Below are 133,614 nucleotides of genomic sequence, written 5' to 3'. Positions count from 1 at the left end.
TACAATCCTGTTTGAGTGATGGAGACCAAAACTGTACGGCATATTCTAGATGGGGGCCTTACAAGTGCTCTATACAGTGGAAGAATGACCCCCTCCTCCCGTGACTCTATGCCCCTTTTAATACAGCTCAAGACCTTATTTGCCCTTGATGCTGCTGACTGGCATTGCTTGCTACATCCAAGTTTATTATCTACAAGGACTCCAATGTCCTTTTCCATAATGGATTTGCCTAGTGCAGTCCCATTAAGGGAATAAGTGGCTTGGATATTCTTACATTCCAGGTGCATGACTTTACATTTATCAACATTGAATCTCATTTAACACTTAGCTGCCCGGTTTGCCAGTTTGTCAAGATCATGTTGCAAGGATGCTGCATCCTGGATGGAATTAATTGGGCTGGATAGTTTTATGTCATCTGCAAACACTGATACATTACTTACAATACCCTCCCTTAAGTCATTAATAAAAGTGGGCCCCACTAAGAACCTTACTCCAAGCAGAGAATGTACCATTAACAACCACCCTCTGTACCCGATCCTGTAGCCAGTTTCCTATCCATGTGCAAACGACTTCATTAAGCCCAACAGGCCTTAGTTTAGAACAGTGACCCCCAACCAATCCCCAACCAGTAGCTCCTGAGCAAAATGTTGCTCTCCAACCCCTTGATTGTTGCTCCCAGTTGCCTCAAAGCAGGTGATTATTTTTGAATTCCAGGCTTGGAGGCAAGTTTTGGTTGTATTAAAACCAGGTGCACTGTCAAACAGAGCTTCAATGTAGGTTGACAATCCACATAGGGGCTACCAAATGGCCAATCACAGCACTTATTTGGCACCCCAAGAACATTTTTCATGCTAGTGTTGCTCCCCAACTCCTTTTTCTTCTGAATGTTGCTCACGGGTTCAAAAGGTTGGGGATCCCTGGTTTAGAAAGCAGTCGTTTGTGGGGCACGGTATCAAACGTCTTGGCAAAATCCAAATAGATCACATCTACTGCCCTCTTCTGTCCAGCATCTTACTTACCTCATCATAAAAAGCAATCAAATTTTCAGATTGCTGTTTTATAACATTTATTATAGTGTTTATATTCATGCAACTTCTGTCCCCACAGAGTTGTAGTTTTTAAATGCCTTTCTCTTCTTTCCTATTAACTTCTTTCCTTCTATATTAAGCCACATAGGGTGATTCTTAGAACTTCTACATTTACTCCTTAAAGGAATAAATTTAGAACAGTAACAATTTAATATTTTAAATGACAATCATGAAAACATAATGCCCCAATCAATGTTCTGAAGGGCAGCACTCAAGGCACTAAAATTAGCTTTTCTGAAATTCATGGTTTTTGTTGCCCCAGTGTTTATTTGTTTATTGCACCAGACATTTAGGGGCAGATGTATTAAGGGTTGAATATTGAGGGTTAATTAACCCTCGATATTCGACTAGGGAATTAAAATCCTTCGACTTCGAAGGATTTTGCGCAAATAGGAATAATCGTTTGATCGAACGATTAAATCCTTCGAATCAAACGATTCAAAGGATTTTAATCCATCGATTGAAGGATTATCCTTCGACCAAAAAAAGATAGCCAAGCCTATGGGGACCTTCCCCATAGGCTAACATTGACTTTGGTAGCTTTTAGGTGGCGAACTAGGGGGTCGAAGTTTTTTCTTAAAGGCATACTGTCATGGGAAAAACCATTTTTTTCAAAATGAATCAGTTAATAATGCTGCTCCAGCAGAATTCTGCACTGAAATCAATTTCCCAAAAGAGCAAACAGATTTTTTTATATTCAATTTTGAAATCTGACATGGGGCTAGATATATTGTCAATTTCCCAGCTGCCCCAAGTCATGTGACTTGTGCTCTGATAAACTTCAATCACTCTTTACTGCTGTACTGCAAGTTGGAGTGATATCACCCCCCTCCCTTCCCCCCCCAGCAGCCAAACAAAAGAACAATGGGAAGGTAACCAGATAGCAGCTCCCTAACACAAGATAACAGCTGCCTGGTAGATCTAAGAACAACACTCAATAGTAAAAACCCATGTCTCACTGAGACACATTCAGTTACATTGAGAAGGAAAAACAGCAGCCTGCCAGAAAGCATTTCTCTCCTAAAGTGCAGGCACAAGTCACATGACCAGGGGCAGCTGGGAAATTGACAAAATGTCTAGCCCCATGTCAGATTTCAAAATTAAATATAAAAAAATCTGTTTACTCTTTAGAGAAATGGATTTCAGTGCAGAATACTGCTGGAATAACACTATTAACTGATGCATTTTGAAAAAAAATTTTCCCATGACAGTATCCCTTTAAAGAGACAGTACTTAGACTATCGAATGGTCGAATAGTCGAACGATTTTTAGTTCGAATCATTCGATTCGAAGTCGTAGTCGAAGGTCGAAGTAGCCCATTCGATGGTCGAAGTAGCCAAAAAACACTTCAAAATTCGAAGTATTTATTCTTCTATTCCTTCACTCGAACTTAATGAATGGGACCCTAAATGATATAACATTTTAGTCACTATTACCCAGGGGTTCAATGACTTGCAATTTTGCTATAAGTTCTGGGTCATTTAAGATCACTAGATCCAGAATAGCATTTTTTCTGGTAGGCTCCTCAACAACCTGTGCCATAAAATTGTCATGCAACAAGTTTATAAACGTGTTCCCATTAACTGATCTGGCAGTTACCTAACCTAGCAGCATTTTCTATTTGCATCAGGTGCAATTGGTGAAGAGCTCCACCCATTAGACTTCTGCCCCTCATTTTCTAACATAACCTCCTCCTTTCTATATGCTTTTAAATCCTTCCTAACAAACAGACATACCCTTCCTCCTTTTCTATTGCCTCTGTCCCTCCGAAACAAAGTATAGCCACTGATATTTACTGCCCAGTCATGCGACTCATTCAGCCATGTTTCAGCCACACCAATCACATTATATTTTCCCTCCAGCACCAGCACCTCCAGCTCTCCCATTTTACCAGTTAGACTCCTTGCATTTGTAAACATACATTTAATACTGGTACCATATTGAACATATGACATGTGGTCCTCCCTATCCAGGAGAGCAAACAGACATTCTCCCCAATTTATAACCTAACTGCCTTCAAGCTGCCCCCCCACCACTGCTCCCCAGACCCCCCCCCCCAGAAGGGTGCGTCAGAGGGTGTGAATGTAACTAATCTTTAGACTCCATTTAGAAAGGTATTGATAAGAAGAATTTCTGTAAGGCACTGCCAAATATATTAGCACTCTAAAAATAAATTATAATAAAAAAATTATGTATGCAAAATGTCCATCTTTTCACTCACTGCCCCAGTGGAACTTAAGCTTTTCAGAAGTCATTTACTTCTGTTTGTGGTGCAAGGGCAGCATCACTAAATGGACAAAATCACAACCCCTTAGTGCTCTTTCACGTTGGACTTGTGGTAGTGGCATTGTGGTTCCCTCTGCACTTTTTGCCAGATTACAAATCCTGAACAAGGATTCAGAGCTGTCATTATCTAGTAGAATTAAGTCTACTGGACGTTTAGAGTTTTCTTGAAAACATTTCATTATTCATCCAAGTGGCTTCTTCAGTTCAAGTCCAGTTGCATTTGACTTAATTCTACTAGATACTGTGTATATCATGACCTGGATAAATGAGAATCTTTATAGGTGTGCAGAGTTGTCTGGCAGCCCTGCCCTTACCTCCTGCCATAGGCATAGCTTTTTGCACCCTACCTACAATTAGGGCTATAGTTCTTTATCTAACATATTCACACTAGGGTTAAGTTCATAAAGATGCAATTAAAAGGACACTAAACCCAACCATAAAGCCAGCATTTTGTGCTGTTTGAAGGATGCTGGGAGCTGTAGTTCTGCAGCTGCTAGTGTGCCACACAAAACCCAGAACTGATTATTGAACATCTGCATAGCATGCAGCCCCCAAAACATTTATAATTCATGTAACTGGAAAAATAACTGTTTTAAATAAACTCAATTACCTTGTGAAACATTGGAGATTCCAAGGCAACATAGAGCAAAATAAAGCTTTTATTACTTGTTGCATATATTTATAGAATGCTGCCCATTACATAGAAGACTGCATAACAAACGGATAAACAAGGCTCCCTAGTAAAAGAAAGCAATGAATATCTATATACTGCTGTACCACATGCTTATGTAAAATATACAGTACAATGCAGTACAGTAAATGTGACGTTACCACAGACAAAGAGCCATTAACATTACAGCGTGACTCCTGTTACACGCCACATTTTATAACCTGGTTATTTTACCATTCTAATCATCCAGCAAAATTATCACATTAAATATAAATGCTGAGCATTAAAAACAGTTGGGGCCAGCCTGCTAATGGCTACTGTAATGTGTTGTGTTAAAATGAAAAAAAGTCATGTGAGATGTCTGGCTGTGGAGGAATTACGCTAAGAATGGTACAGATGGGCATGGCTGAAGGACTGTGTGCAGAAGAAGAGACGGTTCAAAAATGCAGTGAGTGGATTATGCACATAGCAGCCCTATAAGCATCCCCACAGGGAAAAGAAGGCAAGGACACATAAACAGAACAATGGATGAAATGCACCTGTTTGAGTATTTACAAAACTGCAACAATAAACATGCACACTAAAGTGCCTCTGAACTGCAGCTAAACATGTCTACTTCTTGCTTTTTCCCATTTCATTTGTACCCCATTTTTCTGTCTCTTCTTGAACCAGTTTTTCATATAACTGTACCAGATCCTCCCTAGGGTCCCGCTCACATCCACCTTCTCTAATCCAATACACGTCCACTGAGCCACCAGAGTAGGCATCTCTCCTTCCAGCATGGCAAACTGCCCTCCTAGCTAGTTGACGGGCCTCCTCTTCCTCCATGTCCACTCTGTATCCATCATCTATAACGCTGTATGCATACGGGGATCCTGATCCTACAGAAATTACATTAGAGCTGATACGAGTTCCATCGTTGTACACGTAGCAAATGCAAGGTCCATTTCTGTCCCAACCAGACAGGGTAACGGCAGCACAAATTTTTGTGCCACGGAATGGCATCATCATCATACTTAACATTTTAGCTGCTCCTCGAACACTAGGCATGTACCCATTCCGCAGCTGGTAGAGTCTACATTCTCTGGATAAAGCACGTCCAAAGAGCTGACAGTCAGCTGCACTTCCAGAGGTACTGGCTAACAGGTGACTGTGGATGAGGGTGGCTTTTCGGCTGTCTGGGCTGCAGACCAGATGTCCAGCAGAGGATCTTGTATCAGTGGCAGCCACCACCCCTCCTGAATAGATGAAGGCAAGTGTAGTAGTGCCATGTTCTGGAGGTGGGGGCCCTTCTGGATACCTGGTAGAGTCCGAGAAACCATGTCGTGAAAGGAGAATATAAGGGGAGTTTGCAAATTTTAAAACAGGAAAGGGGCAGAGATTACGTGGCATAAGCTCTTTTGAAAGGTTGGGATCCCAGCCACAAACACTCTGTAGAGCCATGGAATACAAAGATTTAGTAAGAGAGAATATGTGAGAGATCCTGGCTAAAGCAGAATACTGGGGGTGGTTTCCATTTATATCTATCCATTTATATCTCTTTTGGGGGGGGCTTTGTGAGTGTTGTTATATTCGCCTCAATTAGTAGTCAGCCATGGAGGAATTTAGTAAACTCTGGCTTGGTGCCTCAGAATCTGGAGAGAATTATATTTTTTCATGTTATAGGATACCTGTGTCTGACGCTAGTGTGGAGCATCTGTGATGGGGGCATAATGGAGTGATATTTAGATGATAAATGACAGGGAAGCAGCTTCATGATGCTTGAGATATGAGTAGCTTCGCTGCCTAATAACTCTGTATCCATTCCTTCATCCAAACCCAGTGTCAGAACTAGGGGCGTCACAGTAAAATAATGTTGAACTTTGGGAGTAAGACATTCTGCTTAAGACAACAAGGCATTGATCCTAAACATACCTCAAAAACCAACTTTGAGCTACTTGAAAAAAAGCAAGATGAAGCTGTGATTAGATAAGCAAGATCTCGGAATTAGAAGTGATCTGCAAGGAAGAGTGGGCAATTTATTTTGTTCCTATATTGGTTGAAAATAATAAATAAGCATTTGAAATCAAATCTAACTGTACATTAACATTCCTGTAGTAGTTGTTCACTACTATTCACAAAAATTAACCAAATCAACTACAACTATATTTGTAATTTGGCAAGGGGTTCCTAAATGTTTGCATTCCACTGTATATAGTTATATTATGTGGTATTCTTTTAGATTAAGAGAGTGGAACTAGGCCCCCTAGAAAAAAATTTACGGCTAATACCCAAATCTCCACCCACTCCTCACCTGTTCGCATCAATTGCTTCCCATCCGCAGGTAGGAGATCAGCTGGGGTGGGGAGATTTCTTTACAGATTCTGTACTGTAGAGGAAACAGACCCAGAGGTCTTGGCCCCTCTGTCCCCCAGGCCCAACTAAAGGGTTGTACATTTTCAATTAACTTTTAGAATGATGTGGAGAATGGCATAATTTGCAGCTGGTTTTCATTTTTATGTAGCAGCTTTCTGGTTTGAAATTATAGCATTCAAGTTGCTAGGGCCCAAATTACCCTAGCAACCATTAATTGATTTGATAAGAGACTGGAATATGAATAGGAGAGGGCCTAAAAGATGAGTAATAAAAAGTAGCAATCACAATTGTCATAGCCTTACAGAGCATTTTTAATGGGGTAAGTAACAATTTGAAAGCTGATAAGTTCAATGTATTAAATTAATCCTGCGGTTGCCGGTGACAGAGCACCAGTGCAAATCAAGAATATCCAACTAATGCTGGGTGCATGTGTGTTACCTTTAAATGTGATTGAAAGCTGATAAGTGTCAGAAAAATAACTCAAAAACTATAAAAAAAAAAAAAAAAGAAAAAATTACGGCCATTTGCAAAGTTGCTTAGAATCAGCCATTCTATAACATACTCAACGTTAACTTAAAGGTAAACCATCCCTTTAGGCCAGGGACATATCAGGCTTTTATTTTCTGGCAGAGAAAGACTGATGCATTGTGCCCACACGGAATGCATTTCCAAGCAAAAAAAAAAACAACTTTCCTCTCTGTATTGTAGCCTAATGTGAAAATGCAAGATTTTTCTCTTTTTCTCTTGTTTATTCATTATTTCAATTTCTTTTAATGACTATGTGTTTTCTAAAATGCAAGACACGCCACCTTTGTTACATTTGAGTTTTATCTGTAATAAGAAGACAGCACATTGTTTACCTAGTGGTATCTACCATAAACCCATGTTGATTGCAGAAAAATCGGAGATAATTATTTTGCTTTTTTAATGATTAAATGCTTTACTCTAAGGCATGGAACTGCACAAAGTGGAAAGATCCTTTATCTGTCATTGTTTCCAAGCATTCTAAATGACTCCTTGCCAGTTTTTATTTTTTTATTAATCTGCACACGGGGGATTTTTTAATAATATCTTCTCATGATGGGTTGCACTACACTGCCGTTTTGGATATAATACTATAAAATGCAAAACATATTAAAAGTAGATGCATGTGCAGAAATAACCTTGTCTTGAATTTTCACCTCCAAGATGAAGCCCGTGCATTTCATTGGACCAATATGAAGTGAGTGCAGTCACTCTCTAACAGGAATGACAAGATTGTGAATGTGATAGATTAACGCTGTACGGTTTTTTATGCTTAAATGAAATGACAGACCTCTCTTTTTAATCAGCAGGAAGACCATTGTAGCATAACGTTTCATAGAAAGGAAAACAAATGGAAGATAAGACGAAAGAACGCCACATTCTCCAGAACATTCTGAGTGGATGGCATTCGGTGTAAGATTCTTGACAGCTTTATTATTCTTCACTTGTGTTTTAGTTATGAAAATGGCTCAGTTAAAACCAATTTCTCTAGGCTGTCTTCTCCATTAACAACTGCTATTTGTCTTTATTCTGAATACCTTGAATACTTGACAAATACTATTAAGACCCTAGCTGTAGGTCATTCTCTACCAAGGACAACATTGAAACAAGGATATGCTCATTTGACCTCCTGTTCAACAGCAAATTCACAAATAAAAAGGTAACCCTGCAAGTGGCCATTGCTCCTTGGTGGGTGTACTAATATCCCTAGGCAGAACCATCACCATTTCTATAGAGAGAACTGGGAAGAATAGTTCTTACTAGTTCTTACTTGAAAGTGCAGGTACAAGAATATATTATCCAGGAATAACAGGCAGTAGGGTATTAAAGACCCAGAAATGTTCCCTGCCTTAACATCATAAATTGTAAGAGCAATTTATGCTACTTTCAGGTGTCTTAACTATATAAATCCTAGATAAATACTAATGCAATTGGCAGACAATTTAATGCAGAGTATCAATCCGTAGGTGTGGCCCTACAACAGGGAGCCCAAAGCAGCGTTTGAGGGACTCATGCTGAGCAATGTGCAGCAGACTGCATTGATAGAGCGCACATAATCAGAGTACAAACAGAATGTGCTAGGACAATCTGGTTATTTCGCCCTTACTGACACGGTACATATCTTCTTGTGATACAAGGCATAGTTTTTTTCTTGCTGTGAACAAATACAAAAGAGCTTTTAGAAAATCCGTGTCTTTTCATACATTAACTTTACCATCTTTCTGCATTACACTGGTGTCTCTGTTGTTCTAACTGATGCACTGCAGGGCTAATGCTCACTCAGGATGTAATATAGTCTCACTTCAGATCGAATTAGACTCGTACTGGTAGTGTATCACATTGTCACTGAAGTGCTAATAGACTCTTACTGAAGATCTATCAAACTGTCACTACAAATTTTGCACATTCCAAAAAGAGACTACTGCAGCTACTTCTGCTTCTGCGAGGATAAATGGTACAATGTTGAATGGCTGCCCATGCATGCAGATTTATAACTCCTCTGGGGTCAGAAACTTATCGCTTCTGCTGGCTCAAGGCATACAGTTCTAGGCTTTACATAAGAATAAACAACCCCAGCTGCTGTGCCTGGAGCCTCTTAAGAAGGACTCTGCATTTCTCAAGGTCATTTGAGAATGGAAGAACTTATGTGTGATTTCCAACCAAAAACTGTTTCTGCAGGATGAAAGAAAATGTAACTTTTTTTTGTCAAGTGAGCCCCCACAGACTCGAAACATGTTGTGTGCTAAATAAACACTTTTTGAGCAGTTCATTTCTGCCTTCAGTTGCCTCTATCTTGTACACTCGATTTTTGGATTACATATGCAACCTTAGGCGGAGGTGCAACATAAGATTAGAGGCCAAAGAATTGATTTTTGCAAAGATTTGAGGATTTCCAGTTACTCCCTCGTTTATTCATTAAACTTGTTCAGTGTTTATAGTTATTGTAAATGTAATCGCAATTATATTTGTTTTTCCCCTTTCTGTTCTCGGGTGCTGACTTTTGAAACAATGTAACAGAATTAAATTCTGCTCCCGGTATGTTAATCAGATTGTTTCAGGAGCCAGAATCAGGAGTGTAGAGAATATAAACAGCCAGACCAATACTACTTTCATATTCAGGAATTTTTTAAGAGACAGTGGCACACTGCAAAGTCTCAGAAATGTGACAGATCTGTGGCAGACATACCATATGCTGAATGTAACAATACACATAACATCCTCAGTAAATCTCGAAAATGTACTGACTGTGTGACATACACTACATGGCACAGACTCCCCCTTGAGGGCTCATCCTTAACTGCAGTTAGTTACCATTAGCAAGACTGATCTATACTCACCAGAGATGGACCTTGCAATAACTGCAGAATTGACAGATATGCTATACCGGCTGTATACAGTCAATAGATTAAGGTTAAATTGCATTAGACTATAAAACCGGGAAAACCACTGGTTCCGTTAGTGAAAACATGTACACATTATGGTATTTTACACAAAGTCACATCATATTAAATATTGATGTTTTTCAGTATATACAGTATTGTGCTATGGAAAAATTCTTCACTGCTGCTGTTTATGTTACAAACATTTTGTCTTACATTTCTTTTTTTAATATATTCTTTATTTTTCATTTTTGACAAGCATAGAATGCGAAATATCAAAGGAAAACAGGAATAGAACAAAATTAAAGTACAGGTCAATTTTCCAAACATTAGGATGTGTACAGGCATGCGAAGTTATCGTCTATGATATAAATATTGCATAATTCTTGTTAGTTATAGATCTCTTCTGCTTCCATATTTAAGGATGGAATAGAACATTACATCTGTTAAAGGAGTGGTTCACCTTCAAACAACTAGTTGTTTTCAGATAGATCACCAGAAATTAAGACTTTTTCCAATGACTATTTTCTATGTGTGACCATTTTTCTAATATTGAAGTGTAAAGTGTCATTTTTTACCTTCTAAAGCTGCTCTGGGAGGGGGGTCACCGACCCTGTAAACTGTTCTAAATTGATACATTTAGTTGATACATTTCTTATCTCGTCCCTGCTGAGCCGAATCTCTGGGTTTCATTAAAGGCAGCTGTTAGAATTGATACAATAGTTGCTGATACTCCAGAGATTCTGCTGAGAAATGTATCAACTAAATGTTGCAAAATTGTAACAGTTTAGAGTCTGCGCCTGAATTACTGAGCTGGCAGACTCAAACACCAGAGACACGAACATTCAACATAGATTTTAGAAAAACAGTAAAAAATAAATAATGGAAAGTAATTGAAAAAAGTCTATATTTCTGGAAACAATCTAAAAACAACTGAATTAAAAAAAAGTGTTAGGAAGGTGAACAACCCCTTTAAAAGTTACATTGCAACCCAGATAGCTACATATTGCGTCTGAGTACCATCAAATGAAAATGAAGATTTCTTCTGCCTATCATTGTTAAGGAAATAATAGAATACTACATCTATTAAGATGTTGCATCTCTCTTATATACTTCTATTCCTAAATATAGTGTCCACACAGCCCAGATAACTACATGTTACTCATTAAATGAAGATATTAACTCTACCATTCTCATTATGATTAATTTGCCTCATCCATTCCTCAATCAAAGGGGTCTTTACTGATTTCCAGTGCCTAAGAAGGACTGTACACCAAATGTGTCCTGGAGTACCCCTGTCCTTGCCAGACCTCCAGCATATATCTGAAGTTATAGAATATTTTCAAACCGAGACAGAGATCATCTTCAGAGTATTTTGAAATTTGCCTTCTGTGCTTTAGCTGCTATACTAATTTTATGTAACATAGTAACATTAAGTTAAGTTGAAAAAAGACACACATCCATCAAGTTCAACCATTGAACTCTATTTTAATCTGCCTAACTGCTAGTTGATCCAGAGGAAGGCAAAAAAAAAACCCATCTGAAGCCTCTCCAATTTGCCTCCAAAATCGGCCTAGTCCCTGGAGCAACTTGTACCATGAGCTATCTTCCATAACCCTGTATTCCCTCACTTGTTAAAAAGCCATCCAACCCCTTCTTAAAGCTATCTAATGTATCAGCCTGTACAACTGATTCATGGAGAGAATTCCACATCTTCACAGCCCTCACTGTAAAAAAAACCCTTTAGAATATTTAGGTGGAACCTCTTTTATTCTAATCGGAAATGGGTGACCTTGTGTCAGCTGGAAAGACCTACTGGTAAATAAAACATTAGAGAGATTATTATATGATCCCCTTATATATTTATACATAGTTATCATATCACCCCTTAAGTGCCTCTTCTCCAGAGTGAACATAGACAATTTGGCCAGTCTTTCCTCATAGCTAAGATTTTCCATAACATTTATCAGCTTAGTTACCCTTCTCTGAATCTGTTTGAGTGATGGAGACCAACATTGTACAGCATAATCAACATACATGGAGATTAATTGATCATGTGGCCTAAAATTACTCCTGCAACTTCATTTGCAGCATACTTACTAAAAGGCTAAATGTTAAATTAAAAGTAGTAGAGCTTTTCGACAGAGCATTCACTTAATCTACTTGAAGATATTAAACCATTATGATATATATATATATATATATATATATATATATATATATATATATATATATATACACAGTATGTCTTTACCTATTTTTGTTTCCTTTTAGAGCACTTGCTCCATACACTTGAGCTTTACTGCAGTGTTCAGCATCGATCAGCTCTCATTTTGTATGTAAGGAGAAGACATTTCCCGTGGTGCCGAGACTGACTGCAAATCTGGCAGACATTGTATATTAATCAGAAACACTAGGGGGCTCAAATCACAGAATGTACTACTACAATAAAATCTATAATTCTCACACTGGAGCTAAAAACTCAATGCATATCTAGCATGGTGACTCCTGGGCTGGCAAAAAGACATTGATATAATGCATACAGATTTTACCCACACTGCATATTTAAACTAGATTTTCACTACAGTTGGGATAGTTGGTGCAATCCTGCTGCTGCATCTGCTTGATTAGAGTTTATAGCAGATCAGACACAATTTCCTTGCTTGACTGAGCTCATTATATATGTCCACGAACACAACCAACTCCCCCCCCCCACACACACACACGTGAAACAGGACAGGGGAAGTGTGCGTTCCCAATACACATTAGGATGCAGCTGGACGGCAAGCTGCCTCTAAAATTTTGCCACCCTAGGCCCAGGCCTGTGTGACTTGGAAAACACAGTTATCTGTCCTGGAAATGTACAGAATAACTAGGTTAATTATGCCTCTCAGCCATGGAATAAAGTGGCAGCTAAGATCAGAACTACGAATGGAGGTAAAAGGGGTGTGTTTCCATACCTGGCGTGTGTGCCTTCCCCCCTTATGTGAGGGAGCCTGAATACACCCTGAATCAAATCAATTCACAAACACAAAGTAGTGCTACACAAACCTCACTGCTTTTTGTAGCGTTAGGTGCCGACTGTGACTCTTTCTGCTCAGGTTCGATCCATACTTCCAAACATATTTTAGCAGCACTCCAATATAGTGAAAATTCAATTTATTTGAGATGTTTCACTTGTTGCACAAATAAATTGAATTTTCACTATATCGGAATCCCAGGGGGCAGTCCTTAGTACTTAAAATGGCAATTAATTCTATTTAGGATTACACATACAGCACATACTACTAAAAAGTATATTATTATGAAAATGGTTTATTTACTTGAAGCAGAGTTTTACATATGAGCTGTTTTATGCAATATTTTTTAAAGAGACCTACATTGTTCAGGGGTATAGTTTTGCTTTAAGAAATAATAATGATACATGCGTTTGCTCTAAAGGCATCCAACACATTTTCGAATGCCGCAAATTCAAACATGACTGTCCTTACAACGCTTTCTAGTAGCAAATAATATCTGGTTCTACCCTATAAACACCTCTTAGAGTATGTTAGGCACCGTTCATCAGGCAACTATGCACCAGAATTTGTGATGTACCTAGTTGGCAAAGCTCTCTGTTTTTTTAAGAGTGCCAGATAAACAAGTGAGGTTATCCTCTATTCTGGGACCTTCTCTCCACCCGTGTGTTCAAACCAGTGAAGAAAACATAACACTTCTTGTCTGGCACCACTGCCATAAAAGGAATTAATTTGCATTGTGATAGTTGGCACAAGTTATACAAGTTTCACAACTCATTTCAGTTTTAAAAATGTTAGTAAACTTTATATATCCTGCTATAAACCTTGAAGATTTTGGCACCATGGCAAAACACAACAGTAATGAATAGATTTAATTATACTGTATGAATTATTAATAATATATATATATATATATATATATATATATATTTATATATATATATTTTCCCCAAACTCCCAGCACTCACGATAAATGCACTCACGTCGCCTGGGTGCACGCTTCACGAAGCTGCATACAATCCTCCCTGGAAGAAGCCGCACTGCTCAGGACTTAGTGAAAAAATGTTTGTTTATTTAAAGAAACTAACGTTTGGGCTGCAATATCAGCCTTTGTCAAGTCCTGAGCAGTGCGGCTATATATATATACAGTATGTAAAGTAAGTATAAACATTTCATCAAAGTACTGTCTAAAATATGTCTAATTAATATCAGTTGTAAAATATTTTCATTTTATATTATCAATTAACATACTAGCATTTGGTAGGCGATTAAATGTGGCACAAGTCTTTAGTAAACTTTGCAAAACAGCAGGTAACATGGATGTGATATTAATAGGTGAAAATATATATGTACACAAAATAATCCACAGCAGTGAACAAAGTTTAATAAACCGCCTCTGTTATTATTTCTGACACAAGTCATTATTGTGCTCCAATAAGTAAACAGTTGAATCAACAGGTAATGACAGACGTTGCAATTGCTGCCGTTGTTAAATTGACCAACTTATCACAGATGTTTTAACATTGGGCACTATTCAATTCAATTCAATTAGCTATTACATTAGCAATTTATTTGGGTGCCCATGTGCAGTGGAAGCTCTTGCACCCCTGATGGCTGCACTGAATGCATTGCAAAACTTCACAGAAATGTCTTTATTATAATAGTAGGTTTTGCTCTATTTAGAAAACTAAACATAAATAAATAAGTTTAGGGTTGGTATATTTTTTGGAATAATTCCGGCTTTCCTTCCCTTTTTCATCCCTCCTAGTAATTACATTGGCAACAAGTACCATTATCAGCCAGGTCAGTAAAATGGGGGTTGAAACCCTACCCTCACTATTTGTCATTGGCAATTAATCTCCACTGGCTGCCTGAGGTGAACTTTTGTATATGCCTAAAGTTTGGTGCTCCTGTGAAGGTCGAGGGGGCCACATTACTGGTGCACAGAGTGCTATTGTGCTTCCTGCACTAGAAGAGTCAAAATTCCAATTTAAAAATTGGAATTTGAGCCTGTATAGTCGCAAGGAGTGCCTGCAGCCCCTGGTAACTTGTGGGGTGCAGTCTGAGGCAGTGTCGGACTGGGACACCAGGGGCCCACCCAAAAACCTTGGCCAGTGGCCCACCAATTAATCTTAGACCAGGGGCTTACTCTTAGAAATGTATTTCTTTCTCTCCTCACTTTACCTCTATTCTCCTAGTCTCTTTTCTTTACATACTATACCCTATTTTTCCATCTATTTAGCCTTTTTGTTCTCATAGAAATAGGGAATGGCCATGAAATAGGCCAAATGTTTAGCAGCATGAGGGCCCACTGACATCTGGGCCCACCGGGACTTTTCCTGGTATCCAGGTGGGCCAGTCCAGCCAATTCTTTTTTTTTTTTTTTTACTGTTTTTATAAAACAGTTATGGACACAATATTGCATTAAAGGGGTGGTTGCTATAGAGTAGCTAATTCCAACAACTTTTCAAGAGGACTTCATTTTTCTTTCATTTTTTTTTATATATATAGTTTTTTAATTATTTATTATAATTATTTCAAATGGGGGACGCTGACTCCATGTTCAAAAACAAAAACAAATGATCTGACTGTAGACGTTTCTTGCTATTGCTACTTTTTATTACTCGTCATCTTTCTATTCAGGTCATACTCCACTCTCTTATATATATTAACGCATGTTCCTGAGGTAATTTGGGCTGCTGAAATTACAAATTGCACAGCGGCTGAATAGAATATAAGATAGATAAAAAACACAAATAAAAAAATGATACCGAAACGAAAAAAGCGGTAGCATAGCACCCTAAGGTAAGAGAAAGTTTGTTTTCATTCAACAATCGTGCACCACCCCCATCTTTATTCACTGGCACGCCTGCCATCATTCAAAATGGCTGCCTAGTGCAGAGTCATGGTTGTGACGCAACTGGACGGCGTCGTTTAACAATTGAAGGAAGAAGTGAGTGTTTTCCATTGGTTAATATGGCGCTGGCAAGTGTGGTGAGTTCGGAAGATCTGTCTTGGAACCGGCCCCGGGATAGACCGGTGCACTGCGGCCTTGACCTCCATGGCACGAGTTTTCAGGTGCTGCCCGGAGCTGGCGAAGGAACCGCGGAGCCTGGGATCGAGTTTCTGCACGGGACAACCACTCTGGCCTTCAAGGTGCTGAGTAATGATGGCTATGGAGCATTGTTAATGTAGTGTGCGCCTTAGAGCTCAATGGTTTTCCGGTGTCACTTGCCTTTGTGCGAATATAGTGGATAAAGTACCCCCCACTGTGATTTATAAAGATATATCCTCGATCCTTATTGCATGCTTAATTTAAAAATCGTATCAGTCTTTCTGTAGCAAGTGCAATTTTTCATAATATACTCCTGAACATTTTAGCAGTACAGTCTGTCCCTTTGACAGCACTTCATTCTCAGTGCTGTGGGTTTGTATTTTTGTGCTGTTCAGAACAAGGTGAAGGAAAAAGGTACCAGCTTCTCAGAGAGAATTCTGAGGCCTCACAAAAGCCTACTTTGACAACTGCACCTTTCGTTGTCACAGCCACAATGTTCCAGATAATGAAAAAACAATAAATATGTTGCCACTTTGCAGCTGCTTTGTTCATGTGAACAAAGCAGAATTGTGAGGCAAAAAGTGGGGACATTTTTGAGCCAGTATTGATCAGTAGCATCACTAGAGGGGTGCGGGCAGTTTTTAATGGAGAACTAAACCCTAAACATGAATATGGCTAGAAATGCCATATTTTACACCCCGAACTTATTGTACCAGCCTAAATTGTAAGCTTCTTTATAGCAGCAATGATCCAGGACTTCAAACTTGTCACAGGAGGTCGCCATCTTGGAAAATGTCTGTGACACTCACATGCTCAGTGGGCTCTGAGCAGCTGTTGAGAAGCTAAACTTAGGGGTCATTGTAAATTATCAAGCAGAAAATGAGGTTTGTCTGTAATATAAGCTGATGCTACAGGGCTGATTATTAAATTCTGATGCTAGTTGCACTGGTTTCTGTGCTGACATGTAGTAATTATCTGTATTAAAGCGGTTGGTCACCTTCCAAACACTTTTTTTTTCAGTTCAGTTGTTTTCAGATTGTTCCCCAGAAATAGTTTTTTTTATTTAGTTTCCATTTTTTCCAAAATCGAAGTTTAAAGAGGTTGTTGACCTTTTGAGATAACTTTTAGTATGACGTAGAGCGTGATAGTCTGATACAATTTGCAGTTGGTTTTAATTTATATTATTGAGTTTTTGAGTTATTTAGTTTTTTTATTCAGCAGCCCTTCAATTTGCATCTGAACCAGTCTAGGTCCAAGTTACCCTAGCAACCATGCATTGATTTGAATAAGAGACTGGAATATGAATAGGAGAGAGTCTGAATAGAAGGATCAGTAATAAAAAAAGTAGCAATAACAATACATGTGTAGCCTTACAGAGCTACAAAGAGTCAGAAGAAAAAGGTAAAAAACTATAAAACTACAAAAAAAACTAATTAAAAATTGAAAATTTGCTTAGAATTGGACATTCTATAGCATAAAAGTTACCTTAAAGGTGAACCACCCATTTGATGTCTCTGGTGTCAGTCTGGCAGATCAGTAAATTCAGGTGCAGACTCTAAAATGTTTACATTTTGCAACATTTAGATGATACAGCAGCATCTCTAAGCATATTAGCAACTCTTATATCAATTCTAATGGTTGCCTTTAATTAAATTTAGGGATTCTGCTCAGCAGGGACAAAGATAAGAAATGTAGCAACTAAATGTATCAAGTTAGAACAGGTTACAGAGTTGGTGACCCCTCCCCAGAGTTGCTTTAGAAGGTGAAAAATTAAGCTTTACATTTCAATATTAGAAAAACGGCCACACACAGAAAATAAAAAGTAATTGGAAAAGGTCTTTGTTTATGGAGAACAATCTGAAAACAACTGAAAAAAAGTTTTGGAAGGTGAACAACCCCTTTTAAGTACTAATCAACCTTATATTGTGACATTTCTATTCTGTATATACAGTGTATTTTAAGTTGGTCCCTAAACTCAGTAAGTGACAGCAGCACAGAGCATGTGCAGTGAATCTGCAGAAAAGAAGATGGGAAGCTACTGGGGCATTTTTGGAGACCGATATTTCCTGCTAAAGGGCTGTGGTTGCATTGGACTGGTACAGAAGCCCAAAACATAATGTACAACATTTCTAGCCTACTTCTTTAGTTCTCCTTTAAATCCCACCTTGGAACAACAGCACCGTTACATGTTTGGCATCATTAGTGGCCAGATATCCCTAGTTATTGCGCTGATGAGGTTCGTTTACTAAAATGAAACTACAGGAAATTCAGCTTTGGTCTCGCTTCTAACCTGTATACACATGCAGTGTATCATTAACCATATATAAAGTGAAGCCAATCATGTCATTGGCTAATTTCATTTATTTCTATAGCATTGGTATGCTACAAAATGCTCTACTGTATTAATAAAGAATGAGTGTGGACGACTGAAGGGTCCTGCTTGCTTATCATGTGAAGTAATCTGCCAAACTGGAAGTGTAGCCTGTTTGAACAGCACAATCTGTTTATTAATGAACAATTAATGTGGTCAGTTTTGTGTTATACTGTTTTATTTTCTGATTCACAGTTAGTAGGGTGCTCTGACTTGTTCTAACTGTGCTGCAAGCATTTCAGTGTTTGATGTATAATTCATACATTTAGACCTGTTTTGTCATACTTACACACTGACTCTTCTGACTCTTCTCTTCAGTTCCGTCATGGAGTTATCGTGGCTGTGGACTCCCGTGCTACAGCTGGCGCATACATTGCCTCACAAACAGTGAAGAAGGTGATTGAGATTAATCCGTACCTTCTAGGTACTATGGCAGGAGGCGCTGCAGACTGTAGCTTCTGGGAGAGACTCCTTGCCCGTCAGTGCCGCATTTATGAGCTAAGGAACAAAGAGCGTATTTCAGTGGCTGCTGCATCAAAACTGCTGGCCAACATGGTTTACCAGTACAAAGGCATGGGATTATCCATGGGAACTATGATCTGTGGCTGGGATAAGAGAGGGCCTGGTGAGTGATAGAAGAACTTCTTACTGTCATAAATATTTGCTTTAAAAACCATCGCACATTGGTAGGTTTTAAGTGTTGTGCCAAAATATGCAAGGCTGAACATCCAAAATAGCCCTCTAATAGAGTACCTTAAACTATTATCTCAATCGCATGTTGAACAGTTGTGTGAATGTGTGGCAGTGAATTTATTCTGTATTGTAATATAAACATTTTGGCAGTAAACTATTTAGAGTCCCTTTTTAATTTCTGAGATTACAACGGAACTACCAGTTATAGCTCTTCTCAATGTTGGGTGTGAAGCAGTAATCAAAGGACTTTATATGACACCATGGTGCTGCAAGTGTTTACATTTTTTAACTTTAAATAAATATACAGGTACAAAAACACAATTTCTGAAAATACACATTTTATATGGAGGCTATTCAGATATTTATTAATTTCCTGGCGCCTATGACCATTAAATCAATTATTTAAAACATGATTATCCCTCCATTGTCTATAGTATTGGTCTTCGGGTCACATTACAAAAGTGTAATAATATTTCATATAATAGTTCAAAATATATTTGGGTAAATTTCACATGTGGTTGTTACTGTGTTTCCTTTAACTGTAAAGACCATAAAAAGTATTGTTTTTTCCTGATATTTCTCCAACAGGTGTGCTATGGTAAAAAAGTGCAGCACAAAGACTGTTCTAGGTACCAAGGAAAGCATCAACTTCTACTGTCAAGCATCCATGCATTTATTCCCTAGTCATAGACATGGAAATCCATTAATACAAAACAAAATATAGTAATTGGTATATTAAAGTATATTTTACAGCTATGTCATCTTACTATATTCACAAAGTTCCCTATCTGTTCCCTATCTGTCTTGTAAAATATATTCTTATTTTTGTGACTATATATAACCTGTTTTTTTGGAATTTCTGTAGTTGAATTAACTTCCATTTTTATTCTTGTTTTTGTTTCCTAGTATGATTTATTTTCTTTCTCCGCAGGTCTCTACTATGTGGACAGCGAAGGGAACCGTGTGTCAGGTTCAGTGTTTTCTGTGGGCTCTGGCTCCATGTATGCCTATGGTGTTCTAGACAGCGGATATAACTATGAATTGGAGGTAGAAGAAGCCCAAGAGCTGGCACGGCGTTCCATTTACCAGGCCACATATCGTGATGCTTACTCTGGTGGAGTGGTGAACTTATACCACGTGCGTGAGGATGGCTGGGTGCGGGTGTCTCAAGATGATGTTTTAGAATTGCACCAGAAATATCAGGGTCAAGTTAACTAGGTGTTGGGACTCTTAAGGGTTGTGAATCCAGTACAAGTGATCAACTGACAGACATACTGGAGAGGAAAAAAATTTGTGAGATCAATCCCAAACTAATATTAGTTAACCATTTCCAATTCTGTGTGTGGCACCTGGATGTTTGAGCTGCTGTCGATATTGTCACATTAAATCATTTTTGTTTCAAAAGTTACTGTGATCCCCTTTTCTTAATTTAAACTGATGTATGTTTTGTATCTCCATGCATTAATGTACATTGGGGTGGGGGAAAAAACTAGCTTCAGCTGGCTTCACTGCCAATTACCAAGTCTACTATGAATAGGCCTTCCTTTCAAATTCCAATGTTTGTTAAAGCAATTCTTTTTTGAATTTGCAAAGGTATATCTATTACCCGGAATGGTTGGGACCTGGGGTATTCCAGATAAGGAATCTTTTTGTAATTTGGATTACCATACATTGTCTGCTGAAAAAAAAAAAACCAGCAGGATTGTTTTGCCACTATATGCTAGTTGCCATCAAATACAAGGTTCTGTTTTATTATTACAGAGAAAAAGAAAATACTTAAAAAAAAAAAAAAAAAATTACAGAAGTTTACAGTAGAACACCCACTTTAGGTTTTTCATGGGACCAGACGAAAATGGTGTAAAATAAGGGAAATGTATTATATAATATAAAGGTGAGACCACAACAAAGCTGTGTAAAATGAAGGAAAACTTAGGCGTTGTTCACCTTTAAGTTAAGTTTTAGTATGTAGAGTTATTCTGAGACAATTTGCAGTTGGTTTTTGTTTTTTATTATGTGTGGGTTTTGAGTTATTTAGCTTTTTGTTCAGCAAATGTCCAGTTTGCGTTTTCAGCAAACTGGTTGCTAGGATCCAAATTACCCTAGCAACCATGCACTGATTTGGATAAGAGACTGAAATATGAACAGGAAAGGGGCTTAATAGAGTGAGGAGTAATAAAAAATACCAATAACAAATTCATAGCTTTGCAGAGCATTTGTTTTTAGATGGAGTCAGTGATCCAAATTTCAAAGGCTGGAAAGAGGAAGCCATATAATTCAGAAACTATAAAAAGGAAAAAATAAAAGCCAATTGAAAAGTTGTTTAGAATGAGCCATTCAATAACATACTAAAAGTAACTTAAAGAGATACTGAGATTAAAAAATAAACTTAATTTAATATCATAACATTATCTTTGAATGCTGTCAGGAGAAACAAACCCGTAACATAAAAAAAACCATTTTGGAAATCTTCTTGACTTTCGTCGCATGGGCAGTTGTTCGGGACCAGAAAATTACTCCAACTGCGCATGCGCTGAAAACAAAGGTCTGCTTCCGAAGTTTAACGAAGAAAAGAAGATAGCTGGCGTGAACTGCAGGGGAGAGAATCTGCACTGAGGGGTAAGTAAAAAGTTAGGGGCATTTGCCCCGGGTACCACCTAGGCTGGGGGGGAGGAGGGGGGTCTACAAAGAGTAGGGTAGGGTTTTTTTATGTTACGGGTTTGTTTCTCCTTTAAAGGTGGACCACCCCTTTAAAATCAGGGGATGTAAAATTAAGGTTTCGCTGTATTTGTTTAAAAAAAGAGTCTATTGCCTTCCCTTAATTTGGAGCTTTAGTTTTGGGATAAGAGATCTCAAATCTGTAGCTGCACGTGAGCATGTTTTATAGAGTGTTGCAAATTATTTCGCACTACTACCTAACATTACTAGTTTAACTGGCAAATATGGACAGTGTCAAGGTTTGTTTATTATGTTCTTACAATGTGTAAAGTCCCTTTCTTCCTGTTGGATCCTTCTGTATTTTACTTTTAATTGTTCATTTTCATATCCACTCACAGTGTGTTAAAGCCTTGCTTTCCAAGCTGCTGCTTCCAGAGTTAAGGGATGCGTGTGTACTTACTGACATTTTTCCTCCCGCCCATAATAATGGAGTAAGTTAACCGTTGTGTAAAACTGCTATCATGTCACTTTGTTTTCATTGACCAAGTGAAGCTGAAATGAAGTGCAGCACTTCTGCATCAAGTAACAGCAAATGGAATTACCCATTAAGAACTGCAACATAAGCCTTAAAATGAATTCTAGTTTTGTGTGTTGTCAATTTCATGTCCTTTTTTTTATTTATTTTTTTCCCCAACCTAAAAAGGTCCCAAACGCAATATGTGAGTAGGGTATTTAGGCTGGTATAACTCCACATACTATTATTTCTTTAGTTTTACCTCTAATATTCACTATAATAAGATACCAGCCAGTATCTTCATTCAGTTATCAGCAATGTACACAGATGGACTCAGACCTATGAGCTTATATTACAGTAAGCTTTGGGCTGAGCTGTGCTGCTGGATCCACTTGGCAGTAATGGTACAAACATTTAATTTGAATGAGTCCTTAAGTTTAAGCAACAAATGCACATATAAATTACATTGTCAACATTACACTGTTGAAGAAGACAAGTCCCATCCTTAACCATGGAGCCACTTTTTCCTCCAGCTTCAATGATTAATTCCAATAGCAAATTGTCACAGCCTATTGTCCAATATCTGGCACAAAGCTTGTGATTCCCTGCAATGAATAGGTTAAGAGGCTGCATTGCAGATTTGTGGAATGGGCAGCATTTTGTGTGCCAGACACGTAAAATGTAGCGAGGGAAAGGACAATAGGATGAGCTGTTAGTAGAGGATTGAGGAGGTAGTATAGAACACGCTCCAGTACTCCGAAGCCACAGACAGGAAAACATTAAGAATTATTCCCCAGTTTCCATAATCATCTGTCACCATTTTACACGCTTTCTGCATCTTGCAAAGTGAATCAGACGGAGGCATCAAGCAAAGCTAATTTAATGGGCTTTACAAATGCAGCTAAATATCTTTATAATAGTCAACAACCCTGTTGTTGCTTTGTGTTGTACCCTACAAATATAGGGGTCCTCAATGTTTTTTCTAATTCAACAACTGGCCTTGCTCATTTGAACTTGATGTCTGGGTATTGAACTACGGAATCCAATTGGTTACTTTGGAAGGAAATATTTTATGTTCAAAATACAAAGAAAATCTTTTGGGCGAGAATCACGAGCAAGATTTCTAAGTGAGGTTTTATTTGCAATCACTGTTTTTGCTGTAAATAAAACATTACTCAATCTGTCATTTAATATATGTCTTGACAAACCCAAACACTTTCATGTAAGATTAGTTATACAGGTATGGAATCTGTTATCCAGAAACCTGTTATCCTCAAAGATCCCAATTATGGAAAGGCCATCTCCCATAGACTCAATTTGATCCATTTAATTCAAATATTTTAAAATGATTTCCTTTTTAAGGTTACCCACGACATCTTGTCTATATAAGTTCCCCTTTCAGCTGAAAAATGGTAACCATGTAAATTACAAGAGACAGACCCTAACTATTTTTGTTTTCCTCTTAAAGGAAAACTATACCCCCAAAATGAATACTTAAGCAACAGATATTTTATATCAAATTGAATGACATATTAAAGAATCTTACCAAACTGGAATATATATTTACATAAATATTGCCCTTTTACATCTCTTGCCTTGAACCACCATTTCGTGACTCTATCTGTGCTGCCTCAGAGATCACCTGACCAGAAATACTACAACACTAACTGTAACAGGAAGAAGTGTTGAAGCAAAAGGCAGAACTCTGTCTGTTAATTGGCTCATGTGACCTTACATGTGGTTTGTATGTGTGCACAGTGAATCTTACGATCTCAGGGGGCGGCCCTTATTTTTTAAAATGGCAATTTTCTATTTATGATTACCCAATGGCACATACTACTAAAAAAGTATATTATTATGATAATGGTTCATTTACATGAAGCAGGGTTTTACATATGAGCTGTTTTACTCAGTATCTTTTAATAGAGACCTACATTGTTTGGGGGGTATAGTTTTCCTTTAATCTCCACGTTTCTATTGTTCCTCAAATGCCCTCCCCCCCACCTTTCATTTCCTTTCCCTCAATAATGTGTCATTGGACACAGAAATTGTTAGAATTAATTGCTTTATTGTTGCTCTTCCATGCACAAATGTGTAAGAATACATCTATTTGCCTGCTAAATAACCCCTAAAATATATTTAAAACAATTAATTCCTTTTTCTCTGTAATAATAAAACAGTACCTTGTACTTGATCCAAACTAAGATATAATCAATCCTTATTGGAGACCAAACAAGCCTGTTGGGTTTATTTAGTATTATTTATTTATTTATTTATTTAAAATGTTGTGCACAGAAAAGTTAGAAATAATTTTTTCTCAAAAATGTTGCCTCAACAAGGCCCTTTGTTGTTCCATCAGTTCAAGTTTGCTCCTTTTGAAGCAAATCCTCCAGGGAAGAGGACATGCTCACTCCATTGCAGCGGGTCAGTGTGTGCAGCTGTGATGTCACATATAGCTGTGATGTCATATGTAGCTGTGATGTCACATGCCACTGTGCTGTTGCTTTTGAATTTCAACAAATCTCCCCATGTTTTGTGCCACATGGCTGGTATTTGAGGGCATTTTAAACAAAACAACAGCATTCAATGGCTGTTAGTTTGGAAGAAAGCAGCTGTGTTTTGGGAAGTTCTGTTTTGGATGACCTATTTTTATTTCCTACACTGTGGTAGGATGTTTAAAAGTATCTACAGTGTATTTTGTGATCTGCTGTTGTGAGTAATTAACTTTACTTCTGTTTTTCAACTCCCTGTTCATGTCTGATCAATCCACTGAACTTTACAGCATGAGGCTGTATGTACAGTATGTGTATATCATAATATTTTCATAAAGGATATTCTTGGCTTGTAAGTGAAGTCTCTTATAGAGGCCAGAGCTGACATAAAATAAAGAAAGGAGAAAGTGTCCATTCCCTCTAAGAGTGTATGTGAGGATTGTGAAAATACAAACTCTACAACTATACTGTCTGAGAAACTAGGATAGTTGAGTAAATTCTAAGAAGAAGAATATTCCCCAGAAATTTAATTTCACATCTATAAATCTTTTTCTAAAACAGTCAGATTTGCACTCAAGTATTTAGTAGGCTTTTCCAGAACTGTTCAATGGAAGAAAATTCTCTCTTGGAAGGAATAAAAGATTTACTAGCCTCAGAATGGTCTAAATTAGAGCTAAGAGCAGCCCTACACGCAAGAATTTCTTAAATGTTTGGATTGTATGGACTGGCACGATGTGCCATTGTGCAATGAACTGGCATAATGCCATAAGAGTGGTTGTTTCTATATTTCTTTTAGTTCTTCCTGGAAATTACCATTGATAGAAGTACGGAAAATGATCAAAAAAAAAAAAAAAGTTATGGTATAACTGACCTTGGGTGCAGAAATTGAAACAGTGTCCCAATCTTCTACATCAAATCAGTGACAGTATAGAATATAGAAAGGACTAGTGAGAGAAAATCATTATGCAAAAATATCACCCGAGTGTTATGTGACCCTATAAATACATAAAGCCACACAGTGCCTTTATATAGGTCACTGCTTTACTATATAAATTCAGGTGGGGTCATATAATGCAGCAGCACATTATGAAAAAAAAATAAAGTGAACCAGGGATGTAACACAGCATCCCTCTGGCACCCTGCCACTGGCCACCAAAATCACAGCACTGTATAGGCTCATTATGGTCACTTTTTTTTTTTAACACAAATATTCAGCAGTATGGCTTTGCATCTGAGGTTAGTTAACCTATTGAAAACAGTAATATTCACAGAGTATATCTACCAGCGGTTGCTCAGTAAAAATGAATAAGAGCAAAAAGTTATAATTTAGTGGCATATCACCTATATGCACACTAATGCGGATGAGGATTAAACTTGAGAAAATATACTTTAAATGATCACAAAAGTTTATGATGCTTGCCAGTTGTAAAAAAAAAAATCTAATTTTTATTAGGACATAAGAGAGCCTATAATTAATGTTCCTTTTCAGGCACAACGTGTTCAGCTTTCTCATGTCCTAATAAAAGTTTTTTGTTTTTTTAAATATGGCTGTTGTATTGGACATGATCTCTAGTATATTTCTTTAGTTAACCTATTGGCCTATAATCTTATGGGTTAACATGCAATAACTCTCTGAAATGACATGTCTTTTATAACTCTTTAATCGTTTTGTGTGTACTTTTTTTAAAAAGGTGTAAAACAAGCAGCAGGTGGATCAAAGAAAGTACTGAAATATGTAACACACTTGTTTAGGAACACATTGCATTAACGTATAGGGCTATGGCACATTGTGTGTGTATGATTTCTCAGTGACATAATTGGGAGGCACCTCATATTGCCCTGCACAGGTAATTCCATGGATGGCACTTCCAATTCTTGCACATGGACAGCAAACCAAGGTGACAACAATCAAAACATGATATTCTTTTGCACTAATTAAGTGGGGATATTAATAGTTTTATACTGTGTATTGGCATACAGCATTTTCTGTGGATTCTGTTGTGTGCTGTGGTGTGGATGTGGCACCGGGAAAAAACCTGGTGGCCCCGCTGACCTAAGATTGGTGCTCTCCCTCCCTGCTGACCCCACACCCCCTGCTGCCACCCCATCACTTGCTGAAATCTGCTGACCCAGGACCAGGACCGCCATCAGAAATTACAGGGCCCCATCCGACAAAATTTCCTGGGCCCCCTGAGCCCACCGCAAGCCCCACCTACAGGTCCGCCCTCCCCACCCCACAGGTCCGCCCCCCAACACACAGTAAAAAAAAAAAAAAAAATATTGGTGGCTAGGGTTCCCACATGTTAAAAAAATAAATAAAAAGATATCGGTCGTCAGGGCCCTCCATAAAAAACATTTGTAGCTAGGGCCACCCCATTAAAAAATATTGGTGGCTAGGACCCCACATGAGAAAAAAAATTGGTGGCCAGCCCCCCCCCCCCACATTATAAGAAAATTGGTGGTCAGGGCCCCTTAAACGTCCATGCCTTCCCAAAGTCAGCAGCTCTCAGAAAGATGGGGGCCCAGCTAATCAAGTAAGTGTGGCGTGGCCAGGCCCCCCCTTACCCTCGGGCCCCCTACAACTCTTCCCCCTGTCCCCCCCGATGGTTGCCCTGCCCAGGACTACTGCAATCCCTCCCTGCTGGCCTTCTTACCCTCTGTGCGGCCCGAAATCTTTGGGCCCATCATCCGCCTGCTGGTTGAAATCTGCAGGGCACAAGAGGAGAGATAAGGTATGCAATGGAGCATTGGGGGGCCAGGAATTTGCAAAGGGGGTAAGGGTGGTGGGCCCTTAAGGTGGCCCTGAACACATCAGTCTGATGCTGGTGTTATAACTTGAGTAAGCATGCATGAGGTAGCATTAGAGGTAGGAACAAAGCAGGATCCCGCACACCCAACAGATAACAGCAATATGCCAGGTGCTCACTGGCAGAGGTTCAGCAGCCCCACAACAGAGTACAGCAAAGGAATTCCAACGGCACACAGGACTGTGAGAAATCTTCAAAAATTTATTTCAATGCGGAGTGCGAAGCAATGTTTCGGGGAGTAGAACCCCTTTGTCAAGCATTGCTTGACAAAGGGGTTCTACTCCCCGAAACGTTGCATCGCACTCCGCATTGAAATACATTTTTGAAGATTTCTCACAGTCCTGTGTGCCGTTGGAATTCCTTTGCTGTAGCATTAGAGGTAGCATTGGTTTGCACTCCTAAACGATATATAATCCTATATATGGAAACCCATTATTCAGGAAGGTCATTAATCAGATTCCAAATAATTCTAATGCTAACAATGATTTCTCATGCTAACAATGATTTCCTTTATCTCTGTAATATTAAAACAGTACCTTTTATCTGATGGTAACTAAGCTACACGTATTCATATAGGTGGATTTAATGTTTACATAATTGTTAGTTGACAAAGTATGGTGATCCAAATTACAGCAAAACCCCAGGTTCCAAGCATTCAGGGTAATAGATCCCATACCTGTACTTATATCTGTATATTTGTTTTGTATTTGAAGTGGTATGTGTATATGCATTACTCGTATGCTATAATATTTTATTATGTTATGTATATCACATCACACACCAAATAGAATGATTTAGCTCTAAGTCATTTTAGCATTTTTTTGAATTAGGGGCTTGCTGCAGATGAGGGGGTTTGCAGTAGCACAGGCAATAATAAACTAATTTTTGCCCTGAATGTAACGAAGACAAAGCTAAAAAGATGGCTATAGGGGTTACCAGGTTAGGTAACATTATCTGAAATGCAACCCCTTATATACGGCAATTCACCTCAGACAGAGGCCATTGTGTAGTGTTAGCCCCCCTTTAGTAAATTTCTGCCTGATGAACCTGCCTTGGGGCTCTGTGTTTTTGTAAATAGCCAGATATTGGCAGCCATGCAGTGTGTGTTTCTGCATGAAAGACTGGTCTAAAATTGCACTTGATATTAGGCTCCAGGCAAGCAAAGCTGGATGATTACCTCAGAAAAAAAGTGGAAATAATGTGAACATTTTATGAAGTAGGTCAGCCCTCAGCTCATCTGCAGCTGCTGCCAATGGCTTTGACTGTGCTTTTGAATTCTATGCCCACAAAAAAGAAAGTGCAGAATGCTCAGGTGTACCACAGAACCGATTTTTTGTTATTTCTGTGAGGTGCACACACAAAGTGAAAGTTAACCATAGCTTGGGCTTTTATTCATATACATTCATTCATGTTTTATTTCCAGATGTAGATTTGGGTTGTCGCAGTTGGTGTCACCCGATCACACCGCCATTCACAGTAACCTTTGACATAAAACATTACAGCTGTGAGGGCTTGTTAATACACGACTTCATAACGTGCAAAACACCCTAAAGGGCCCCTGTGTATGCGGCCGAATACCGCCTCCCCTGACCCGTGTGCACCAATCGGGATCCAGAAGAGGCGTGTACCAGTTGTGCACTCGTCTGTGCACACACACAGCTCCAAGAATACAAAGGGGACACGCTGACCTTCACGTATCCTTTTAACAAAAACGAGCCGTCTTATTTCTTAACAGGGCACAAACCTATACCGAAAGGACAGTGTGTTGGCCCTTTCCTTGCTTTTCTCATCTGTTTTGAGGCTATTCTTGTCCACCTTGTCTGTGCTGGATGGTATATCCCTGCCCTTCCTACCCTCCCCCTACTGGTATATCCTGTCCTGTCGCTTTCCTTCAATATCTGTTATTGCAACTCACTGTGGGGCTAGTGGGACTACTGGGAGACTGTTGCCTCGTCTCATATTGTTGTGGCACAGGATGGGTTTATTGGGCTTCCCTTACATCTTATGAGATGGCAAGTTGTGAAATATAAAGTTATGGTTTGGTGTTTCAGTGTAGGTGAACTCCCAGCGTCCTCGGTTATGCTTGAAGTTGTAGTTGTGTGGCTTTTGTTCTGCAGGTGTGTCTTCGGGTTTTACGTATTGTTGCTGCTGTTTCGCCAACCAAGTTAGTTGAGCAATGTGGTGCCTTAGGGCTCCAGCTCTTGTTGCGTTGTCCGCCCACTGTTAGTTCCTCCCTTTGAACATTAGGGGTCAGTGGCTTTGACTACTTCTGAGGGGGGTTGTAGTCTTCCTCACTCACAACCTATTGACAATCCGTGATTGACAGCGCTCTTCGACCAATAGGGTGTCCGATGGCTGCAGCTAATCGGCTGAGAGTGGGCGTGGTTTTGCGTGCACTCAAGGTACACTGATAGCTGTATGTCGCGCGTACATCGATAAAGTCACGTAAACTTCTGTGCATAGGCGTAAGAACGTGGTGGTGGTGGTGGGTGGGGGGGGATTCTTGTTCCCCCTTCTTGAAGAAACCGCCCACCCAGCCCTTAAAGGAGACATTTTGTGTAAAAAAAAAAAAAAAAAATAAGAACGACCCAGTGCTTTATACTCTTATAGATATAGAAGAATTGTGCTTAAAAAAGTATTTTTTTTTAGGCTGATTCATTGATCTCTTCCACTTCCTGCTCCCTGAATGTGCAGGGGAGCCGGTGGCTCTCAGTTCACTGCACTGTAGGACCGGAACCAATCAGCAGCTAACAGGACCTGATAGGGAACTGAAGCCTGTCTGCTGTGATTGGCTGTCCCCCTCCCACTGTGCTTCTGGCAGGGGCCGTTAGGACATGCCCCTCCTGTGAAACACAGACAGGGACCAGAGATCTATTGGGAGCTCCAATAAAGGGCTATTTTTAAAAATAATATTAATTTTTAGCACCATGTAAAAGCAACACCATATATTTCTTATAATTGCCTAAAAAAATCTTACTTATCTTATGTCTCCTTTAAAATGAAAACATAAGACAAAGTCAGGAAGGAACAATCTCAATGATCGCATTGCTCTTTCGTTAGCAAAAAAGAGAGGAAGGGCAGCGTTTGAGTTGTTATCTTGGGGCTGCCACCCAACCACCCTCATTTCCTTCACAAACTCCAGCCCCCAACACCTTGTCATTTACCTCCTTGCTTCTCTTGGGAACTGATGATTTCAGCCAGCAGGGAGTGGCGCAGATCCTGTCCAGCAGGGAGGGAGGGCAGAGGTCCTGGGCCAGATCATGCGGGCTGGGGCCCAGTGGGTTTTTTCTCTGGTGCCCTGCTAATCCAGTCCAACCCTGTTGCCAGTTATAGTTTTATCCTTTAATGTGTTCTGCGAGTATAAAACCAGGCCCGGATTTGTGGAAAGGCCACCTAGGACGGCAGGATTTTAGGGGGGCGGCATGCTGCCCAACCACACCCACATTGGTTCAAAAACACTGGAGATGCGCTTGAGATACAATAATTTTTTTAATTCCCATGCGCCAATCCCCATTGCTCCGGCCCAGATGATGAACATGATCACACACATGATCACTATAGCCCTCGATATACTGCCTGCATCCAGATGGGTGCTCACAGTGCAGGCAGGCCATGTTTGGTCAAATGAATGCACTTGTGAGAGAGCATCCCAGTTTATGTGCATGCATATGCAGTCACGTGCATGAGTATAACAAGCAAGCTGGGAAACTATAACTAATTTGCATGCTTCTGTTCTAACATGACCACCTACACTGGGAACTCCCTTTCAGTGTGGATGGCATAGCTTTCTCGACGAGCATTTTTTGCACAAAATATTATTGTTTTCCCCTACTGGAGTGTGGGCTGTATTAGCTGGCACTTTCAGTGGGAGGAAACATTCTCCTCCAATTGGAGCTGTTACTACAACCCTGCCATTTGGAACATCACCCGGCAGGGTATTCTACAACCTCACTACAGCCCTCACCAGTAAGAACCATTGTCACTGCTTCACAAAATGTTCAGTTCCTCAAGTCTAAAGGGGTGGTGCCTAGATCTTTGGTCCTTTCTATGTGAATATAAACCCTGTTATCTGTCTATACTGTCCTATAATTTACAGAAGAACAGAAATGCTGGGTCGTGTATTGGTTATATACAGTTTGTGGAGAAAATTATTTATCTTGTATTTGTTTTCTGTTGACAATGTTAACTACAAGCATCTTTTGACCCATTACAATACTAGCCAGGTAGCAACCTTATATAGTAACATAATATGTTAGGCTGAAAAAAAGACACTTGTTCATCAATTTCAACGTTTTATATCTATATATAACCTGCATAACTGCTAACTGATCCAGAGGAAGGCAAAAATCCCCTTCTGAAGCCTCTCCAATTTGCCTCAGAGGGGGGGAAATTCCTTCCTGACTCCAAAATGGCAATCGGACTAGTCCCTGGATCAACTTGTACTATGAGCTATCTCCCATAACCCTGTATTCCCTTACTTGCTAAAAAACCTAGTAATGTGCGGGCCAGCCAGACTCCTGTGGGCGGGTTCAGGCCGGCCTCAGCACTTCCTTTGCAGGATCTTACACTGCCAGCTTCTATTTTTATAGGCACGTGCTCACCCCGCCCCTTTTGTGACATCATCTGCAGGGCAGCGAGAATCTATAAATAGAGGGTAGGAGGCAGGTGCGGGCAGGCAAAGGTTGGTGCGGGTCCAGAAAAACCTGAACCCTACATCACTAATCCAACCCCTTCTTAAAGCTATCTTATGTATCAGCCTGTATAACTGATTCAGGGAGAGAATTCCACATCTTCACAGCTCTCACTGTAAAAAAAATCCCTTCCAAATATTTAGACAGAACTTACTGTCTTCTAATCAGAGTGGATGCCATGTGTCCGCTGGAAGACCTAGTGATCAATATAACATTAGAGAGATGCTCTTGATGCTGCTGACTGGCATTGCTTGCTACAGCCAAGTTTATCATCTACAAGGACTCCAAGGTCCTTTTCCCATTGTGGATTTGCCTAATGCAGTCCCATTAAGGGTATAAATAGCTTGCATATTTTTCTTCCTAGGTGCATAACTTTTATGAACAGCTACAGCTAATCTCATCTGCCACTTAGCCCCCCAGATTGCCATTTGTCAAAATCCTGTTGCAAGGATGCCACATCCTGGATGGAATTAATTGGGCTGGATAGTTTTGTGTCATCTGCAAACACTGATACATTACTTATAATACCCTCCCCCCCAAGTTATTAATGAACAAGTTGAAAAAAAGTGGACACAATACAGAACCCTGAGGGACCCCACTAAGAACCTTACTCCAAGTAGAGAGAGTGTACCATTAACAACCACCCTCTAACCCCAATTCTTTAGCCAGTGTACTATCTATGTTCAAATTACTTCATTAAGATCAACAGACCTTAGGTTAGAAAGAAGTTGTTTGTGGGGCACTGTATCCCACACTTCAAAAATCCAAATACATCACATCTACTGCTCCCCCATTTATCTCATCATAAAAAGCAATCAAGTTTGTCTGACATGACCTATCCTTCATAAAGACATGCTGACTACTGCTTACTGCCATTCTCCAGAACAAAATTTTGAATGTGTTCAATTAACAAACTTCCAAATAACTTGCGCACCAATATTGTCAAACTTACTGGCCTATTTGCGGCCGTGATCAGGGGGCAGACACGGAATATCAGAAGGGTCTCGGTCGGCAGGTCCCACCAGGTTTTTACTCTGTGTCCCGCCAGCCCAATCTGACCCTTGGTCTTGGAGCTCTGGCTCCTCTATTGCATACGCTAAGGAAAAGAACTGCTTTAGCACATTTGCCTTTTCTGTATCCATTATAAACATATAACCACACTCTCAACCTGTATCTTTTTACTATTTATATACTTTCAAAAAGTAGAGAACATTTTTGGGGGGAAAGTATAGCTATTCGATGCAAAAGGGGTGAATGTTGAATCCAGTTTTTTTTTCTCCACTGGAGGCCCACAAGCCAGACTCTGCATATGGAAATATCTCTTTAACATATCACTATTTTAATATAATTTACCTTCAAACATGTTTTTAGTTATCTTTTGGGCCCACGCATGAAAAAAAAATCAATGGTCCTGTTCTTGAAAAAAAAAAAAGAAAAATGTGTAAATATGTACTAGGGATAAAGACAATTAAAATGCTATTTTCTTTAACCTACAGTCACAGATTTCATGCTGATAGAGCTCCATGTATTTGTAATACTCTGATTTAACCAAAACAAGCCTGGACCTTTATGGAAAAAAACATTACAAAATGTATCCAGCAGAGGAGTAAAATACAAGAGAAGCAGTGTTTAACAGGAAATTCTTGGATGTTTGTGACTTGCTTCAAGACATACTTGCATTCTTATTGAAATCACTATACTTAGTCACTTATCAATGAAAAGTTCTGTTCATTCCAAACATTTCAGATGAAATAGCAGAGAACACAAAAATCACTAAATGCAGGTTATAATGAAAGAAATACATTTTAATGGAAATTGCAGCTGTAGCAAAATATTGTGAACATCATTTGGAATTGTAATGTATCTAAATTAATTAGAGCATTGTTTAATTGCTCCATATGCGTCTAACACAAAAATTATTTTAAATAAAATTGAGATTGAGGCTTAATACATTATTTAAAGCAATAGGATTGCATAGTGTTCCAGAAAAATGTCATTTAGTGCCACTATTCTATTCACCCCACCACCGGGGCACACTGAGGGCAAGTGTGGCTGCAAGAATGAAGGCATTCAAGCACGTTCTGTTCCTCTTGATGGCGTCACTCCCATCAATGTAACTGGAGATGGCGTAGCAGTTCAGGGATGTGAACAACTTCTACACCTTATATATCAGCGAGTTGAAAAAGCTGTGGGAATAGCTGAAGCTGCACTGGATGTGGCCAAGGCCAACAGTAACATTTTAAACCAACTCCAAGAAGAGATGAGTGGTCTGAGAAAACTTACTGAAAAAACTGATATAGACACATTTGCTGTACAAATGCCAACTGCTAATACAAAATGCAAAACATCAGAGGAAAATGAGGTGGAGGAAATTCGTGGAGTGCAAGTGGTCATTGAAGAACTGAGACAGCTGGGTGCAGCATCTGCATCTTTGGTACCTGGTTTTCATACATCATCTATGGACAGGACTCCAAAAGATGGATATCTGAGTGGAGGCCCTTCTCCTGGTGAGGCTACCCCACTGCTCAGCCCTATGCATGTGCCAGTAAGTGACAATAATTAACATTTAGGTAATTTGGTCATTAAGGAGTAGTTTACAGAACTGAATTGCACTCAAATGATAAACCATAATTAAAGTTTCCTATTTTCATGGCATAAAGCTTACCTGATATTCCTGAGATGAAAACTTACTGTATCAGCGGTTACAAGCATTTCCATTGAATTGAATATTAGGTGGCATCAGTGGTTTCAATCATGTTTAAAATGTTTTCGGCCTATTCCTTTGAAGGATAACTAAACCCTAAAAACTAATATGGCTGGAAATGCCATATTTTATATACTGAGCTTAATACATCAGCATGCTCTGGACAGCTGTTGAGAAGCTAAGCTTTGAGGGTTGTTGCAAATCATCAAGCAGAAAATAAGTCTTGCCTGTCATTGAAGCTGATGCTAAAAGGAAAAAATGTTAAATTTGTATTTGCTATCTGTAAGGCATATGCACCTATTTTAGCCACCAGCCATGTAATTAAACAAACCAATCTATCTCAGCCCTATTTCTATTTTGAAAGGGTGGCAAACCACTATTATTAATTCCTTCTGGCTCTATAGTCTCTAAAATAGAATCCTTTTAAATGATCATAACATAGCGATAACTACTCCAAAAATTTCTCGATCACCCTTAAACCACGATGACCCGGTGTATAAACCCCAGGTTCTACGTTTCTGGGTTTGCTGACACTTTAAATATGCCTATCACTACGTATCGTGGATATAAAACGCGTCAGGATGTTTGATGTTGTTAACTTCCTGAAATAAAGTTTATCATTTTACATACAAATGGACCACGGAGTGCTTGCCAATTTTGTCTTCAAGCCACCAGCCATGTGTTTCTCCTGCTTGTTCCGGCCACTGATAATTATCTGAAATAATGTTAATTTAGGCATCTATGTTTACCAACCGTTCTGTGTAGACAAGCCTACTTTAACATTATCAGTGGAACTATCAGAGGCTGGGAGAAGCAGGAGTAACACATGGGCAGTGGCTGTTTAAGTTTACTGGGGATGTGCTTAGAACTATTGTGAATTACCAACTTTTCATACTAAAAACCATTCAAGAATTATACCATGGTGAAGGTAAATATATATTTAAATATTTTGCCTTTAGTACCCTGAATTCAGATGCTAATTGTTCTGTTTTATATATAGATAAATATACAGTATATTTCAAGTCAGTCCCTAAGCACTGATATCAGGGGAATCAGGAGAACAGAAGATGAGGAGCTACTGGGGAAACTTCGAAGACACAGATCTTCCCTGCCAAATGGTTTTAATTACACATATGACATCAGAACTCACCGTTTATAACTGATGACATCAGAACTCACCGTTTATAAGGATATCATTTACAAGATATTCATAGCTTTTGTGTATTATATATATATATTTATATATATATATATATATATAGCACCATAGAAAGCCAGCACTCTCGAATAAAAAGTTCATATGCCTGGGTGCAGTATCAAAAATATTATCCACAGAAATCCAAAGGATCCGCACTCACAGGTCTTATGCGTAAAAAAAGTTTTTATTGCAAAGCTTACAGCCTAACGTTTCGGCCTCCTCCGAGGCCTTTCTCAAAGTGTCTTGGTCACATACAGGAAAGCATTATATACATAAATTGGTGGGAAACTACAATGATGATGTCATGTCATGATTAACATAACAAGATAATTAATGTTCATATGTGAAATCCCACTATATACATATTATATCATTGATGTATTAATATATTATCATTATCACTTCCGAAATTCATTTGGCCCAACAACTCATAGGTAAAGTTAAAAACAGGTTAAAAACAAAACACAATGTAACCCATATCTATATCCCAAGTTGAAATTACTTTTTATACCCTGTTACAATGGTTTTAAGGGTTACTATGTTGCAAAATCTTTGAGGATGTAACTTTTATCCATGGTCACATTTCACTTGTAACAAGCTCAATAGAAAGCCCAATGCACTAAATTTGCCTACTCTTCAGTCGGTCTATAAGTAGCAATATTATAATCCCAGGGTCTTGCTCACCTCACCCCCTTATTATGGACAGTATTATCTTCCCATAGTGATGTAATATTTATTGTCTATATTATCTACTATTCCCCTAGGGACCTCCCAAGACCGCTCGTGTCACGATCACTATCAGTGTCAAGTATACTTATATTTGTAAAGGATGTATATACAAAATTAGTTTCCTCGTTTCTTTGGCTTTAACCCCCTCAGTACTAGCCCATGTGTTACTTCCCAGTGATATAGTAGGATATAAATTTCCATACATAAATCCAACTAATGTAGTGATATTGTAGATTTAAATAAATAATAAAGTTCATTCAAATAATAATATGCAGGTGCCCATAAATAAATCCCATTACTATGTGAATAAATATAAGAAATAAATACACTTATATATAAAAATACTAAATTTAAGGATCAATAAAAATAAACATACATTTACGTGAGCTGCATTCCGTGATAAAACATACATGTATTAATTCATATATAAAAAACTCTATAAATCAAAATTCAAGTTCATATTGTGCAAAAATCCTCTAAGACTTGAGGTAATCAATGTGTATAACCCATATTTCAAGGTTCATTGCACGGGTCCAAGTAACCTAGGTACTGCGAGATCCATGATCCGTCTCTAGAGCAAACAGATAGTATGTTGAAACAAGCATGTTCATATACGAGGAAGACTCTGCGATCTCTACAATTGGCTCACCTGCATCCATCTTAAATTAATGCATTAAGTGATCCCTTACAGGACCGGACCCTCTCCAAACGGCTCCCATATCGGTATCGGCTGTAAGCTTTGCAATAAAAACTTTTTTTACGCATAAGACCTGTGAGTGCGGATCCTTTGGATTTCTATATATATATATATATATATATATATATATATATATATATATATATATATATATATATATATATATATATATATATATATATATATATATATATATATATATATACAGTTCAAAATGGAGCAGCACTCCAACAGTTTTGTCAAATGGTTTTATTCACCGATCTCTTCATTGTTTCGTCATGCAGCAGATGGGTGTCAGATAATCGTTGACAGTTAGATCCAATATATCTTATAGGGGGGGCTCCTTTTGCCTATAAGATGTATTAGAGCTCACTCTATTAAAATCGCCAGAAATCCTGTCTCTCTACATGCAGAATTTGTGCAAAAGGCTGTTATTTTGTTAGATGTTGTTTGTACTGGAATCCGTTATTTGAATGAGCCCTACTAAATCTGCTAGGAAAGGAAGCCCCCCTATAAGATATATTGGATCTAACTGTCAATGAATATCTGACACCCAACTGCTGCATGAAGACAGAATGAAGAGAAACAGATGCTGAGAGGGATAGTGAACATAAACTTGATTATTTCAGAAACCAAGCAGAATATTTAATTGATTATATTTAGAAAGTTTAATATTTCAGTATGCTGAAGCTTAAAATAAATTTTCATTTTCGTGATAGTTTCCCTTTAACAACTCAAATCACTCGAATTGATACAATTTTCAGGCAAAACCCTCCAGAAAAACCTTGAACAGCAGGAAGGCTAATAAAATCTTTAAAAAAAATGAGTTTTTTTTTTAAAACTCGAATAATTAACAATTTTTTTAAACCACTTTTTTGACCAAAAAAAACCCCTCGAAAACTCGAATTATTGTGGAAATCACAACAAGATCCTTAATAAATCTGCCCATTAATGTTAGTGAGCCTTTCACATGAGGGGTATTTGTTCTTGATTTGTCCTGTGGGACACATATTCTGATCCTGGGTGCTCTTGTACAATTCCTGACATAAAACAAGATAGGACATTTATTACTGGACACCAACCATTTGAGTTAGGCCCACCACCACTCTGGGCAATGATCCACTCATTTAGTGACTGGTTTGACATTACCAAACCAGTGGATGGCCAGCTTTAGGTGTAGGTGCTTACACTCCAGTGAATCATGCCTAAAAATCGTAGCATGAAATTCTCTGAACAGGCCGAAGACAAGCATTTCATTCCACTCTATTTCTGAGGGATTGCACTTCAATATGAGCTGAAACACAGAGAAAACAACAAGGTCCATGTGAAAGTGCACTGTATACAGTTTAAAACCAATGACAGCAGGCTTATTGTATTAGACATGCCCCTTTGTCAGGGGCGTGTCCCCGAAACGTTGCACAGCTCATAATAAAATTGCAACCGCAACTCCTGTGTGCCAGTGAAATTCTTCTTACCTGTATTGTGAGGTGGTCGATTCCTCTATCGCTGGGCTCCAGGATAAGAATTTTTGGGTTTGTGTGGTGTGTGGCTTCTCCAAAGCTCCTCTTATTATATTGGAGCCTTAGAAGGTTAGGATAGAAACAATGTAAATAGGTTATTTAATTCTAAATACAGTTTTAAAGGTTTGAATATAAGGCTTGAAATATGTTTTTCTATTACATAAATATCTTATGTTCTATGAAAATCTGCTATGTATTGACACTACTACTTTGTTTTTAATATTATTTCTTGTTTTGGGTATTTGCACAAAATGAATCTCTTCACAGACAGCGTGTTTAGTCTTTGCTTGTCTTTGTTCCACTGGGAGACTCAGTCTGTCACTTTTAATAGGGACAGCTTCTGTTTGCTGCAGTCTTGGCAGGTGTACGATATACATACCATCTGTCATGTGCTAGCTGAAGGTCTGTGTGTTTTGGTTTAGTTTGCAATAGCCATCTTAACGCTGTAGCTCCTGTAATACTACACACCTACTTTAAATCACTTTCAAGGATAAGCTGTCAAAAAGTTTAGTTTTCTGAAATCGATCTGAATTTAGCAGTAGCAATAAATGTAAAAGAGCGATGCAAATTTTGATTTCTATTGAATGTATCTGTTTTTACAGGCGATTGATGATTTTTTAAACTCTGAAGCCCCTGCTGCAAGGATTCTAGCCCCCAGTTTCGTAAAGCAGCTGACTACGTCTCACCCTCACGGAGATGCAGTCGAAGTTCTAAGCGAGCCAGCTCCCCAAGTTTTGAAACCTACACTGTCAACACATTCTCATTTACTACTACAGAAGGATGGTTCTCTTAGTCCTGGTGGCTTAATTATGACTGAAACGTCTTCAACTTCTGGAGAGATGAGGCCATCTATTTCACCCCCGCCGCTGGCACCATTATATGCATGCACCAGCAGTCGGCAGCGTGGCAATGGGCAAAAGTGTTTCAGACGGAAACGGGATCTAGTGCTGTCCGTGAGTGTGTTTGTGCTTATGCTGTTAACCTGAAAAGCCGTAATGAATGATAAAATAAAAATGAAAACTTGAGGAGGTCATTTAAAACCTGGCTTGTCCTTTTGCTTATTTTTGAGGAAGCCATGCCCCATGGTTTCATTGGTTAGTTAAGAGTAGGTAAAGCAATGTGAATCAAAACTCTATTCAGTCTATTCAAATTACACAATACTAATTTAAATTAATTTGAAATTATACAGATGAGTTACAGTGTCTTAGTTAGATCCTGTTAATTCATGCAACCAATAGAATTAAGCATGATATAGAAAAAGCTTTATGGAATCACCCACTCATAACTGATATAAAATGTTCTCGATGGGGTTACATTTCCAGTTGCAAGTGTAGTTTATATGGTCCAAGAGCGTACCCTTAAAATAGAACACAATATTTGCTGTATTGTGGCAGATAAGGAGATAAAAACAGTGAGTTATTAATCTATGCGTGCTGGTAGATTTGATAATTTTTTCGAATTTTGGGGGTTTTCTGGGTGTATCACCAGAAGTGATGCAGTTTATACACAGAATGCCTATAAAAATACTGCTTCCATTTTCTAAAATGGGCAATAACTTACCCTGCAAATTGCTTTTAAGCTGGAATTCTAGGGGTAATGCTGCAGTATGGATAAAAATGACGCTATGTTTGTTTTTTTGTGCCTAACTGTTCACTTGCCTTAGTAAATGAGCACTAATTTGTAGAGATACAGTTGTTCACATTTTACAAAACTACATGACAGGTGTAAGTCCAGTCTGCCTCTCTTATTGCATAAATACTTCATTTTTTTTAAAATATATTTTTGATGTTTGATTTCAGAAACTGGTTCACAATATTCACAACCATATTTCTAATAACAAACGATTCAATGGTTCAGAAAGGTAAGCCAAAATGTTTGGTCACTCTTTGTACCATTTTATTTGGTCTTCCACATGTATCTGGTTCTCAGTTCTTGGCTTTGTTTGCACATTGCAGTATCAAATCATCCTGGAATATTTCAGTTCTAAGGTTCCTGGTGGAGAAGTTAAAACAAGAGTTGGTGTCCAGCATCAACCATTACACAGACAAAGAGTTAAAAGGTGAGGTACCTTGTCTACTATATTACCCATTTATTTCTGATAGATAAATAAATGGGATCTTTTTAATTAAATTAATTCAACAATGTCACTGGCCAGGTAGGTAGGTGTTCCTGAACCCAGCTGGTAAACTGATCAGGTTTTCAGGCAAACAGACTGCATAACCAAGCTCAGCGCCCTTGCAAAACCATATATATATACAGTATATATATATATATATATATATATATATATTTTTTTTTTTTTTATTCTTTGCAACTATGTGCTGCCAATACTATGGAATTGTGTAATCTCACATGACAGGCATGTCATTTTGTAGTAAATAGATGTAAATAGATGCCAGATTGAAGCTCAGCACCATTGGAAATCCATAGGCACATGCTTTGTTGCATTTGGTTGTACCCTATGGAATGCTGAAATCTCGGTCTACCCTAGGTGCCTGTGTTGCTTACTTCCTGACTAAGCGGAGAGAATATCGCAACTCTATGAATCCATTCAAAAGTCTGAGAGAGAAAGAGGAAAAAAAGCTAAGAAGTCGGAGATACAGGGTAACCATATACACAGTGTGATTATATTTTTATGAAGGTGTTTTAGAGCCGAATGCCTTTTTTTTTCAAGAAATTGGAAGTCATCAAGTTATCTTCTCAAAATTTTACAGTTTTAGGGCATAATTTTTACTCATTTCTTGTTTGCTTTGCATCTCATTACTTACCATGCCTTTCTTCATACATGTATATATATTTGCAATATAGCAGTTTATTTTACCAACCATGTCTAGTAATATGTCAAAACCAGTGGGGCAACATGTATGAGCTAACTAAATGCAATGCACTAAAGCAAATGTGAAAAGTCTAAAGCTGCTCTAAGTTGTATATAAAACAAACTTCTTATGCGAGTCAAGTGCCTACAGTCAATGATTATCATTCAATTAAGGACCATATAATTTAATGGAAAAGCTCACGTCACTGGCTACATATGATTGTCTGGGTGCATTCTGCCCTGAACCCTATGACTGAGATATAATCATGCGGCCAAACAACATATTGATTCCCTTTAAATCAAGTAAATCATTTTAAATACCTAAACAAACGAATATTTAGACAATTACAATGCTTCGAGAGTGGATTTGCCTCAACTAGTGTTGTCTCGCCCTTCCTTTAAGGGATTTGATTATCAAAAGCCTACATACTGCTTTTGGCATGTTACACATGTGAGCAAATATACTAATGATTTTGTATTCTCATATTAAAGTGATACTGACACAAATAAAAATACCCTTCAAATATTAATGTACATTTGGGGGCACATTTACTAAGGGTCGAATTTCGAAGTGAAAAAAACTTCAGAATTTGACCATCGAATTGCAGTAGTTCGATATTCGAAGTCAAAGTTTTTTTTTGATTGAATATGGCAATTTGCGATTGAAGTAAAATCGTTCGATCGATCGATTAAATCCTTCGATTCGAGCGATTTTATCGATCGAACGATTTTAAAAAAAAAAAAAAAACTTCAACTGCTAAAAACTTAGCCAAATGTTGGCTATAGGTTCTAGGAGGTCCGCATAGGCTAACATAGCAATTCGGCAGGTTTAAGGTGGTGAAGTGTCGAAGTCGACATTTTTTAAAGAGACAGTACTTTGATTTTCGACTGGTCGAATATTCAAAGTTTTTCCAATTCGAATGAAAGTCGAATTGGCCTATTCGATGGTCGAAGTACCCAAAAATTACTTCGAAGTTTTTGAATTCGAAAATTCACTTCAAATTCACTTTGACCCTTAGTAAATGTGCCCCTAAAAGTTACCTATAGGTCAGTGCTGTCCAACTGGTGGCCGTGCAGCCCACGACCCCCCTCGTAATTTTGTATTTATTTTTGTAAACCATACTTGCCTGTTTCAGTAATATTTTATACTACAAAAACATCACTTTCTGTCTGGCAGTTTTGGTTCATGCTAATCCTTCTAACTACTTGCAGTTTTTTTTCTGCCGTCAAGAAAGTTGACCACTTAAAATCTCTTCTGAGCCTCCATGTTGCATCTGCTATCAATATTTAACTCTGATGTGGATTTAAACTGTATCTCATTGCATTGCAACAGCTCTTTGCCAATCGTTCATGGGGTGTGCAGCAGTTCCCTGTAGAGGACCAAGCATTATGGGAGGGTGTTACAGAAGAGCTGATGTCAGATGAAGAAGACAGTCTCTCAGAGCCAGGTGTTTGGGTCGCCCGACCACCACGTTTCCGATCACCAGAACTCACACGGCTTTGTTATCGAATTGATTCTCACTCCAAGCATGGCAATAAAACAAATCGTGTCTATGGATCCCTATCTGATCGACTTCCATCTGCAGAGGCACAAGTTTTACCACTCCACCTCTACAACCCAAACTGGGAGGGGGATGATATCGATAGTGATGCTGGGGAGGTAGATGGAGGTGGAAGAGGAAGAAAATCATTTTGCCCAGATTTAAACTCTTTTATACAGATAAAAGTTGAGAAAGATGAATGAACCATACTGAATGAAACCATTTGCAGTGGGGGTTGAAATAAACGTACAAAAATGCTCTGGAAGACAAGCTCTGAAACAGTGTCTACCGTTATGAACAAGATGAAGGTACTAATCTGGAGACAACTAGGACAGCTGTCATTGTTACCACTTCTTTTGTTTTATAAGAAATAAAATGTTACTTAGAACATTTTTACACTGGAAATTATTATTGGCCTTTATTTTTTTTATAATGCCATTATCCTACAGTTCAATTTGCTGAGAATTTCATTTGCTTTTGGAGGAAAGCAAGCTGTAAGAAAAAGGGACAGCATATAGGGGGACAGCATATAAATTCTATGTAGCTTCAGCCCTGTGCAAAATAAAACCCAAGACCTCCGGCAACTTTTCATATATCAAAGGCCCATAGTATGAGGTTAACATAAAAGTGTTAAATTCTGAGGGTGGTGTTCCCTTTAACTTGGGGGAAATGCTCCTTTATCAAAATTCAACGGATTTTTTAAATTTTTTTAAATACTTGAATTACTTTGAATTCATTAATTTATTTATTGCAGTGGGACAGAGGCCGCAACATAGCAGCCATGCTCTCTGGGAGAGTAACCCTGCACCATGTTTATAAATTCACCCCTGTTGCTTTTTCTGCATTGTGTCACAGAAAATTTGTGTGAATTTGTGTCAAAAATCGGTTTAGCAAGAACACAAAGCTTTCCCCAGACTTGGGGATGAATGTAATATAAATAATTGCTGAAATAACGCAACAATATCTTTTTGTTGAAAAAATACTAATACATGTGTAAAGATCTATTATCCCAAATGCTTGGGACATGGAGTTTTATGGATAAGGGTTTTTACCATAATTTGAATCACCACCATCATTTTAAAGATTAGAAATATTTGCTTAAAATAGACTCTATGGGAGATGGTCTTCCCATAATTTGTAGATTTCTGTATACCCATTTAAAGAGATCCATTGTTAAAATAGTATTGCTTTATATGGCCAAGTAGTCACTGTTTTTCAAAACTATTTGCTTATTAGAGTAGAGAATAGCAGATCAGCAAAGTCTATGGGAAATGTGTGTGTGTGTGTACTGTACTGTATGTATGTGTATATATATATATATATATATATATATATATATATATATATATATATATATATATATATATATATATATATATATATATATATATACTTAATGCAGAAATTCCAGTGTTTATTGGAGCAGAAAGCTAACGTTTCAGCTAGCACTCTTAGCCTTTGTCAAAGTGCTATACAAAGTTCACAATACTTTCTCTATGGACAACAGGCAGATGAAAAATAAATAAACAAAATTCAACAAGACATCATGCTCTTTATTTGAGGAGAATGGATTTCCTAAATATATATAGTATAATAGCAAAGCTGTGACATTTCACTGTTTGATAAATAAGTCCTACCTAATGCAATAGCTCTTGCTCTCCCATACAATTCTTCCCCTACCAGCCCTGCAATTAACAGTCACCCTGGATTCTCTAGCAAATCTGTGCCAATAAATCTCTCATTTACTAATGAAGTGACCCTTCCGAAACATTTATTTCCTATCACTTGTCACATTCATGACTGGAATAAAATGGCAAAGGAACCTTAAGCTAATAGAACACATGGCGCTGCAAGCGAGCACTGAAAACAATTTCATCTGCCTGTCAGTGCGCATACTGAGCAGATGTTGGCCATAGAACGCTGTTCAACATCTGTTCAAAATATTTTGGTTGGAGCAGATTGGCATTTCTCCACCAGCATTTTTCCATAAGTGAAGAAAATGCAATATGCACATTAGCCTTATACAAGACGAATGCATACAAATATATTTATCTAAGTATTATTACACAATTTAGAGTTTTGTGCGGCCAGCATTTCACTATTTAAATATTATTTTGAACACAATTTAAGTTCAAGGGTGCTTCTAGGTCTGCTGCCTCTTGAGATAGCAGACTGGATCGCTTCCCTTAACCCCACTTGCTTATTTCATTAGCATAGAGAATACAAATGCATTTATGCTGAATGAGTCATAATGAGGCCCTGGCATAACTATAGAAGTAGCAGACCCAGACAGTGGGGTCTGATAGATGCATTGAAAAACCTCCCTCCCCACCTGCTCTCATACCTGAAAGTGAGTAGTTTACTGAATTTGGGGATGTGAGCAGGTGGGTGGGAAGTAGAGGACTGGGTAAGGGATAACATGGGGGAGGGGCTTCATTGTCTGGTAATTACGGCACTGTACATATAATATATTTTCGCTGCTTTCCTAATTCCTGGGAATTACAGTCTTGGTTGAAGGAAGGGGACAATCACTACAATGTTTCAGTGGTACAAGTAGTCACTGCAAGCAGTGGGAGGAATAGTAAGAGAGAGAAAGACACAAATAACTTTAAAACCATTAAAAATCTTCATTTAACATGGAAAGTTGTTTAGAATAATATTTTCTTTAAATATTTAATAAGCATTTATTATTTTGGTCAAAACTGTGAAGTCAGAGTCAGAAACAATTTTGGGTACGGAGTCGGCAAAAAATGTTCCAACTCCTAATAAATTGAAATTTTAATGAAAAAAAATACAATATGTCACAATTCCCTACTTCACAGATAAGTTAATAATAAATTATTTCTCTGCTTTAAGAATAGAGCCTATTGCGTAGTTGTTTCACTAGTGTGAAGTCCAGCTCAGCTATCATAACCTTAATGTTTCATTGTTTAATCTTAAAGAATGGTTGTAATTTATTTGAACAGTATCCTCATTCATGTTGACAATGATAGTCTTGGATGACCAATAAGGTAGTGTGTCAGCTTCGTAGCCAGTAGTTATTTGGTGTGTTCCCTAAAGCAGATGCCATCTTTTTTTTTTTTTAAATTGCTGCGCTTTGGCAGTGATTAAATGTCTTGTATGTTGTGTTCTTTCAATCAACATGGAAATACATTAATATTAAAAACAGAGGAGTCGGAGGTACCATAATCCGAGGAATTGGAGTGAAAGGATTTATGCAATGTCTCCACAGCCCTGATTTTGGTGGATACCTTTTTAAATAATACACATGACAAGTAGTCACCGTTCACAACGACACTGGCAAAGTTTAATTTTTCTATAATTAAATGAATTATAGGCAAATATAAAACATGGATTACAATGTTTGAATAATTTTAAACGTATTGATAAATATATTTGCTGTTCAAAGTATATCACAAAAATTGCAGTGTTTATGTGTCCTCAAAAATGCCATCTAGTGGCCAATATAAGAGCTAAACACTTAAGTACTATGGTAACTGCTGTAGCTAAGTTGTGAAAAGGCAAAAATTCTTTTTTGTCTGCAGTATGATCTTGGAGTGTACCAATCACACACAGCCATTTCACTGACAAGGGGTGTACGCACTTTGCATATTGTGCAGGTGAAAGATGGTCAGTTTAACTCTATATGTGCCTGAGCACTATACAGCCATGTCAAAATGAAATTATCAGCTTTATATTTTATTTTCATAAATTTGTCTTTTGTGTTGTTTAGAGTTACTTTGATTCTATGATGTATTTTCTAACCCAATTTATAACTTATACAAATTAATATTTGCTGTTTGTTTCTACATACTGTGGAGAAAACGTTCAGCTAAAATTTTTGGAAAAAGGTTTGCAGTAAAGGCTCCAGACAGTAATGAAACAAGCCATCTCGCAATCACTCCCCTCTAGATAAGCATCAGAACTGCAGGGTTTTACCAGGTCCACTTTGATTTAATCTGTTCATTAATGACTTGGCAGAGGTCATTGTAAGCATTTGTTTGTCCAATGACACAAAATTATGCAGAAAAAAATCAGTCCATTCAAAATGTGTAATCTGTGCAGGGAGAACTTGACAAACTGTCTTTCTGGACATCTTTGTGGTAGATGATATCCAATGTCAATAAATGTAATGTAATGCAATGCAATGCAAAGTTACATACTAAACAATGTTGAAAAAGGTCTGAAGAGTAATAACCTCCCCTATGCCTCTCACTGGGGCTTGGAGCTCGAGTTGTTAACAAGAATAACAAACCAAAAATTGATGGTCATCAGCATTAACTCCATAAAATCACAAACTTTATTTTGCCTTACACGTCTCACCACCCTTAGTCATAGGCACCTATGTGGGAGGGGGTGTGTGTGTATATATAAAATACAAACACCATAAATAGCCAAGCTACATCTCTCTGTCGCATCCTCGCCCAAATAAGGTTGTCACCATTGCAGATACCAAAACACAAAGGGGTCAGGATCATACACCTCATCTGTGTCATCAGGTGGAGAGCCTGTGACATTGGGGGTATGGTTACATCACATTGACATGACTGGGCTAATTTTCTGAAACCTAACAGTATCTCTGTTAGCATACAGCTTAAGGGCAATGGTCCCCAAGGAGATTCATTCCTGCTACAAATCTCCTCTTCTGCAGGTGATTAGTCTCCTCCAAATGCTTTCCCTTCGGCAATAAAGTGAATCACGGGTGGTAAAATATATGCGTTGTTTCAATCTTCCGAAGTCACCTCAATAATGAAAAATAATTTTGAAGACTGAAGCAACACATGGGTTTTACCACCAGCTAGGGCCGGAACTAGGGGTAGGTAGAAAAGGCACGTGCCTAGGGCGCAAATGCAGGGGGGGGCCACATGGGTCATATCTGTTGCTTTTGAATCTGAGCTGAATGCTGAGGATCAATTACAAACTCAATGAACAGAAATGTCCCATGTGGCCCCCCTTCAAGTCGCTGACTAACTCAGAGTTTTAGAGCTGAAAAGCAGGAAGTTGGATTCTGGCTGTTTTATTAGACATCTGTTCACTCCAGCCTTTATATATTACATATTTGGCTAACTAACTATATTAGAAACATTTATTTATTTTGCACAGCCTATCTATTTACACAGTTTTTATTTTCACACTGAACTGTTCCTTTAAGCTGTGGCTGCAGTATTTTTTTTAATGCATGTGCGTCCTTCCACGCATGCGCACTGGTTGCATGTGAATGCCATATATGCTCTACCGCGCATCCGCACTGGCGCGGCCTCGTTGCTTCTTCTGTGCATGCGTCGCACTGTGGGGTGATGTGGTCGGCAGGGTTGCCTAGGGTGCCAGGCCGACTGCCACCAGCAATTCACTTTATCGCTGGTGGGAAAGCATTTCTCCTCTTCTTTGCCCGCAAAAGAGATTTATAGCAGGCGGTTAATCTCCTTGTGGACCATTGCCCAAAATTCAAGTAAAGGAAAAATAAAAAAAGACCGGGTCCTGAAAGGGTCTGTCAACAACAGACACCTATTTGGCAGACTGTATTGTACCCCTGGAATCCTTTAAAAGGTACATTAACACTAATAAATCTCAGCAAGTAAACACTAAACTACTGTGCTGTTTTTTTTTACATAGGCTATCCAGGAGTTCTGAAAGCTGAATTAACTGCTTCAGTGGCCCTAGGTGCACCATCTTGCCCCCTGCTGTCAATGCCTGGACTCAGGTTTGGACTAGGATTAGGGTTGCCAACTTTTCTGGAAAAAAATACCGGCCTTTCTATATATTTATCTTTTTTCCCTATTAATAACATTGGGATCAACCATCATTTTTACCAGCCAGGCTGGTAAAATACCGGCCAGGTGGCAACCATAACAAGGATTCAAAATAAGTCCTGGCATCATGTTCACAGTGACCCAATCTGCCCAGCCCACTATCACTGCCTACTACTCACAAATTGCCAAACCGGCCCTGGAAAGGTAGTCAACTCTGGTTAAGAAACTTGCTCTATGCAACACTTTACCACTTAGTGATTCTGTCCCCTCCTGGTCTCAGTGGTGGAGGCAAAGACAGGGGTGGAGGCATCATCAGGCCAAGAGGTGACTTCTGATTTAAAAGTCAATACATGCATTTCTGTGATGTGGCCAAGCACCATTTCTGCAATCACTATGTATGTGCTGGGTCTCGGGACCTTTTTTTTCGCTATTCTACCTTTTCCTTATGTTGTGGGGCCCACGCCCAATATGAGACTACTGCCACTTCTGTGCGATTTATGTTGCGTGATTTAAGCCACGCCTTTATATTTGTGCCGCAAGCAGTTACCAAAATAGGACACCAGCCCCGGCAGGCTAATTTAATAATAAATGGTTTCGAGTTGTCTTAAGCGCTGAAAAAATACTTATTACTGCCCCTTTAAATGCACAAGCGCCAGGGAAATCGCGCACCGGAAGTGACGGAGTAAATCAGACTGGATAGTGTCTTGGCGCGCGATTTGAGTAAAGTATACGGGCGCCCCCTATTTGCAGGTCTTGTTCGTGGTGTCAGAGTTACCCGGCTGCTGTTGTCACTTTTCTGTTTTGTCACCAGAGAGTAAAACATCGCCTGAGTTAAATGGCTCAGACACTGCAGTACGGTGAGTTGACGAACCCTTATTATGCTGACAGACTGGAAACTGCAAATGTATTGTACACTTATTTTACGTGCCATGTTTGCCTACATATTAAGCTCTTCCTAAAAAAAGGCGTCATGAATACATATGTGGGCGTGTTCCAACTTCTGTTTTCTCTCTTTGCAGTAAGCAGTCGGCTGTCAATGTTACAGATAGATGAAGAGGACCTTGAAAGAAATGCGCAGTTTGGCAAAGTTCTTATTGAACTGTGTCCGCTTTTGGGGCCTAATGGTGGCAGTGCCAACCTCAACAGAGAACTGGAGGAGGTAATTCTGTGTAGATGTGAACTTTCTACATAAAAGAAACCAAATTGTAGCAAGATTATTTCCTGTCACTTAAAATGTCAATGCTTGTGCTGACAGTCCATGCAGCCCCCCTCCATATACAATTTTCATGATGGATTCTTGTCAGCGCGAGTGTCTGACAGGCCAAGAGGGTTGTGGTCCCGGGTGCAATCAAACCCGCGGTAGTTCCACCACTGTGTCAATTACCATCTGTCTGAGCAGTCTCTTTGCTCCGAAAGATGGGGAGTGAGATACACAAAGGGGCCTATTTATCATGCTGTGTAAAACACTAGAGAAAAAAAAAATCACCAGTGATGTTGCCCATGGCAATCAACAAGCAATTAAACTACAAGTTATTAAACAAAAGCATACATTTGATTGGTCTCCATGTACAGGAACAGTAACACAAACAAAATTAAATTCTTTTGAAATAATAAGAATATAATACACAAAAGCCATGAATATCTTCTAAATGATATCCATATAAACAGTGAGTTCTGATGTCATCAGTTATAAACGGTAGGTTCTGATGTCATTTCTGTCACATGACTCACTGAAACGTGTGTATTATAATATATAAAGTACCCCCAGCTGCAAAATATTAGAAGTTACCTCGGAGTTCCATGACCTGTATAAAAGCACTCGGCCTTCGGCCTCGTTCTTATATATGGTCACAAAACTCCTCGGTAATTTATAATATCCTTATGTTTTACAAGAGGGGGTACTTTATTCACTATATAATGTACTGTTGTGATGCACTGGCACAACCGATGTATTTGCTTCAAATACTATACATGTATACACAAGCCGCTGTGTAGCCATGGGGGCAGCCATTCAAAGCTGGAAAAAAGAGCGAAGCCACAGGATACACAGCAGATAACAGATAAACTCTGTAGTATACAATGGGATTATTCAGAATTCATCTATCTTCTGTGTATCCTGTGTTTGAATGGCTGTCCCCATGGCTACACAGCAGCTGGTTTAAATAAACTATAGTAGTGTTTCTGAAGCAAACACAACCATTTTACCAGTTCAGGGCAACAGTATATTGTATTGTTGTTCCATTAAAGGACCAGTAACATCAAAAAATTAAATTGTTTTAAAGTAATAAAAATATAATGCAGTGTTGCCCTGCACTAGTTAAACTGTTGTGTTTGCTTCAGAAACATTACTATTGTTTATATAAATAAGCTGCTGTGTAGCCATGGGGGCAGCCATTCAAAGGAGAAAAGGCTCAAGTTACACAGCAGACAGCAGATAAGCTCTGTCTGTCTAATGGTGTTATCTGTTATCCATTATCTATCCTGTGCCATTTAGCCGTTTTTCAATTGCCGCCATTGCTACACAGCAGCTTGTTTATATGAACTATAGTAGTGTTTCTGAAGCAAACACATCCGTTTTACCAGTGCAGGGCAACACTACATGATATTTTCATTACTTTAAAACACTTTCAGTTTTTGGTGTTACTGTTCCTTTAACACACTTAGGTTTTTGGTGTAACTGTTTCCTTTGGGGGACACTGTGGATTATCTGTGGCTCTTATGGAGCTGCTTTGAGCTATGTAGAATATACCACATTGTTCTGAGCATATCTGTTGGTAATGTGACTTGTGTGCTTTGCAATGTTTTTTGGCAGCCAATGTGGTCTGAGTAATATTTTTGTAGAGCTATGCAGTGCCCTTTGGGTGCCTCTGTGGTTCATGTAAAGGCCAATTACTAACGGTACCTAACTACCTAACTATGCTTGGCACTGACTGTTACAGTCTACATGCTTGTGAAACTATTGGCAGTCTGAAAAATGTGCTTTAAATCCTGTTTGATTCATGTAAGAATCCTTAAATAAGCATGATGCCTAAAATTTTAAAGTTTCTAATTTACTTCTATGTACTTTTGTTCTCCACTTGAAAATGACCTGAATAACTTAACTGCACATTCCTGCAACTTTTTCTTGCCCTATCAGACACGAAGGGAGTTGTTGCTGCAGAGGAAAATGTGGATGAGGTCAGAAGTGATCTATCAACTGGTGCAGGAGATGCTCCTAGATCTTCAGGTTAGAAAGCAGGAGGGTTCTTTAACTGAGGAAGAAAGAAAGGTAAGTAGTAACCTGTAACAATCAAATACAATACATTTGTTAAATGCTATAAATATTCCTACGCCTGATTCTTCTTTTAATTAATTAGTGTTGGACGGTCTTTTCTGTAAATGTTCAAAATGGGTCTCAACAGGTGAAAATTGGGAAAAAAAATCCGGTCTAGTATATCAATTCATTAAACTAATTCTACACTATATTTTCCTCTGTTTTTCTTGTTGAAACATATTCTAAATATTTACTGAAAGAGGATGGCAAAATAGTTACAATTTAAGCAGTAACCTGCATCAGCTGTGCATATAGGTCTCGAAGTTCAATTCCGCAGTTCAATTGACCTGTGCTTCCCATATCGGGACAGCTTATTCAACATATTGTTTCATAAATACTAAAAAAATTGTCAGGGTAGGTTGCAGAAGATGATTATCCGTTATATAATATAATCATATTTCGTAGTTTGAGATAATATGCATTATTAAGAAAGTTCAGGCATTATTTAGATTCATTGTTTAATAGTTTGAAAAATACCAAAGTCTATCTAGTGTAACCCCTCCAAATGAACCCAGTGCATAGATAGATAGATAGAGATAGATATATATAGATATAGATATATATATCTATATATATATAGATATATATAGATATATATAGATATATATAGATATATATAGATATATATAGATATATATAGATATATATAGATATATATAGATATATATAGATATATATATATATATATATATATATATATACACATACTGAGAGAAAAACCCAGGTTATAGTAATCTATATGCCCTTTGGGCACTGCATAAGACACAACTGCATGCATGTGTTTATTCTGCCGTTGTTTTCCCAAACCATGATTTCTGCCATTGACTTGAATAGCATGTGGCTGTTACCAATGGGGACAGGCAAAATACATTCAGGTCAATGGCAGGCATCACAATTTAGAATTTTGGCCTAAGTATTTTCAAGCTGAAATCTGCTTGTCACTGCAGGAAAAAAATCTGATTCTCACTATATATTTATTATGATACAGCATTTACATGAATTCTACATGCTCCAATCAAATTGGAATCCTTGCTTTTCAAATAATAATGCTTATCAACTATATGTTAGTAAGCACTGTCTTGTAACATAAACTGTTCTCTTTACAGCCATTGTCATAATCTCTTCAGTTTCAGGATGGTTTGCAACAATGCATGCTAGTTTCAGAGTGCTCTCGACTGCTTACAGCTGATTCTGTGCCACCATCGGACTCTACATCTATACTTGGGCTTGATAAGCAAGATCTGCTTGACCTACTTCCACCAAATATGGTAATAGTAGTAATATAGCAGTATTGCGAAATCATTTCATACTTTTATATTTGTTTTTCAGCCGTTCTATGAATTTTTTATAGTAATGTTATTTCTACAGAGTTGGCATATTTTAGCAGAAGTGCCAATATAAATGCTCCACCAGAGCGTAAATGTAAAAATAGATATTCTCATTAGTATCCTTAAGGTGGTGATTCATGCTTTCTTTAATACTGTTTTTTCACTTGCGTTAATAATTGTCTCCTCATGTTTCTGCCCCTTTTTTTGACACTGTCCTGTCATAGCCATTGCTGGCTGGTGGTAGCATTTTCCTTGACTGTTGTTGGGGATGTAAATGCCTATGCCAAATAAGTTCCAAAATTTGCCGTTATTCAATTGCTATTCTCCAACAGTCAAAGACTGTCAGAGACAACTGGTTGATGTAGCTTGAGGGACATGGATATCTCTTCACTACAGAAAGAAGAAATCAAGTTTACCTACCTCTCACAACAGATATGGAGTGTATAGCAGGGAAGGACTGGGATACAGCCTTTGAATTTTCAAGAAATTGGTAGAGGTTGTGACATAATGTCACTTTGAAACCACAAATTGTGTCTGTCTATACTCCTGCTTGCTGGCCTGCTACAAACTGTTGTGGCCAAAACCCTGAATACTTATTCAAACCAACTGTGTTTAAAAACATCCCACCAAGTTCTAATAAACATAGCTATTGGCGTTTATAATAAGGCAGGCTACAACTTTTTCCACAGTAATAGAACTTTACACACATTAGCTGAATAACATTGTAGTCAAATCTAAAAGAAAAACCTAACCTAGTTAGTAGGTAGGTCTGTACAAAATCAACAATTAAGATTTGGCTGAATAGTAAAATTGAATTAACGACAAAAGATCAGCAGAATCCAGCTGTAATCTATATTTTTCATATGACCAAAATCCCTTCCAAAAAAGATTCCCCTTTATTTTTCCAATGGTCTAAAGGTACATGATATTAACATGCTATACATTTGACAGGTTTATTTATAGTATGTACTATACGAAGAGAACCATAGGCTGCTACTTTGAGACTACATAACATAATGTTGCTGTGTTTATTTATTCTCAGCTTGTTCTGTGGGTTAGAGATCGTCTGCAGAAACAGTTGGAAGAAGCTTTGAAAAAGAAGTGTTTTACGTTTCTGTCCTTTCATCAGCCTGAGACAGGTGTTTATATTATATACACTGTTTTTTATGTTTTTATTTTACATTTTCAGAATTACTGCTGTACCCCTAAGTGTGTGTAAAATTAGCCAAATTCAAGCATTGAGGCTATGTCTGGTGAGTCCCTGCCATAGAGATAACAGAATCTGAAAAGATCTGGGGTTGCAACTATGGCACTACCATTTAGAAGATATCCCTTTTTGCTGATGGCTTATTGATGTACCTAGTTAAAGGAGAAGGAAAGGCTTCGTACACTTGGGGGTGCAAAATGTTAGGCACCCCCAAGTGATTGTATTTACTTACCTGAAACCCCGGGCTGGTGCTCCTATCAGCAGGCCCGGGGTTATACCAGTGAGCACCACGGAGCATCCTCTACTGTCTTCAAATTTCCCGTGGCAAACGCATTGCGCAGTTGAACAAAATAGCAGACTTTTTATAACCCCAGACCAATGCAGTTTTCTGCTGATATGAGCACCGGCCTGGGATTTCATGTAAGTTAATACAATCACTTGGGGGTGCCTAACATTGTGTTCTATATAAAGTATATTTTTTATTTTTATGGCTTAGATGAGGAAGGTGATGTACTCCGTGCAGCAAAAGTTCTGCGTTTAGCCAGCACTCTGGAGGATGAGAAGAGACGTTTACAGAATGAGCAAGAGAAGCATCAGGAGATGCGGGCACTTCTAGAAAAGCAGCAGGAGATTTATCCTCATGTGAGCAAATATATATTTATATAGTTAAATCAGGTTGAAAAAAAGACAAAGTTCAAACACTCCAAATGAAACCCAGCATCCATACACACACACCCCTCCATACCCTCATATTATATATTGAAATGCTTTGAGTATAAAAGTATTTCTGACAGTATGAAACATGTATTATACAGTGATGTACTTTACAGTGCTTTTTGTCTTCCAAGATGTCCAAGGTTGGAAAGTCCAAACGCTTGCAGGTCCAGCTGCTTGGTGCAAATGTTAATTCCTGTGCACCAGGCTATTAAAAATATTTTAATGAAGAATTCTCCATCACTGTTTAGTATAATAAAGGAACAGTAATGCCAAAAAATGGAAGCGTTTTAAAGTAATTAAAGTATAATATACTTTAGCCTGCACTGGTAAAATCTGTGTGTTTGCACAGGTCACATAACAAAAACAGATAAAAGGAGATTTTGTGTACTCACCGTTAAATCTTTTTCTCTTACGTCACTTGGGGGACACAGGGACCTTGGGTATAGCTAGTACCACTAGGAGGCAGGACACAACCATAAAACAAAACTGACTCCTCCTTCACTGGCTATACCCCCAGCGGGCGGAGCTTAGGTCAGTTTGTACCAAAGTCAACAGGAATAGTAACAATAACCGGAATAAACAATCTTAAAACTTGTTAACCACAACATATCTGACGGAGCGAAGGTCTCATTCCAGGGAGGGAAGCCCTGTGTCCCCCAAGTGACGTAAGAGAAAAAGATTTAACGGTGAGTACACAAAATCTCCTTTTCTCATAGTCAGCTTGGGGGACACAGGGACCTTGGGACGTACCAAAGCTGTCCCCAGACCCGGGTGGGAGAAGAGGCCTAAGCGGAGGAAACCACCGCGGCCTGCAGCACCCGTTTGCCAAAGCGAGTGTCAGATGCCGCAAAGGTATCAAAATGGTAAAATTTGGAAAAGGAGTGGAGCGAAGTCCACGTTGCTGCTTTGCACAGCTGCTCAGCCGAAGCTTGGTTTCGGAACGCCCAGGAAGTACTCACACCTCTGGTGGAATGGGCGGTGATGCGTCTCGGAGGATCCTTCCCTTTAGCTGTGTAAGCTCTTTGGATGGCTTGTCTGATCCATCGAGAAATGACCTGTTTGGTAGCCGGACTACCCTGACGTGGACCTGAAGGGAGCACCAAGAGTGCATCGGACTTGCGAATGTCGTGGACCCTATGTAGATAGAATTTCAATGCCCTTACTGGATCCAGCGTGTGCAGGGCTTTTTCCTTGAGGTTGGCTGGAGCAGGACAGAAGGAAGGCACAACAATTTCTTGGTTGAGGTGAAACTCCGAGACGACTTTTGGCAGAAAGGATGGAACAGTGCGAAGCACCGCTCTGTCATGATGGAAGACGAGGTAGGGAGCTTTACATGATAGGGCACTGAGCTCAGAGACCCGTCTCGCCGTGGCGATAGCAAGTAGGAAAACAGCTTTCCAGGTGAGCCACTGGAGGGACACGGAGGCTAGTGGTTCGAAGGGAGGAAGTTGTAGCGCGTGCAGCACTAAGGTATTCTTATCTGTGGTCTTTGAGGAGTGTTTTCGGTTTTGCCAGGAAGGTCTTTGTTTGTTACCAAAACGACCTCTGTTTGCAAAGAATTGTCTTGGCGGTGATGATCTTGAGCTTTTTGATTGGGAGCTACGAAAAAACTTGCCCCTTCGAAAGGAGGGGCGGGCTTTTGGTTGAGGCAACAGCGTGCTCTTACCTCCCTTCGCCTGGCTTATGATCTTGTCGAGATCGGGTCCAAAGAGAAGTTTACCCTGGAAGGGTATGGAGGTAAGCGACTTCTTGGAGGAAAGGTCGGCAGACCATAACTTCATCCAAAGGGACCTTCGTGCTGCCACTGCGAGAGCTGAAGACCTGCTGATGACTTGAGTAGCATCAAGTGAGGCGTCGCAGATATAGTCATTGGCTTCTTTGATTTGTGAAGCTAATTGGGACAGTTCATGACGCGGAGCTCCATCTTCAATCGCGTTCAGGAGGGTATCGGACCAGGATTGGATGGCCCGGCTGACCCATGCCGTGGCTATAACAGGCCGAAGGGAAGAGCCAGCTGCAGAGAAAACAGAACGTAATAGACTGTCTACTTTCTTGTCCATAGAGTCCTTGAAGGAAGAGGCATCAGGGACTGGCAAAGCTGTATTTTTAGAGAGGCGAGAGACAGGAGCATCGACTGATGGAGGAGATGACCATTTTTCTGTAAGAGCAGTCGGAAAAGGATACTGCTTTAGAAAGCGACGGTTCGCTTGAAACCGCCTCTCTGGTTTGTCCCATTCCTGCTGGATAATCTGGTCAAGCTGAGAATGCGAAGGGAAGGTCGGAGATGTCTTACTGTGACGTTTGAAAAGGGCTTTGGAGGACTCGACAGTAGCCTCTGCTTCTTGAAGATGGAGAGTTTCCAGAACAGAGGAAATCAATGAGTCCACAGATTCTGACGAGAGTTTTGGTGATTCCTCCTCGTCGTGGTCCGAACCTGAGGATAGTTGCCCGTCTGATCGATCCTCATCCCCAGAGTCAGGGAGGATGGGAGAGTGGTACCTGGGAGGGGTATCGCTCCCTTCTTCAGATAGAGAAGGGGCTCTGCGTTTGGAAGACCTCTGTCTAGGATTATCTAGTCTAGCAAGTAGCTTGTCCAGAGACTGAGCTAAAATAGGAATTCCAGTGGCCAATTGGGCAGCCCATTCTGGAGTGGTATGCCCTCTAATTGGGGAGGTCTGTCTGTTGGAATCTGAGTGTTCCCCTTGATTAGCCTGGTTCGCCAGAGGTGGAGTAGGTACTGGAGGCTCAACCACTTGAGGCCTACATTTGTTACATAATGGTTCCTTGTGCCCAGCGGGCAATCGTTTGCGGCATTTGGCACAGGCTAAATATTTAACATTTGCAGAGACTGCGGCCCTGGAAAAGGGGCCCTCACTTGGCCCATCAGACATGTTGATATGGGAACAAGTGGTAAGGGATGGGTTAATGAAAACAGCACTAACACCCCAGGGAATAGTGGACTACACGCTAACCTGCAGGTTGATAGCAGGGAAGGAGGAATAGCCTGGTTCTGTATCCGTGAAGTGGAACCAGTTGATCCCTGTGCCCCTGCGTGCTGCGCCTCTGCTGCCGCTGGTAGAGTGAGAAGCGCGCGAACCTGCGCCGTGAATCCAAGATTGCGGCACGCATAGAGGGGAGGAGACGCGCACAGCGTCTATGGCTACGCTGCGTGCGCATGCGCAGCGTAAGGGAGTTCCCGCCAGACAGTGAATGTGCCGGCGCGCCTCCTCAGTGTTGCGGCAGTAATGGCGGAGCCCTTCCTCGTGGAAGGGCTGGTGCGCCTATGCGGCAAGTAAGCAGGAACAGCAGGGGCATAGGACTAGGCGCGGCTCTGTTCAGCAGAGCGTGCGCCAATCCCCAGAGTCAGGTCAGGCCCTTGAAAAATCTGTCCCTTACCCCTGGGAATTCAGCTAGCCAGAGGGCAGTAGGGAAAAGTCGCCAGCCTGCTTGGGAAGGGAGGTATAGGGCTGAGGATTGGTACTTACCTCAGGCCCAATGAATCAACACCCTCCTTGTCTGCCGGCCAGCTCTTGCTCCTCCTGCAAGGGAAAGGAGACATCAGATGGGCTGGATGGTCTGTGCCAGAGCACAAAATGACCCCAGAGACAGGTTCCCACGTTGGGGGATGACATTAAAAGCCTTTACGCAGTGTAAAGGGTTTGCATTGCCCCTGGTGTCAGCTTAGCTGACTTAGAGAAAGCAAAAAAATAAAAAACGTCCTAACCTCCTGAGGACACAACTCAAACTGACCTAAGCTCCGCCCGCTGGGGGTATAGCCAGTGAAGGAGGAGTCAGTTTTGTTTTATGGTTGTGTCCTGCCTCCTAGTGGTACTAGCTATACCCAAGGTCCCTGTGTCCCCCAAGCTGACTATGAGAAAACACCATTGTATTGGACAGGGATTATCTGTTATGTGCTATCTAACCTGTACCTTTTTTCCAGCTTGAATGTCTGCGCCATGGCTGCACAGCAGCTTGTTTATAAAAACTATAGTAGTTTTTCTGAAGCAAACACACCCATTTTTACCAGTGCAGAGCAGCAGTACAGTATATTTTAATTACTTTTACACCTTCAGTTTTTCGAGTTACTGTTCCTTTAAAAACAGAGGCATCAGTACATAAATCCTTCGACTCAGACTCCTCATTTTAAGATACCTCCAAACTCAGAGTCGAAGGATTTATGTACTGACGCCACAGCCCTACATTAAGCTACCATTAAGGATGCCCTCCCCTTTAAACATATGTACATATATTGCAATATATTCAAGATGACCAACTATGCCAAAGAAATCCCTACACTGTTCTTCCTTCATTACACATTTCTCATGGTGACTTAAGTTTTACCTGTGAATTGCTTTCATTGTTAAATCTACCAAATGGTTGCCCTTTTTATTAGCCACCACTGGGATCCATAGATGGGAATGATGGGAGCTACAACCAGGAGCTGGCCACTGCTTCTTTATAAACCTCCACCTAATGATTCAAAATGGTTTATTGGTTCAAAATTTAGTGATGAGCACAATTTTGTTTTTGCTATAGTTGAATGAACACTGCTGGCAGGCTTATACACCTCTGCCAATCCCTGCACTGACTTCCGCTACCCTACAGAATAAAAGTCAAGCCAATGACCCTGACATTCACAGCAGTTCATAACTCTGCCCTAACTTCATCTCTGAACTCATCTTTACATACCGCTTACTCACTCCTCTACTGATCTGCTCCTCAACTACTCTCTCATTACCTCCTCGCATGCTCATATTCGAAACTTTGTAAGGACTGCACCCCTCCTGGAATTCTCTACCACAATATGTCTGACTTTCTCCCTCCCTCTCTCTTTCTGCTTTCCAAAGATAAGACCAAATGAAATACCATATGCTACATCTCTCCCCTTGCTTATTTCTAACCTGGCCCCCTCCCCTTTTTGATTGTAAGCACTGTTGTGCAGGGCCTACTTTACCTTTTGTATTGGTTACTGGTCGCTATGTATGCAAGTCTGTATTCTCTTTGTATTTTGGAGCTCTAAAAATGTTAATAATAGTGTTCAGCTTCTTGTTGTAGTTTCAATTATTCCAAGTTATGGTCAGGTGATGGTAGCCACTAAAAGAGGGCAACCAATTGGAAATTTTAACCATGGAAGCAAGTCGCAACTAAAACTTTGTCCTTGTGAAAAATGTATAATGAAGTACAGGTATGGTATCTGTTGTCCATAATGCTCAAACTCCATCTTTTCATAATTTGGATCACGATACCTTAAGTCTACCAAAATATCATTTCAACATTAAATATACCCAATACAATTGTTTTGCCTCCAAAATGGATTAATCATATCTTGGTGTTAAAGGGATGCTGTCATGGGAAAAAACATTCTTTTCAAAATGAATCAGTTAATAGAGCTGTTCCAGCAGAATTCTGCACTGAAATCCATTTCTCAAAAGAGCAAACAGTTTTTTTTTATATTCAATTTTGAAATCTGACATGGGGCTAGACATATTGTCAATTTCCCAGCTGCCCCAAGTCCCCCTAACCTCAGCTAGGCTGACCTTATAGGGAACTGAAGTTTGACATTGCTTGTGTGAGTGCAGGGCTGTGATTGGATGCCCCCATCCTACTTTTCTTCTGGCAGGGAGACAAACCATAAAGGGCCCCTTTTTAAGAGGTAATATTAATTTTATGTATTTGTATATGTAATGCTATTGAAAGCAGTATTTGTCCCTTTCTAGTCTGTCATGATGGCTCAGACTGTTAATACAATGTAAGACAAGCAGCTGATTAACAAACCTGTCTTTGCTGAGGAACTAAAACTTTTGCAACATTGTTTAAAAAGTAACAACCAGGAGTTAAGCAAATGCTGTTTTCAGTAGCAATTGTTCTTACAGATAACTTTAAAAACACTGAAAAGGTATATAAAGATATATTGGAAAGCTGCTTCGAATTATTTATTTTATTAGACAAATTTTTATTTTGGCATTGACTTGCCCTTTAAAGGGATGCAGACATCAAAGAAATAGCAGGATGGGATGTGGTTAAAAATATTTAATGCATTGTTAATGGCAAATTTGTTTTAATCCACGCAGAGTGGTAACAGTTTAAATAACTTATGCCTTTCTTTTGTGTTTAGCAGAATGTCATATAGAACTGCATGTAAACCTTTTATCTTTTTATTTTACTGCTCTTCTCTTAGGTTCTGCTACGCTGTCTGTCCCTTCTTAGACAAGCTGCCTCTGAACTCCGTCTTAGAGCTCAGTCTGACATTGATCGCATAAATGCAGAATATTTGGAGGCTAAAAGTAATGCACTATTTCTAAAACTTAGGTGAGAGTCTGTCTCATTGATTATTGTGTGTGGAATGTGGGTTAGGTAGGAAACAGTCAACAATGTTTTTTCCCTTTTAGGATGGAAGAATTACAGGTCCTAACTGACTGTTATACCCCAGAGAAGGTTTTAGTCCATCGGCAGATAAGGTGAGGTCTATTTTTGCAACAAGGCTCATTTATAACACTGGGAAAATTGGCACCTAGGCAGTTAACCCATGGCAACTAATCAGATGACTGCTTTTAGTGTTCAACTTGCATCTGGCTGAAAAAAGCTAATCACTGATTGGTTGCTATGGATTACTGCACAGTATGTTTTCTCTCCAAGTATAAACTCTCTCTGCTTTACAGGGACACCTTGGAGGCTGGAGTGAAGAAGGAGAAGCAGGAGTTGTCAACATCCAGGCAGATTCTTTCTTCCTATGAGTTCCTTGGGCCTGAATTTGAAGGGCTAGTGCAAGAATACACTCGTTTGAAAGATAAGATTAAGGACAACCGTTGGATGCTTCAGGAACTCAGCAAGTCACTGCCCTAGAGATATCAGTTTTTGCAAAATGGACTCCATTCATTCACTTGGGTGACAAAAGACCGTTATCAAGTTTGTTTGGGCTGATTGCTTAAATGAGAGGATGTCTCACTACATATACCAATATCTTATTCTGTACTATTCTGGCAGATAAAATGTTAATTTTATTTATATTGCAGGATGCTCAATTGAAACTTCGCATAGAGATGCCTTGACTGATTTCAACTATGCAGCCCAACAGCCTCAACACATATAGGATTTTATGGCTACTTTAATGGAATAGATTAGATACAAAATCCTAATTAAAACTGTTGCAGAAATTGCATTGTTTTCTGACCAGTATGCCGTTGAAAACAACTGTGACTTTACACCTAGTGTTTAGTGTTAAATAGTTCGTTGTCTTCGTGAATGAGCTTTTTTTGCTGGTGAAGATGTAGTGAAAGATGGCGTTTGGCAAGTGTAAAATATACTAGATAGAGGCCCTTTGTATATATTCCTTTACGCACTTATATATTATGCCTCTGTTTACATATGTTTTTGCAATCAAATATTAAAAATCTAAATCTATTTTTTTTTTTATTTTGGAATTTCATTAAAGGTATTGAAATAATTCACATTTTTTAAAAATGTAATAACAAAACCGTACCTTTTTAATATAATTAATCATCATTGGTTGCAAAACAAGCCTATTGGGAAACTCCAAATTATCTGGAAAATCACCAGGTCCCAAGCATTCTGTAAAACGGGTCCCATACCTGTACTGTACTCTTCTTCGGGGCAACCAATAAGGAAACCTAGGGCGACTTCGGAAAACGAGGCGCTCCAAGTGCCATCCCACCGTCGATTAACATTCTATCCGGCGGGAAGGCAAGAAGAGGAGATTTGTCATTGAACAACTAATCTCCCCAAATCTGACTGTGTCTCTGCCCTTAAGCAGAAGGAAAGGTTAAAACTAAGTAAGCTTTATCAGAAAGGTCTATATAAACCCTCAAAGTAATGCTGCTCTGAGTCCTCTGTCAAAATGATTGCTGCATTTCTGTCTTTCTATTGTGTACACATGGACTTCTGTATCAGACTTCCTTCTTTCATCTTAAACCTCCAGGACACAGGCTTGAGCATGCTCAGTTTGCTCCTCTCTTCCTTCTCCCCTCCCTGCTGTAATCTAAGCCTAGAGCAGAAAGTGATGTCACAACAAGCTAATATGGCAGCTTCTTTCCTAAACAAACAGTGAGAGCTTCTAGAGCTTTTTACTCGGGTATGGTAAAGCATTCTGCAGAATAAATATAGTGTTATAGCTTGCACTATTGTGGCACTAATCTATTGGCAATGAACTGCCTCTGTAGCTTTCCTTCCTTCCTTCCTTATATTTGTATTGCAGTATTAATTGAGATGCCAAATGCAGCAATATAAAGCGTTTGAAAGGAAAGCAGAAGAAAACCATAGGCAAAACCAGCTACTGCATTCAGGACTTTTTTTTGTTAGTGTTTATCCATATATTATGGACTGTTAGGAAACCTGTTGTTAAGGCATTAGAAAATTTCTTTGGAGAGCCATACTGTCTTCTTGACACCCCTGGTCTAGACTATTGTCCTATGTGTGTTGTCAAAATGAATAAGCCTGGGATACCTGGGAATTTTTTCACTTGTCTGCAAAAACTTTTTCTTTGAAGGGCCTTTATATAAAAAATCTTTATGAATCGAATAACTGCTGAAAGATGGTGGACATGTAGCACAGAGATCTCCAAAGTGACAACATGGAAATGCCACTACAATTATTCCATAGATCCTAATTTGTTCTAGCAAAACTATATCTAACATATTCAGATATATTCACCTCTTTACTCCATTGGGCTATTGGAGATAGATACTCTGTACATTTGCTGCCCAAGTCCTTTGGAGTAGAATAGCACAAATGCAACCTACTCTACTACACTCCAACAGAACGCAAAATCCACCTGTTTTGCTCTTGGAAATTGTCGTTCAAGGATTCTGAAATTCTCTGCATTTTAGCACCAAAGTGAACAATACAAATGAATAAGTTCGGCTAAATGATCCCCCTAAAATATTAAATAATGAGATACAGTGAGCTTGTACTAGTATAGGCAGCCTTTACCAGTATCAGGAGGGATAAGGATTTCCTCTTCCCTCCCCCCCCCCATTTCTAAAGTTTCTATCAGTCACTGGGTCTCATTTATCAACACGGCAAATTTGCCCATGGGCAGTTACCTATAGCAACCAATCAGTGATTAGCCAGCTGCAAGTAGAACAATGAATGCAGCAATCTGATTGGTTGCCATGGGTCACTGTTGAGAAATGACCCCCACTGTATTTAGCCAACCTGTGTATTCTGCATATTCAGCCCCTTTTAATTTTCTCTTCACAAACACTGCAGGCTACAGTTCAACCCATGGCTAAAGAGATGCTAGCTCTAGCACACCACAAATTCTGGAGCAGGACTACAGGGACTGGGGAAGATGTCCAAACAACTAGGGATGGGCGAATTTTTTCGCCACAAAAATGACACCAATAGACTTTAATGGGTGTTGGCAACATTTCGCCGGAGGCTAATTTTTAGCGAAATGAAATGGGTCAAATTCGCCCATCCCCACACCACTAATTAAAGGGAAACTATGGCGAAAATTAAAATTGAATATAAGCTTCATCATACTGAAATAAGAAACTTTCTAAATACAGTCAATTGAAAATTCGGTAGTAGTGAGACCATCTGTCACTCTGCATCCAGTAGAAATAAAAGTGAACTGACAGGGCAACAAGCAAGTAAGAGTAAAAGGGGATAGCAACCCATATTATAAAAAAAATTAATTAATTGCCCACGGATAGAAAATGTAATTTAAAGGGATACTGTCATGGAAAAACATGTTTTTTACAAAATGCATCAGTTAATAGTGCTGCACCAGCAGAATTCTGCACTGAAATCTATTTCTCAAAAGAGCAAACAGATTTTTTTATATTCAATTTTGAAATCTGACATGGGGCTAGACATTTTGTCAGTTTCCCAGCTGCCCCAGTTCTGGCAGGCTGTTATTTCTCCTACTTAATGTAACTGAATGTGTCTCAGTGGGACTTGGCTTTTACTATTTTTAGATCTTCCATGGAGCTGTTATCTTGTGTTAGGGAGCTGCTATCTGTTACCTTCCCATTGTTCTGTTGTGAGGCTGCTGGGGGGGGAGGGGTGATATCACTCCAACTTGCAGTAAAGAGTGATTGAAGTTTATCAGAGCACAAGTCACATGAATGGGGGCAGCTGGGAATTTGACAATATGTATAGACTCATGTCAGAATTCAAAACTGAATAGAACAAAATCTGTTTGAAAAATGGATTTCAGTCCAGAACTCTGCTGGAGCAGCACTATTAACTGATGTATTTTGAAAAAAAAAAAAAAAAAAAGCATGTTTTCCCATGACAGTATCCCTTTAAAGCAGCTTTCCAATATACACTAAGCAGATGCTCTTATTTATACTGGGTGTGGAGCAACAGATGGTCTCACTACTGCACCCTATAGGAAATACACATCTAGTTACACAGTAAATAGAGGAATAAGCAAGTTAAACCTAATCCTTTCTCCTACCTCTTCCCTCAAAATATACAGAAACCGTCATTGGTTTGCAACTAACTCTACTAGAAGAATAAAAGGTTTGGCAAGAGAAAAGGGAGATGTTGTTCACCATACTTCACTTCTAGGGTTATATAATAAAAGACAATAAGTTTGACCAGGTGCGGCAACCCATATCAACCAATCAGCAGGTAGCATTTACTTGTTATTGGTTGTCATAAGTTACTGCACATGGGCAAACATAATCTAGGTCATTTATAAACACTGGGCAAATCTGCACCTGGGCAGTTAAGGTGGCCATACACGGGCCGATAAAATCTGCCGTCAGACCGTGTCAGCAGTTTATTGGCCCTTGTATGGGGCCCCCCGACGGGCTTCACCGATCGAGATCTGGCCAAAGTCGGCCAGATCTCGATCGGATGGGACAAAAAATCCCGTCGGATCTAGGACGCATCTATTCGTTGATGCGGTCCCGCGATCCGACCGCCCGTTAGGCATCGTTAGGATCCGATCGTTGGGCCCTAGGGCCCACGATCGGATCAGCCCGATATTGCCCACCTCAAGGTGGGCATATCGGAGGGAGATCCGCTCGTTTGGCGACATTGCCAAACGAGCGGATCTCTCAGTGTATGGCCACCTTTACCCATGGCAACCAATCAGATGCTTGCTTTTACTGTTATCCTTGCAGCTGTCTGAAAAAAAATCTAATTCCAGATTGGTAGCAATGGGCTACTGCCCAGGTGCAAATTTGCCCAGTGTTTATAAATTATCCCAGTGTCTTTTATTACATATGGAGGAAAGATTCTAAATTTGCACTTGTGCAAGTTGCACCTTGGAGTATATTTACTAAATGGTAAAGTTACAACCTGGAGAAGAATACAACAAATTTTGCACTGGCAGGCATACTAATATATTCTCCAGGTACAAATTCTCAAGGACAAAACTATAAATAATGGCCAGTTTACCATTAAGACAGGAATTAAGGCTCACTCGGACACCCTGGTGCTCCAATTAGATCAAACCCGGCGCACAGCTGAAAAGGAATCAGCAACCTCACAACCAACACGGAAAAGAAGAAATTCACTGGCACACAGGGGTAATGCTGGTAAGGCAAGCCCTTGCTAGTTTATCGTGGAGTGCATCATTTTGGGGTAAAACCCCTTTGTCAAGTATACAGAACATAAGTGCACACATCATTTAAAGAACTGACAATTAAAATAATCAGTTGGCAAGACAACACATACTTATCAGAGTATAATTGAAAGATTTAACGTGGTGTATAAAAAGGCCAAGTAAAGTCAACATAATAAAGTCCATATAGAAGAGTCCAGTAGCTTATCCAGCTCCAAAAACCAGAAATAGTTCAAATCATATTTGGTGTCCAGCAAAATAATAATAACCAAGTAACACATGTCACAACTAACAATGTACCCAAATGCAATTAAAGTGAAACAAAGTTGCCAAGTTTACTCCCAAATTAAGATACAATAATCAAAGAAACAAAGTTACCATTTTACCTTGCACAGAGGGGAGAGTATTGTCTGTCCCTGAAGCAAATCCAACCAAGGTTTAATTACAAGCAAATGTTACAAGAAACATGACATATTGAATTATTTGTTTAACCCTTTAGGGTGATGTGACTGTAGAAGCCAAATCCAATAACATTCTGTTTTCTTTCTATGAAAACCTGGTTTAGACGGAACTTTTTCAAGTATCTGTCATCTAAGTTGTGATAAATGATGCCTGTGGTTAAAGAAATGTTGAGCAAATAAAGACTCAGTGTTTGATCTATCTGATCTATCCCCTTTTTTCCACTTGTCTGTGTGGCTGGGGTCAAGGGTTGATAATTACATATGGTGGACTTATGCTTATTAAGTCCCAACTCAATTTATAATACATCCCCATCATGGTACCAAACATAATACAAAAAGTTTTTTTTACATGTGACACTCATTTTCCGAAGTCGCCCGAAGTTTCCTTGTGAGGCAATTACAGGCGACTTCGGAAAACGAAGCTGGTGCACGTAAATGCTTATGATGGGGACGCAGCTCACCTAGGTGAGTTATCCATATGGGTGTGCAGTACCTTGATACTTTACCCACTTAATGACACATACTATGCAATAGTGGTATTGGTGTTATGGTTGTCGCCCACAAGTTGCGCCACGTGGCACTATAGTCTTGTCCGATATTACAGCCTTCAGCCTGGCTTGCATTATATCGGCCGCTTGGCCAGTTATGGGAGATATGGAGTTCGTCATGCATCAGGTCAGCCTCCTCACATAAGTGTCACTATGGCAACCTGACTTCTGTTTTGTGTGGCTCTGCTAACCCAGTGTGGCAAAATTAGTCTGGGTGCTGGGGAATTGGGGTGAGGTTTATGCTTTTGTTATATGATATTACCCTGGCTTTTGCAAGAGTCTAGCTGCTCTGCCTTACCTACCACATAGGGGCAGCCTAGAATATTATTATGATGGTTACTATGTTTTTAATGGTGCCCTAACATTGTTGTGTTTCACTTGCTACAATTTTACTTTTTACATGCTACTTTATGTCACTGCATACTCATGGCCACCATCAAAAATCATGGGGCCCCATACAACAAAACAGTAAAACCCCCAACAAACAAATTATAAAAAGCCATTGGTGGTTTGGGCTCTACAAGTTAAAAACAAATATTGGTGGCCTGGGACCCCTTCAAGTTAAAAATAAACATTGGTGGACAGCCCCACTTCCCCAAGTTATAAAAATGAATTGGTTGTGAGGGCCCACCTTTAACTTAAAAGAAGTCTCTGGTGGCCAGGGCCTCCCTATAAACTAAAAAAAAGCATTGGTGCCAGAGCCCCCCATAAAAGTAAAAAAAAAAAAAAATCAGTGGCCAGAGTTTAAAAATGTTTTTTTTAAAAAAAAAAAAAAAGACCTTTGGTGTTCAGTGGAACTTACCTTTAAAGGTCTTCTTATTCTCCTCTTCTTTTGGTCTATTCACCAACTTTCAGCAGCTTATCCTCTTCTTGAGATCCATTCGGAAGCTTTCAGGTCCAATTGGCGGCTTTTGGCTCTTTATGTGGCTTTCAGCTACAATTGGTAGGGATACACCGAATCCAGGATTCGTTTCGGGATTCGGCCTTTTTCAGCAGATTTCGAATTCGGCCGAATCTGAATTGAATCAGAATCCTAATTTGCATATGTAAATTGGGGGAGGGGAGTGAAATTGTGTGACTTTGTCACAAAACAAGGAAGTACATTTTTTTCCCCTTCTCACCCCTAATTTGCATATGCATATTCGGATTCAGTAAGGTATTCGGCCGAATCTTTTACTAAGGATTCTGTGGCTTTCGTCTCCAATCGGTTGCTTTCAGCGCCTGTCGCAGCTTTCAGAGTTTGATGACTTTTACAAACTTTGCTGGCTTTTTGCGACCCAAGGGGGGCCCAGCTAATCCAGGAAGTGCAGTGCGGTCGGGCCCCCTTAAAGCACCGGGTCTGGTACAGTTGTGTCCCCTGTGCCCTTTTGATGGCGGCCCTGTACTTCAATTTGTCCTATTTCTCTTTTACGTTATTTTGCTGACACACGATACTATTTACTTTTTTGGGGGGATGTTACACTTGACTCATTACATGATGTGTTGCTGACAAATGTTCACTGGAGGTATTTATTGGTTGTTTGGTGTGTGGGGGTATCTTGATAAAGGTCTGAAATGTTCCTAATAAATTGATTAATTATTTTTTTTACAAATATTGTGAGTGCTGGATTTTCTCTTCATATTGCTGAACTACAACTCAGCACCCAGATACTTGATATTTTACTGAGTGCGTCCTTCTACTACATATATATATATATATATATATATATATATATATATATATATATATATATATATATATATATATATATATATATATATATATATATATATTCGTTTTCTGTTTATTGCTGTCAGAGGAGTTGTACTGCTTCATATTGTTGTCTTTGAATTATCTGCAGTAAATAAGAAGGTATTTGTTAATAAACACAAGTAGACATTTGTAAGCTTGCGGTTAACACACAAGAATGAAACTGTGAAAAATAAAATTACCCAAGAAATATAAAACAATAGACAGAAAAAATGTCATTTCGAGCCAGCCAGGAGTCGAACCTAGAATCTTCTGATCCGTAGTCAGACGCGTTATCCATTGCGCCACTGGCCCGCTGACACACAAACTGGTTTAGATTCTTTCTCATGAAAGTGACATTCCTGTCTCTCATTGGTTGCTTTTTTCCTAGCAAGTACGGCGAGGAGGCGGGCTTGCCACTGTCACGCATTCTAAAAGCCGGCTCAGGGCATGTAGGCTCCGCCTACTCTTGTATCAGAGCCCTGATAGGTTTTTATTTCTGCTTGTAAAACTTCGCTTCTACGTTCATTGAATAGTTTCTGTTCGTATCGAAAAAGTGCTCCACCCTCAGCAACCTTGGCTAAATCGTGATTGGCTGATCCGAACTGTTGTCACGAGAACAGGGTAGCGCGCGTGGAGTGGAACTTTGCAAGATGGCGGCAGGCGGTGGAGGCCGTGTGTCTAGCGGTAGAGATCTAGGATGCGTGACAGAGGTTGCGGACACACTGGGGGCGGTGGCCAAGCAAGGGTGAGCTATCTGCTATAGTGCCTTTCACGTGTCTATACGTGGTGTTAGTGCGGTGACATGTGCGCTGCTCTGTAAAGGCTGTGGGAACATGTGCCATACATGTGCTTTCATTCATAGGGTCCAATAACGACTATACTTTGCATCTCTGAGTGAATAATCTGTGTGTCCATCTGCCCTAAACTAGTCATCCATTGCACGTTATCAGAGACATACCATTGCAAGCCGGACCCCTTTACCCACTATTGTTTCATGCAGGGCTCCAATTGATTCTGCCCACCTTTTCTGTATCTTTTCTTCCACACGGTGCATTCTAGTTGTATACAAAAGCTGTAATGTCACAGCTCCTGGCTGAGCCCTTCAGGTGTCTGTACAGCAGGCGATACATATTGGCAGAGGTGTAACTGCAACTGCTAGAAGGCCTGACACATTTCATCTTGCCCAGGCCTGGACTGGCAATCTGTGGGTTCTGGCAAATGCCAGAGGGGCTGCTGTAAATTGTCATAGACACTCGCTATTTATTGGGGGTGCTGCATACCTAGGGTTGCCACCTTTTCTGGAAAAAAATACCGGCCTTCCTATATATTTATCTTTTTTCTCTATTAATAACAGGGATCAACCATCATTTTTACAGGCCAGACCAGAAAAAAACCCACCAAGGTGGCAACCCTATGTGTACCTAGGGTTGCCGCCGGTTTTGACCCAAACAGTTCGGGTTTTCTAAGGCATGTTTGGGTTTTAACTTTCTGTTCGGTTTTCAGCCTTGTGAAACCAGAACAGTAATTTGGCCAGTAAATAAAAACATTTTACATACTAAGACACTGACCTCGACATGTTCTTATCAAGTGCAGTTAATTTCTTATTATTACAGAAACATCAAATGATAGTTTTATAGTTAAATTGGGTTGAAAAAAGACCAATCAATCAAAAATAAGAGTTTTTTTCAAAATTAGCATTCCTGTATTTCAAAACTTTCTTGATAACGATAAATGTATAATAGATCCCACACCTTGAATCAGAGGTTTGGGCAGAATATAGATAAAGATAAGGTTCGCCACCCCTGTGGTTTTGAACTGAAAATCTCAGATTTTCAAAGGGCTGTCTGTTTAAAACTTTCTGTGTGATTTAAAACATTCAGAAGACTGAACTGAAATCAAGGAATTTGCGTCTAAGTGATGCAATAACCCCAACCAGGCATCATAACTCCACCGACATCATTATGTCTTCCTCTGATGTCATCATGCCCACCCAACATCATTGCCCCACCCCCAATGCTATCTACTATGCTCTCCAATCTATGCATCCAACGGGGGGGTAGAGTCCTGCGCGGGTCCATTTTTTTGAACCTGTACCCGCAATCCGGACCCGCATTCTTACCCACTTGGACTGGCTACGCGACCCGACCCACAAGTACCTTATCTGCGACCTGCTGACCATCAAGAATCAGGAAGTGCTGTCATTGTGAACCGGAAGTGACATCATCGGAAGTAGACATGATCAGAAAAAAAGGAGTAAAACAGTAAGTGCTGGCATTGTAAACCGGAAGTGACATCATCGGAAGTAGACGTGATCAGAAAAAAAGGAGTAAAAATTGCTATTGAGAAGACCCGCAGCCTGATCCATGACCCGCAAACCTGCAGAACCGCCGACCTGCGTCTATACCCAGAACCTCTACCCACAACCCCCAGGGTACTGCAGGTCTTTGTGGGCAGGCCCGGACTGGGAATCTGTGGGTTCTGGCAAATGCCAGAGGGGCTGCTATAAGGTGCCATAGAAAGTCACTATTTAGTGGGCTGGTGGGGGCTGTTTTGGGCCTCTGTGTGGGCTGAGTGGGCCTCTATGTACCTGAAATGCCAGGGCCTATTTTGATTCTCAGTCCGGACCTGTTTGTGGGTAACCCGCATGTACCCGACACGCTGCAGAACTCTTAACGGGGGGGCCTAGGAAAGTCAAGTTACACCACTGTCTGTTGGTATCTTGCAAATCAGACTGTGGACTGTATAGACGGTATAGTACTAGTGCTCATACACACTGCTGTCATCCATCAGTTGTTCTTTTTTGGCCTCCTTATCATTCTCTGTTGATTCACCCGAGTCACTTCATATGGCGCATTACAGAAGAAAATTTTAAACCCGCCTGATTGCGAATCAATACAAAGTAAGAAGACGATATCGGTCCTCCACCAACACTCATACGAGAGCTCATTACCTGTATGGGTACGACCAACTACACTCACTGCAGGACTTTGCACTTTACTGTGCATTTTAGTGAGCAAACTTTTTGACATCTAGCCACATTAACATCTAACATTGACATCTAACAATATTAAAGGGGTTGTTCAACTTTACATTAACTTTTAGTATGATGGAGAGAGCGATATTCGCAACAATTTACAATTGGGTTTGATTTTTTTAAAATTATTTTTTTTTTTGAATTATTTCGCTTTTCATTTAGTAGTTCTCCATTTTGAAGTTTCAGCTATCTGGCTGCTAGGGTCCAAGTTACCCTAGCAACCATGCATTGATTTGAATAAAAGACTGGACTATGAATAGGAGGGGCCTGAATAGAAAGATGAGTAATAAAAAGTAGCAATAACAATAGCTTTGTAGCCTTGCAGAACGTTTGTTCTTTAGATGGGATCAGTGACCCCGATTTGAAAGCTGGGGAGAATCAGAAGAAGGCGGCAAATAATTAAACTATAACAAAGGAAAGGAATAATGACAGGCAACTGAAAAGCTGCTTAGTAGTAGCCATTCTAAAACATACTAAAGTAAGCTTAAAGCTGAACCCCCCCCCCCCCCCCCTTTAGCTCTCACTGTAGGGATTTATTAAAAACTGTGTGCCATGCAAACTTTTTGGCATCTGGCACTATCTGTTAAATATAAATATTAAGTGGAGATCTTCCCTTTCCTGGTAAAAGTATAGTAAATGCAAAGAAAGGATCCAGTGTTTAAAAGGCTATAACCATATAAGCAGAGAAAAAAAATCCTGCTCCTAAATATGAAAAAAAAAATTCATTGCAACTTATATATAATAACATGCCCACTCCACACTCTGTGCCCTTATATGTTTCATGCTCCTTCCTAGCAGATGTTAACTTATGTTTTATATAGCAGGGTAGCCCAAATAAAATCTCTTCTCAATCATTTTTTGGTCAGTATGTGTGTGAATCTATAAGGGCCTGATAATGGAATTATTCATTTGCCCTGACATACTTCTATTTCTGGCTTTTATGTGTTACTGTAATATCTGTAATATAAACATTCCTGCACATTGTCTATGTTGTTCAGTAGAGACTTATACAAAACATATTCCTGAAATGCTTCCAAAGGCCAACAAGGCAAACTGGAGATGTTAAAACATTTTTAAAATTCACAGACAAAATACATTTAGGCAATTTTAAAGGGGCTGTTCACTTTTGAGATAACTTTTAGTATGATGTGTAGAGAGTGGTATTGCAATTGGTTTTCATTTTTTTATTGTTTGTGTTTTTTTAATTATTTAGACTTACATGAAACAGCTCTCTAGATTGCTATTCAAGCAATCTAGTTGCCAAGGGTCCAAATAACCCTAGCAACCATTCACCGATTTGAATAAGACATTGGAATATGAAAAAGGGGAGAACCAGAATAGAAAGATGAGTAATAAAAAAAGAACAATACTAAAACATTTGTAGCTTTACAGTTGTTTCAGATGGGGTCCATGACCCCCATTTGAAAACTGGAAAGAATCAGAAGAAAATGGCAAAAAAAAAAATGAAGACCAATTGAAAATTTGCTTAGAATTAGCTATTCTATGACATACTAAAAGTTAACGGAAAGGTGGACCACCACTTTAATTTCCTAAATTTTGAGCTTTTGATGCAGTAGCTGGTAGGATTATTGTTGCACTTCTGCAGCTGCTTTGCTCAGCAGATAGATTAAACATTAAATCTCATTATTTGAAAGTAAAGCACATTTTATAGGGTACACATTATCTTTAATAGTTATATATGAATGTTGTGTACACCGTTTTTTGTTTTAAATATTCTAGGTTTGACTTTCTGTGTATGCCGATCTTTCATCCACGCTTCAAAAGGGAATTTTATAAGGAACCAGCAAAATCGCGCCCTGGACCACAGACCCGCTCAGACTTGCTGCTTTCTGGCCGAGGTGACCTGCTCTCTTTTGCGTAGATTTAAATGAAAGTCATTTATAATATAACTGTTATTATGTAGCCACATGGCTAATCTACTTGCCCAAACATGCTTCATTCAGTCTCGTCTTCATCCACACAATTCTACCAATCTCTAGGTGTACTGAGCATTTACACAAACATGGTGTGCTGGCCAATGAACTGGTAGTACTACAGGTCTGTGACTGTACTTTAATCCGTATAGTCTGACAAATGCCTTTGGGGTTGTAGTAAAAAATTGACAGTAGTTTTATTGGACCTGTGATGATCTGTTTGTGTCTCTGTGTACTTGAAATGCCCAAGCCTGTTTTATATCTCAGACCACATGTGAATACAGTTACCTTCCTGCAGCTTGGGAATAAACTCTTTATTACTGCATTTCTCCTGGGCCACCTGCCTTATTCATCACCCCCAATGGTGATGCCACTGGCAGTATTCCTATAAACAGTCTATTGCTGCATGTTAGTTAACACTATACCCCTATCTTTGCTAAGTGCAGTTATTCATTGGACAACAAATTATTTATGATTAAATATAATTTCTCTTCTTCCTTAGACTGGAATACGTTGATTGTTGGGAAGCTGTCAGACTGGATACAGACAGATTCTGAAGTGCCCCAAACCCGCAAAACCTCAGAGGCGGTAAGGGGAAGATGGAACCCATTACACACATGCTAAATCACAACACACTTTCCTGGAATTGTATTGTTTTCAGATAAAAGCTGCATATCATATATACATATATGTTATGTGTCCAACAAAGTTTGTGTTGCATGAAAATTCCTCTTTATTGTATTCCCTTCTATCCATCCCTTTCTTTTGACTGTCACCCTTACTCTCACAGGCCTTGCAGCAGGAGTTACATTTCTCTGCATATCTGGGGCTTCCAGCATTCTTGATCCCTCTTAAACAAGAAGACAACAGCAACTTATCCCGTCTCCTTATTAACCACATTCTCTCGGGACACCATTCCACAATGGTAAGGTACCACTTGAATCTGCACATTGATATGCATGATATATAATTATAGTGCTTATTTTGTCTTTTTATATTGATTCATTTGTTAGTTCTGGATGAGGGTACCTTTATTGGCCCATAATGACCTACGTGATGACCTCATTGAAAATGAGCCTTTCAGTCCCAGTGAGGAGGATAACAGCGGAGAGGAAAGGACTTGGATATGGTGGGTGTTTCTAATTAGAACAAACAATGGATTTTTGTGCTATTTAAAGGGTTTTAATATAGCTAGTATGTGTCAACAGCAGAAGCCTTAGTTTGCATTTGGCCTTCGGGTTTTATTTTTTTGTGGTTTTTGAGCTATGTATTTTTTATTTCTGCTGGTCTGGTTGCTAGACATTGATTACATTCACAAACAGGGTGTAGTTTTGATATCAAAACAGAAAATGAAACATACGGGGCCTAATCTAAAAATAAGAATAATGATAAACTTGAAGCCTCAAAATTAGTCTTTGTGTTGGTTGCCGGGCCAGTGACCATGACAACCAGACAATGTTTTAGGCAATAGGTTGAAAAAGAGCTAAAATAGGAAAGCTGATGATAAAAATAAAATAAAAAAACAGCAAAAGAAATGATCAAGACCATTTGACGAGATTCTTAGATTAGGTCAGCCTTAAAGGAGAAAGAAAGCTACAGAGGCATTTTATTGCCAATAGATTAGCTGCAATAGTGCAAGCATGAATGCTATATTTATTCTGTAGAATGTTTTACCATACCGGAGTAAAAAGTTCTAGAAGCTCTGTGTTTGTTTATGATAGCAGCTGTAGTATTAGCTTGGAGTGACATCACTTCCTGCCTGAGTCTCTCCCTGCTCACTTATAGCTCTGGGCTCAGATTACAGCAGAGAAGGGGGGGGGGGAAGAGTAGCAAACTGAGCATGCTCATGACTGGGGCAAGCTGAAGGCAGAAAGTCTGATACAAAAGCCCATGTGTACACAATAGAAGGAAAGAAATGCTGTGTTGCTTTTGACAGAGGACTTGACACAGCACTACTTTGAGGGTTTACTGGTATATTTAGGCAGACCTTTCTGATAAGGCTTACTTAGTTTTAACCGTTCCTTCTCCCTTAAAATCTGTAAAGTTAATGTAAAACTGAATTTTAGTCTTAAATCTCTCCCTGCTCACTCATAGCTCTGGGCTCAGTTTACAGCAGGGAGGAGGGACGGGGAGAGGAGCAAACTGAGCATGCTCAAGCCCTAGCCCTGGAGGTTTAAGCTGAAAACAGGAAATCTGATACAGAATACCATGTATACACAATAGAAGGAAAGAAATGCAGTGTTTCTTTTGACATTACTCAGCGCAGCATTACTTTGAGGGTTTTCTGGTGTATTTATATAGACCTTTCTGATAAAGCTTACTTAATTTTAGCCTTTCCTTCTCCTTTAAGGTGCATACATTTATTTTTGTTTAATTCACAGGTGGCACAATTTCCGAAGCCTTTGTGATTACAACAAGAGAGTTGCATTGGGTATGCAAGTTTTTAATTGGACTTGGTTTAACTCTATCAAATGTTCATACTCTAATTGTAATCATGTACTTTTCCTTTGTGTTCTTTCAGCAATTGAGGTTGGGGCTGATCTACCGAGTGGGCATGTTATTGACCGGTGGTTGGGAGAACCTATCAAGGCAGCTTTTCTGCCAACCAGTCTCTTCCTCACCAACAAAAAAGGGTTTCCGGTACTGTCCAAAGTGCACCAACGTCTTATCTTTAGGCTATTTAAGGTAACATGATTGCTATGTTTACTACAGCTGTAAGAATTGATAGTTTTCAGCACAGCGTAACCTTGCTTTTGCTTCACTCTACCAGCTGGAGGTGCAGTTTGTGATTTCTGGTGCTCACCATCATTCTGAGAAGGATTTCTGCTCTTACCTCCAGTACCTAGAGTACTTAAGTCAAAATCGTCCTCCTCCAAATGCATATGAGATGTTTGCCAAGGGTTATGAGGATTACCTGCAGTCACCCCTCCAGGTAATGTGAGCAAGCCTCAAGATAATAACTAGGCTGGATCTAATTATGACAACAGACATTATTGGTACATTGTTGCTGATAATGCTTGTTTCAGCTTAGAATAAATTGGCAGATTTTTGAAAACTTTTTTGTTTGAAGTCCTCATTTAACATTCCAACATTTGGCTTTGTAAGAGCACATGAGCAGACAACTAAAGCAGAATAGATGGAAGTTTTTTTGTTTTTTTTTGTTTTTTACTTATTAGCTTATTGAGTTCTGTTGTCACTTTGACCAGATATTTGCCCTTGTGCTAACCTGACCAGAATAATGCAGATGTCTAATTATTTATTTGTTTGTTTCTTTAAATCCTTTGATAAATTCCTGCAGTTCTTTATATATAATTTTTTTTGACCCAAGGCCCTTCATTAAGGAAGCCTTACAATGGCCAGGGCCCCCCTTAGTTCAGGGGTCCCCAACCATTTTTACCCATGAGCCACATTCAAAAATAAAAAGAGTTGGGGAGCAACACAGGCATGCAAAATGTTCCAGGGGTGCCAAATATGGGCTGTGATTGGCTATTTGGTGGCCCCTATGTGGACTGGCAGCCTACAGGAGGCTCTATATAGCAGTTGACCTGTTTTTTATTCAACCAAAACTTGCCTCCCAAGTCAGGAATTTCAAATTAGGCACCTGCTTTGAGGCCACTGGGAGCAACATCCAAGGCGTTGGAGAGCAGCATGTTGCTTGCGAGCTACTGGTTGGGGATCACTGCCTTAGTTCATAAATGTTACAGATAGGAAAGTATTGGAGTACCAACCGTTCAGACACTGTTCCAGCTCATCCTGAATCTCATCCTATTTAACACTCAAGCTGAATTTTCAAGTGTATTTAGGACAGCAAATATCCTGTTCCTAGCAGCTTTGCAAATGGTTTTCATTATGTTTTTTTTTTTTTATAATTATTTATTTGCCTTCCTCTTCTCCCCTTTCAAGCCAGCTTTCACATGGGTGTCACTGACCCCAGGAGACAAAAAATATTGCTCTATGAAGCTACTATTTAATTGCTGTTGACAGTTAATTTAAAGGTGAACTGCACCTTTAATAGCATAATATATATCTCACTTCAATACTGGGTAACTTGTCATTGATAAGCTTTTGCTTCCCCCCCTTCTGTTTGTTGTTAGCCTCTAATGGACAATTTGGAATCTCAGACTTATGAAGTATTTGAAAAAGATCCAGTGAAATATTCTCAATATCAACAGGTAGTGTGTCCATTTTGTTATAATTTTTGCTATGCATGATTTCATAATTGATAATATGTCAGAAACTGTTACAGGGGCAGACACACTAAATCACATCAGTATTTGTATATCTGGTAACATTACAGTATGCATTTCTGTAACAATTGATATTGTGCTTTCTCACTATTCTCAATATGTTATAGGCAGTGTATAAATGTTTGCTGGATAGAGTGCCAGAGGAAGAGAAGGAGACAAACATTCAGTGAGTTGAGAAATTAATGTGTGACGTTCCTATTTCTGGGCTGTCTAGTGCTTTTCTAAAAGTTCTACTTACTTTGATTGTGTTTTAATTTGCCTTAAAGAGCCTTCATCTCTTTATCCTGTAATCATCATTAGATGGAATGAAATTTTTATAGAAAGCCTACAATTCAGGACACTGACATTGCTAGAGTATTCTTTTCTCACCAAAGGATACAAAGAAGATCTTTAGTAAATACATCCCTTTTGGTGCAAATAAGAACCTTTTCTTAAGTTTAGCGTCCCTTTTAATGTATTTTTATACAACATTTTATTTGGCTTACATAACTTCAACAGTGATTTCTTTGTATCTGGATCTAATGTATCTTTGTTAGGGTCCTTATGGTGCTTGGAGCAGGCCGTGGACCCCTTGTGAATGCCTCCCTCAGAGCTGCAAAGCAAGCTGAACGCAAGATTAAGGTGTATGCGGTAGAAAAGAATCCCAATGCTGTGATAACGTGAGTGGGAGTAAAGGGAGAAATGAAAACCTCTTGGTAATGTTTTGGCTAAATGATGCTATATATAGAATACAACTGTGCAATGTACAGTGTCCTTTTTAACTATTTATCCTTTTGATGTATTTGTCTCAGGTTAGAAGGCTGGCGTTATGAGGAATGGGGCAGTCAGGTGACTGTGGTGTCTGGTGACATGAGAGAGTGGAAGGCACCTGAGAAGGCTGATATTATAGTTAGCGAGCTTCTGGGATCATTTGGGGATAATGAGCTGTCTCCTGAATGTCTGGATGGAGCCCAGCACTTCCTGAAAGGTTTAAAATGTGTACAATTAACATTAATTCTTTTGTGGATCCCTTGAACATTTCACTTATTTTTTAAATGTCTCCAAATGATCCCTATGTTTTTTTTGAAGATGTATGTCTCCCTTTAATTTTTTGGCAGAGGATGGAGTTAGTATTCCCGGTGAATACACTTCTTTCTTGGCGCCAATATCGTCATCCAAACTGTATAATGAGGTACGGGCTTGCAGGGAAAAAGACAAAGACCCCGAGGTGAGTACATTTAAAATACAAAGTTGCGTCTAGATAGATTAAATAGTTTTAATTATGGATAATATTTTGTCTGCTCATATGGAGTATTGTGCTATTTGCAAATAATAGTCTTTTTCCTGGACACTTGTCATTTCGCCATTATTGAACATTTTTCAAATTTATCATTAATGGCACTCTCCTCTTAATATATTTAATTGGTAAAGCTCTGAAAAAGCTATACAGGTATGAGACCTGTTGTATAGAATACCTGGGGTTTTCTGGATAGCAGATTTTTCCATAATTATCCTTTTCCTAATTATGTATAGAATTATGTCTGAAGGGGAGGGGTATATGTTCGATCTCAAAGGAGGCATTGAAAGTCAGAAAACCGGTCATTTAGGGGTAGATTTATTATGGTTTGAGTTGTGTTTTCCACAAAAATTCGAGTTTTCAGGGTTGTTTTTTTTTTTTTACCAATTGAATTGAATTTTTTGAGATTTATTATACTCTGACTCTAAATAGCTTGAGTCCGAAAATACACCATCTAAAACCTGTCAAGGTCATGTAAGAGTCAATGGCAGAGGTCATTTGAACCATTTGAAGATGTTAATAGCCTTCACGATGTTCAAGTTTTTTTCGGTTTTGCCCAAAAACGCGATCAATTCGAGAGATTCCAGATTTTTTCCCCTCTAAAACTCAATCAATTCGAGTTTTCGGGTTCCGCAACTTGGACTCACAGGATCAGAAGTTTTTTTTCTTTAAAGAAAAGAAACCATTCGAGTTGTGAGTTCATTCGAGGTATAAAAAAATCTAACTTTTAACCTTTGATAAATTACCCCCTTAGAGTCTTATTTGGCAGCTGGCCTATATTGTAAGTTTATTTACAGTGCAAGGTTGTTTTACATGTGTTCTGTTGTTTTCATGTCTCCAGGCTCAGTTTGAGATGCCATATGTAGTGAGGCTACACAACTTCCATCAGTTATCAGATCCCTTGCCATGCTTCACATTCCACCATCCCAACAAAGGTGAGTTAGGAAAGGTGCAAGGAAAATACAGAACACTGCTATATAGTCTTTTGTTTCATAAGTTCTTCTCTCCTAGATGCTGTCATTGATAATAACCGCTACTGTTGCCTGCAGTACAGAGTGGACTTAAACACAGTGCTACATGGGTTTGCTGGATATTTCAGCACTGTGTTGTACAAAGATGTGACACTGAGTAAGCATAAACTGCATTACTTTATTACAGAATTTTCATGATCTAATCTCATTGAATTGTGTATATAGTGTATTATTTTGTGTGGTGAGCACAACTTTCCCTTGTTTGTTATAATTTATACAGGAGCAGTGGCCAGCTCCATGTTATAGCTCCCACCCTTTTCAGCTATAGTCAGGTGATCCGCTGGTGGCCAATAAAAGGGCAACCAAGTTTGCAGTTTTAATTTGAAACAAGTAAGTTGCAGGTAAAACATAGTCCCTTTATAAAATGTATAATAAAGCAATAGAATTCTTAATGAATCAGATGCAAGTTGAGTGTAGGAACTGGCCGCACTGGGGATGACTTTGACGTAGTTGGCCAGCTTAAATATATTGCAATATATGGATAAACAATGCCTGTTTTGTTTAAAGGGTAAGGCATTTTTAGTAGTTTAAGGCACAAAATGTTTCAATGTCCTTAATATATTGGTAATGGGTTGAGTGCAGAGAAACTCTTGTATTTGTCTGTTATTTTATGTATTAACATTTATTTTTATCCCCATTATTATTTTTTTTTGTACACTTACAATATATATACTATGTCCTCTGCAGGTATTTGCCCTGAAAGTCACTCCCCGGGCATGTTTTCTTGGTTTCCCATCCTCTTTCCTATCAAGGTAAGTAATGCAAACAGTTAAAGAAGCTCTACAATATCTATGTTTCAATCGCCTATCTTGTTTACGCACTCATTGGAAGTATGAGTTGTGCAAAAAAGTTCTATTGTAATCTTGTAATTTAGTTTCTGTATTGCTGTATTAACCAGTTCCTCTCTTTCACAGCAACCCATTTCTTTGCGGGAGGGTGATACTGTTTGTGTCCGATTTTGGCGTTGTAACAATGGCAAGAAGGTTTGGTACGAATGGGCTGTAACATCCCCTGTGTGCTCCGCAATTCATAATCCTACAGGACGTTCTTACACAATTGGCCTGTGATAGACAAGCTTGAAAACCATCACATTCAAACTTGGGGCATACACTGAATGGAGAAATACCTTATGTGCTGCAGAAGGGCAGCACGCATTAGGTTACTATAAGCACTTATGACTTCTGCCTCTATTGGAGGATTTCTGCAGTTGAACTGTATGTTTGTTCACTAATAGTTCTTTTTTTATTATGTGTTAATAGAAACGGTTAGTATTAAAAGGTCCCTGAGTTCTAGCTGGCACATTCCTTTATTTAAAAGGAGATAACATCCAAGAGAATATCGAAGCTCTAACACTACCTTTGAATACTGGTGGAAGTACATTTAATATTAAATATGACCATGTTTATTTGATTGTGCCTGATGAATGTGTTAAAGCATTTTTTGAGGCTAGGGGAGATACAAACTTTCAAACTGTCTGTTTCGCTAGAACCACAAACCATTAAAAGGTATCATCAGACATGGATTCTGCCTGGTGTGTAAAACTATTAATAAATCTAGTTCCTCATGAGAAATATGCAATGCATGGATTTTTGTGTAAAGCTGACCATCTCTCAACGCGCCCCCCCCCACTTAATATCATTCATGCAACCCCTCCCACAACTTGTTGCCTTGTGAAGTGCTTTTCAAAGAATCTCTGCAACTAACCACTATAGGAACACACAAGGAATCCATCACTTCACAATGGGGGGGACGTGAATATTGGTTCTCATGTGTATCATAAGTTCATTTGAGTCTAAAATCAGGTAAGTCTGTGTGTGTGTGTGTGTGTGTGTATATATGTATATGTGTGTGTGTGTGTGTGTATATATATATATATATATGTGTGTGTGTGTGTATGTGTGTATGTGTGTATGTGTGTATGTGTGTATGTGTGTATGTGTGTGTGTGTGTGTGTGTGTATGTGTGTGTGTGTGTGTGTGTGTGTGTGTGTGTGTGTGTGTGTGTGTGTGTGTGTGTGTGTGTGTGTGTGTGTGTATGTGTGTATGTGTGTGTGTGTGTGTGTGTGTGTGTGTGTGTGTGTGTGTGTGTGTGTGTGTGTGTATGTGTGTATGTGTGTATGTGTGTATGTGTGTATGTGTGTATGTGTGTATGTGTGTATGTGTGTATGTGTATAAAAAAAACAGTCTTTGATATAATACATAAACTCACCCTTGTAGAGCCCATTCTTCTGTACTGCTGAACCATGTCTTCAGTTTTCTTCTCAGACAGACCAGAAACCTCACATTTTTGTTTTGTTTAGGCCGCACGTTCGATTTCTCTTTCGTCCATGGGGTGGGGCACAACTGAATTAGTTTCTCAGTTAATTCTTAGATGGCAGATTTGCTGTAATGCCCTTGTCACTTGTATGTTTCACACATATGACTTAGGTCTATTCCCAGTCTTTCATCTCAGTAGTTCTGTTAAAGCAAAATTATACAGAAAGTGTATCAAAGGAAGGCAAGGTACTACCAGGGTTAATAAAGTGGTTTATCGTGGCCATCATGATCCTGGACCTCATACCATATTGTATACCCTTGTTTAAATGTTCTTAAGATATTATACTTTGTTTACTTTATGAATATCATGTGACATGAAGGCAAACCTAGTCAATCAAATCTCCCATGTGTAAAGCAATATTGTCCAGTTTTCTCTCTGTAATAAGCAGATTACTCTAGGTTTACAGACAAATGTAAAGACTGTCATGTGAGAAAGTTAACGAAGCTCCTGGATAAAGCCATATTTGTCCTCAAGGCTTCCTTTCAAAAACAGCCTATTATATTGTATGTTTATATATCAGACCAGGCATGTCAAACTCAAATTACAGGAAGAAAAGGAACAACAAGGCTTATTCTCACACCTTGAGGAAGAAATTTTATATAAGTGTGTTTACTTCATTTGAAGAGGTGATTTTTTATAAAGGGCAAGTAAAGTTTAAAATAGAATAAGGCTAGAAATGCTGTATTTTGTATACTAAATATAAACATGAACTTTACTGCACCACAAGCCTAATCAAACAAATAATTTATGCTTTCAAAGTTGGCTAGAGGGGGTCACCATCTTGTAACTTTGTAAGACTAAGACTGTGCACATGCTCAGTGTTGTCTGTGCTGCTTAGGGATCATCATAAACAAAGCTGCTTGAGTTCTGCATGGCTAGGAAGTACTCCCCCTGCTGTTCATAAGTATGATTGTTTCCCTGCTCAGCAGTTAGGGACCATCTGACAATTCCTATCCGCAGCAGTAAAAGAAGGGAGACTTTCACTGCATACAGTCAGGTTTCTTAAAAAACAATGCACATTTTTTAATTAAAGTATATTGGTGATAGGTTTCTTTTTCATTAAAGATTTTTTTTTTTAAGGAAACATTTAAAACTCGAGGGTAGGAAAGTGTGACACTGTACGGTAATGCATTCGACAGCTGCTCTGGTGAAGTTTTTGAGGCGTTTATATGGGGAGTTAATGAGGGCAGAAAAAAGTTTAAGGACAATAACTCATGAGGACAGCAGTCTCCCGTGGAATGAAGTACGACTCCAAGAACCTGCATATTAGAATTTTTGATAAAAATTGAAGTCTCTGTTGTTTCATTCTGGCTGCTCAATAATCCAGGTGCAGAATCTGAACTGTTACAATTTTGCAACATTTAGTTGATACATTTTGCAGTAGTTCCTGTTGAATAGCAGCAACTATTGTATCAGTTATAACAGCTGCCTTTAATGAAAGTGATTCTGCTCAGCAGGGACAAATAAGAAATGTATCATCTTCTATATCAGTATAGTTTGCAGTCTGTGACCCCTCCCCCTAAAGTATCCTTAAAAAGAACTTTAAATCTCAATATTCTAGTTTGTTGAACTCACAACAAGCAAATACACAATTTTTACCACTCCACGATTAATATTTACGTGAACATATTTAAATATTTATATTGGGGGACAAAAAATCATTTTGGTGTCACTGGTTCTTTAAATCAGCTATCACCCACCAACCACGCAAAAGTCACAACACTAATATTTAGAACGTTGGTTATCACAACGCTATTGCTTTTACCACGACTCGTTCTGGTTCTACTCCGCCTAATGGTGGTTTTTATTAATTCCCCACGTTTTTACTGGTCAGTTGTAGTTTTCCCCGCCTTTGTGAATCCGGTATCGATTGGCTAACTCTAATAAGGAACTAAAAGTGAAGGCTCTAGCAAAACAGGCCTGTCCGCCATTTTGTGCGATCGGGTTGGGAGCCGCTACATTTAAGACCGGTGAGAGGAGATGTTTGGTTTAAGAAAAATCATTTTAGTTCATAAGGGTTGTAGTGAGTGGGTTTCGTTTGCTATTTTTCTACCGTGACTATTGCTGTGCGTGACTATGCCACGTCGTACGCGCAAAGTATCCGACCTTGTTACGTAATTCGGCCATTGTCTCTGGGTGTAATGCGTATTTTTTATTATACATTTGACCACTACCTGCATGGTTTGTCAAGTTACAGTAACAATAGTTGAATTAGAATGGCTTCACACTAAAGCTGCCACCTACAATGCCAAACGTCTTTCAGCTTTACTTGTTTTTTCTAACAGCCATTATATTGTGGTTTTATTATAGGTCATTTCTTTCTTGAGACTCTGGTCTCCACTCCATTCTCTTGACTCTTTCATTAAATCGTGCCTTCCTCTTGCTCCCAGATTTGGCACACATGATGCGTTCAAAGTATTCCCATTTTCCTTCTCTGTTACATCTTCTAGAATGTAGGTTTATGATAGGAATATGCCAGGCTCACATTACTAAGCATGGTGCATAGGTTTGTGGCTCATATGCCATCTGTGCCTGTTCACACACCTATTCACTTAAAAAAAAAATATCTTACATTTTGGAAATAATCTGTTAAAAAGGGTGACTACTGTATTCATTAGGACTATGACATACAGTACTATTAGTAGCCAGCTACTAAAAAAAAAACGCCAGAAAATGATCTGCCATAGTTAATGCTGAGAATTGTTAAAAATACACACATTATCAGTATTGTCTATTTTGTAGCCGCTACAAGCAGCTGGTTAGATGTAGTACAATGTATCATTGTTCTTAGCGAAATGGTCCATAAGGAGATTAATCGTCTGCTAGAATCCTGCGCGGAACTAATTTATAAGACCCGGACAGTGGACACGACCCCCAACCACAACCTGCATACAGTATATACCCACTTTAATCGGCTACCCGACCCAGATCCGCAACGTCTTACCTGCAACCTGCCAACTACCATTAAACAGGAAGGGATGTTGATGCAAACTGGAAGTTACATCATCAAAAGTGGGCTGGGACAGAACAAAGTTTTGTAAAATTTTAAAAGGAGTAAAATATAGACAACATTACAAAAGATAAGAAATTTAGATGAGCCCGCAACGTGACCCGCATCAATACCCGAACCCGAAAATCCTACCGCCACCCCGCAGGGTACCTGTTGTTTTTGCGGGTAACACTCGTGTACACAACCTGCTGCAGGACTCTATCGTCTGATACAAATCTCCTCTTTTGTGGGTGACTAATCTGCTCCAAGTGTTTTCCACCGGTCACCCGCAGAAGACCTTCCAACACTTATTTTCAGTTCAGTTGAGATATTTCACCAGAAATAAAGACTTTCTAATTGTGACTGTTTTTCTCATACGGAATTTTAATGTTTCATTTTTCACCTTCTTATGTCTTTCTGAAGAAACTGGGGGGGGGGTGTTACCAACTTTGTAAATATAAGTTGATACATTTCATATCTTTGACCCTGCTGAGCGGAGTCCCTAAATGATGTTATAATTGATACAGTAGTTGCTAATATTCCACAGATGCTGCTGAGAAATGTATCAACTAATGTAGCAAATGGTAACAGTTAAGAATATGCACCTGGATTGAACTTCGGATTTTGAAAAATCGTCAGCAACAGATCATGGAAAGTAATTTTTGGTGAACAATTGGAAAACAACTGAACTGAGTGCATATTTTCATATTTAGAAATAAATACATTGAGGGTGGACATTCTGAGCCCTGATGCACAGAAATTTTCTGGCTACAGATTAATTGACATCTGACAAGCACTGATTATAGTATGTGATAAGGTCATTAACGGGGACCCGTCACCCAAAAAAATTATTCATAATCCTATTTTATCACTTTAGTCAAGCAAAATGAACTTTAATTACACTATATAAATTATTTGAATCTTGTTTCCTTCATTCTGGGAATTCCTAAATATAACAAGCAGACAGGAGCCATTTTGTGGACACTGTTATTAAGGCAAGTCTTGCATCATCTCAATTAAATGATGAAGAGAACAGGGGAATGTGGGGATTTCTAGAAAGTGCTGAATGGAAAGTGAAAGTAATTTCAAGGCATAGAGGAGGGGCAGACAATATTTGATTGACAGCTGAGATGTTTAAATGAGCCTACAACAGCTATGAATGCTTTAATAAAAAATAGAAATTGGATGATAGGCTTAATCCTATTGTTGGCCAAACAATTGGATTACAACAGCGAACATTCACAGAGTCATATATTTTACAATACATACATTGATACATACATGAACTTGGAATTAAACATTCATTCTTCTTAGTAGCACAAAAAAGTTGTTTAAATATAATGTACTTTTGCCCTGCATTGGTAAAAGTTGTTTGTTTTAGAAAGACTACCATAGTTGATGCTCTCCTCACATTCCCCCTTAACTCCTCATGCTCTATAATTGTTTAGGGCACTGCGTATGGGCACATAAGATTTTGTGGTGATACAGAAATTGCCTTAATAACAGTGTCTATATATATATATATATATATATATATATATATATATATATATATATATATATATATATACTAGATGTCAATCATGTGCAAATGTTGGCATTTAACAAAGGAGACTGAAGTTTAAATAGACACATTAGGTACTACAATGTAATTGAATAACTTAACGAGCATATATAATCTTTTTTTCTGTCTCTGCAGGGCATTTGGTTGTGTGCAAGATCATTCCTCAATCATGGCTTCAGATGATTTTGATATTGTAATAGAAGCAATGCTGGAAGCTCCTTACAAGAATAAAGAGGTGAGTTACTAAGCAGTGGGATAAATATATTAGTGCTACCATGTTTGCACATTGGAATGCCTACTTTCAAGGTGGATTCCATATCTTTAAAAAAAAATAAATAAACCACAGATTTTTTGTTTTTTGTATTCTCTTTTTTTTCCTAGTACCATTGGAGTTATGATTATGAGTGCATCTCCCCAGATAGAATCCAAACTTTCTAATTCTCGAAACTTGTTGATGCCATTTGGCTGCAGAAAGCCTACCTTTATTTCTTTTGTAATTGATGTATAAGCTCGTTCAGATATCACACAACTTGGCGTATTACATTTTTAATCTCTCCCAATAGACTTCTACGTATTGTAGTTTGTGGATTTGTAGCCATCAGCATTGATGTCCCTCATTCACCTGTTTGCTGTAATAGACCCATAACACACAATAACACACTGCTCCCTTTTTCTTCATAGAACCTAGTGCTCTTATTTGCCCTGCTTTTCCAAGGAAGGGCATTGAAAATGGTTGGAGACAAGACTACAGGACCAAAGAAAAGATCTGTATGGGGGGGTTGTGTGGGTGGGGTAGTACAATTTACTGAGTGCACCATGTGCTAGTCTTGATGGTAAATTTCCACATGGAAGAGAAAGGAACTAGCTATATAATTTGTTTCGCTTGACTCAAGGGTGCATAACCCATTTTATTTTGGGATTAATTTATTTGGGATTAATTAACGGTATCACAATCGATCCCCAAACCATAAAAAAGAATAACCCTTTTGCAGTGTTTCAAACAAACCAGTAGGTTGCTTTTTTATTTGTTTTTAAAGTCTTACTATATCCAGACTACAAAATACTTGACTTGTAAAAATATATTTGAATGCAGCGGTAGGCATGTTATTGATCAATGCTGATTGGAGACATTGATCAATAATATTTTCACCCCTGACAAACAAGATGCAGTCCTTAGTGCACAATGTCATATTAAAATTGTTGCTTTTTGATGGTAAAAACTGCAGTTTTAGCTTGTCGTCTGTGACTAATCTTTACTACTGCAGGTGATTAATCTCCCCGATATGCCTTCCCACTGGCACGAATGTGAATCGCGGGCGGGATGGCAAAAGCATTGCTTTGGTTTTCCGAAGTCACCCGAAGTTGCCTCACAAACGAAATCCGGGCGACTTCGGGAAACTGAAGCCACACGTATACCATCACTCCGGCCATTCACATTCTTGCCAGGGGAAAAACATTTCAGGGAGATTCGTTGTCTGCAGTAGTGAAGATTTATCGCAGATGACCAAATCTCCCTGTGTGCCATCTCCCTTGTGTGACAAATAGCATTTATGGGGTTGTTCACCTTTTAAATTCACTTTTAGTTTGGTGTAGAGACCGATATTGAGACAGTTTGCAATAGGTTTTAATTTTTCATTATTTATGGTTTTTGAGTTATTTAGCTTTTTATTCCACGGCTTTCCAGTTTGCAAATTCAGCAATCTGGTTGCTAGGGTCCAACTTACCCTAGCAACCTTGCACTGATTCGAATAAGAGTCTAGAATATGAATAGGAGAGGTCTGAATAGAAAGATGAGTAATAAAGAGTAGCAAAAAAACTATAAATGTGTAGCCTAAGGACAAGGGCAGATTCGGGGAGATTTAGTCGCCTGGTGACTTTTCGCCTCTCCCCGAACTGCCTTCCACCTGCTATAATGAGAAAACCCAGCACCAATGCACTCGCGGCGCTTCGATTTCCGAAGTAGCCCAAATTTTCCTTGTGAGGTAACTTCGGGCAACTTCGGAAATCGAAGCGATGCAAGTGCCATTGCGATGCAAGTGCCATTGCGCTGACGTTTTCTCATTATAGCAGGGGGAAAGCAGTTCGGGGAGATTGTCACCCCCGCAGAAGAGGCGATTAGTCACCAGGCTACTAAATCTCCTCGAATCTGCATTCGTGCCTTGCCTTTACAGAGCATTTGTTTTTAGTTGGGGTCAGCGATCCCCATTTCAAAGCTGGAAAGAAGGCAAATAATTTAAAAACTACAAAAAACAAATAATGAAAACCAATTGAAATGTTGCTTAGAATTGACCATTCTATAACATATTAAAAGTTAACTTAAAGATGAACCACCCCTTTAAACAGTCTCCTTTTAAATGTTTCAATTCTGTTGAAAAAAATCTTTAGTTACTTTGACTAGATAAGGCTTAGCCTTGCATATGAGGTAGTGCCCTTGTGTTGTGGCTGATAACAATCCAGAAATGTTAAAAGGAGTATTTGACAGTTTATTTCACCCTCCTATGTTGTGTATGTTTGCTTTGCTTATTCTTATGTGCTTTATTGTAAACGGCAAATACTCCACAGCCTCAGCACCTGGCACCAAAAGATGTGCATATGTACTCCTCTGTGGTATGATGAATTTATTTTTTTTGACTATACATTTATGCCTAATTACTTTGTGGTAAAGCAATGTGCCCTCTGTATGTTTGCTCCAGGAACAGGAGTGCGAAACGTCATGGTGGGGAAATAGCATACCCATATAACTAATATATATATCAGCCTCTACCACACAGGTAAGGTGCTTAATGGGAGGTACACATTATAGATCTGCCTTGTGTTTATCTCTCATATAGGGTCGCCAGTGTGCCAGGTAGCTCACTAAGGTATGCATACTCCTTGATTTTGGAAAAAATGTCATTGGCTGGAAAATCCTGCTCATCTATAAACAGCAGCAAGTGTTCTTCAAAATATAGTGCTAACTGCATGTTATTTTATCTGTCTTTTTCTGCTGTTTCCCCTCACTTCTTCTACCTCCCACATTTCTTGTATCCTGTTGTCCCTGGTGCTCTGCTTGTGTCGGCATGACATTTTTTTTGTCGGGCTGAACAGGAGGAAAGTCAAACCAAGGAGACAAAAAAAGAACAGGAGAGCAGCAGCAGCAATCAGACTGGCAACCATGAACGCCATCACCGTAGCAGCAGGTGAGAGAACTGAAGGAAACAACAAATCAATTTCCAACAAATCAATTGGAAAGGAAACACGATTCAAAGGGGGTGTTCACCCTCCCAACACTTATTTTCTGTTCAGTTGGTTTCAGATAGTTCACCAGAAATAGATTTTCTTCACTTTTCTGTTTTCTATATGTGACCATTTCTCTAATGTTGAAGTTTAAAGTTATATATGTTGCCTTGTGCCTTTCTAAAGCAGCTCTGTAAACTGCTCTAAATTGCTACATTTAATTGATACATTTCTTATCTTTGGCCCTGCTGAGCAGTAACCCTAAGGGTAGGACTACACGGACGTTTCCGGCGCGATCCGTAGCGCTGCGGCAAACCGCATGCAACGGAAATAAGGTAAGAGATAGAAATGTCAGGTGAAGTCGCATCGTTGATCCGACGTGACACAACTGTCTCAACTGTACATTTCTATCTCTGACCTTATTTTCGCTGCATGCGATTTGTTGCATGCGTTTTGTTGCAGTGTGCAACAAAATCGCCAAAATCGTCAGTGTAATCCTACACTGAGTTTTATTAAAGGCAGATGTTCTAATTGATACAATAGTTGCTAATATTCCACAGATGCTACTGGAACAATGTATCAATAATGTAGCAAATTGTAACCATTCACAATCTACCTGGATTACTGAACTACAGGAACATTTCACTTCGATTTTGGAAAACTGGTAAAAATGTAAAGCAATTGAAAGAAGTTTTTATTTCTGGTGAATATGAAAACAACTGAACTGAAAAAAATTTTGGAATGTGAACAACCAACCCCTTTAAGAATAGACCTTAAGCAAAGATAAAGTCATAGACTCAAAAATACATTTAAGTACACTCAAAAACAAAGACTGTGTGACGATTGTCCAACATTTTTTGAGTGTACTTGACACAAGTATCAAAATCCAAGATGGAAACCTGCTGTAACAATTTTGAAGGCCTGGACCATTACTGATCTGTAACTTTAGGCTGGTGCATTAAGCTCCATTTACAGAAAATAGCATTTCTAGCCGTATTTGCTTTTAGGGTTTAGTTTTCCATTTAGGGGGGTTGTGCTCTTCATTATTTTGCCTTGTTGTCTTGAACATTCTTTTATTAAATAAATTCCCAAACTTTTACATGTTTGTTTAATCATTACTTGAACTTTCCCACTTCTTCACCAGTAAGAAAAGGTGTCGCACTCAAAGCAGAGATCGCAAAAGAAGGTTTGTTTCTATCTTTTTAATTTTTTTTTAATTTTCAGTCATCTGTATTATACATCTCATCACTTAAATAGTGAAATATTTGTACTTAAAGGCTATAATTCTGATTGATATTTGCTTCATATTTTGTTGAGGGCTTTTTTCCTAGAAGATACAGATCATATACTGTGGCTTGCAATCTCTGAATTTTGTTCTTTTTAATCTGCCCTTAGCCGCAGTCGAAGTAGGGACCACCACAAGCGGCGAAGCAGCAGAGATCGTCGTCGCAGCCATGAACATAGGCGCAGGAGCCGAAGTCGTAGTAGGCGTCATAGTTCACGGAGCCACGATAGGCACAGAGATGAGCGATCACGACACCGCAGCCCTGGGTAAGAATCACTGTTAAAAAGCAGTTGTGGCCAAAATAATAATCTGCTCAAGAAAACATTTTTCTCCAAGTCATTTTGGGGACACAGGGACAGTGGGGTATAGCTGGTACATCCATCTAATTTTATATACTACTATAGTGCTTTGTTACTACCATGTCTGAAGGATCTGGTGACAGGCTTTTTTCCAAGGGGGCACCTTCTGCCCAAGTAAGATATTTAGCTTGTGCAGCAAACATTTGCCACACGGGCACAAAGAGCCTTTATGTGCTGAGTGCAAACCACCTAAGATTGGTCCTGAACCTCCAGAACCTGCTCCTCCCCAGGAAGACCAGGATTGTCAAAGGGAATCATCATTCCATCATTCAGATTGGGCATCACAGTTAGCTTCCGGAATACCAAAATTAGCCCAGTCACTGGACAAACTGCTTTCCCATCTGGACAAGCCCAAGGGGAGAGTTTTTAAGCGCAGAGCTCCTTCTCCATCCGAGGATGAGAGCTATTCTCCTCCCAGATGTTTTTCACCATCCTTACCAGATTCCGGAGAGGATTTTGATCGCTCAGAAGGTGAGCTTTCATCGGACACAGCCAAAGAGGGTGAGGAATCGCACAAGAATTCTTCAGAGTCTGTGGATGCCCTTATCACCTCGGTACTTGAAACTCTACATCTTCAAGACCCAGGAGCATCATCTGACATGGCAAAGAGTCTGTTTAAACGTCATAGTAAGACCTGTGTTCCCTTCTCATTCTCAACTTGATCAGATCATATAACAGGAATGGGGATACTCCAGAGACGTTTTCAAACAAATAGAAAATTTCAAAGGCTCTATCCATTTCCTAAGGAGCTTACAGAAAAGTGGTCAATGCCACCTTCTGTTGATCCGCCGGTATCCTGGCTTTCCAAAACCACCGCTCTTCCTGTCCCGGATGCTTCGTCTTTCAGGGCTTCGATGGATAAGAAACTAGAGAGCTTTGTACGCTTTGCGTTCTCAGCTTCGGGCACTTCTCTATGACCTGTCCTAGCCATCGCATGGGTCAGCAGGGCAGTCCAGTCCTGGTCAGACTCCCTACTCTCTGCCTTTGCCTCCAGGGCACCCTACCATGAGCTTTCCCAATGTGCTTCCCAAATTAAAGAAGCAAATGATTACATGTGTGAGGCTTCACTCGATGCACATCAGGTCATCAGCAGATCATCGGCACTCTCTGTGGCAGCCCGCAGATCACTTTGGATGAAACTGTGGTCAGCAGACCTTTCCTCAAAGAATTCTCTAACCTCCATTCCCTTTAAAGGCATGCTTCTGTTCGGACTTGACCTGGATAAGATTATCAGCCAAGCAACAGGGGGCAAGAGTACCCTAGTAACCTCAGCCTAAAGCTCGTCCCTCCTTCCGCATGGGTACGTTTTTTTTGTGGCTCCCAGACCAAGCACACAAGATCATCACCACCTCGACAGTCCTTTGCAAACCGAGGACGTTTTAGTGGTAAACAGAGACCTCCCTGGCAGAGCAAGAAGCACACTCCCAAGACTTGAGACAAGACTGCCTTGGCATGACAGCACAAGGGCAGTCACAAGAACGATAGGGGGCAGGTTTGGTAGCTTTGCTAAAGTGTGGACCACACTCATTCAAGACTCTTGGAACCACAAGGTAGTAACCCGGGGCTACCGGGGCTTGCCTCAACTCCCCCCCCCATCGTTTCTTTATGTCCAGACTGCCACAGGACTCAGACAAAAAGACAGCCTTCCTATGCGCAATTTCAACCCTTCTAAGAGTGCAGGTAATCATTCCCGTACCTGTCACAGAACTTTTCAAGGGCTACTATTCAAACCTCTTTGTAGTACCCAAGAAGGACGGATCGGTAAGACCCATTTTGGATCTCAAGGAACTAAACAAATTTCTTCATCAACGAAGATTCAAGATGGAGTCTTTCAAATCAGTCATTGCGGCGATGTCCCCGGGGCAATTTCTGATTTCTCTCGACATAAAGGATGCCTACTTTCATGATCCCATTTTCCCTCCGCATCGGCGATATTTGTGATTTGCACTCCAAAATTGCCACTACCAGTTCACAAGCCTTCCCTTCAAGCTAATGTTTGCCCCGAGGGTCTTTACCAAGATCATGGCAGCAGCAACAGCAGTGATTCACAATACCAGAGTTTCCATCACACCCTACCTGGACGACCTGCTAATTAAGGCACTCTCCAGACATCCATGGACATGCTCCAGGAACAAGGCTGGGTCTTAAATCTAGAAAAGTCTTCTCTAACACCCAGCCAATCCATGGTCAATACGCAAGTTCAATATGCAAATGCAGAGGATTTATCTCCCTCAAGAGAAGGTAAGTCATCTCCAAGCCTTGGTAAGGTCACTCCTCCAGAGACCTCAATACTCGGTCAAGTTCTGCATGAGGGTGTTAGGGGTCATGGTGTCCACCATAGAAGCGGTACCATTCGCCCAATTTCATCTGCAGGAGCTCCAGTGGAATATTCTGAGGGTTTGGAAGAGGAAATCCCATCTTCAAGAGATCCGACTCTCCTGCAAGACAAGAGCATCTCTCCTCTGGTGGTTAGACAACACCCATCCCTCCTCGGGCAAATCCATGGGAGAGCCAAATTGGCGCATCCTCACGACGGACGCTAGTCTGTTTGGCTGGGGAGCAGTTCTCGAGGGCCGCTCTGCTCAAGGTCAGTGGAATTCACGGGAAATGAAACTACAGATCAACCTGCTTGAGATCCGTGCAATCCATCTAGCCCTAATCCATTGGCAGCAGATTCTACAAGGCCAGGCTGTAAAGATACAGTCCGACAACGCCACGGCGGTGGCCTATATCAACCACCAGGGGGGCACAAGAAGCAGAGGAGCACTAGACAACGTCAACCTCATTTTCAAGTGGGCCAAGACTCACCAGGCCCATCTCTCAGCCATTTACGTCCCAGGGCAGCTAAATTGGGAAGCGGACTATCTAAGCAGAAAATCCCTAGACCCGGGAGAGTGGTCATTGAAGGACGAGATCTTCCACGAAATAACACATATGTGGGGCACCCCAGAGGTGGATCTTATGGCGACCAGGCACAACCGCAAGGTCCCAGCGTTTCTAGCTCGATACAGGGATCCACTAGCCATAACAACTGACGTTCTAACAGCCAAGTGGCACTTCCATCTGGCCTACGCCTTTCCACCCCTGCCTCTTGTACCCAGGACTCTCAGGAAACTTCAACAAAAGCAGACCACTCTCATCCTCATAGCACCAAGATGGCCTCGACGCTCCTGGTACACGGACCTTCTCAACATGTCCGTGGCAGAGACTTGGACCCTGCCCCAAATCCCGGATCTTCTAACCCAAGGACCAATCCGTCATCCAAACCCAACAAATCTAAATTTGACAGCGTGGCTCTTGAAACCAAAATCCTAACCCAGAAGGGGTTTTCCAGGCTAGTAGCTAACACCATGTGCGCAGCCAGAAAGCCTGTCTCAGCAAGGGCTTATTTGGTCTACCTACCACCAGTGGTGAGTACATCACAAGACGCAGTTCAGACGATTCTCCATTCCTAACATCCTGGAATTCCTGCAAGAGGGCCTATCCATGGGTTTATCCCTAAACTCTCTTAAGTCACAAGTCTCTGCTCTATCATTCCTTTTTCAGAAACGACTTGCTCTTTTGCCTGATGTCAAGACTTTTATGCAAGGGGTAGCACATATGGCTCCTCCAGTTCGAGCACCAACTCCTCTTTGGGACCTCACCTTAGTCCTTCGAGCCCTTCAAGACCCTCCATTCGAACTGCTAGGATCAGTACCACTTTTCTGGCTTACCTGGAAAACTCTTCCTTCTGGCTATTGGCTCTGCAAGACGTTTTTCAGAACTCAGCGCACTGTCATGCAGCTGCCTTTCCTAGTTTTTCACCATGATAGGACGGTCCTACGCACTATTCCATCCTTTTTGCCAAAAGTAGTATCTGAATTTCACTTAAACCAAGAGATTACGATACCGACCTTCTGTCCTTCACCTTCCAATCCTAAGGAGAAGGCTCTACAAACTCTGGATCATGTCAGAGCTCTAAAGTTCTACCTGCACAGAGTCCAGGACATTCGCAAGGTGGACGCCTTACTAGTCATTCCTTCAGGCCCCCACCAAGGAGGGGCGGCCACAAAATCTAGACTCACAGCCCACTCTACTAGGTGGGTGAGTACGTCCTGGGCATTCAGGAACCAAGCATCAGCAGAACAGCTGTGCAAGGCAGCTATGTGGACATCTGTCCACTCTTTTTCAAAATTCTACCATTTCGATACCGTTGCGGCTTCTGACACTCTCTTTGGCAGAAAGGTGCTTCAAGCCGCAGTGGCAACTTCCACTTAATCCTCACTCTCCCACCCGGAGGAATTAGGCGACAGCTTTGGTACGTCCCTGTGTCCCCCAAGATGACTCAGAAAAAGGGAGATTTTGTATACTCACCGTTAAATCTCTATCTCTTCAGTCGGGGGACACAGTGCTTCCCTCCCTGGACTGAGGCCCTCGTTTTTTCCATCAGACAAGTTATGCTTAGTACTAAGTTGTTTACGGTTAATAAAATTTTCCTGTTGACTTTGGTACAAACTGATCTAAGCTCTGCCTGCTGGGGGTATAGCCAGTAGAGGAGGGGCTAGTTTTTCCTACTGTTATGTCCTGCCCTCTTGGATGTACCAGCTATACCCCACTGTCCCTGTGTCCCCCAAGTGACTGAAGAGAAAGAGATTTAACAGTGAGTACACAAAATCTCGCTTACGCATATAATGAATGCAGTTTAGCATCAGTTCTAAGATTAGTAATCTTCATCTATTTGGTTACGAGACATTACGGGGTTATTTACTAAACTTGTTGTGGTCGAGGTTTTTGTGGGGAAAACTAAAATTTTTATAAGAAAAAAAAAATGTAATTTTCGAGATTTATTATACCCCGAAACTGCAAAAAGTCATAATTGGAAAATCTCAAACCTGCCAAGGTCATGTATAAGTCAATGGAGATGTCCCTTTTACAATTTGAAGATATCGTGATCTGTGCTGGGTTTCGTCCGATAATCTGAAAAAAATCAGGGTTTTGGGCGTTGATGAAAAGATGGAGTGATTCAGCCTCCAAATCTGAAAAATTTGTACGATTAGGGTTTTTGCTAGAGTTTTTTCGAGTTGTTTTGTGGTTGGGAGTTTGGTTAAACTTGGTTTAATAAAAATGTGAGATAAATTTGAGTTTTATTTGTATATTTGTAGGTAAAACCTCCTGATGTTAATGGAACTATTAAGAATTCATATATTTAACAAGGCTTTACTTTAGGGCAGTGACACACTGAAAGATTTGTTGCCCACAGTTTTTTAGACGCGGCTGCGGACGATTTAGCTTTCAGTTGGACATACGGCCATCGATTTCTATTACCAGCAATGGAGAGGCATTTTTGGGAGATTTGTAGCCCGCAGCAGCATCTAAAAAATCGCATGCGACAAATCTTGCTGTGTTCCACTGCCCTTAGCAACTGCAGATTTGTCAGTTATTTGTATATGTATTGCTATTGAAAGCAGTGTTTGTTTATTTCTATTGTCTGCCCTGATGGCTCAGACTGTTGGTACAATGTAAGACAAGAACGCTGATTAACGGACCTGTCTTTGCTGGGGAATTCAGACTTTTGCAACATTGTTTAAAAAGTGACAAGAGTTAATGCTTTTTACAAAACACTGAAAATTTTTAATACGTGTATATTGGAAAGTTGTTTAGAATTGTTTTTATTTTGGGATGACTTGCCTATTAAAAATGAGTGATCTCCTTTCATAGAATCTCTAGTAACAACTTTGTATGTGGCACAGCTGCTATTATGTTTAAAACCTGTTAACAGTTCTTCTACCATCTGATGTAACTTTTTATCTATTTATTTATTTTAGACGGCGTCACACCCGTAGTAGGAGCCGCAGTCCACGAAACAAACAAAAGACCCCCCCAAGGTACTTTTGCTTATTGTGTGTTCTATTAGTGTTAGATATGTATATCATTCAACGTAAATTAACAGTCGATAGACAGAACAGAAAACATCCAACACATCAAACACTATGCCACTTAATATGGCCACTTTAAGGATAAGGAACGTCAAATTGGGTGGGTAGGTTATTCTTAGTAGGTGCATATGGCTTCCCTATTTTAACTTCCATCATAACTTTTTATCTTGCTTAACATTTCCGTTAAGTGCACAAATCAACCCTACAGGCTACCTTCCACAAAATGGATCTTGTGGAGCATATTATACCTTTGAAAACAAGCAACCGTCGCAACCTGAAATTCATTCAGCCCCGTATAAGATGTTGCTTTTGCATCATTACTCTATTAAAAAAGTGAGACTAGCCACAAACAACATGGGGACTACATAGATGCAGATGTGTGATGCTCTGCTGAATTTAATTTATACATTCAAATTGGGAACAATGTAAAAAAAATGCCGTTTTTTACAATGACATCATTGCTGCCCTGCAGAATGCATTATTAAATGTTCTTAAAGCCACATGTTCTATACATTTTTTTTACAGACTGCCTCAAAAGTAATAGTGATCGTGAATCTGTTTCACTTTGCCGAAAATTCGCAAAACTGTGAACATTCGCCAAAATGTATTGTAGTCTATGGGTGACAATTTTTTTAATGAGCTAGGCAGTGCTACAAAAATTTTTGTTACACAACAATTTTTTTTCACCCATTGCAGTTTATGGGTGTCATTTTCATATCACTATAAATGACTCTCTCCTGTAACTGTTATAAATGAGGAGGCGTCTTTGAGGTGTAATGCACTTATCTTTTTGCACAAATCTCTTCCTATCCCAGCATTACCCTTATGGTCCATTACTCCAATTTTCTAAAATGTGCAGGGCTTGGAGAGCCAGATCTGTCCGTCATGCTGGGATTGGGACAACATGATCATCCTGAAGGCTAGAGTACGGATTTTATTTGCAATCCAGCCTACAGGAGCATCATACCCATACTAGGAGAGATATGGTGAGATGTAGGTGATTTGTGTATTCTGTCCTTTCTAGAAACATATCATTACTATTTTTATATGGCCATACACTGTTGATATTGCCTGTCAATGACTTGGCTGCTCTTGACCGAGTTGGCAGATTACTGATACATATATTGGGACACAAAAATGGTTTTCCCACTATATCTGGCTCAGCCAATTATTGAGGCTTGATAGGAAATGAACTGGTTCAGGAGCACATTGGACTTTGATTGCAGCCCCGATGCTGAAGGTTCAGCACAAGTTGGCAAATTGGCAAAGATCTGTTTTGTTTTGAACCAAAAGAAGTAACCTGGAGAAGGTACCATGTACTACTCATGACCGGATGGCTGAATCCTACTCCGTTCATATGCATGGATGCTACTGACATCATTGGTTTCTACAGGGTAATGGTAATTAGCTGTGCAGGAACTAGAAATTGTGATTGCAAAGAATGAAGCATGTGGGTGTGATGTAATGTCAACACCACTGATGATGTTGGTTGCTGTATTTTTGGGTTGGCACAATGAATACATTTTTAGATTATTATTAATATCACTGCTAAAGCTAATCACTTCAAGATAAACATACAATTTTTACTGGAATGATAGATTGGAAAGCTTCCCATGTGCAGAACTGCCATATGACCAATAAGTTATATTTATGCTATTTTCAGGGAACCTGAGGCTATTCTCTCCCCAGAGGAACGAGATGCACGTACAGTTTTCTGCATGCAACTAGCAGCTCGCATTCGATCACGGGATCTAGAGGACTTCTTCTCTGCTGTTGGCAAGGTATGACTGGTTGTCTTAAAGGGGACCTGTCACCCACACATGGAAATCTGTATTATAAAAGTCCTTTTAAAAATTAATTATTAAACCCAAATTCTTTTTTTTATTAAAACAACCATATTGGTTTAAACTGGTCAGCCGACAATCATATATTGCCTGCCCCTCCTCTATGCGGGGCAGGCAATTACTTTCACTTTCCATTCTGCAATTCCTAGATGTCACTGCTCTCTTTACATTCCCCCTTCATCTTCAACATTATATTTTGTAGCCAGGGCATGGGCATCAGGTGTCCCATTTTGGTGCAAAAACAAGATTTTTGCATGATTTGGCAAGATTTTAACTTGCCTTAATAACAGTGTCTACAAAATGGCTGCTGCCTGTTTTATCTGATTTACAAGATTAAAAGAAAGACATTTGAAATCATGTATATAGTGTAAGTGAAGTTTATTTTGCTTGACTTACATCATAAAACAGGATTTGTAATTATTTTTTAGGGTGACGGGTCCCCTTTACTTTTACTCCTCTTAAGTACCTGGCAACCATATTCCTGTGTACGCTCATTTTATGTTCCAGGTGCGAGATGTGAAGATTATTTCAGACAGGAACTCTCGTCGGTCCAAGGGTATTGCATATGTAGAGTTTTGTGAGATTCATTCTGTGCCGCTGGCCATTGGATTAACAGGACAGAGGTTACTGGGCGTTCCAATAATTGTTCAAGCTTCACAGGTAAGAAAAGTGGTAAAGCTCTTCATTATATTATTTTTTAAGCACAGTAACTGAAGCAAGATTATTTATTTAACCTTTGGTTACATCAGGGAGAAAAGTAAATTGTCAGCACAGATTTGACACTGCTTCATATTTGTTTCTTTTATTACTTATATTTCTTTGAAGAAACAGAAAAAAACCCACTGATATTTCTTCTACCACTTGCAGACTAGGCCCTTACAGTGAATTGCTAATGTAATCTCTCGCCTAATCACTAGACAAGCGCTTTTATACTGCTGGTTTAAATGTCCTCATACTGGTAACATTGCTCATATCTGATATCCATTGCAGGCAGAAAAGAATCGTCTGGCAGCCATGTCAAACAACTTGCAGAGGGGGAACTTTGGGCCCATGCGTCTGTATGTAGGATCCCTACATTTTAATATCACAGAGGAAATGCTGAGAGGCATCTTTGAGCCATTTGGAAAAGTAAGCATTTATATGTACCTTTGATATATATATTTGAAATTTATTCTGTCAGAACATCCCTTTAATGTTGCCAGCCATACTCTGCTCACCCAGTTAAATAATGCAAGTGAGCTAGCTGCAACATTATGGGGCCTATTTATTAAGGGTTGAATTGAAAATTCAAATTTTCACATTTTTTTTATGGTCAAAACTGTAAAATTCAACTAGTGAATTATCCAAACTCGATTCAAATTTAAGAATTAGAATATTAGCCACCTAAAACCTGTCGAATTCATGTATAAGTCAATGGGAGAAAAAACTTGATTCAAGTTTGGTCAAATTAGATTTGAGTTTTCGGGTCTGTAAAATTTGTCAGAGTTTAAGATATTCGATTTTTTTTAAATTAATAAACGCCCAATTGAATTTAGAGTAAAATCAAGTATATAAAAGTTTATAAAAACTCGCATGAATTCACACCCATGGCATTGAAACGGTGTGCTTCTCCTGCTTTAAACATGTTGTTCAGCTTTTGGGATAACTTTTAGTATGATGTAGAGAGTGACTTTGCAATTGGTTTTCATTTTTTATTATGGAAGGTTTTTGAGTTATTTAGCTTTATATTCAGCGGCTCTTCAATTTGCATATTAAGCAATCTGGTAGCTAGGGTCCAAATTACCCTAGCAACCATGCATTGATTTAAATAAGAGGCTGGAATATGAATAGGAGAGGCCTGAATAGAAAGAAGAGTAATAAAAAGTAACAATACATTTGTAGCCTTACAGAGCATTTCTTTTTTTTTTTAGAAGGGGTCAGCGATGCCCAAGCTGCAAAAAGTCAGAAGAAAAAGGCAAAAAACTAAAAAACTATAAAAAATAAATAATGAAAACCAATGGAAAAGTTGCTTAGAATTTTATAACATACTAAAAGTTACCTGAAAGGTGAAACACCACTTTAATTTCGGGGAACAAAGGCCATGGCATTTAAAGTCCTATAACTGGAGAATGAACATTAAGGGTAGGACTTCACGATGCGAGAGAAGCCGACACGTCGCAATGTGACAAAACGCATGCGAGGTGTCGGATGTTCTAAAGAAAAGGGAAGTGAAGGAGAAATTGCAGGTAGGAACTACATTTATCTGACATTGCGACGTGTCGGCTCCTCTCGCATCATGAAGTCCTACCCTAAAGAGTAAGAGCTTAAAAGAAAAAGAATCTACTGTTATGATGCCCACCCACTTGCTATTTCAATTGGTTAACCTATTTTCATCTACTACTGTTCATGTGGATCAACTCAATTTAATTATGGAACTGATGCATTTTTTTTACCTCCTCCGGTATCCCTTTAAAATCTTGCCTTATTAATCCAATCCTGCTCCTTTCCTGCACCAGCTCTCCAGTGTCTGGTGGTGCAAAACCCCCTTTTATAAAAGTTTCATTTTCACTTTAAAGCATACATTTTTTAAAAGATTCTTCATTGAATTCTGTTTTTGAAGGGCGTGAGCTTAAAAGTATTTGTTTTAAACTTTTTGCTGATTGGTTGCTGCTGTACTGTTGCCATTTAGCATCTTTGCTAGTAAATTACTCGCAAGTTTATACTCTTTATTGAATATTTGTTGTTCTGACCTGTAGAACATTTACACTCATTTGTGAATATTAACCCCTGGTTTTCATATAATTGTAGCTTTCCCTTTAAGCACAAGTTATGTATTACAAGGCTTGCCTAAAAGCCTGCCCAGTTTTAAAGCAATCCGCAAAACACGTTGATGATTCCCAAATGTGTCGGACTACAGGCAGCTTTCATAGGATGCAGGGGAAGTACACATGATTAGAATCCCCTTTAGAGGAGAAGGAAGGCCTGGAACACACCAGGTCAAAATATAAGGCAGGTGATTACAATCATGTCATGTGACTAACATTTGGCACCTCCCATTAATCACTTGCCTGATAACCATGGCCTGTTGCTCCTGTTAGCAGAAAACTGCACTGGCCCAGGGTACTTTTCAGTGAGCACCATGGAGAGATCTGCTTCTTTAAAGGAGAACTAAACCCTAGAAATGAATAGGGCTAAATATGCCATGTTTTATATACTGAACTTATTGCACCAGCATACATTTTCAGCTTGTTAATAGCAGCAATGATCCAGGACTTTAAACTTGTCACAGGGGGTCACCATCTTGGAAAGTGTCTGTGATACTCATATGCTCAATTGGCTCTAAACAGCTGTTGAGAAGCTAAGTTTAGGGGTTGTCACAAATTATCAAGCAGAAAATGAGGTTTTGTCTGTAATATAAGTTGATGTTACAAGGCCGATTATTTAATTCTGATGCACTGGTTTCTGTGTTGCCATGTAGTAATTATCCATATTAATACCTTATACTGTGGCATTTATATTCTATGTGTACTGTATATTATGAGTCGATCCCTAAGCTCAGTAAGTGACAGCAGCACAGAGAATGTGCAGTGAATCAGCAGAAATGGGGGAGCTACTGGGGCATCTTTGGAGACACAAATCTTCCCAGTTAAAGGGCTGTGGTTTCCTGGGGCTGGTACAGAAGCCCAAAACATATTGTACAACATTTCTAGCTAATGCTTTAGTTTAACTTTCCTTGTCCTTTAATACCCCAGGTTAGCAGATGTACAACAAAGTACAAAATCTCCTCTGCACTAGTGTCATATGTGCCAAATTATTAGCTGGCATTCTTTTGAAGCTGCTTGACCCATCCTCTGAATTTTATGAAAAGTGCTGAGACTCCGCAAACATCATATCCACATATGTTGCTCCTGGATAATTGGTGTGGAAAAGAGCATGAAGCCTGGTGGCTTAAGCCACAGTTAGAGGTTGTTCACCGTTCAATTAAATTTTAATATGATGTAGAGAGTGATATTCTGAGACAATTTGTAATTGGTTTTCTGATTTTATTTTTTGTGGTTTTTGAGTTATTTCATTTTTTATTTAGCAGCTCCCCAATTTGCAATTTCAGCAATCTGGTTGCTAGGGTCTAAATTACCCTAGCACCCATGCATTGATTTGAATAAGAGACTGGAATATGAATAGGAGAGCCCTGAATAGAAAGATGAATAATAAAAAGTAGTAATAACAATACATGTGTTGCCTTACAGAGCATTTGTTTTTTAGATGAGGTCAATAACCCCCATTTGAAAGCTGGAAAGAGTCAGAAGAAGGCAAATAATTCAGAAACTAGAAAATAAATAATGAAGACCAATTGAAAATGTGCTTAGAATTGGCCATTCTATAAGATGCTAAATATTAACTTAAAGGTGAATCACCCATTTAAGAATAGGAGTAGGGGAAGAGATAACGGACTAAATACCATGGAATACGCAGGCAACGCAGTTTATTTAACAGGCTCCTGCCTTATTACCTTTCAGTATAGTTTACCTTTCCTCATCCATTAAAGAGATACTGACACCAGAAATTAAACTTTTTTTTTTCTTTTACATCTACCATAACATTGTCTTTGCATGCTATTAATAATTTTGCCATAAAAGTATTTGCCCAATGCTTTTATATTACCTGAATACCTGATCCATCATGTTCCTTTATGAGGGGGCTGCCCTATTTGTGCAGCAGTAGTTTGTTAGCATCAGAAACCCTTGCCAGGCTGAGAAGGGACAGTCAGGTTTAAGAACTTCAAGTAACCATTACTTACAAAAGTGGCCCTACCAATGATTAGTGATCAACATGACCTATAGGTAACCTGGAAGCACATTTATCAGTATTGAAATTTCGAATTCATGTGAGTTTTTTTTTTGTTTTTTTTTTTGTTTTTTTTTTAACTCGCATGAATTCGATTTTACTCAAAATTCGATAATTTATTATAAAAATCAAATATTTTAAACTCAGACAAATTTTACAGAGTCGAAAACATGTATCGAATTCAAATCAAACTTGATCAAACTCGAATGTCAGGAAGACTTGCAAACCTCTCCAAATTGCTCACTGGACCTCTCCCGTTGACTTATACAGTAATTAGGCAGGTTTTAGGTGGTGACTAGTCAAATTCGAATTCTTAAAGGGCCAGAGTATGATAAATCTCGAAAATTGAATTCAAAATTTAAAAAAAAAACTCGAATCGAGTTCGGATAATTCCCTAGTCTAATTTGACAGTTTTGACCATAAAAAAAAAAAATCGAAAAATAGAATTTACAATTCGACCCTTAATAAATCTGCCCCTAATGTACATTAATATTTTGAGTCATTTCTTGTGTCAGTATCACTTTTTTTTTTTTTTTTTTTTTTTTTTTTTTTTAAAGCTTTTTTTGGGCTTAGTGATGTATATACACTGCCAAATCTAAGCCTCTAAAACGTTTATGCTGATTTTTTTTTCAGGCAATTTTATTTTTAGTCCTTTTTTGGGACATCATGTCTTAGCATAAGGAATGGGATGTTAAATTGCTGCTTTTGTAACTTGTTAAATCTGTATACACTAGTCACTGTATAACCTCTCTTTACAGATAGAAAACATTCAGCTTTTGAAAGAACCAGATACTGGAAGATCCAAGGGCTTTGGATTCATTACAGTAAGTAGTTCTGTAACTTGCAGAAATGCTTGAATTATGTGATGCTGGTTGAGCAAAGTGTCAGTTTGTTCTTATATCCCAGTTCACAGATGCAGAGTGTGCTCGGCGTGCTCTAGAACAACTGAATGGATTTGAACTAGCAGGGAAACCCATGAAAGTTGGACATGTGACAGGCGGTGGTGATGCTTCATTCCTGGATAGTGATGAACTTGAGCGCAATGGCATTGGCCTGGGAGCAACTGGTCGCCTGCAACTTATGGCTAAGCTGGCCCAAGGTACTTTATGTAATTGTGATGTCAATTATTGGATTGATATTGCCTAGACCACAGGTATTCTTTTTATCCACCAACAGTGCATGTTTAGAAATGCAGCAGCACAAGTATGTTAAGTCGATGGCTAGCAGGCCTATAATTATGGTTGTGATAGAGCCAATCTAATTTCCAATGACTTCACATTTGGAATGCACACTTTCTGCTGATGGTATTACAGCTGTGAATTCAAGGCACATACTGTATGTTAACAGGGTTTAGTTTAACTTCTCTGCAGAGAGCAGGTTGTATGGTGCAATGCACAGTGATTTGGGATGTCAAAGCAATTGGATATTGCCCAGAAGTGCCCATACTTTACTACTTTTAGTGATGTTGTCACATTATGATCTACATCCATAAAAGTATTGCTAGTATTCTGTTTCATGGAAAATATTCCTTAAACCTTGATTTATGAGAAAATGTATATTGTTATATTTAACAAACAACTATTCCTTACGTAACTTTAACATAATAAATATCTGAATGAAAAGCATGAATAGGAGTGTGATTTAGACAAGCTGTTTGTTGACAGTGTCTTGAGATCTACTGATCACCAGCTAAAGGTCTACTGGTAGATCCCAATCTACATTTTGGGCACTCCTGATGTAGGGCCTTGCAGTTCACACATGGCAGCAGGGATCCTCCATTGGCCAGTTTTCAGGTTTGGCCAAGTCGGTTCACCGGAGTATTAATGGTAACACACATACAGTCCACGCATACCAATCACCACTTGTGTGTACATTACCCATTATGTGGCCTCTTAATGCATTTTCTTTGTATTATACATTTTGTTTATAATGTCTGCTGCTACATGGATGCCAGAGTTTTATAGCTTTATATTATAATATCCCTCTGGCTAGTGTGACATGCCTGTTTGATGGAAACTTTAAATTCTTTTTAGTGATAAAATGCTAATGTACTAAACTTTTTCAAGTCGTGTTTATGATGTTCTCTTTCCTTAGGGACAGGCTTACAAATTCCACTTGCTGCCCAAGCTGCTCTGCAGTTAAATGGAGCATTTCCACTCACTGCACTAAACCCAGCACTCACTGGTAAGGCTTAAGAGAAGTTTGATGAGGATGTTTTATCTTATCTGATCTTCCTCGAGATGCTAATAGTTTTATACTTCTTACTAGCACTTACCCCAGCTCTCAATCTGGCAACACAACAGGGCTTCCAACTTTCAAATATCTTCAACCATCAAGCCATGTAAGTCATCTTTATTCCCTCTTTGGGTATTACTAAAGCCATATCATTGGTTTTTAATTACCTATTTGTTGTTGCAGGTAAATTGCGGGCCTTCATTTCTCCAGATCCATTTCAGATTCTGCTCCAACGGATACTCCATGTTGCACAGATTTGGAAGCTACAGTATCCATTATAGATTGTATATTCTGTAATGAAAGCAGTGCTTCTTAAATAATAAAAGTGAGCCCTCCTGCTGAAAGTCCATAGGCGTAGTCTAGATTTAATGGTTCTTTGCTAGCATTGAAAAAAATAATGCTTATGTTTTGGTACCGCGATGTGGGTTTCTCTCTGTCCTGGACATGTTCACTTTTTAAAGGAGAAGGAAAGGCTAAAACTAAGTAAGCTTTATCAGAAAGGTTTATATAAATACACCAGTAAACCCTCAAAGTAATGCTGCTCTGAGTCCTCTGTCAAAAGAAACACTGCATTTCTTTCCTTCTATTGTGTACACATGGGCTTTTGTATCAGACTTCCTGTTTTAAGCTTAAACCTCCAGGGCTAGGGCTTGAGCATGCTCAGTTTGCTCCTCTCTCCCTCTCCCCCTCCCTGCTGTAATCTGAGCCCAGAGCTATGAGTGAGCAGGGAGAGACTCAGGCAGGAAGTGATGTCACACCAAGCTAATATGGCAGCTGCTATCATAAACAAACAGAGAGCTTCTAGAGCTGTTTACTCAGGCATGGTAAAACATTCTGCAAAATAAATATAGTGTTCTAGCTTGCACTATTGTGGTTAATCTATTGGCAATAAGATGCCTCTGAGCTTTCCTTCTCCTTTAATGCCTTATTCCATTCTACCCTTCAAACACTCCTGAATTTGTTTGTGTGTGTCCTCTTCCTGTAAACTATCCATTCTGCATCTGTTGTCCGCCTCATAACCAGACTTTCACAGAGGTGCAGTGATTGATAAGATTGTAAATAATGGATGGTTGAGGGCTGGCAGTGAGTATGCAGGCCTTGTTGCATTCCATGGGCATATTTTTGTCACTCTGCTGTTTCAGAATGGCAAAGCCTAAGTAGCTGAGGTAATAATACTCTTCATGGCATGTGTTTTCATGATACTGGTCGGTAGTGCATTCAAAATGACTAAAAGGTTTTGCCAGTCATTTTGTAAAACTAAGAAATAGGTATGTGAATTGTGCCATTAGAAATGCAAGTACAGTTGTGTTGCTTATGGCTTTCCAAATTCCAGTATCCAAATCTGTGCCACTGGGGAAATATATGTTTGCCTGTTTTATGTCCGAGGGTACTGGCAAAGGAAAATCGCATGAACGTTCTGAGGTTTGCAATGGCATACCAGGTTGTTAAAGGAAGAGGATGTGGCATAATGTTGTCCATAGCTATTTAAGGGAGTTCAGAATCTTTTTTTTTTTTTTTTTTTTTTTTTTTTTAATACTTTTTGTATTTGCTATTCTTTGTAAAATCAGTAGAGGCTGTAAAAAGTAGGGTGGGAGTGTGGCCTTGTGGTGATGCACCAATCACTTTTCATTTCAAATACTATGAGCCGAGTGTGAAAGGGACGGCTTTCCTCACGTTCTGAAGGATATTCTGAATATTTACTTTTTAGGGTACATTTATAACCTGTATAAATTGGTTATCTTGACTTTGTCTTGAATTTATTGTATTCCTCTGCTTATACTGTAAAGTAAGTTTAATAAGCCAGGTACAATATCTGCGTTTTATGTTCTAAGGAGCTTTTGTTCAGGTTTTTTTTTTTTTTATAATAAAACATATTTGGTTTAGCAGGAAAGTGAAAATAAACTGCCATTTAACTGCTGACAGTTGGATTGTGTCATTTTTGTTTAAACTTTTCTTTAAGCCAGTGAGTATTCAATCACACCTATGCATCAATCTAACCCCCAGTTGATGGTGAGGTGATGGTATGCCTCCAAAAACTCTAAAAATGCCTTCAGGTGGAGGAGATCCGACCACTACATTTGTTTCATAAGTCAGAACAGAAAACCAATATGGATCAACAAATTCTGCTTTCGATCACAAATACATTGATGGATAACTTCTCGAAGCTTTACTGTTTGTTGGAAAGTTTCTTAAAATTACATTTTCTTTCATAGTACAAAAACATTTTTGGTGGAAGCTTAACAAAGCCCAATGAGAATCAACTTGCTCAAAATATAGAGATCAATTATCCATTAATGATATTTTAATCTCCACCTTTCCCCCAACTACTTTTTACATGCTTTGAGATAAGGAGCTGCTCATTCTACAGGGCTTGACCTGGACAGGATAACGTGATGTCCAAACTATAAAGGGTTAGCTGGAAACATCATTTTAATAAATTATTCTTTTCATCCTTCCCATACAGTAAAATCTATTCCCAGCTAGTGAGAATATATCGTAATTACAGGGATGAAAACATTTTTTTTATCAACAGGCCTAAGGAGAGTTGAAAAATTAAGCTCTAGGGGCTATAAAAATGTGATCTAGTAAAAGCAATGAAGAAAATGGAGGAATCAAATGATAAAAAGGTGATAGAAAAGATATAGCAAAGGTGAGATGAATTTTAGAATATGATATACAATATGGAGCAGTAAACTAAAGTATTATAAAGAATGAGGAGAAGAACATATTATGTAAGGACCAAAAAAAGAATTGCATGGTTGGAACGCTTAAAGGGATTTTGCCCATGTAAGTGCTGTGTAAAAACAATAAGAGTAAAAAGGTAGTTGTAGTTTCAAAATAAAGATAATAACGGGGAGTTTGAGATTAGAAAAGTTCTAACCTGTTCCACGAAGTTTGTGGTGTGTTGTACAGTGTCAATATGGTCCCCTATATGTAGGTCGCACTACTAGACAACTATGGGTCAGATAGCTGCATCACATCTCCAACTAATCGCCAAAAGCCATGTCTGAATATACTGCAAAATATCTCAGCAGAAATGCTTAATTTGAGTTTGCTTCAAATCACTTATTGAAGTCACATTCTGACCTGCAACATTGGGCCTTATTTGGTAATGGTGCTCCTCAATGAGTCCCGGAATCATCCCAATATATATTATAACTGAACAGTCGTGCATGTGCTGTAGCCCTTTATGGAGGGTTCTGAGCTGCTCTGCAAACGTGACATCATTGCAGCACTCTGAACCAATGATTGGAGAATAAAAATGTTATGCGTTCCGTTTTTTTGTGTAGACACATTTCATTATTTCAAATGGGGCTGTACTCACACAGGCGCGTGTAGGCGCCGAACGCAGGAAAAATGCAGCATGTTGCGTCTCAACCTGCGTTCGGCGCCTACATGCGCCTGTGTGAGTACAGCCCCATTTGAAATAATGAAATGCGTCTATTCCTGCGCTCCCCTGCGGCTGAACGCCGAAAAACGGAATGCAGGGGAGCGCAGGTAAAAATGCTCATGCGTAAGAGCCCTAAGGGGCAAATTCATCAAGGGTCGAATATCGAGGGTTAATTAACCCTCGATTTTCGACTGGGAATGAAAATACTTCGAATATCGAAGTCGAAGGATTTTGCACGAATACTGCGATCGAAGGAATAATGGTTCGATCTAACTATAAAATCCTTTGAATCGAACGATTCGAAGGATTTCAATCCAACGATCGAAGGATTATCCTTCGACCAAAAAAACTTAGCCAAGCCTATGGGGACCTTCCCCATAGGCTAACATTGGGTTCTGTAGCTTTTAGGTGGCGAACTAGGGGGTCGAAGTTTTTTCTTAAAGACACAGTACTTTGACTATCGAATAGTCGAACGATTTTTTTAGAATCATTTGATTCGTAGTCGAAGGTTGAAGTAGTCCATTCGATGGTCGAAGTAGCCAAAAAAACACTTCGAAATTCGAAGTTTTTGTACTTCGAATCCTTCACTCGAAGTTAATGAATTGGCCCCTTATTGTTATTGCTACTTTTTATTACTCATCCAGATTGCCAACTGAAGAGCAGCTGAATATAAAGCTGAGTAACAAAAAAAAGCACAAATAATTAAAAAATGAAAACCAACGAACCTCCGAATATCACTCCATGCATCATACTAAAAGTTAATTTAAAGATAAACAACCCTTTTAATGAAACCCAATAGGATTGTTTTACGTTTAAAATAGATTAATTAAATCTTAGTTGGGATTAAGTACACAGTAATGTTTTATTATTAATACAGAGAAAAAGGAAATTGTTTTTAAAAATTTCAGTTGATTCCAATTGAATTTCTGGGAGATGGCCTTCCCACACCTTGGAGCGTTCTAGATAATGGGTTTCCAGATTTCAGCTCTCACACCTGTATAAAGAATTATATTTATAAGGAAGTTAGGTGATATGCACTGTAATTATTCAGCTCATGCTGAGCTCCCAGTATCCTCTGACAGCCGTAGCTACACTTAATCCAGATTTTATTGTTAATAATGCACTCTCTGTAAGTTTTATAGAAGTCACCGAGCAGTCCCATGGCCAAAAAAAGATTTAGTACTGGCGATGGCAAATGCCTGAGCTTTTGCATGGCTGAAATGTGGACGGGGATTGCTTAATGGTCGACCAGGCTACAGCTGCCAAAGAGCTGTGTTTTTGAGGTGTAACTCATTCTTGTACTAGAGGGCAGCATGAGAATATTTAGTTTTCTGCTGAAAGCCCATCTGTCATGCCAGTGCAGTAGTGCTCAGCATTGTAAGGATTCACATCAATTTGGCTAGCAAGCTGATAGCAGATACTCCCTTTGAACTAAATTTTAAAGAAAGACGCCATTGTATACCCACCACTAGATTATCAGACACCCCCCATGTTTGGTATCATTCTGACTGCCTACCTATAAAACACAGCATGCCAGTAACTTCCTGGTGATATTTAGTACTGGGAACTACCAATAGCATATTTTAGAATCTGGCCCAAAAAAAAAAAGAAAAAAAGTATGACCCATCGCATTGCACCTTCCCACTCTTGTAATCTGAAGTCCCAATGGTAAAAAATAAAACGTAACTTTTACTAATAACCATCTAAAATTGATATGAAACGAAAAAAGTATATATTAGATATGTTAAAAGCAAGGTTAGGTACGGAGGCTGAATAGACACGAAGTCAGCAGCTAATAAACGGTTATCGAGAATTGAGATAGTTGTATGGGTTTTTATTCACAGTGATAGCTGTTTCCCCACAACTATTCTCAACTGCAGCAAAGTGCTGGAGATCCACGTTGTGTGAGCGGACCGGACGGACCAAATGGTATTGCGTTTCAATGTGTAGCCTTGTATACAATTGGGCCAAAGTATGGCAGCACACAAATATGCTTACAAGATAACTATACTTGGGTATATATCCACGTGGATATGATTGACATGATGTCAACTCAGGTAAGGTTGCAGCAAGGAGGGATTATCGAGCCTAATCTTCTGCACCGTCCCAGATCGTCCTATGCAACCATTGCCTGTATCGCAACTGTAGGAGAGTGTCGGCGTGATCAGAGGAGGAGCGACCTGCCGATATCAAGTGTGCTACCTGTTTCCTCCCGCACCACCCTTCCTTTAGAGTTGGACCAGAGAGCTGAGCACAGATATCCGACTAGCGGGATACTGACGGCGTGATCAAAGGAGGAGCAACCTGCCGGTACCGAATGCACTACCCGTTTCCTCCCGCACCACCCTTCCTTTAAAGTCGGACCAAAGAACTGGGCATATTCCAGCAGGGAATTAATAATGGGGAGAGCAAGTGTGTTCAGTTTTCCACCTTGCATTAGGGGGCAGGAAATTCCTTCATGGTAATGTACAGTACATAGGTTTTACTGAAAAAAATCACAATTATTTGACTAAAATGGAGACTATGAGAGATGGCCTTCCCATAACTTGGAGCTTTCTGGATAGAGTGTTTGCCATATTTGTAAAAGGAGAAGGAAAGGCAATTTACAATGGTGCCCCGGGCTGGTACTCCTGTCAGTTAGGGTTGCCACCTCTCTCTCCCCCCCGACGAATTCCGGGGAAGGCAGCTGGGGTGGGGCAATAATGCCATGGGGGTGGGACTGTGATGTCGGGGGCGGGGCTATGATATGGTGATTGGCTAATTGCCGCGTCAATCCCAGGAAATACTGCCTGTTTTTCCTAATTTTGAAAACCGGTTTTGACCAGAACAGCCCTTCAAAAAAACTCGCTGCCCGTGTCAAAACTGGACAGTTGGCAACCCTACTATCAGGAGAAATCTGCACCGGCCCAGGGTCCTTCCAGTGAGCACCATGGAGCAACCCTCTTCCTTCTTCGGTTTTCCCAGGGCAGACGTGCAGTAGAACGAAATTGCCTGCTTTTTGCTCTACTTCGCATGCACAGCCGTGACAAGACCGAGGAAGCAAGAAGAGGATCGCTCCGTGGTGCTCACTGGAAGAACCCTGGGTCGGTGCAGTTTTCTGCTGATCGGAGCACCAGCCCGGGGTGTCAGGTAAGTTAATTTAATCACTTGGGGTGTCTAACTTTTGGTACCCCCAAGTGTAATTTGCCATTCGTTCTCCTTTAAGAGTGATGCACTACCTGTTATTCTGTTCAATCATTTATGGTTATACTTTTTCTTAGAAGTAGATGTGGTAGTGGTTTTGGGGTGTCAGGATTAGTTTGGGGTGAGGTTACACTAGTCTAACCTGTGTGTAAGGTGAGCATGAGACAGGTGTGGCTTTAAAGGGGTCACACACTGCCAATTTACCAATAGGGCTCCTTTATTAAAATGGTGCATTGTTCAAAAAAGCAAGCACTGTCTGTATATTTATGTCCATAATGTGCTCTTTTTTCAAGGAAGGTGCTTGTAAATACATTAATACAGAGCACCTCAATGCATTTAGGTGGTGTAAGGCACAGCACTGGCTTTCACAGTCCAGAGTGACAGGTACAAGCACTATGTGCAGTTTCCTCCCACGCTCCAAAAACATACAGGCAGGTTAATTGGCTTTTGATAAAATTGACCCTTCTGTGTGAATGTGATCGGAACCTAAGATTGTAACCTCCGCTGGGGCAGGGACTGGTGTATAATCTCTGTAAAGATGTGTGGGCGCTGTATAAATACCAGGAGATAAATACATTTGCACAGGTATCGGCACATGCACAATTGAAGAGCAAACTGCTGAAGTGCCTTGTGCTGGAAGTTTCCCTAAATCACCAGGCTCTGCGTAAGAATTGCCCCTTTATTTTTGGAGATGTTCTTCAGGAAGGCAAGTAGTTCAAGCAGGAGACGGCCTTTTGACTTTATCCAGCTGAGGCCCAGGGTTAAGGGCATATTAGCATGTAACCTAAAAACAAGTTCCCATAGCCAGGGGAGATCTGCTACCAAGTACCCTACATTCATAGGTGAGCACCTCTGCCCAAGGGGCACTACCTTTTCTAGGTATATTTTAAAAGCAGGTACCTCATTTTGCAATTAAGGTGGGCAGACATCCCCATAATGCAGGACGCCTAGTGTTGTACCACTGCCCATACACTTCTGTGAATTTTTTTTCCATATGTATTCTGCAATAAAGGAAAGCATCTGGCTACAATATGAGACCAGCCTGGGTTATTTCAAGTGTATTGGTATCTTTCATCTGATGATGGGAACGTCTCGCTGTGGAAAACAGGAATGTGAGCTTGGGTACCTTATTATGTGAACATTTATTATGTAAAACTTCCCTGCCAATAATCACTTGATCATCCTCCACAACTTGTCAGGTACAAATCCCAAGCGAGTTGACAATATTGTTATGCTCTGTCTATGCAGAGCCTTGAGAAAGCTGCTTGCAGGAACATTTGGTTCTTTATGTTGCGCCTGCTCCAATCACAATAGACTGCGCTGTGCTATGGAAGGGGGGGGCTGTACCTTGCATGAGTTTCCAAGGAAACCGCTCCCCCAGATACAGGGGAGCAGTGCAAGATGGTGGGCTTGTGGTTTCCATGACAACAAAAGCTGTTCAGATGAATATCTCCTTTTAAGGTCGGGACTTAGAGAGATTGTTTTGAGGGGAGGGAGAAAGGTGTCTAGAGAAAATATGAACTGAAACACTTAGCAACCTCTCCTAATCCATGTGACATATAGAAATATGTGCCTGAAATATTGATTTTCTATAGCCCTTTGGGTTTTCTCACATGCAGATTTTTACTTTGTCTCTCCCTGTTGAAGCCCAGAGTATCCACACATCACCTGCACACGACTCCAACAGCTTCAAAAAACGACTTTATTTCTTTTGTTGTCATTACATTTCTCTCCTCCAGAATGACCTGCAGCCCCCAAGCTGTCCCTATACGAGGGTCCTACAATCATTACCCGTTATCTAATCTGCCACATGAGTTACACGTCTGCACTGCGCCCTGTGAGACGCTGCTGTCCGGCTCTTTCCACACAAAATCACCTTGCAATATTGACACAAAACTCAATCAAAGGTTCTGTATAAGATGAGGCGTGTTCAGCACTATGAGAACATTCTGTAAAAATGAGACTTAGAAAATGTGCAATGAAAGTCTGAAGTACTTGAAATATAGAATGGTTGCCGAGAGGCTAGTGAATGGCGTTACATGGTTCTGGCAGGGGTTTGGCAACACTGAGGCTGACAGCCATTAACCCTTTCTGGAATGAGCTTGCTCATTACATTCACTGACTCTAACACACCTCTAACCCCAATGCCATTAGGTCACAGATGATCTGTCTGTAGCTACCATGACTGATGTGGTTAGTTTGTGTTTCAGCATGAAGTCAGTCATATCAGTCAGCACCTTCTTTGGTGTAACACCATTTCTTTTTCCACGTGATCACTATGTTGCTTACATTTTGCATGTTGCCAGTCAGTTTTTCACAGTACTGAAAGGTCATGACAAGACTTTGATCTCTGCTTGAAAAAGCCACGATGCTTTCCCATCAGCCCTTGAAGAAGGCGGCGTGCTCTTTTGGTCAGACTCTCTCTGCGGCCAGGGGTCAGGAGGATTGGGGTCTGCAGAGTTTGTTCTCCTTCATCCTTCCTTAGGCGGATCTGTCTTACTACCCCCTCAAGCAACTCATGGGTGTTGTGTTGTAGTGCAGCTGAAATCTCTGTGTATTTGCAGTTCAACATACCCGCCAGAGATCGTCCCTCTGAAATATATAATACAGCCCCTCTAAGAGATATATCACCCCTTCACAGAACAAATTATCTTGTCTTTGAAAAGCTCAAAGTCTGCGATAATGGAATGAACAGTTTTTAGATGGAATTGGGGGCCAATGTATTGTGAATGTATTGTTATAAAGATAGCTAGAGTTTCAGCAATGTGGGAAAGGAAGGATATTTAAATGTTATCCTTACCAATGCAAGCATAAACCAGAACGTAAATCAGTTTTACTGCCAAATTGTTCTGCTTTGCTAAATATTATGAATTTTGTGGGACGCTGACAAAACGTAAGCCCCAAATGTAAATACCGTTTTTCTGATGAATCTGTAGGAATCGATGCCTCTTTGAGAATGCTTGCTAATTCATTTCATGGCACAGTAGTGTTTTTCAGAGGCTCAGGGTATATAATTGTCCATATATTAACATTATAGCCTTCTATTCAAAATCATATTATCCTGTTACAGACTTGAGCTACTCAAAAGATCAGGGTCTCGGATGTGTAGTACACAATTGGGTTGAATAATTACAGTAATTATACATTATTCCCTAATAGTATAGCACCCATGAGAGACTATACCTTCCATGCTGACTTCTCTTGAGCGGGCCAGGTCACCTTTATTGCCAACAAGGATGATGGGAATGTGGCGATGAGGACGAGCTGTGCGCAATTGCAAGAGGAGACTAGGGAGGTGCTGGAAAGTGCTACGATCTGTCACTGAGAAGATGAGAAGGAAGGCATCCCCCATCTGGAGACAACTGTCCTGCATCCAACTTTGCGGACCAGCCTGAAAGGTGGGCACATGGGTTACTTTTACCATGTGTGGAGCAAATGGCTGATGAATAGGTGACTGAGAAAATGGTATTTTAGCGTTTTTGTGTATGACATTAATGATATAGCATGGAATGCCTTATGTTTACCATCTCACCTGGTCCCAGATGTCATATACAATTAAAGTAGTCTTCTCACCGTCCACAAGCAAATTCCTTTCATAAGTGTCGTCTGTAAGTAACAGAATGGCGAGGGTGAGATTCAACTGGAACATATTTCGGAACCTTTACTTAACTCACTTCTCATACTCCTAAAGTTACCTGGATGTTCTGATCCATGGGGAAAGGTGTCCTCCACTCCTCCAAATATGCCAGCAAGGGTTGACTTTCCCACTCCACTGTCGCCCAGCAGCATCACTTTGTACACCCCACTGTCTGGGCTACTTTCTGAAGACCTGACAGAGTCTGATGACCCAGAATGGACACTTGGCCAGTCCAGCTCATCTACTGCTTGTGTGCGTCTCAGCTGGTACTTGTAAGGCAATGGCATACTGCCCCGTCTGTGAGGTCCTGTGGAAAGGGGGAGACTCCCCCGGTGCTGCTGCAACACTCCCAATTTCTCTTTCTTGTTTAACGTCATAGTAGATTCTGTGGTAATAAAAAATAATAACAATCACTGATACATAACCCAGATATATGTATACGGTCCAAATCAAGTTGGACTTCCAACCAGCAATTTAAAAAAGTTAAAGTGTCCCTATCTGTCTGTCACTGCTTTACAGATGTATAGGAAATGCTCTGCCAATGGCTGACCTAGAAGTTATAGTTGGACCAGCACTTAGAACCACTTGTTCTGACATTTAGATTGAAGCTTTTGATTGTCAATTAGTTCTGTCTGAGCACAGCAACAATCAAAAAGCCCAGGGTGTCATTAGCACTTCTGTTATTCTTCCTTCCCTTTTCACTAGTTTACCCTTTTGCTTTCTTTTCCACATTCTTGCACCCTGATTATTGGGCCTGATATTGTTTTTTTGTTGTTGCATATTTATAAAGTGCTAAACAAATAAAGAAATAATAACAACAAACAAAAGCAAATACTGATCTATACTGCAGTGCAACAGAGCATTCTACTTCCCCAGGGTTGCCATTAGTAACCTTCTCGGCCATCTGTTGCCCTGTACAAGTAATACATTTGTGGTCATTTGTAGCTTAGTATAAAATATTGCCTTTTATGGCCTCAGTTTCAGTTTTCTGTACACGTAACCTTTGCATGGGTCCTGTTTAGAGCAGGTCCAAATGGCCCAGTGCATCCAATCAATACACCTGCCATGATAAATGACCCCCAAAGGCTTTAAAGTCACACGTTGCTGGGGAAATACTGAGCTGCCAGTATCCGTTATCAGCCATTGGTTAGTGCCAAATGTTGTGTATCGCTGAACTTTGTCTCCCTGCATAGATGTTAGCCATAGCAACTGTTTCATTAGTTATACTAGAAAAAAAAAACAAATATTGACAACATTGCTGATCTCATCTCTCTGGTGTAGTAGTGATCTCCCACTATGTTTATTTTTGTGTTGCTAAATATGTGAATGCATCAAGATGTTAATGGAAATCTTATTGTTGTCCCCACCATCTGTTTTCAAGGGGGTGAGCGCTGCTTATTTTTGTCTCTTGTTTCCTCATGCTAAGGTATCCCCCCCATATTATGTAATGCCAATCTTCCCTTATCGAATCAAATCCGTCTCGGAGTATTATATTATGGCACCTCTCCCTGCTTCATAATCTAGGATGATCTCTGACAAAGGACAAACTCTGATTATCCCTGCCCCCACCATCCACTAATTGTATTAAGGAAAGTCCACGCCTCCAGCGCTGATTTTTTTTTGTTCAATAATTTTATACCTAGATAAATGCTGGAAGCCTATCATTTCCTTGTAGGAATAAAATACCTGCTTTGCCGCTGGTACAGATAATTGCTTCTATGGCACCTTTGCTCCTGATATGACTCATCATTACTGACTGCATTCACCCATACTTTATATATTTATTCCTGTCTGACTGCGCATCACCCCTATATTATAAATGTGTCCACCCCCTCCAAAGACATCAAGTAACTCCACGTCATTAGGGTGATAATGTCCTGAATTTTTTTAAAAAAAAAACAATAAAAAAATAGCTCTCACTTCGATTGACGACATGAAATAAAGTCTGAGAAAGGCAGGGATTGGATGATTATCTCTGTAATGGTATGGGGTTAGCTGCTGTCCCTGAGAGACTCAGACTTCCCAATTCCCCAAGAGACTTGGCTAACGTCTCACACACTCACAGACAGAGGAAGGCACTTTTGCCAGACTTAGAATCCATGATTAACCATTTGAATGCTAGAGACCAGCAAAACAAGTACCACCTTCGTGGATTGATGCGTGTTTAACTACTTCACTGCTAGAGGTCTGTAGAGCACTGATCATCCACTTCCATGCTAGAGCTCTGTAAAGTGATGATTAACCCCTTCCATGCTTGCAGTTATTCATCAGTTATTGCAGGGCGTATTTTGCCACACTTTATGGTGAATATAATTCAGATCAGTCCCTGCATCAGTTATTGCAGGGCGTATTTTGCCACACTTTATGGTGAATATAATTCAGATCAGTCCCTGCTCCAGTGGAGCTTACAATCTAAGGTGCCTATTTTATCAGGAGCCAATTAACCTGCCTGTAGGTTTTTGGAGTGTGGGAGGAAAACCACACAGACATAGGAAAAACATACATATTCCTTGCATATAGAGGCTGGGTTGGAAATGAACACTTACCTGCAAAAGGATTGTAGAATCCAACCCTTATAAAAATCTGTAGAGCACAGGTTGACACTTATATCAATTTTTATCTTCAGCAAGTTACGTAGCACTTTACAAGAATTTATAACAAACAGGGGGCTTCCAATAACTTAACAAATAAAGGTTACAATAATAGGATTAAAATGATATATATATTTCGGAAACGAGTTAACCGCTTCTTTGCTAGAGACGTTTGGTACAATGACCAACTCCTTCCTTGCCAGATATCTGTAGCTCAAGGATGACAGCTATGCGAGGCAATGATTAAGCCCTTCTATGCCTCAGTCTGTGAGATCAGCAATTTATCAATAAGAAATGGGGGGCATTTACTTTAACTTCTTCCCTGCCATAAACTTGTAAAGTAGTGATTAACCACTTCCTTGCCTAAGTTGATGTAACAGAGGTGCAGAACATGAATCTTTACTGTGGATTTATTCACCCCATTCATACCTATATGTTGGCAAATGAACAGTTTTTGAGCTGGGGCTTGTGATTATAGGGTGAGCAGAGTCCGCAGCTATCGAAAGGAGCTATACAGACACTGCTTCTCAGCTGTATTAGCAGTACAGAGGGCAATGACTGACTGACTGCCAACCATCAACTTCATCCATCTTTCCCTGTTACCTGCTCAAGTCTTCATAAAGGCAGGGGCTATGTGTGTATGTATATATAGTTATAAATCATGTACACACACACATATATATAGTATACAGAAGCCCTGTGACTAGTGCATACAGAGGTGAGATGTCCAACCTTTCTGAGCCCCCCACACACATCTTCCTGTCAGAATGTGAAGTAGGATTCCATGTGTTTCCACCTACCTGTAGGTGCCACTTTCTCGTGCCTGCTTTCAGGTGTTCTTGTGCCCCCTGTGCCCAGCTCCTCACAGTGTATATCACTTTCTTGGCCGTGTCTCCCTGCTCGTGTGACAGACGCTTAATCCCATCTGCTCTGCGCCTCCCTTCGCTTTTAAACAAGCTCCCACATGACACACACTGTGGGCAGGGGAGTCCCTCCCTCTGCTGGTACAATATAAGGAAAGCACAGGAGTGAGGTCACTGGGATTCCCTTTTAGGAGGACACGTGACAGTGAAGCGTCTGCCCCCTCTTAGTAACATTCCAGTTGCCTAATGAGATTGTGCGCTTCCCTCTCAGACCCCAGCTGTGCCCGTGGGTGCAGGTGGCCCTCATGCAAAAGATGGGCAAGCCCAGACACAGCTGCGCCTTGATGCTAAATTAAAACACTGCAGTATTGGTACCTCAGCAACAAGGTGATTCACTGCACATAACTACTGAATCCTTCCGTCTCTGTCCAAAGCCCTTTCCCATGCCACCTCTGCTCTCGTCCAGAGCTGAAAAAAAACAAGTTGGAGAAAAACTTAGCACTTTGTAGTTATTCTTGAAAAGGCGCTAAACCCTCTGTAAAACGGGCCCACTGCACTCCAAAATATGTATGAATACAGTAGAACCTCAATTTTACATCCCCTGATTTTGTTTCCCTCTTTTACATTGTTGTTTTGTGGTCCCACCTATATATTATGCATAGGGTTGACACCTTTTCACCTGGTGGAGACCGGGCGGGGGCAGGGCCATGATGCGGCAGGGGCGGATCGTTACATTGTGGGAGGGGCAATCCTATCCGGTTTTCCTTATTTGGAAAACCAGGCAGGAAGTTTTGACCCGGGCAGCCCTTCAAAATACCGGGGTCAAAACTGGACAGGTGGCAACCCTAGCTACATACCAGGCCTAATGTGCTAATGATCCAGGCCTTCAAAGTGGTCACAGGAGTTTCCCATCTTGAATTTGTTAGGAGTGTCTTGTTTCTGTACTGCCGTGTACCAATAACCTAAATAATTTTCTCATTTATTTTCTCTCATCCTAATATTATGACATTTACATTCAGCCAGGGCTGCCATCGGGGGGGGGGGGGGGGACAGTTGTCCCGGGCCCGGCAGGTATTTGGTGTATAAGGGGGTCCTGGCCATGCTTCACTTGCTTTATTAGCCGGGCCCCTCTGCTGTCAGTGTGCTGAAATCTTCAGAAACGAGCACAGGAGCTCCGGTGCGTGTATGATCAGTCTCCATTTCAGTTCTCTGTATCTTCATTGGTTAAGTTTAAGTCCCGGTAAAGCTGTACAGGGATTGGATAGGTGAAGTAAGATCTTCCTCTCCAGCTTATCCAATCCGAATGCAGCTTTACCGGGACTTAAACTTAATCAACCAATGACGATACAGAGAACTGAATAGCAGAAAAATCATGCACCTATGGCATTTCCAGTCTTCTCTTCTGATGCTTACAGCATGCTGACAGCAGGAGGGTCCACCAGTGGGTTTTAATAACTTGTGGGGGGCCCAGGCCATCAGTATTTTTTTTTACTTGAAGGGGGCCCCTGATCACCAATGACTTTTTATAACATGTGTGTGTGTGTGTGGGGGGGGGGGGTGGCCACCAATGGCTTTTTATAACTTAGGGGGGTTTAATGTTTTAGCTCTGTCTTTGTGTATTGGGTGAGATATGGGATGGGGTTTGGGGGTGGGCGGGACCAGGGGGCCCAGAAAATGTTGCCGTACAGGGCCCTATGATTTCCCTGCATTCAGCATATTGTGTGTCAGTCCCTAAGCTCAGTACGTGACAGCAGGACAGGGCATGTGCAGTGGTGATTGGCGATTATGCATGGAAGAGAGAACGGGAGGCAAAAATAACTCTTCCTAATAATTAAATGATACAATTTCCACAAAGCTCAGTTGCCATAAAAGACTGTAATGCAAATGTGAGTGCAAATGCTAACCTGCAGTACAAGTGGTTGTTAATCACAGAATGTATACAGCATAGCAATCATTGGGTCAACAAATCTTTTGTAGTAGATACAGGTTTAATCTAAAATGGTCTTTATTTGTTGCTTTGTTGTACAATATAGCACAGGTAAGGGACCTGTTATCCAGAATACTCAGGACCTTGGATTTTTCAGATAAAATGGTCTTTCCGTAATTTGGAACTACATACCTTAAGTCTACTGAAATTAATATAAACGTTAAATAAACCCAACACGCTGGTTTTTTAAGGATAAGGATTAATTATATCTTAGTTTGCATCAACTACAGGGTACAGGTATGGGATCCATTATCCGGAAGCCCATTATCCAGAAAAAAAATTTGTACATTTTAATCTTTTGTTACATACAGCAGTAGCTCCCTAGTGGTCAAAGTTGAAAAAAATAGCACATGCGCATTGAGTTTTACATTTTCCCTATAAAAATCCTACTTAAATTCTAGTTGATCTGGAGGAAATTTAAGAAAAAATCCAATACTTCCTGACTCCAAATGGAATATGACAAATACATTCATTAACTCGACTAAGGAACAGATTTAGAAAGCTGTTCAAAGTATATTTTCATTAATTTGGTGAATTAAAAAAAATTGACTATATACTATTTTTTAAAATATTTTTCTGTATCTACTTGTCTGTTTTGTTTTTTACATTTAGTTTATTGATTTCCATAGAACTATAAAAGAATATATATATTATATATATATATGTGTATATATATATGTGTATATATATATATATATATATATATATATATATATACACATATATACACGCACAACTTTAACCCTTAAGTGCCAGCAGAATTTGGCATTTCATTCCCTTACAGTGCCAGACGTTTTCTAAACATTTTGTGCTCTCTCACTTTAGGGGCATTTTCTGAGGGGAAACCTTTAGTTTACCTTGGAAACTATATTGTTTTTTTGGGAGAAACCGAGCTTTCTAAATCTGCCTGAGTTTTCATGTATTTCCACCTCTGCAAAAAGATTTATAGCGCTAAATACAAAAAAAATTGCTATATTATATAATATCTAAATTTATACCAGAAAATCCAACTGATTTGGAAAGCCTCCTATCTCTTGAATGTGCCAATACCAGATATGTATAGTTTTAGGGAGATTTAGGACTTCTGTACAGCAAAAACTCCCAGCAGTATATTACCAAATTTTGAAAGCACTGAGGCAGAATTCGGCATACTTTAGATTTCAAGGCCAAAAAATCCTGAAACAGTAGGTTTACCCCAGTAAACCATATATTTTTGAAAAGTACACATTCTGCTAATTCCAAAATGGGTAACCATGTCTCTCTACTCCCAAGTACCAAACATCAGAGCTTGTCTGAACGTAGTGGTTTATATAAAAATGTATTAAAATTCTGAAAATTCACTTCAAAGGTTTTATTTTGCTGCTCCACATATTATTAGGTAGAAAGAAAAGGCACCCCTGACTATGATTGCCAGGGGTCCACTGAACATATTGAAAAATTGAAAAATCAACAAATTGACTGCATTTTTTTGTGGGTTAAAAACACAAAAAAATTTATTTACCCCCCAAAACCATATTTTTTTTTTAAAGAACACATTCTTCCAAATCTAAAATGGGTACCAATGCCTTTCTGCTCCAAACTATTGAGTCACAAGACTTTCCCAAACATATCGGTTTTGGTGAAATACCTGAAAATTGCCTCAAAGCTTCAACTTTCCAGCATCATATCACCAATGTATCATTACGCACCAAGAAAATTCATGCATGACAAACTGACTGCTACAATATAAGCACCCGACATGTGTATTCAGGCCCGGACTGGCAATCTGTGGGTTCTGGCAAATGCCAGAGGGGTTGCTATAAAGTCCCATAGAAAGTCAGTATTTAGTGGGCTGGTGGGGGCTGTTTGGTCCTCTGTGTGGGCTGATTGGGCCTCTGTGTACCTGAAATGGCAGGGCCTATTTTAATTCTAGGTCCGGACCTGTGTGTATTATGTACCATAAGATCCCTTAACAGTATGGAGACCCTAGAAAACCATATATTTTCCGAAAGTACACATTCTGACTAATCTAAAGCAGGTAATTACATCTTTCTACTGCAAACTACCAAACTGCAAAGCAATGCTAAACATAATGTTTTTTATGAAATTTCTGAAATCGTCACAAAGCTTGCTTTTTACCACATTTTATATCCCACATTTCGTAGCCTACCAGCATAAAGCATGCAAAATATGAATGCCCGAGGTCTACTGAACTGTTTGATGCACAATATGCATAGATTTACCAAACTATGAATCATTCAGAGACCCCCAAATCCAAATTCATAGTACATATGAATTTTCACATATGACACTGCAACAGCTGAATATATTATATATATATATATGCTCGCCACCCCTGAGATAGGTAAGATAGTGGGTCAGCACAGGTATATATTAGTAATGATGTCTAGCTAAGTTGGTTATTTGAGGATGGACTATGGTCAGGGGCATTTTGTCCATTTATCAGGAGAGCAAAGTTTTAGGGTTAGCATTTAATTCTATTTTTTAAAGATTACCTTTTTTCTTTGTAATAATAAAACAGTATCTTGTTCTTAATCCTATTGGGTTTATTTAATGTTCAAATTCTTTTTTAACAGATAAAGTATGAAGATCCTGATTACAGAAAACCCCTTATCCAGAAAACCCAAGGTCCCAGCCATTTTGGATAACAGGTCTGGAAAGATTGTAACATTTGCACCTTGAAACATTATTTGCTTCTTACTGCTGGCTAATGACGGGATGGATCAACACAAGCAGAATATGCGAGCAGATTCATCTAGAAAACCTGCGTTTACAAAAACGCAAGGACTATATATAACATACATATGCAAATACTGTTAAAGAGTTTTCCCATGCAAGTGGCTGTGGGGAAATTTGTGTGCCCACAACTGCGTTGCAATGAATAAATGACTCTTACAGACTATAGACTTTTATATGATGACATTCCAAGAAGAGTTATAAATGGCATGCAGATACAAGGGTTACTGCTTATAATTGGTTATTTGGAAAAAAAACTACTGATCCTCAATGTTTGTATTATAGGGACTCCAGTCAAAAAGAATGTTTGAGTTGGAAGAAGGGTACAAGAGAAACACAATGTGTAAGAGCACCAAAAGCAAGCCCTTCGTGTGTCTAGGTAAGCCTACATATATAAAAAGAGAGAGGGGTCCATATTACTATGATAATCTAAGTGTTTTAGCCCACTCGCGTTGGACTAGTAAATTTAATCTGCAATAGTTTTCCAATGGAGCCAATTTTTTAGTCCTTTGGTGCTGCCTTTATTTGTATAGTAGGAATTATGCAGAATGCTTTAAAGGTTTGACTGGTTATGACATTCTAATAACAGTACAGTATTCTATACCATCATTCTATGTGCTGCTATCCATTGGTTCTCAGGCTCAACTGCCGCATGCCACTCCCTTGCACGTTGCTCCCAATGGCTTCAAAGCAAGTGTTTATTTTTAAATTTTAGGCTTGGAGGCAAGTTTTTATTGAATAGAAAAAATGTGTACTGCCAAAAAGAGCCTCCTGTATGCTGTCAGTCCACATAGGGGCTACCAAATAGCAAATAACAGTATTTATTTGACACCCCAGGAACGTTTTTCATGTTACTATTGTTCCCCAACTCTTTTTACATTTGAATGTGGATCATGGGTAAAATAGGTTGGAGACCCCTGTTCTACCCTGTATCCTGTTGTGGATTAAAGATCCATTACAGGTACAGTGTACAACAAGGCATTACAAGCATGATTTACACTAATATTTTTGCACTTGGCACCTTGCCCATGAATGATAAATACATTCCCCCATAAGTGAATAAATTAGAAATTAGAGAGTCACGTGGTGCTTATTTTGTTATCAGGTAAGAAGTTTCGAAAGGAAAAAAAGAAAGAAAAAGAAAAGAAAAGAAATGAAAAGAAGAAAATGTATACAAAAGAGGAGAAGAAGAATATCCACGTATAAGGAGAAAAGCATACAACGGACAAGAAACGTTCCAGGAGCCCAGATAAAAGCCCAGATGGTAAGGAGAATAAACTGGAAGTTGATTGTTGGTGTTCTAACAAAAAAGATTTTTGCACAGTAAAAAAAATTTTTTATTCTAAGCAATGTTCCTATAAACGTTAAAGGGGTGGTTCACCTTTAAGTTAACTTTTAGTATGTTATAGCATGGCCAGTTCTAAGCAATTTTTCAATTGGTCTTCATTATTTTTTTTTATAGCTTTTCAATTATTTGCCCTTTTCTTTTGATTCTTTCCAGCTTTCAAATGGGGGTCACTGACCCAATCTATAAATCAAATGCTCTGTAAGGCTACAAGTGTATTGTTATTGCTACTTTTTATTACTCGTCTTTCTATTCAGCCCATCTCCTGTTCATATTTAAGTCTCTATTTCAAATCAATGCGTGGTTGCTAGGGTACTTTGGACCCTAGCAACCAGATTGCTGAAATTGCAAACTTGAGAGTTGCTGAATAAAAAGCTAAATAACTTAAAAACCACAAATGATAAAAAATGAAAACCAATTGCAAATTGCCTCAGAATATTATTCTCTACATCATAAAGGTAACCCATCCCTTTATTAAACATTTTAAGTGTACTGTAATTAGCTACAATTGCTATTAAAACAAGCATGTGTCACAGCTCTAACTCCTGAAACAATGTTGCAGACTGTTTAAAAAAATCTAATCTGTTACATTGCTTTAAGAGTCAAAACCAAAGAACACCCCTTTATTAAACATTTTAAGTGTACTGTAATTAGCTATAATTGCTATTAAAACAAGCAAGCATGTGTCACAGCTCTATCTCCTGAAACAATGTTGCAGACTGTTTAAAAAATCTAATCTGTTACATTGCTTTAAGGGCTATTCCACACGGGGAGATAGCGACGCGTTTGCGGTCGCGGCGACAAAGCGCCGTTTTGTATGGGCGCCTATGTAAAAACGCCTGTGCTAACCAAACGAGGCGATGCGCTTTTCAACAGTCGCCTCAAAAAGCCTGGCGAGGCATTTTCAGAGTCAAAACCAAAGAAAAGAAAACAATTAACACTTCTTTTAATAGCTACTATATGTACATATATATTTTAAAGCTGATAATTGTTACTAATAATAATATGTACAGGTATACGATCCCTTATCTGGAAACCAGATATCCAGAAAGCTCCGAATTACGGAATGGCTGTCTCCTATAGACTCCATTTTATCCAAATAATCCAAATTTTTAAAAATGATTTCCCTTTTCTCTGTAATAATAAAACAGTAGCTTGTACTTGATCCCAACTAAGATATAATTAATCCTTATTTGAAGCAAAACCAATGTTGCTAGCAATGTGTTTAAATATGTTACTCAAATAAAAAATGAAAAGTAGAAAGAAGTTAATATCTTTAGTTAGAAACGTTTGGAGAGTAAAGCAGAAAACTGAGGTAAGTGGGACTTTAAATGAGCCAGTTATATAGTGCCATATGATGCCTCCTTTTATGACTGACACAGAACTGTATGACAGACACAGTATGTGCACCCTAGCATTACATGACACAGTACTGACCCCCAGGCATTTCATGACAGACACAGTACCCCAAAAATGTTATGACAGTACTATGCCCCCAAGCAGTTAGTGGCGCATGAGCTCCTGGGGGGCCCTGAGGGGGTGCAGGCCCTGGCCCAATCGTACCCCCTGCTCCCCCGGTAGTTACGCCACTGCCCCCAAGCATTTTATGATACAGTAATTGCCCCTCAAGTTTTCATGACAGACACAGTACTTGCCCCCGTGCATTTCATGACATAGTACTTGCAGCTGTTATTTCTATTATGTTAGGGGGCAGTTTGGGGAAAGGGCAAAGTGGCCAGCACCCAATACACCCTTATGAGCAGTGTCCCATTCAAATGCCCTGATGTGCCATGCCACCACCCAGCACACTAATGTATCCCCAATGCACACCCCCACATACAGCTGCTTTACTTCATACACTCCTTCTACTTTCTGTCATTTGCCGTGTGCGGGGCTATTCTCAGCTGGAGACCCAAGACAGCAGGGTGAGAGAGAGGCTGTAAAAATGGTTGATAGTCAGAAGCAGCTCTCTGTTCTGGGGGATACACATCACTTCTTCCTCCTATGTGCAGCTACACAGAGTGTAGAGGAGCAGTATCCACTGCCATGCACTGTATATAACAATACCTGATATACATTTTGTGTTGCCTGGAAAATTTTATGTTAGGTCTTGCAAATATTACAACATATTTTTAAAAAGCACTTTACCTTATAAATATTAGTGCTATGAAATGCAGCAATATTTTTGGTCAGATTGGCAGGCAGACATGTACCAAGTAGTGATGTGTGGGTCATTTTTTCCTGACCCGCACCCAATCCACACTCACCCGCCCGAGTCTGACTTCTGGCTTCCCTTTATAGACCCATGAGCAGGTGAGCGGCTATAAAGTCGGAAGTCGGAAGCCGGCAGTTGAAGGGGCAGTGTGAGGTCGGCCCAAACCCGACGACCCACGGGTAAACCTGCAGGTATCGGGCTGGTATGCACATCAGTAGTACCCAGCCTTGACTGGTAAATAACTCAGGCTTGTGTCTCTGAAAATCCCTAAACGAATGCTGTGTCCATTGTCACATGTCCTATACTAAAGAATGCTCATCAGTCAAATGGAAAAGCATGTGATTTTGGGGTGAAATAATGGCAGACTGAAGCATGGGGTGTAACTATAGACGTAGCAGACCCTATAGCTGCAGGGGGGCCCAGAAGGGCCACATGAGGCCCTAATTCATATACAATTTCAATAAATATTACTAAAATAGATCAGCCTTTAGACATTTTGGGGGCCTGAGAAACAATTTGCTGTGAGGCCTAATAATATCTAGTTATACCACTGACTGATGCTAAACACCTTTAAAACCCCTAGGTACCCTTTGCCTCAATTTGCCAAAGAATAGTTGTGAAATGCTATGGAATGGTGCAATATGATACGTCACATGGGATATATGGGATTTTAGGGTAAAAATAGTTCAGCATTAAGCACTTTTGAACACCCCTGTTGCATTTGTCCATAAACCTTTTAAATGAAATCTGATTTATCAAATAGACCGATAAGCTATTTTGGGTGGGGGTGGCCAATGTTTTGTAGTACAGACAAACTGGGACATGGGCATGATCCCTTTTCTTTCATTCTGTGTTATGAATAGTTTGTGGAAACACGAAAAAAACACATTTGACAGGGTCCATTTTTTTTTTACCAAAGGGCCTTGTGATATTATTATGAATGAGAGGATGGTATGTAAGCAGTTTTGTTTGGTAATAGTATGTTGGATCATAGAAAGAACATACAAACAATCTATAAATGATATAAGATACTTGGCATGCTAGCATTTTACTCACTTTTATGTACCCACTGCCTTTATTATATTAAGGTCTAATATGTACATGGGGTGCCAGTGCCCACTGTCTATTTTATTTATTGTGTAATATATACATTAGGGATGCACCGAATCCAGGATTTGGACCAGGATTCGGCCTTTTTCAGCAGGATTGGGATTCGGCTGATTCCTTCTGCTCGGCCGAACCGAATCCGAATCCTAATTCGCATATGCAAATCAGGGATGGGGAGGGAAATTGCGTGACTTGTTGTCAGAAAACAAGGAAGTAAAAAATGTTTTCCCCTTCCCATCCCTTATTTGCATATGCAAATTAGGGTTCAGATTCAGTTCGGTATTCGTCCTAATTTTTCGTGAATGATTTGGTGGTTTGGCCGAATCCAAAAAAGTGGATTCGGTGCATCCCTAATATACATGCAGTGCTAGTGCTCAAGTGCTTATTGCCTTTATCATTTAAGGTATAATATATACATGGGATGCCAGGACCCACTGCCTCTATTATATTAATTCCTCCTTGGCTATGTAACATAGTAAGTTAGGTTGAAAAAAGACACACGTCTATCAAATTCAACAAGTCTATATATAACCTGTCTAACTGCTAGTTGATCCAGAGGAAGACAAAAAACCCAATTTGAAGCCTCTCCAATTTGCCTCAGAGGGGGAAAATTCCTTCCTGACTCCAAAATGGATCCAAAATCGGACTAGTGTTGTACTATGAGCTATCTTCCATAACCCTGTATTCCCTCCTAAACACCATCCAACCCCTTCTTAAAGCTATCTAATGTATCGGCCAGTACGACTGATTCAGGGAGAGAATTCCACATCTTCACAGCTCTCACTGTAAAAAACACTTCCAAATTTTAAGGCAAAATGTGCAAAATTTATTTTAAACTTGTGTGTGCAGATTTTAAAAACTGTGTTCTCAGGTCAGAATTGATACAAAATGTTGTGTTTTCACACAAAATTCTTTGTGCGCACCATAATTTGTTGTGTGTGCTGACCTCAAAATGTTTGTGTAAACCACAAAGTATATAAGATATTAAACATCCAAGGTATATCAATCTGTGTAGATAATCAGAGGGATAAGGCCATAACAGGGTTAATTCTAGACATAGTCTATGACTGAAGCGGCCAATATGGAATGTAAAATTCTATCTCTAAATGTTAACGGGATTAATGAACCAATTAAAAGAGCTAAGGTTTTCTTTGAATGTAAGAAATATAAGGCTAAAATAATCATGCTGCAGGAAACCCACTTCAAACAGAATCATACGTCACAGTTAAAGTTAAAAAATTTCCCACACATATACATGAGTAACAACCCGGGGAAGAAAGCAACTGGTGTAATGACATTAATTCATAAAGACCTACCATTCCAATTAATAGACTATAAAGTAGATACGGAGGGAAGGTTTGTTTTAGTTAAGGGCAAATTAGCAAATCAGAAATGTACGATTGCAAATATATATGCCCCAAACAGTAAACAAATACAATTCGTACTGAATGTTTTACGAGAGCTTGAAAATTTTGGGGAAGGACTAATTATATTGGGGGGCGACTTTAATATAATGTTAAATCCCTTGTCCGATTCTTCGTCGGGAAATGCCAACATCTCATATAAAAATTTGAAAAAGGTAAAAAAAGCATTAGCTGATTTATATTTAGTAGATATATGGAGGATTATTAACCCGGAAAAAAAGGACTACACACATTTCTCAAAAAAATACCAAGTTTATTCCAGAATTGATTATATAATGGCTTCACAACAATGGGCTCATTTGTTTACAAAATCAGAAATAGCAATATCTACACTATCAGATCATTCTCCAATAATAGCAAATTATAGGATACCAGAGATAGCAAAGATTGAATTTAATTGGAGACTAAATGAATATTTATTACACAAAGAGGAAAATAGAGATATAATACACACATGGATAAACCAAATTGTAGAAAATAATAATACGGAAGATACCACCCCGGCGACTTTATGGGAAACTCTTAAATGTGTATTGAGGGGTCACTTGATATCATTGGGAGCAAATCTGAAAAAAAAAAGGGAAGAAGAGATTAGAAGTGTAATAAAAGAAATAACCCAATTGGAACAAGCCCATAAAGAGTCTCTAGCAATTAAAACATTTAAAATCTTAGAGGAAAAAAGAGCACAGTTGAAGTCATTAACAAGTCAGAAAGTGAAAAAGGCTTACTTGAGAACAAAACAAAACATGTACGAATTTGGAGATAAATGCAATAAATATTTTGCGAGAATCCTAAAAACATCACAATCTCAAAACAATATTACAGCTATTAAAAATGCTAAAAACATAATCCACTATGATACTAAGGGAATAGTAACAGCATTTGAGGAATATTATCAATCATTATATAAAATACAAAACAATAAAGCTCCACTAAAAAATTTGGAAACAATAGAAAGATTTATCAAAGAAGCTAATTTAAAATCCCTATCGCATGAACAAGCTATAGATTTAGAATTACCATTCTCCTATAAAGAAATAGAAGAAGGTATAGATAGCCTACCAAATGGGAAAAGTCCAGGACCAGATGGCTATATAGCTTCCTTTTACAAAACATTCAAGGAAGATATATCACCTCTGCTATATAAATACTTTAACTCAATATCAGAC

At 39.4% G+C, this 133,614-nt stretch overlaps 7 protein-coding genes and 1 non-coding gene across 8 annotated transcripts; 5 read left to right on the top strand and 3 right to left on the bottom strand.

Annotated features, from left to right (window-relative positions):
• Window positions 1-4,003: 4,003 nt before the first annotated feature.
• On the bottom strand, window positions 4,004-5,487 carry psmb11.L (proteasome (prosome, macropain) subunit, beta type, 11 L homeolog). Its single transcript, XM_018224173.2, has one exon. The coding sequence runs from the start codon at window positions 5,485-5,487 to the stop codon at window positions 4,657-4,659; it is 831 nt and encodes a 276-aa protein (XP_018079662.1). The 3' UTR covers window positions 4,004-4,656.
• Window positions 5,488-15,732: 10,245 nt separating this feature from the next.
• Window positions 15,733-20,347, top strand: psmb5.L (proteasome subunit beta 5 L homeolog). The gene is made up of 3 exons (XM_018259506.2): window positions 15,733-15,976; window positions 18,565-18,871; window positions 19,871-20,347. Exons 1-3 carry the CDS (start codon window positions 15,797-15,799, stop codon window positions 20,155-20,157), a joined length of 774 nt encoding a protein of 257 aa, XP_018114995.1. The 5' UTR covers window positions 15,733-15,796; the 3' UTR covers window positions 20,158-20,347.
• An 8,597-nt stretch (window positions 20,348-28,944) lies between these two features.
• On the top strand, window positions 28,945-43,694 carry c14orf93.L (chromosome 14 open reading frame 93 L homeolog). Its single transcript, XM_018259496.2, has 7 exons — window positions 28,945-29,101; window positions 33,601-34,643; window positions 39,549-39,899; window positions 40,746-40,807; window positions 40,902-41,005; window positions 41,438-41,550; window positions 43,095-43,694. The coding sequence occupies exons 2-7, from the start codon at window positions 34,089-34,091 to the stop codon at window positions 43,503-43,505; spliced, it is 1,596 nt and encodes a 531-aa protein (XP_018114985.1). The 5' UTR covers window positions 28,945-29,101; window positions 33,601-34,088; the 3' UTR covers window positions 43,506-43,694.
• Window positions 43,695-49,846: 6,152 nt separating this feature from the next.
• On the top strand, window positions 49,847-63,057 carry haus4.L (HAUS augmin like complex subunit 4 L homeolog). Its single transcript, NM_001096090.1, is given in 9 exon segments — window positions 49,847-49,909; window positions 50,072-50,211; window positions 52,189-52,320; window positions 53,493-53,633; window positions 54,736-54,832; window positions 55,397-55,542; window positions 61,796-61,926; window positions 62,007-62,075; window positions 62,277-63,057. Coding segments are annotated over 9 exon segments (1,062 nt in total). The 5' UTR covers window positions 49,847-49,887; the 3' UTR covers window positions 62,461-63,057.
• A 7,079-nt stretch (window positions 63,058-70,136) lies between these two features.
• On the bottom strand, window positions 70,137-70,209 carry trnar-acg. Its single transcript has one exon. It is a non-coding gene; the product is annotated as a tRNA-Arg (tRNA).
• A 329-nt stretch (window positions 70,210-70,538) lies between these two features.
• prmt5.L (protein arginine methyltransferase 5 L homeolog) lies at window positions 70,539-82,992 on the top strand. The gene is made up of 17 exons (NM_001095149.1): window positions 70,539-70,642; window positions 74,672-74,790; window positions 75,368-75,453; window positions 75,656-75,790; window positions 75,879-75,994; window positions 77,247-77,296; window positions 77,387-77,550; window positions 77,636-77,797; window positions 78,960-79,037; window positions 79,220-79,278; window positions 79,649-79,771; window positions 79,904-80,079; window positions 80,210-80,319; window positions 81,230-81,323; window positions 81,400-81,516; window positions 82,107-82,171; window positions 82,334-82,992. The coding sequence occupies exons 1-17, from the start codon at window positions 70,548-70,550 to the stop codon at window positions 82,484-82,486; spliced, it is 1,902 nt and encodes a 633-aa protein (NP_001088618.1). The 5' UTR covers window positions 70,539-70,547; the 3' UTR covers window positions 82,487-82,992.
• Window positions 82,993-85,686: 2,694 nt separating this feature from the next.
• Window positions 85,687-108,919, top strand: rbm23.L (RNA binding motif protein 23 L homeolog; the record flags this gene model as incomplete). Its single annotated transcript, NM_001092339.1, is given in 14 exon segments — window positions 85,687-85,705; window positions 88,424-88,523; window positions 91,376-91,467; window positions 92,649-92,690; window positions 92,900-93,055; window positions 98,953-99,012; window positions 100,727-100,844; window positions 101,415-101,567; window positions 101,898-102,035; window positions 106,490-106,555; window positions 106,638-106,830; window positions 107,826-107,915; window positions 108,000-108,072; window positions 108,150-108,919. Coding segments are annotated over 13 exon segments (1,251 nt in total). The 5' UTR covers window positions 85,687-85,705; window positions 88,424-88,457.
• A 7,309-nt stretch (window positions 108,920-116,228) lies between these two features.
• rem2.L (RAS (RAD and GEM)-like GTP binding 2 L homeolog) lies at window positions 116,229-121,746 on the bottom strand. Its single transcript, XM_041564994.1, has 5 exons — window positions 121,569-121,746; window positions 118,236-118,562; window positions 118,073-118,146; window positions 117,724-117,931; window positions 116,229-117,132 (listed from the first exon to the last, which is right to left on the bottom strand). The coding sequence occupies exons 2-5, from the start codon at window positions 118,552-118,554 to the stop codon at window positions 116,855-116,857; spliced, it is 879 nt and encodes a 292-aa protein (XP_041420928.1). The 5' UTR covers window positions 118,555-118,562; window positions 121,569-121,746; the 3' UTR covers window positions 116,229-116,854.
• Between the last annotated feature and the right edge of the window lie 11,868 nt (window positions 121,747-133,614).

The sequence above is a fragment of the Xenopus laevis genome, chromosome 1L (genome assembly GCF_017654675.1).
Source record: "Xenopus laevis strain J_2021 chromosome 1L, Xenopus_laevis_v10.1, whole genome shotgun sequence".
Lineage (NCBI taxonomy): Eukaryota > Metazoa > Chordata > Amphibia > Anura > Pipidae > Xenopus > Xenopus laevis.
The sequence above is the reverse complement of the archived record's forward strand: the minus strand, read 5'-3'. Positions and strand labels throughout refer to the sequence as shown.

Coding starts and splice junctions, on each gene's coding strand:
- psmb11.L (XM_018224173.2), bottom strand. CDS start 5,487: ATGGCTCTACAGAGTGTTTGTGGCTGGGATCCCAACCTTTCAAAAGAG.
- psmb5.L (XM_018259506.2), top strand. CDS start 15,797: ATGGCGCTGGCAAGTGTGGTGAGTTCGGAAGATCTGTCTTGGAACCGG. Junction 15,977..18,564: donor CAACCACTCTGGCCTTCAAG/GTGCTGAGTAAT, acceptor TCTTCTCTTCAG/TTCCGTCATGGAGTTATCGT. Junction 18,872..19,870: donor CTGGGATAAGAGAGGGCCTG/GTGAGTGATAGA, acceptor CTTTCTCCGCAG/GTCTCTACTATGTGGACAGC.
- c14orf93.L (XM_018259496.2), top strand. CDS start 34,089: ATGTCATTTAGTGCCACTATTCTATTCACCCCACCACCGGGGCACACT. Junction 34,644..39,548: donor TCAGCCCTATGCATGTGCCA/GTAAGTGACAAT, acceptor CTGTTTTTACAG/GCGATTGATGATTTTTTAAA. Junction 40,808..40,901: donor CGATTCAATGGTTCAGAAAG/GTAAGCCAAAAT, acceptor TGCACATTGCAG/TATCAAATCATCCTGGAATA.
- prmt5.L (NM_001095149.1), top strand. CDS start 70,548: ATGGCGGCAGGCGGTGGAGGCCGTGTGTCTAGCGGTAGAGATCTAGGA. Junction 75,995..77,246: donor GAGGAAAGGACTTGGATATG/GTGGGTGTTTCT, acceptor TTTAATTCACAG/GTGGCACAATTTCCGAAGCC. Junction 79,279..79,648: donor GAGAAGGAGACAAACATTCA/GTGAGTTGAGAA, acceptor TATCTTTGTTAG/GGTCCTTATGGTGCTTGGAG.
- rem2.L (XM_041564994.1), bottom strand. CDS start 118,554: ATGACGTTAAACAAGAAAGAGAAATTGGGAGTGTTGCAGCAGCACCGG. Junction 118,147..118,235: donor CCATGGATCAGAACATCCAG/GTAACTTTAGGA, acceptor TGTTACTTACAG/ACGACACTTATGAAAGGAAT. Junction 117,133..117,723: donor AAGAGAAGTCAGCATGGAAG/GTATAGTCTCTC, acceptor TATATATTTCAG/AGGGACGATCTCTGGCGGGT.